This window comes from Artemia franciscana, chromosome 2 (assembly GCF_032884065.1).
Source record: "Artemia franciscana chromosome 2, ASM3288406v1, whole genome shotgun sequence".
NCBI classification, from domain to species: Eukaryota; Metazoa; Arthropoda; class Branchiopoda; order Anostraca; family Artemiidae; genus Artemia; species Artemia franciscana.
Genome location: NC_088864.1, coordinates 28,450,675 through 28,572,570, shown reverse-complemented (window position 1 = coordinate 28,572,570; position 121,896 = coordinate 28,450,675). Strand labels below are relative to the sequence as shown.

Sequence of the window (121,896 nt, the reverse complement as noted above, 5' to 3'; positions counted from 1 at the left end):
AAAATGGATTTTTAACTGAGAACCTTTATTGTAAGTGTTTTATTGATTTTTTTTTCTTTGCTGAACACGGCCCTTAGATATAGGGCCGAAATATTCAAATAGGTTTTGTTGGTTCACTGTCTTGGGAAAAAAGTCCTCATTATTCTCTCTTTTGTTGTTGTATAATTCAACTCCCAGAAACACGACAAAAGAAATAAAGTAAAAATAAAAATATATACTAAAAATAGGATATTTTACACCATATATACTGTATATTTGGAATATAGCTAGATTGTTCCAAAATTCCTTATTTTTTTCATTGTTTTTACATGTCGGGCTTCTCAATTTCAAATATGGGAGGAATTTTCCACGGGGGGGGGGGAAGGAATAAGCCGGACCCTAGTCAAAATTTGCTGTCAAATGTGTATTGTCATTGCAAAATTGCAATCGTGGTGGTGTGTTCGCACAAAAAATAAAGGCGTGCCCTTGTTTGACAGATTTGGAAAATCCATGCAATTAACAAAATAAATAGTGTAGAGGTACTCGATTCAATTCAAAAGCAAATACGAGCAGTTAAAATAAGTTCGAAATTTGTGATATATTTTTAAGATGTAAGACCGAGCTGACCTTCTGGTTGCGATGTTCGTCATAACATAAAAGTTCGTCCTTATTTAACGACACCGAAACATTTGTAAAACAAGCAAAACATTGTATAGAGATACTCAGTTTAATTAATCAAAAAGTAATAGGGGTAATAAAAAAAGTTGAGTAAAATAGCAAAAAGCGAAGGAGTAAAAGAGTTTTGTACATTGAAAAAAAATAGGTGTCACCTAATTATGCTTGAATTTTCTTTTAAATACACTACACTTGAGAAACAGGACTGTACCTTCTAAAAATCCGAAACACACAATTACAGGTCTTTTTAGCTCCTACATTCAAGTTCGAAACCGAGTAAGAATATTTTTTTCCGAAAACAGCCCAATAATACCACGGAAAAGATTAAACATATGTCTTCGGTCTTATAAAAAGAAATTGTTGTTAATCGTGAAAATCTACACTAAATAGAAATACCCATGTTTTACTATACCTTTTCATACCAACCTTATCTCCGGAGTGTCAATATATAAAATAGGTCTAGGAGTTTTACAAATGATTTTTAAGTAAAAGAACGTCTCTTAACGAGTCTTGTTTTTGTATAAAGGTTACGTTGCTTTTCGTAAAAAAGAAAAAGAAACAATCGAATTTTGGAGTCCAAAAATGAAGATCTCTAGTTCGTTTTTTTATTTTCTCTGCTCTTCTACTATAATATTGTTATGCTTTCGTAAACAGGGCGCAAAAGAATTTGAGGATGATAACGTCGATCATTATTTCTCAAGAGGATGGCTTTGTTATCTAACTACTGCCTGTTTACACAGAAGACAAGACAATCTTCTTGATATCATCTTTGGTATTAGCGAGATTGAGAGTTGTATTTGACAAGTAAAACATGGCGGAATTCGATAGAAAAAGTAAGGTGGATGAATCAACCCAGCCTGTGAACAGAAAATACAATAAATCCAGTCTTTTTGGAGGGATTGCAATGGGGATTTTATTTATTCTCACTATGATTGTTCTAGCCGTGTGTCTATCCGAGGTGTTTCCCTCTGATCCCGTGTTTCCTTGGTGGCAAGAAAAGCTGGTGTATCGAACCCTCATTGAATCATTTCAAGACAGTGATGGGGATGGTGTTGGAGATTTAGCAGGTAACCTTTAGAGTTTCTTTTCGAGATGCTGTCTACCCAATCTAGTAGTAGTTCTATTTTGGTAGTCCAAACTCTGGTATTTAATTTGTGTTTGAAACGTACCATAATATGTCACGAAACACATAATTTGAATGCAACATTCTGCTCTGCTAAAGAAAATGACGTAAGTGTGAAATTTCATTACTTTAGTTGTAAATCATTACAGGCATAGCTGGTACTGCAATGAATTTTTTGAAACAGAAGTAGTAAAGTTAATGAGCTACTTGAAAACACCACAGTTTCAGCCAAAAAATAGTGGCTCACATATAAGGCAGAAAACCACTCCCCCAAACCCCTTGGAAAATCAAAATGCTCAAAAAGAGCGAAACTTGATAGCGCTGAGAAAAAATGACACCTTTTATGGAAACGAACTTTCAAATCTTTGCCCCACCCTGGAAGAATTTCACAAGCTATACACCCTTCTAGAAGTAACCATGGACCAATTTTAGGAAAAATATAGATTGTGTTAATTCCTTTGCTGATCAATATCCATGCAATAAATACAATTTATAGAGCTTCAGTGCCTTATTTCTCGAACTGAGCGGTACCACCCAATTGTCTATCTGCATCAGTGCCCTCTTTAGACACCAATGTCCATTTTATCCTCTTATAGTAGTATTAATTTTTAGTAGTAGTATTAATTTATTATCCAAAAGAAATAAAATAGACAAAATCAATCGGTAGCACACCAAAAGCGTCGCTTGCGAGGGTGTGCTACTAACAAAAAAGAACGAAAAATAGAAGAGAGATAAAAAAAAAACTAAAAACAAAAAAACAACAAAAAGTTAATCTATAATAAGCAGAAGGGTGAAACCGTGTACCGAGAAAAAAAACTTACATAAATAATTCATACACAATAAAACAACATAATATCATGATCCCGAAGCAAAAAAAAAAAACAAAAAACAATAAACAATTATTATCAATATTAATTCCATCAATCTCAATCTGTTTCAAAGGTATACCTACCAAGCAACCCCACACGCAGCTTGGTTTTAAATTGATTAATGGGTAATTCTTTGGTATTTGGAACAAGCTTATTCCACAGCTTAGCCCCTCTATAAATAAGTGAAAAAGCAGTCCTACTTGAAACTAGGCGAGGAACCACAATATCTTCACTTGTTCGACTTCTGTGACCATGAACATTAGATCTTTCACGAAATTACATAAAAAAAAACTAGTTTTTTTAACTGAAAGTAAGGAGCGACATTAAAACTTAAAACGAACAGAAATTACTCCGTATATGAAATGGGTTGTCCCCTCCGCAGTCCCACGCTCTTTACGCTAAAGTTTTTAATTTTTTTAAAAAGTAGAATTGTGGCAAAGAGTCAAACTTTAGCGTAAAGAGCGTGGGACTGCGGAGGGGACAACCCATTTCATATACGGAGTAATTTCTGTTCGTTTTAAGTTTTAATGTCGCTCCTTACTTTCAGTTAAAAAAACTAGTTTTTTTTTATGTAATTTCTGAACGTTTTTGAATTAATGCATGTTTGATTTTGGCTCTCCACACATAAATTATTAAAATGAAATTTGCATATTAATTCCTTTTTTGGCTAAATTGCTTTCTCTTAGTTTTGATCAGACGATTTTGAGAAATAAGGGATGGGAAAGGAGGCCTAGTTGCCATGCAATTTTTCGGTTACATAAAAAGGCAACTATAAATTTTTATTTTTAACGAATTTTTCTATTAGTAAAAAATATACGTAACTTAAGAATTATCTTACGTAACAAACTTTTATATTCTTTAATTTTTATTATGTATATGAGAGGGTTTGTACCCTCGTTAATACCTCGTTCTTTACACTAAATCGCAAGTTTTGTCCCAATTCTTTAAGAATGACCCCTGAATCAGAAAGGCCGTAGAATGAATAGTTGAAATTACTAAAAATACTATAGCATAAAGAGCGAGGTATTTATCTCCTCCTAAATACCTCGCTCTTTATGCTAAAGTATTTTTAGAACCCCTCACATGCGTAATAATCTCTGTTCGTTTTAAGTTTCAATGCTACTCTTTACTTTCAATTGAAAAAAAAAATTTCCATGTTTATTTTTTCATTGTTTTTTTTATAGTAATTTTAGAAAATCCTGCGCCCTTTTCATTGAATTTCTGTTCCCCCATGACACATTTCTCCATGGAAAGATCCTCCCACATAGCCCCCTCCCCTCAACCCCACCCCCAAAACCAAAAAAAAATCCCCTGAAACCGACTGTACACCTCCCAATAACCATTATTATATATAAACACTGGTCGAAGTTTGTAAGTTGCAGCCCCACCCCCAGGGACTTTGGGGGAGTAAGTCATTCCCAAAGACATAGTTATTATGGTTTTTGACTATGCGGAACAAAATGGCTATCTCAAAATTTTGATCTGTTGACTTTGGAGAAAAAATGAGCGTGGGAGGGGGCCTAGGTGCCCTCCAATTTTTTTGGTCACTTAAAAATGGCACTAGAACTTTTCATTTCCGTTAGAATGAGCCCTCTTGCGACATTCTAGGACCACTTGGTCGATACGATGACCCCTGGAAAAAAAAAAAAAAAAAAAAAAAAAACAAACAAATAAACACGCACCCATTAAAATGCGATTCTTTTGATGTAGCTATTGATATCAAAATTCAATTTTTTAGAGTTTTGGTTACTATTGAGCCGGATCGCTCCTTACTACAGTTCGTTACCACGAACTGTTTGATATTCCTGTAAAACTTTCTGGAACGCATCCATAATAGTACTTATACATAAAAACCAGTGTATAAAAATCATGCAATCCGGCTGCAGGCATTATATTAACCATACTGTAGATTGACCTGACCGAATCCCGGTTCCCTTTTCCACAAAATGGTCTAATGGTATTATTTTGCAGTACACGGATTGGGCGAAGTATCAAGGGGAAAGTCATATAGACAATAGTCAAACATATAGACGAACATATAGACACACAATACAAAATATACGGATGTATCAGAGAAAAATGTAATAACCATGAAACATTTGAAGGAAAAAAGTGTTTTAACTTACGGATAATCCCAAAATTCCGCGTAATATTCTACTTATAGCTTTACATGGTACTTAAATGATAAAATATATATGTATATCTTATATATATATATATATATATATATATATATATATATATATATATATATATATATATATATATATATGATAGTATTCTATGACAATTTTTTCATGAGATAAAATTAAATGCCAAATAACATGAATGTGTGTAGAGTTCATTAACAAAATATGTTTTATCCTTCATATAATTTAAGGCTCCAGGATAAGAAGACAATATGCCAGAATACTTTGAAAAACCAATAGGTATTGTAGTATAAACTATGCTAGGTTAACATGTGTCAAGGCTAGACGAAAATAAAGCATATGTTGAGCGCAAATCTTTTTGCCACTTTTAAATTCGAACAATGCTTTATGTGTGCTTTTTAGTATTTGATGTAATTTATACTAAAAAAATTATATGGAGATGTGACAAAGCGATAATCAAGGTATTAAATGTCTTATTTTCTTTTGAGGCAATGGTATATTTTAATGCTTGAACCTTATAATCCGATCCTTCAGCGTGTATGCAGATCGTATATAATATCAAGAAAAAAGGAAAATACTTGATAACAAAAACGATTTCATACTCCAGTACTATGAGGCATGGTGATGATCGTCCTTGCCGCTCAGATAAAGCATATGAATTATTGCGTCTCGTCATTCTGACTTGCGTAACGCCTGTTGAATTAAGCTAAGCTTGATCACTCGCCATGGTAAATTAACATGAAATTCATTTTGAAGAAACAGGGAGGTTTCAGTTTATTCAGTTCAGTTCAATTTATTAACATCAAAATAAATGGACAACAATAACTCTCTACCCCTACAAGGCTCCATGGCCCGTTACATAGGGGTTAAAACAAAAATAAATACCAAATAAAGAGTCTCTTATTAAAAAAACTAGACCTACATTACCCGAGTAACGTGAAGTGTTGCGGCAACCTTTGTCCGGCTTCGCCAACTAAAGTGTTGCGAGAGCAACACTTTGGTTTTGTTTCTTCGCTATCGATCAGTAATCAAATGATCAAAGGCTATTCCTCAGCGTTGAAAAAACAACAACAAAATAATATCGAAAGAAGGGACTAAATTGACTTTGCAGCCAGTTGAACTTTATCCTTTTCAATCGTAGACATCGTGACGGATGAAAACTTCGAACAATATCTTATATAATCTAGTTGGTATTATAAAGCTCTCCGTAACTTTTCGGGATAAAAATACCATAGGTGACACTAAGTATTACAAAACTACCTCATTGTTTTACGTTATCGTTTGTACCCGTTGCGTAAATATTTTATTCTGTCAGATTTAAAGAGATTGAATACAATGTGCACCGATTTGCACAAATTTCTAGCCCAAAGTGAACCGATTCTTACTTATAAGTCCCTCTCCCGTGATAGGCATCAAGTTCACCGGAAACACATAAATGGGTACACCAACTAGCATAGTTGCAAACCCCTCATCGCAGAAGTTGACTGTAGCCTAACAGCAGGTTATTACTTACAATACACTGGAACCAAATTGATTTTACCATCAAATACACTGGAAACAAATAATAGATACACCAACTAGCAAATTTGCTAACCCCTCGTTTCCGAAGGTGATTATTACCTAACAGCCGACTGTTGCTTACAGGTCCTATATATGTCTCACAATTTGTATCGGCCTAGATTTCGTTTCAGTGTGTACCTTAATACTGAAGTTGTCAACCCCTTGAAACTTTCAAACTGGTATACCTCATAAAGGAATTTTAGTACCAAAAAATGGATGTCATATACTTTGATCAGCTCATCAGTAGCTATCGATTGCCGTCGAAAAAAAAAATTCTATCTGTCTTAGTTCAAAAGTTGTTTTTTTTTGCCATAGGCCAACTTTCTAAAGTCACCACTTAGAAAGGACCAAAGGATAAGCTCCTATTTCTTTAGCAATGAGAGAACTTTTAAAGTTTATTAGGTAAATCTGAGACCATTTCTCTACGGCAATCCCAAGTCCGAAAAACCGAATGATAAACTTAGCTGAAACTTAGCTGATAAACTTAGCTGTTATAGATTTTAGTCCATCTTCAATTTGAAAGTGGTGCCTGCCTGCTTGCCTGCTAGAACGGAGCTTTCCACCCGAAAGCAGAAACATGGTTTGATGAAACGAAAGCTTGGCTGCACAACTTCAGATACTCCTCTCTGACATAGGCTATATAACTCCACTAAACTTCGCAAACCATAGGCTCTGGCTCATGGACAAGCAAAAACCATCCTTTTTGGCCCCAGGCAAGAGTTCTGCGGAGCTTTCCAAAATGTAATGTCATATTCATCAATCTGGCCTGAGGTACACACTTTCCGTAAAAGCTGCACAGGTTATACCCTTACCAGTTTCCAGGAATAAGCTGAGATCAGCGGCATAGGAAAAAAAAAAAAACCGGGACAAAACCAAAGTGTTGCTCTCGCAACACAAAAACAAGAAATCCAATTAAATAGTTTTGTGTTATTTTTACTTACCACTTCGTCCTCGAAATTCAAATCCAAGTCCACACCATCTCCACCAGTGCTTTTGTAAGCACTCGGAGTCAACATGATTAACTTGCTAATTTCCTTTTGTATGAGGTAAAGGGTTTTTAGAACACGATTGAAGGCCGCTTTATTACAGGCGTCAGAAAGGTTTCACTTCCAGTATAACATTTGATATGGAACATCTTTCTGAAATTGTTGTGGAAAAGTAAAAAATAGTTGTTTTTAAAAACGAATCAGCATTTACTGAATTAGCAAAGCAGTCTGAATAAGGCTCAGGCTGCAATTTTAGAATGGATTTCATCTTACATTTCAGAATTAAACCAATGCAATTACTAATTTATCAGGTTTTCAAAATATAAATACAAATTTATTTGTGGTGGGCTATCACCCTTTCGTAAAAAAAGAAAAATCAGCATTTAAAAGTAAAAAAAATTTCCCACCCTCTAGAAAAACATAATGTTATTGTTTATTAATGAAAAATAAGTCTCTTATTTCCTTTCTATTTTTCATTTAAGGTATTACGTCAAGATTATACTATTTAAAAGAACTTGGAGTAGGAACAATATGGCTATCCAATATGTTCTTGATAAAGGATGAACCACAAGAACGAGGAACATTTTCATACAATAAAGACCAGATAGCTGCAGTGAATTTCACAGAAATAGACCCAATATTTGGTACAGCAGACAACTTAACGCACCTTTCAGAACAGGCAAGTTTAGAAGGCAAGTATCAGTGAAAATCAGCACAGATATATCAGTAGTTATGCCAAGCTTCAGGAGAAAATAAATAACTCTAAACGAGCAGAAATGATAATGAGCAAGCTACAAATTATGAGAAATTGCTAAGGCAAGAATCTTTGTTGTGACGTTAATAAGGACGGCCTGTTTTTCTCCTAGATTTTAGAAAATATCTCTTTTTTATTTCGCTGAAAAATTGAAAAAATGGCAGATACCCCCTCGTCCTGGCTGTGAAAATATATTTTCTCCCCCTCCAGTTTCTTGTGAATTGTCGTCACGGAATCTTTGACTCCTTAACATGCACTTAGTTGGAAACTACTAGTACCACTGACAGTTCAGTGCTACTCAGAAAAATCAGATTCAGAAAATAATGATATTGGTTTTAGTTTATTAACATTTGGGTAATTTTATGATAAACCCCCTACTGCTCAAGTTGCTCATTCATTGACGCATTGCAGAAACGGTTTTTTCGTTAGTTTCTTTCACTTAGCGTGAGGCAAGATAAAGAGAAGTGACAGAATAGATGGACATTATATAATTTTGGCTATATATTTGCACATTAAGGGGGGGGGGGTAAAGTATTTGGACAGTGTGAAGTTAGAAAACAATTCTTATTACATAATATGCAGGATAATTGTACCTAGCACATTAGGCATGCAGACCCGCTTTACTTTACCCCCCCCCTAATGTGCAAATATATAGCATTATATATTATTTATTTATAGCAAATATAAAGCATTGTATTTTTATTATACTTAGGTATATCTCATTAGGATTTAGTTTCAAAGAGACATATTAGAATAATATTAGGTAGGGGCTATATCATACAAGCACCAAAATTTGAATCTAAAATAACGGCCAAAGCGCATTTGTGTTAAACCTGGAATGGGAATGAAAGGTTGTTTTTGTTTTAGAGCGTTTAGTATAGATTATAAAATAATTCGAGCTGACTATAACTATAGTTTACTTGTAGTTTTATTTACAATTAAAAATTATAACAAGCTATTAAGTAGTTAGTAGCGAGATCATAGGCCAGCTGTAAAAAATGCACACACATTTTCCTACTTTGCCTTTTTGCCAAAATTGACTATTTTATGCTTCACCCAATCTAAAGCAAAAGTAAGAAAACACGAAAAAAAATTTGCAACTATTGACTCTACTTAAATTATTAAATAAAAAAACAAGTTTGTTTTAGCTGAAAGTAAGAAACGACATTAAAACATAAAACGAACAGAAATTACTCCGTGTATGAAAGGGACTGTTCCCCCCTCAACGCCCCGCTCTTTACGCTAAAGTTTGACTCTTTCTCTCAATTCTGATTTATAAAACAGTAAACAACTTTAGCGTAAAGAGCGGGGTTTTGAGGAGGGAACAGCCCCTTTCATACACAGAATAATTTCTGTTCGTTTTAAGTTTTAATGTCACTCCTTACTTTCAGTAAAAAAACTTGTTTTTCTATTTAATTTCTGAACGTTTTTGAATTAATGCATGTTTGATTTTGGCTCTCCGCACATGAATAATTAAAACGAAATTTGTGTATTAATTTTTTTTTGCTAAATGGCTTTTTATTAGTTTTGATCGGACGATTTTGAGAAAAAGGGGTAGGGGAGGAGGCCTAGTTGCCCTTCAATTTTTCGGTTACTTAAAAAGGCAACTAGAACTTTTAATTTTTAATGAACTTTTTTATTGGTAAAAAATATAGGTAACTTAATAATTAACTTACGTAACGAACTCCTATATTCGTGTATTTTTGTTATGTATATGAGGGGTTTTGCCCCCTAGTTAATACCTCGCTCTTTACACTAAAGCTTAAATTTTGTCCCAATTCTTTAAGAATGACCCCTTAATCACAAAGGCCATAGAATAAATAGTTGAAATTACTAAAAAACTTTAGCGTAATAAGCGAGATATTTAGGAGGAGATGAATCCCTCATATGTGTAATAATCTCTGTTCGTTTTAAGTTTTGATGCTGCTCCTTACTTTAAGTTGGAAAAACTTTTCAGAAATATTCTTTCACTGTTTTTTTTAAAGTTGCTAGAAAATTCTGCGCCTCCTTCATGGAATTTCTCTTCCCCCGTTGCAAATCTTCACTTGTGATCGGTCTTCTGGCAAAAAAAATACGAAGTTCCACATTTTTGTTGATAGGATCTTAAAACTTCTACAGTAGGGTTCTCTGATACGCTGAATAGGATGGTGTGATTTTTGCTAAGATTCTATGACTTCTAGGGGGTTTTTCTTCCTATTTTCCAAAATGGGGCAAATTTTCATAGGCTCGTAACTTTTGATGAGTAGAACTAAATTTGATAAAAATCTTATATATTTAAAATCAGCATAAAAATTCGATTCTTTTGATGTATCTACTGGTATCAAAATTTCACTTTTAGAGTTTCGTTAACTATTGAGCCGGGTCACTCCTTAGTACAGTTTGTTGCCACGAACTGCTTGATATGATTAACTTAGTGACGTTCCTAGTGTACATTAAATGGCGCTGTTTAAATGTTTGGCGCTGTTTAATGGCCCGATTATTTAACGTCATAAAGTCATCTTAAATAGCACTTGCTAGCAATATGGCCGATTCCAGTGTACGCTAGTTAGTAATGATAGGGTAAATGGTGCTTAAACTCACCTTAACTATGGAAACAAGGCTATACGATGTGAATTACAAGTGATTATTTTGTTGGTACCAGTAGAATTTGTATTTGTATCAGATTAACGACGCTTCCGGACTACTAAGATCCTTGCGTCGGCCGTGCGGTGTGTTGTTAGATTTGTTTGAACATACACATTAAACCTTTCAACAAGATTATTGTATTACTTCAGTGATGAAACTGCAGCAATCATCATGACTTTTGTTTTATAGATAGGATATTACATATAGGTTTTACTTCTTACTTTCCTTAAACTCATTTGCGAGGTACGGACAACTTTGCCACATAGATAGAGATCGATAGGTATATCATCGTCATTTTCGAGAAGTTATAGGTATAAATTCAAGCATCAGGAAAACAAAATTGAATAAATGCAATGTTTTCCTTGTTACAGCGAACAGATTTCGATCATGGAGATTACGATAGTACCCTTGTCATACCTCCCAGCCTTTTTGTTCCAGAAACGGCACCAAAAAGTACTGTCTTTGATATCTTATACTACCCTGTCAGAAAAAGGAGATTCATCATTGTTACCCATGCAATGCAAAATAACGATTTACTTTGTTTTTCAATGTTGGTGGCTTAGAGCTTTTTGTAAAGGGTTGTAGACCACGAAAAATCGATTGACTGTCTTAAAATGTGTATTCAACGGCATTTCGACCCTCTTTGGGCCAAAAATGAGTTTTTGTCGGAAAAAATAGCAGAAGATGACAGTTTACTGCGGTCTGTTTTGTTACTAAAAACAGGCGGTGGATACTGTGATTTCTATGAACCTTCTCTCGATATTCTTAGCACAGAATTGATACGGTATTTCCTAGGAAAAGAAACAAATAAATGAGACGGACGAGTCCTACCCATATAAAAAATGATTTTTAGGGTTTTCGATAATGGCGATTCTAATAGCACACTTCGTTTCGATTGAACCTTATTCTAAGGGTTTCAAGCTCTTTTTCAAAGTTCCTAAAAAAAGTTTTACTAATACGATAAGCCTATATAATAGCTATAATTCCTGTATAACCTTCAAATGAAAAATTCTCCTCACTAGATAGTTTTTTTGAAAACGCAAGATAGTTTTCTTTGAAAAGGCAAGTTTAGTAAGTAATACTATTTTCTGGAGAAAAGAAGTAGTCTTCAGTCTTTTTCTCAGATTTCTTAATTGTCTTGAAGCGTTGTTGCTTGATGTGTGCACTTTATCCTGGAACGAGGAATTTGAAGCAGAATCTGCATGTTTTGCTGTAGCTTCAGGAATAGCACGAAACGTAGCAAGGAAGTTGTCTTTACTTTTTCTACAATTAGCCATGGCTTGATGCCCACAACTACTTGACTTTAATTCAAAATTTAATTTTAATTCAAAAAACTACGATGTTCCAGCTGCATGACAAGTGATTGTCTCCATTGTGAAGGCAAGTCCTCCGGCTGCGTGATCATTTCAATTCTGAGTAGTCTCAACATTTACACCATAATTGCAGGTTCTCACTTATCCTGTCAATAAAGGAAAGTCTAGAAGTGTTATGGTGGAAACGGCCTCATTACGTGATATTTTGGTGGAAATGCTTCCTCTCTGAAGAAAAAGTGCATGCAAATATAGCGTTTTTTCCAGTGAGTTCTTCGAGAGGAGGAATTGAAAAATATCTACTATCAACACGCTTTCCAAATTCGGACCAAAAAAAGCCACGATCATCAATTTCAAATCCATAGGCACCTTCATGTAATATCAACTGTGCGATATTGCATCTAAAACCAGTTAAAAATCCATATACTAGTCACATTAAAGTTTTCTCAAATAGAACGACAAAAAAAAAAAAAAAAAAAAAAAAAAAAAAAAAAAAAAAAAAAAAAAAAAAAAAAAAAAAAAAAAAAAAGTTGAGAGAAATTCCTAAAACAGCCAGTAAATTCTCTTGCAAAATTTGTGAGATAGTGAAAATTTTGGACTCTTAACGTAATGTCATCCTGCTGTTATTACTATTGCCCAATAACGAAAAATCTGGGCTAGATATCTTACAGGTGATATGACTTTCCTATAAATTCTAACCGCCTTGGTTAGCCTTGCTCGCAGTTCTGCTCAGCAAATTAGCAAATTAAATCCTCGAGAAGTCTTTGTTTCTTGAAGTACTAGAGAGCCCTAGCTTTTCTCTCTCACTTTCCACATCACTTTTCAGTGTGGGATATACCCATTGTTTCATTTACTTTTGCTTCTTAGAATCAATGCCGTCACTAGATACCAATGAACCGAGTTTAACAACAACTAAAATCTCATTTAGTTGCATCGCTGTCACTAGTGTATCATATCACTATGTGTATCACTCTATGATACAGACAGTATATCACTTTATAGTATATCGCTATCATAGTATAGCACAATCTGTATCATATAAGTATGACTATTTGTCATGTTAAAGCTTTTAAAATCAATGGGTAAATGGTTGAAGCAGTGTTTCACAGAGTTTTGGCTTAAGATGTTCTAAAGGGACAGTATTTTGGTATCAAACCTTAGTTACCAGAACCATAAGTATAAGAATTCTTGCGTTCTAGTCTGAAAACTCTGATATGCCTTACGAAAAATGTTTTTTTTTGTTTTCTCTAACACTAACGAAAAACTATTTGAGTACCATATCTAAGTAATTAGCTGATAGAAAGTAAAAAGGCGTATTATATTTATTGACACAAGATTCGGATAGTGATTCCAAATTTGTGACTGAGTTCTACAAAAATTTATCAGACTGAAATTGACTATACGATTTCATACTGTTTGATCATACAGATTTTGAAAACATCAGCTGTAAAGTTAAAAATTTTATACGCCCAAATTATGGAAATAGCCAAATTTTGCGACATTGATTATATTGTTTATATCGGTTAGACCAAATGTTGTGCTGAAGGGTGGTTAATCGATAATTTATAATGCTCCCAAGAAGGTCCAGACTTAGAGCCCGGTTGCACTTCAGTTGAACACACCTTTCATTTCAAATATTGATTAAATAAAAAAAAAACTAATTTTTTTAGCTGAAAGTAAGGAGCGACATTAAAACTTAAAACGAACAGAAATTACTCCGTATATAAAATAGGTTGTCCTCTCCGCAATCCCTCGCTCTTTACGCTAAAGTGTTTAATTGTTTAAAAAGTAGAATTGTGGCAAAGAGTCAAACTTTAGCATAAAGAGCGAGGGATTGCGGAGGGGACAACCCATTTTATAAACGGAGTAATTTCTGTTCGTTTTAAGTTTTAATGTCGCTCCTTACTTTCAGCTAAAAAAATTAGTTTTTTTTTTATTTAATTTCGGAACGTTTTTGACTTAATGCATGTTTGGTTTTGGCTCTCCGCACATAAATTATTAAAATGAAATTTGTATATTAATTTTTTTTTTGGCTAAATGGCTTTCTCTTAGTTTTGATCAGACGATTTTGAGAAATAAAGGGTGGAGAAGGAGGCCTAGTTGCCCTCCAATTCTTCGTTTGCTTAAAAAGGCAACTAGAACTTTTAATTTTTAACGAACGTTTTTATTAGTAAAAAATATACGTAACTTATAAATTAGCAACTTACGTAACAAACTTTCATAATCTTATATTTTTATTATGTATACAAGGGGGTTTGTATCCTCGTTAATACCTCGCTCTTTACACTAAATCTTAAGTTTTGTCCCAATTCTTTAAGAATGACCCCTGAATCAGAAAGGCCGTAGAATAAATAGTTTAAATTACTAAAAATACTTTAGCATAAAGAGCGAGGTATTTATCTCCTCCTAAATACCTCGCTCTTTATGCTAAAGTATTTTTTGGAACCCCTCATATGCGTAATAATCTCTGTTCGTTTTAAGTTTCAATGCTACTCCTTCCTTTCATTTGAAAAAACGTTTTCATGTTTATTTTTCATTGTTTTCTTATAGTAATGCTAGAAAATCATGCGCCCTTTTCCTTGAAGTTTTCTTCCCCCATGACAGATTCCTCCAAGGAAAGATCCTCTAACATAGCCCCTTCCCCTCAGCCCCATCCCCAAACAAAATAAAATCCCCCTGAAAACGTCTGTACACTTCCCAATAACCATTACTATATGTAAACACTGGTCAAAGTTTGTAACTTGCAGCCCCTCCCCCAAAATTTTGATCCGTTGACTTTGGGAAAAAAATGAGCGTGGGAGGGGGCCTAGATGCCCTCCAATTTTTTAGTCACTTAAAAAGGGCACTAGAACTTTTCATTTTCGTTAGAATGAGCCCTCTTGCGACATTCTAGGACCACTTGGTCGATACGATGACCCCTGGGAAAAAGAAAAAAAAAAAAAAAAAACAAATAAACACGCACCTGTGATTTGTCTTCTGGCAAAAAGTACAAAATTCCACATTTTTGTAGATAGGAGCTTGAAACTTCTACAGTAGGATTCTCTGATACGCTGAATCTGATGTTGTGATTTTCGTTAAGATTCTATGAGGGTGGTTTCCCCCTATTTAGGGGGTGTTTCCCCCTATTTTCTTAAATAAGGCAAATTTTCTCAGGCTCGTAACTTTTGATGTGTAAAACTAAATTTGATGAAACTTATATATTTAAAATCAGCATTAAAATGCAATTCTTTTGGTGTAGCTATTGATATCAAAATTCAATTTTTTAGAGTTTTGGTTACTATTGAGCCGGGTCGCTCCTTACTACAGTTCGTTACCACGAACAGTTTGAAAATGATAGGTTTGATCATCGTTTGCCTTGCTTAATTGTAGTACGACTGTAATCTATTTTGGATATGTGCCATAAATTCTGAGGGGATTAGTTTGAAATGTATAGCTTATTTTATGACAGAATAAGTAATTAAATGGATTAAACGAAAAGTATAAGCTTTCTTGTCGCAGCTAATGAAAGATATTTCTATTGGTAGGAATGCTATTGGCAATGGACTTGAATCCATTATGGACGAGTACTTCCAACACTTGGTTCAATGCCAGCAGAAATAGTCAAGAAAACTTCATAGATTTCTACATCTGGTCACAAAATAACTCTCAAGGTTTGGTAAGAAATTAAAATTCTTTGGATTCTGAAGTTTCAAAATGTTCTTATTAATTTCGTAATAGAACCTTAGCGATCACGAAACTGCTCAGAGGTTTCCTTGAGATTTAATGCTTCGATTTTCAATCTTATTTTTTTTTTAACTGAATTTAAGGGTAATCGATAATTTTTAGTTTTAAACTTAAAATTGTTACCTCAAAAATGGCCGTTGACTTCACCGAATGGTCTTGACTTCATACGAAAAGACAAATGGGTTGGTAAAAAAAAGGTTACATTCAAAATATTACAACAGTAATTTGTTTTTTTAAGACTCTCAAGAGCTTTATCATGATACGTAATTTGTCACCGAGTTATCCAATCACCATGATACCTTAAATTTCCTTGCACAGTAAGTGGACTGGAGAGCTGAACAGGTTGGTCATTACTTGTAAGAAACAAAAATCGTAAAGGATATTTTGCTGAATTTTTTTTTTGAATCTTTGCGTGAGGATCGAGTCGATTTGAGCCGAGCAAAAGAACTGATTTTTATTAAAACTTTGCTAATTCTGTTTCATATTCGTCTTATCTTTGGGAGATCTCCAATGTGTCTTTAAAGCTGGTATAGTGAACTCTTAACTGATCTAGCCTGGACTTTCAGAAATCTAATTTTAACTAGAACACTCTAAGGCGTAGATGCCCTATTCCAGCCGCATATTGTAGATACTATTGTGCGTTGCTCAACAAATTTAGCTATGGTTTTGTTTTAATGTTACCAGCTGCTAATTTAAATATTGAAATTGAATGAATTTTTTTCAATATTTTCAATCGCAGCTTTTAAGAAGTTTCACTTCAACAGAAATTTAACATTTCCTATGATCAGCTTCGGCTACGCTAATATCAAATAATAGTACAAACCCACATAGCTAATTGAGTTGAAATTTTGATGTTTTTTTAATTCAGGCACCGATTCCTCTTTCAGTAAGCGTACTGTCGACTCTGAATCAAGTTACTTTTATTTTTACTAACCACATCTCTGAACACCTTTAAAACAAGTTAAATCTAACTTAAGCTTATCAAAACTACTTCTTCCGACTTAATACATTAAGTCAGAGATGGGAATATGAAAACAAGATTCGAAAAATTGACACATGACTGACGTGGGAGTTTGTCTCACTCTTTCCCTATAAAGGATTAAGAAGAGCAATTTATTTATTGAATTCAGGAATCATCAGTTTACTTTAAAACAGCCCGAGTTTGAAGCTATTCTGACATTTTCTAAAAACCAAGGGGAGGTCTGAAAGCTTCTACTGATTTGGGTTGGAATAATTTTCATTTATTTTTAATTATACAAGGGGAAATAAATCCTGTAACAATTAAAGATTAAAACGAATAGAAATTTCTATCAATGAATACAAACGAGCATTTACAAAGGTCATGTGAAAAACTAAAAATAGAGACATTGAAGGCTCGTGGCTATTTACTATAGGCAATGCAAGAGTGTTGCATCTGGAACAATCTTTATAAGTAATAATAGCAGTTATTTGGGCTAATTATTATTCTTAACAGTAGTAGTTAGTGTTAACTAGTAAAAGAAACGTGGTGGTTAGTAGTCAGGGTAGGAGTAGTAATAGTCATGGGAGCACTGATGATGGTAGCAGCAGTCTGGGTAGCAGCATGCTAGGAGTAGCCTTCAAAGTTGTTGGAATATGTCTTTGTCTTGTCCGACACTAGGCTGGAAGACACTAACGAATAAACCGGTGTGTTTTCGAGTTTTTCATATCGTAAACTTAAAACCGGGTTGTTGGAACATGTCTTGGTCTTGTCCGACGCTATGCTGGAAGACACTAACGAATAAACCGGTTTGTTCTCGAGTTTTTCATATCGTAAACTTAAAACCGGGTTGTTGGAACATGTCTTGGTCTTGTCCGACGCTATGCTGGAAGACACTAACGAATAAACCGGTTTGTTCTCGAGTTTTTCATATCGTAAACTTAAAACCGGGTTGTTGGAACATGTCTTGGTCTTGTCCGACGCTATGCTGGAAGACACTAACGAATAAACCGGTGTGTTTTCGAGTTTTTCATATCGTAAACTTAAAACCGGGTTGTTGGAACATGTCTTGGTCTTGTCCGACACTAAGCTGGAAGACACTAACGAATAAACCGGTTTGTTTTCGAGTTTTTCATATCGTAAACTTAAAACCGGGTTGTTGGAACATGTCTTGGTCTTGTCCGACGCTATGCTGGAAGACACTAACGAATAAACCGGTGTGTTTTCGAGTTTTTCATATCGTAAACTTAAAACCGAGTTGTTGGAACATGTCTTGGTCTTGTCCGACGCTATGCTGGAAGACACTAACGAATAAACCGGTTTGTTCTCGAGTTTTACATATCGTAAACTTGAGAGTGGCGTATAATACACAAGTACCTAAATTTGAAGTAATTCAGTAATTTACGGCCATTCCCTAATTCTCCCTAAATGACTACGAATCGAAATTGGTGCAACATGTTTATTTGTGTGTATAAATTCTTGTACTTAAAATTCTTGTATGATTTTGATTTCAACAAAACACGAAATATTCACTTTCCTACTAAAATAAAATTATGTAGTCAACGTATGGATATGGTTTATTTGCATAAACCGGTACCCTTGCCTATGAGATTACGTTCATAATCCGCTCCTGTGCGCATTCTTTGCCTTTTCGACTGCTATTATTATAACTACTGTAATTTTTATAGAGCGCATAAAGTTCTAAAGGGGCTTGAAAAGTGATTAGATGCCGTTTGCGCTGGTTTCATCACTAAAAATGGCTCCAGGGCTCATACTTGGTGAGCAAATAAATCTTCCTTGAACTTTTCACAGTCATCAATATCATTTTAACAGCCCCGGGAAAAATACATTATAAGATTATGACTCATCGGTCTTCATTAAGTTCTCAAGAGACACTTTCGACTCCGCGCTGAAAGAAAAGCTTTAAAAATAGAGTGGGCTGCTAGGTTGGGTAGAAAATCAAAGCCCTGGATCTTTACCCTATATGTATTTTTCCTTGTCCTACATCACAATGTTTTGACAAAATTTTTAACGTATGCTAGTCCGATCTTTATTTCTTTATTTAAGCTAGTACTTTATTCTACTGCATTTGGACTCGTAACCGCTAAGTTCTGAAATTGTATTGCGTTTTTGAAACTTTTTTTTAGTTTGTCATCCTTTGGATAGATTTTGTATGCGTTATGGTAATATTGTGGACTTCATGCTTAATCTTGTTGTCAAAGTAGTTACGTCATGTTATTTTCTTTTGAGTGTTCTTACAATGAGAGTGCTTATTTTTGCTTTCCTTTTTTGTTGTTGTTCTAGTTTTCTAATCTTTACATTTTTATATTAGCTTGTGACACTATACTTCGTAGCAGTGACTGTTGCTGCATTAGCAAAATCTTAGAGTCGCAACTCCATATATGTGAAGTAACTTCCAATGAAGAACTTGGATATTTTGTGGACTTCTAGGCTCACGGCTTGTTTTAATTTTGTACCAAAAAAGAAAAAAAGAGTCAAAGTTACTTTTAACCGTTGATTATCGAATTGATTCTAGATTGAAGATTATAACTGGGAGTTTGACGACATTCGGAATCAGTTTTACCTCACCAAGAGCTATCCTGATGTTGCTGTTTTAAATTTTTCATCAAAATCCGTCGTCAATAAGTTAAAGGCAAGTTTTTTTGTTTTTAATTTAGTTTAGCAGAGTCTGAAAATAACTGAAACTACTTTTAGGCTGGTATATCCCTCCTGTTGGGTCTGTAATTTGGCTCATTTTGCGTTTGATACCTGCTTTGTATGTTATGATTTTAAATTCCCGCAATTTACGATTTGGTACGTTATATTTTCAAAGACGGAATATCTGGCGCCCAGTTAGTGAAGGTTGGTTTGAAATTATTTAATACTTTTTTGCATACCCTAAACCCTGATAAAATTTCAAATATATACAAGCAGTAGCATCCTAAACTCTAAAATTCTATTATGTCTTATCTCCACTTCTTATTTTGTCTTACTCTTTGTAGTTTTACTTGATTTTCTTTTCTTCTTGTATTTTGTTTCTATAAGGTTCTTGGATGTGAGTTTAAAATAACATTCTTTTCAATGTTCTTCACCTTTGATTGTCTTAATCTTTATCGGTCAATTATCATTACCGTTTCAGGGTAAGAGTCAAGTTGAGTTTAGGCTCAGTTAGGAGTCAGTTCAAGTATATCTATATGTAGTATATGCATAAGTATATGTAGCTTGACTTAAACTTCTGGCAGTTGTAAAAACGGTCAAACAAAAATTGAATACAAAACGAAACAAAAAAAATTGATAGACTCCTTGCTCCCCCTACATACTACCAGGTTTAAGCTGCATTCTCCAAGCCGTCTACGATATATTGTAGATATCATGTTTTAACAGCCTGGATGAATTTAGTGTCTTTGGATTTACCTCTGCTACATTTCTTAAGTTGAAATTTGAGGTCCGTTTCATCCCTGTAAAGTTTCAACTTGATCTCCCAAGCCGTTCTTGAGATATTAAGATTTCTGTATTTAGCTATCTTTGATAAATATAGTGTATTTCGATTTACATTACTACTTCAACATGGGTAGATTCTTGACCCCAAGGGCTCATAGTTCCAATACTTTAGGTAATCTGGAAAATAAAGTAACTTGGCTCTCCTCTCCTGCCTCCTCCAAGATAAAATTTATGTCTACCCCCACCAAGTAAAATATAAATCTCTAAAAGTTTCAACTCTACTTGATGTCCCAGGTCGCTCCCAAGATAACTCAGTTACTTTGTGTTTGAAAAACTGGGAAAAGATTGTGTCTTTTGATTTACCTCACTGATTAACCCTGAATACATTTAAAGTCTTATTGGGGCTAATATTGTCAATGTTTTACGATCCATCATTTGTGCACAAAAATTCCTATAGCGCATATAATAAGAAGACATTTAGGTTGATCAAAGACACAATGTCTTTAGCCCCTTCCCCTAAAAAAATATATAACCCCCCTCCTTCTCTTTTCTCTCCTTCTCTTCTACTACCTTAAATTCCAACTTCACCCCCCCCCCCGAGCCCTTTCCGAGACATGGGATATTGCGTTTCGGTAATCTTGATGCACATATTTGTTTTTGTTTATTTATTCATAATACTCCGTACTTTGTGTTTTTTATACTTTACGGGTAATAAAGTTCATTCATTCATTCATATCTCTTTTGATTTACTTTTACTCTTTTTCCCTCAAGTGATAGTTCATTGCGTAGTTGCCTTCTCCCATTTACACTGCCTGAAAGTTCCAGCTTAATGCTTCAAGCTGTTACTGATATATTGCTGATACATCATATTGATAACATGACAAATCATTATGTCTTTTCATTTACCTCGCTACTCATTTGTGCGTAGATTATAAATCTCTCAGAGGCTCATAGTGCAAATTTTTTTTGGAAGATCAGAGATAAAACCCCATTGCCCCAACCTCTCCTTTCCTCTCCCCAACAGTCCCTGAAATTTTCAACTTTATCCCTTAAGCGTTGACACAATACCGCAGGTATGCTATTGTGATTCACCTGAACACACACAGTGTCGCTGGATCTACGTCTCTCATTTCAGAGTCAAAATATTATATCCACTAGACCTCCTCCCACCCCAACATTGTCTGAAAGTTTCAAATTGATTCCTCAAGCCATTGCCAAGATATTGCTGGTAATTCCAAAACTCAGGTGTGCCCAGTGTCTTCTGATTTACTCATGAGCGACTGCCGCCAGATTATACCCTTGAGAAAACTGTAAATCTTGGCCTAGCGAAGGGCCCATAAGAGCTTTGTTACTGAACCCTATGTGTTAGCAACTGTTATTTTACATAGCTTAGGGTCATTGCCGCATGGGCTGTGGGAGTGGTGTTGACCCCTGTGCCACACTTGTTGAAGCTTTTAAAGTTTTTAAACAAAATGACTGTCTCAAATTGCATCAAACCACATGGGACTTGCGGGGGACCAAGTATCAGAAAAGGGCAGTGACTGTTTATTTTTCAAATCGCTTAGTTTAGTTTCAAATCTTTCAATTTTAAATAAATGATCCCCTCCCGAGTTTCTAATATTAACTTTCCACAAGGAGTGACTGGGGAAACTTGTTTTACACTTTTCTGACCCTTTGTCAATCACGTTTGGGAAGGGGGATGTATTTTTCTTTTTTCTTTGATTTTGTAGCGCTCTCAGCCGAAGGACCTTAGCATATAAATTGTGAACCTACCAGAAAAAGATATTTTGGCCCTTTTCTGGTCCTCTGCCCAGGTTGTTTTGGGGGAACCAAATCTATTTTCTATTTTTCCTTCCTCAATGAGGTATCCTTAGCCCAAGGACTTAGGGATGTACGTTTCCATCTGATCCAGAAAAAAAAAATGTTTTTTGGCTCTTTTTTGACCCCATGGAGCCATGCTTCGGAATTAATTTTTGCACATTAAGTTTCTCTTTGCCAATAGGCTTACAGATTTAAGTTTCAAACGAATCACATACAAAAATCTTTTTGACCTAAATGCTAACTAGAGAACGATTCGTGAAAGCTACGAGTCAATCACACACCCAATGACTAACAAGCCCTTTTTTTTCATTTTAAATCATATGTGTAAACAATTGGCCCTTACACCAGGAGATGTGGGGGTCATGCCTTTCACGGAGGTATATTTATTGGAGCTTTGGAACATTTTGAGCAAAATGACTATCTCGAAATTGTGCTTTCTCTGGTTTTGGGGGTTTGCAGAGAGAAGGGTGGCAAAAAAGGCCATGAGAGGGGCACTGGTTTCCCACTCACCACCTTTGACTCTTAAAAAGGGAACTTGAACTTTCAATTTCCGATCGAATGAGTCCTCTCCAAAGTTTCTAAGGTTACCATTTCCCTACGAAATGGCCCTGTAACAGAAAAATAATTAAAAACAATGGATTGAAGGCTTGTGGCTGTTTATTACAGGTATCACTGCAGAGATGCCTCTGATATTGCGAATACACTTTTAAAATCCAAGTACCTACCACGTAGTTTCTATTGATTTACCTTACCACTTAGAGAAAATGAACTTTAGTTCCCATTGGGGCTTATAGGCAAATACTTAAGTGGATCGGTGGTAGAACATTTTTAGCCCTATCGAACACAAAGTTTGAAGTTCCCTTGCCTCCCACCAAACTACCTGAAACTTCAACTGCATCCCCCAATTTGTTCCTGAGATATAGCAGTTATGCTATTTTGATAGCCTGGATACGCATAGTTCCTTCATAACTATCTACCCCCCCTCCCTCAACACAAAAATTGAGATTCACTGGACCTCACAATCCCCTGTAAGATTTAGTTCCATCTCCCAAGCCGTTCTTGTAATATTTTATATGCCCTATTTTGTTATCCTTGTTATACATATTGGAAAATGTTGCGTTTTGTCTTTTAAACCCCTTCGGAAATTAATGGTAATTGTTATTTTTTGTGTGTGTGAATGTTCTTAGCTATCCCTCCTCTATATCATTCTGTGGCATTTGGATGAGGTTTCATTATTTTAAGTTTTTGTTAATAAATTGACATTAAATTAAAAAAAAAAGAAATAAAAATGTATTCAAGTACACAGTGGCAGAAAGTGGCAAAATTTTTAGGGAGATCTGACACAAAATATGTTCAATCCTTCTCTACTCTCTCTCAAAAGTTAAAATTCACTGATCACTTACCTCCCCTCTCCTCCAAAAATCTGAAATGTTTCAACTTGATCACCCAAGCTGTTCCCAGATATTGCAGATACGCTATTTTGACAACCTGTTAACAAACAGTGTCTTTTTATATACCTCACTAGTTAGACATGGACTTTTTTTTAGTTCTACCCTCTTTCCAGTTTATAACTCAACGTCCGAACATCCTTTTCCCCTCAGTACCCCTAGAGAGTTTTGACTTGATACCCTAAGTTCTTCCCCAGACATTGCAGATTTGCCATTTTGATGAGCTGGTAACAATTAATTTACTTCCATGAATATCTGTGTCTCGATTTTTTTTTCTTATTAAATATATTGAATAATGTTTTTGGACCTACGCGACATTATACCACAATTTGTCTGAGCTTGTATAGCATTTTTGTGTAGTTTTAAAAACCATACTGGATTTTGTCTAGAACTTGTACTAAACAGCAACAATTGCTGGTTATCTACTCTTATATCAGAGGAGAATATTAAACCTTGGTTCTTATATGCACTTTAGGCTTTTTGGATAACGTCTTTTTGGATTGACGTCTTTATTTTTATGTTTTTTAACGAATATATTGGCTAAATTTCCTAAATAAAAGCAACTTATTCACACCTTTACTCTTTTAGGAAGTTTTCCGTTACTGGATGACTCTTGGCGTCAAAGCATTCAATATTGGACCAATTCATGAATACTCAATGAACTTATTTACTGAAAAATCCTGCCTTATGGAAGAAATCAATGGTTGCTTTGGACGAGTTTTGGGAGGAAAAGAGCTCATATCATATTTGCACGAGAACGATGTGTATATTTCTTTTCTCTCTTTTCCTTTTTTTTTTGAATTCGATCCTATAAAAGGAGTATTTTTTTTTAGTAGAAGCTTTGGAATGTCAAAAAGCTCTAGAAAATAATTTTGGACTTCACTTTGATTAGGCTGTCTGATACAAACTATCCTTTGTAGGAAGCTAAAAATTAAGTACTAATATAACTGTCAATGTGTAGTTTCAATCTTCTCAGATTGAAAATTCACTGACTGGAGTCACTATTATTCTGTGTAATTAGAATGTTTCTTGCAGCGCTATAGATAAGGTAGAAGTTGCTCAGTTTTGATAAATTTATAAGAATGCGTCAAGAACTTTGATTTTTGTTCTGGTCTATTTCTTTATGCATCTTTGCGTCTTTATAATCTGTTGCTTTCTGGTCTATACCTTTTTTCAATGGACAAATTACTGAACAGTGGAAACATGGACAAAATTTTCTCAACTGGAAAGTACTTTTGTGTAGATTTTTTTTTTTAATAAATGGATGGTTATACAGAAACAGGCTAAGCAATTAAAATTTTCAAGAGAGATTCTTTAAGGTTGATATTATACAATTTATAACAATTTATAGATTTATAAAGTTCTTAGTAATTATCCAAAACTTTTTTTGTTTTTATACACGGGATTTGACCTACTGTAGGATGAAATTGCTGTTTTTCCGCATTTTTACCAATATCTTGCTGAATAGATTGCATCAGCGAGTCATCTGGTCTACCTGAAATTCTTGTCAATGAACGGAAGAATTAATGAGATATGAAGAATCTACACTTTCTCTGCCAAATTGATATTTTTCCTATTTTTTAGTATTGTGTTTGGACTATGGGAAGTAAATGATCGGGATGTCCCTATTCCCACTTTAACTTTGGATGGTGCATTGGACTTCAGTGTCAACACAATTGCCAGAGAATATTTCGGATATCATTATTTAGGAAATGCTGTTATTCAAGCCTTGGTGTCCTGGGTAGATATAGCACAGTCGTCAAAAATGCTTTGGATGGTAAATAAAAACGATAGTTTCCTATAACAATCTTAGTTTTTACTGTTCTATTTTTTTTCATAAAAGAAGGTGATTCATGTTGGTGGATTTAACTCTAGGCTTTAAAACTGGACATCGTCCCTGACTAAATCTTTTTTTTCTTTAATAAACACATTTTACTTGTGGTGGCTAAAGATCTAATTCGATATTCATTCATGAGCGTTTGTTCGGTCAAAAGGTAAAGTGTTGATTTATATAACAGTTTGTCTGTTTGGAAATTCCTGAGTAGAAAGTATTCAGAAAATGTTTCCCGAAGAGACCCCCTTATAAAACAAGGCCTTATGGCCTCGATGTTCATTTTTGACAATTCAAATCGCTTCATTCGAAGAAATATTTTAAAAAGTCCATCTAGACTGTATCATGAATTTTCTTTAAGGGGGGAGGGTACAAAAGGATTTTTTAGGGGTAGGGGGCGTTTACAAGAAAGTTTAAAAAACGCACAAGAAATTTGTTTATATCCATTTTCGTTACGTTTTTACGAGTCAGACAAACATTTTGAGGGGGGGGGGGTCAAACCCAATACTCCCTGGATATGGCTTTCAGTGCACCTCTTCAGGGAGCAACAATGAAAATAAAACTTCTTGAACGCAAAAGTTTGAATCTCAAGGGTATCTCCACCACACCCTTCCTGCTTAAAGGAGTACTGAATCAGACAGTTCGTGGTAGTGAAGCCTAAGCACAGAGCGACCCTTTTCGGTTGAAGCTGAACCTCTATAAATAGAATTTGATTGCAGCATATATATGATGAATTTGGTTTTTATTGATAGAATTTTAGAAAAGGAGCTAGACAACTCATTGAAAATTCGGTTGATATTAATAAAACACATACCCTGAAATTCAGTACGTCCAAGAATCCCACAACAAAAGTTCAAAGCTGCTGTGTAGAAAAATGCAAAGTTGATTATGTTTCCATTAAGTCCTCTTCCGACATTTATTGGAAAAGGACTCTTTGAACCGGAAAATTATGCTCATAATGTCCTTCTCAAGAAACACAAGACATCATGCCTCAGTAAAGCACCAATTTCAGATATTTTTACCGCAAAACAAATAGTTCTGTTCCAAAATGGGCCAAAATGCTGATGAGCATAAATTATGAGAAAGCCAATTGGCTTAGTATTTTCAAAATGCTGCTTAAATAGCCCCAGTGGAATAATATCATGGCTAACCTGATTTTGGAATAATTAAAAGAAGATTCTTAAACTCTTCTTCGGCTATGGATATTTAAGAATCAATTCTTCACTTAAGCGATATTTTGATCAGTGCTTTGAATTGTCACAAGGAAAAAGCCTGATGATGGCTTAGCAAAGGACTGATTAAAATATCGCTCAATTGAAGCATTGATGCCTGAATTTCCGTAGCTTTGGGTGAGCTTAAATACCTTCTTCTAATTAAATCCGGAGAAGGACGGACACTGCTTTTGTCTGGTGGAACCCAAAGAAGAGGGGGAGTCAGCCTTGTTCTCAACAGTTTCGCCCGGAAAGCTCGACTGTCATTCACACCTATCTCATCACGTCTACTGAAAGTGAGAATTGACAGCAAGCACGGGAAGATAACTAATCTTACCTGCTATGCACCAACAAAAAGGCCGAAGATGAAGATAAGGACGACTTCTATGTGGCGCTTTCCTCTGAGCTCTCCTGCTTGCCACCACACGACTACCTCATAGTCTAGGAGATTTTAACACTGGTGTCGCTAACAGCTCTGGCCTGTATGATGCGGCTGTTGGACCTGTGACGGTTGACACTCTGAATGATAATGATGAGCGGCTGCTCAATTGCTGCATCACCCACGCTCTATCAGTCACAAATACTTGGCTCGTGAGAAGAGACATTGCGAAGCACACATGGTACAGCAATGAAGGCAAGATAAAAAAGATGCTTGACTACATTATTGTGCGACGACACTGGCTTTTGTCTGTCCAGAACTGCATCTCATACAGAGGTGCCGAGCTCAGTAATATCGACCACCGTCTTGTTTCTGCAAGGATCAAACCTCCAGCTGAGGGCCAACAAGAGTAACTCCTCTTCCTCCAAGAAGATAGACGCCTCTCGACTGAAGCAAGATCCCTCGGTTCGTGAGCGGTATATGATTAAGGGCTCTAACCGCTTTGAGGCCCTCCAGCAGTGTTCAGAAAGCGATTCAGCATGGGATACTTCCAAGGTTAATGTTCTAACTGCAGCTACAGAAGTTGTGGGCTTAAAGCAACGAAAAATGAAAGAGTGGATTAGCATTCAGACGTTTGAAGTTATTCAGCCGAGACGGAAAGTGAGACTACGTGGAGATATGGTACCCTACAGACACCTCAACAAACAGCACAATTCTATGCTTCATAAGGACAAGAAAGACTTCATTGGAGACAAAGCCACTGAGCTCGAGCAAGCTGCCCAAAAGTAAGACATAGGCGCAACACTCAAGATCTAGTGTGAGCTAACTGGCCAACACACCATGGCGTTCACAAGCCTGAAAGGGGCGAATAGAGAAACGATATACGATCAGTCCCAATGTCTCGGTCTATGGAAGAAACACTTTAACATACTGCTCAACTCAGATCCACCCGATTGCATTGTCCCAGGGCTTGTTGCTGCTGCTACAGAAACTACTGCTGCCCTCGACGGCGACGAATTTTCTCCTGAGAAGATCAGATCGGCCGTAAAGAATCATAAGAACAATAAAGCAGCCGGCACTTGTGGTATTGCTTCTGAGCTACTCACAACAGGCTGCCCTGCAATGATACTCCGGCTGCAGATGGGGTTCAAGATAATCTGGTGCCTTGAAGTGATACCATCAGACTGGAAGAAAAGAATCCTTGTGCCGGTTTTTAAGTGCAACGGTAGCAAGACTGACTGCAGCAAATACCGTGGTATCACCCTACTGTCTGTTCCTGAAAAGCTGTTTGCGCTGCTGCTGCTGAAACGTGCAACAAGTTTCCTTCATGCTTTGCACCATCCCCAACAAGCCAGATTCTTGCCAGGAAGATCGACAACCGAACATATTCACACGGCTAGACAGATCGTCAAGAAGACAGTGGAATCTAACGAAAAAGTTACATAGCTTTAATTGAATTTCGTTCTCCCTTTGACGCTGTTGACAGACCGTCCCTTTGGCTAATCCTGAAAGTTGTGGGTCTACCCACAAAGATAGTCAGCCACCTCAAAGAACTCTACAGCAACACCGTAAGTGCCGTCCTGGTTAAGGGGAACCTTGTTTCTTCCTTCCCCATACAAAATGGAAAACGGCAAGGATTCGGTGCTGCACCTGAGCTGTTTAACTGCGTCATCAACCACATCCTGAACGAGACGCACCATGCCCATCCTTTAGGTATCAGTTATGTCGGGAGGAATCTGTCCGATGTTGACTTTGCGGCCGACGTAGCTGTCCTTAGTGACAATCTTGATCAACTTACGGCTTTACTCGAGACGCTCTCCTCCACAGACTCTTGAGTTGGGCTGCAAATCAACTGTAAGAAAACGAAGATCATGCCCATAGAAAAGACCGCATCAGCCCCACTTTCAACTGTTGAGATTAACGGCCAAGCTTTCGATGTTGTAAGGCAGTTTACATATCTTGGATCAATTTATATCCTCAAATTATATCTCCATTTATATCCTTGACGCCAAAATCTCAGACAGATCAGCCAAGGCAAGCTCTGTGTTAAGACGACTCCTGAGAGCAGTCTTCCATAGACAGCAAATAAGTCGCCATAACAAACCCCGAATTTGCAACGCCACAGTCTCAAGCATCATGCTGTACTCATCTTAGACACGGCCGATAGCCAAGGCACAGCTAAGAAAGGTCGATACAAATCACGGATGCGGGTTTATTTGTTTTTTTTTTTTTTTTCAGGGGTGATCGTATCGACTCAGTGGTCCTAGAATGTCGCAAGAGGGCTCATTCTAACTGAAATTAAAAGTTCTAGTTCTCTTTTTAAGTGACCGTAAAAATTGGAGGGTACCTAGGCCCCCTCTTACGCTAATTTTTTCCAAAGGTTACCGGATTAAAATTCTGAGATAGCCATTTTGTTCAGCATTGTCATAAAACCTAATAACAATGTTTTTGGGGACAACTTACTCCCCCACAGTCCCCGTGGAAGGGGCTGCAATTTACCAACTTTGACCAGTATTTACATATAGTAATGGTTATTGGGAAGTGTACAGATGGTTTCAGGGGGATTTTTTTGGTTGGGGGAGGGGTTGAGGGGAGGTGTTGAGGGGAGGAGGTTACGTGGGAAGATCTTCCCATGGAGGAATTTTTCATGGGAGAAGAGAATATCCATTGAGCATAATTTAAAAAATTAATAAAAAAATAAATATGACATTTTTTTTTCAACTGAAAGTAAGGAGCAGCATTAAATCTCAAAACAAATAGAAATTATTATGCATATGAGGGGTTGACCTCCTCCTAATACCTCGCTCTTTACGCTAAAGCATTTTTAGTAATTTCAACTATTTATTCTACGGTCTTTGTGATTCAGGGGTCATTCTTAAGGAATTGGGACAAAATTTAAGCTTTAGTGTAAGGAGCGAGGTATTGACGAGGGGGCAAACTCCTCATATACGTAATAAAAACAAGCAAATATTGAGGTTTGTTATGTAAGTTAATTCCCACGTTATGTGTATTTTTTGATAATAAAAATGTTCGAAAAAATTAAGTTTTAGTTTTTAAGTAACCAAAAAATTGAAGGGCAACTAGGCCTCCCCCGCTCCTTTTCTCAAAATCATCCGATCAAAACTATGAGAAATCCATTTAACCAAAAAAAATTAATACGCAATTTTTTTTTAATTATTAATGTGTGGAGAGCCAAAATCAAACATGCATTAATTCAAAAACGTTCAGAAATTAAATAAAAAAAACATTTTTTTTAAACTGAAAGTAAGGAGTGACATTAAGACTTAAAAGGAACAGAAATTACTCTGTATATGAAATGGATTGTTCCCTCCTCAAAGCCCCTCTCTTTACGCTAAAGTTTTTTTTACTGTTTTAAAAAGTAGAGTTGAGAGAAGAGTCAAACTTTACCGTAAAGAGCGGGGCGTTGAGGAGGGAACAGGCCCTTTCATATGCGGAGTAATTTCTGTTCGTTTTAAGTTTTAATGTCGCTCCTTACTTTCAGTTAAAAAAACTTGTTTTTTTCTATTTAATCTGTTTTTTCTACTAAACTTGCAGCATGGGTATTAAGTAGGGGGTGAGGTTTCGTTCTTATTGCTGAAATGGTAGTTTTTAACGTGGAAACTCTAGTCTTCAAATCTTCCACCCTACCCCCCAAATTCTCCGCAGGTTGTTTTTATAGATAGATAAAGTCAAAGTTACGGACGACTGCAGCACCATTAATGTATCTCACTTTGTAATTCAAGTGATTTAATTGTTATCAAGTACCGGACAACGGTCAGTCATAACATTTAAGGAGAAATTTTTCGAAATTTAAGGAAATAGAAGCTTGTGAAAGTAGTTTCCTGTTCTTATTCAAAAGAATCGGGAAGAAGATTAAAGAAAAGGATAATCGGGCACAATACTTGGGAACCAACTAGTGTTCATTTAGAATTTTCAAATGCATTTCATACCACTTCAATGTTCCATTTCTCTAGTACAAGTGTAACAGTAACATCAAAGAAAAACTAAGTAACTTCATGGACGGACAACTATTCATAGATCTGGGCTTTTTTATACATATCATGTGTCTTTGGTATTAATATGTCTTGTTTGACAGCCAGATTCTGTCAGAGAAAATTAAGTAACTTCATGGACGGACAACCATTCATAGATCTGGGCTTTTTTCATACATATCATGTGTCTTTGGTATTAATATGTCTTGTTTGACAGCCAGATTCTGTCAAAGAAAAACTAAGTAACTTCATGGACGGACAACCATTCATAGATCTGGGCTTTTTTCATACATATCATGTGTCTTTGGTATTAATAGGTCTTGTTTGACAGCCAGATTCTGTCAAAGAAAAACTAAGTAACTTCATGGACGGACAACTATTCACAGATCTGGGCTTTTTTCATACATATCATGTGTCTTTGGTATTAATATGTCTTGTTTGACAGCCAGATTCTGTCGAAGAAAAACTAAGTAACTTCATGGACGGACAACCATTCATAGATCTGGGCTTTTTTCATACATATCATGTGTCTTTGGTATCAATATGTCTTGTTTGACAGCCGGATTCTGTCAACGAAAAACTAAGTAACTTCATGGACAAACAACCATTCATAGATCTGGGCTTTTTTCATACATATCATGCGTCTTTAGTATTAATATGTCTTGTTTGACAGCCAGATTCTGTCAAAGAAAAACTAAGTAACTTCATGGACGGACAACCATTCATAGATCTGGGCTTTTTTCATACATATCATGTGTCTTTGGTATTAATATGTCTTGTTTGACAGCCAGATTCTGTCAAAGAAAAACTAAGCAATTTCATGGACGGACAACCATTCATAGATCTGGGCTTTTTTCATACATATCATGTGTCTTTGGTATTAATATGTCTTGTTTGACAGCCAGATTCTGTCAAAGAAAAACTAAGTAACTTCATGGATGGACAACCATTCATAGATCTGGGGTTTTTTCATACATATCATGTGTCTTTGGTATTAATATGTCTTGCTTGACAGCCAGATTCTGTCAAAGAAAAACTAAGTAACTTTATGGACGGACAACCATTCATAGATCTGGGCTTTTTTCATACATATCATGTGTCTTTGGTATTAATATGTCTTGTTTGACAGCCAGATTCTGTCAAAGAAAAACTAAGTAATTTCATGGACGGACAACCATTCATAGATCTGGGCTTTTTTCATACATATCATGTGTCTTTGGTATTAATAGGTCTTGTTTTTACAGCCAGATTCTGTCAAAGAAAAACTAAGTAACTTCATGGACGGACAACCATTTATAGATCTGGGCTTTTTTATACATATCATGCGTCTTTGGTATTAATATTTCTTATTGACAGCCAGATTCTTTTTACCAGATTAATAAAAAAAAGAAATTTTTTTCAACTGAAGGTAAGGAGCAACATTAAAACTTAAAACGACAGAAATCATTACGTATATGAGGGGGGTTGCTCCTTCTTAACACCTCACTCTTTACGCTAAAGTTTTCTAGTACTTTTGGATAGAATCAAACTTTAGCGTAAAAAGCGAGGCATTGAGGAGAAGCAACCCCCCTTATACACTTAATAATTTCTATTCGTTTTAAGTTTCAACGTTGCTACTTACTTTCAGTTAAAAAACTTGTTTTTTTTTGTTTAATTTCAGATGGTTTTTTCAGTAATCCCAGGAAATATGGCTACACCTCCACGGATAAATCCCTCCTCCCCACAGATTTATTTCCCACAGTTCAATCCTGGTGGAATTTACTCCGTGCAATTACCCTTAACATCTCCACGCGTAAAATTCAGTCGGCAATCAGAAAGAAATACATAAGGATAATTTCGTAGAGGCAATCTGGAAAACTCCCCTAGTGTAAAATTTCTCCTGAAAAATTTACCCCCAAAAACTACCCTTTCAATAGAAAGTTATCCCCATAGAAAATCCACCAGCAGAAATCCCCCCTCTGGGAAAATGTAGGCATACTTCCTGATGAAAAATACTGTACGTAAAGAACCGACAAATTTTGTAACTTAAAGACCTTTCCTCACGGGCTGTGGGGGGTTATGTTATCTCCTAAGAATAGTTCTTCTGTCTTTCAACTATGTGGAACAAAATGGCTATCTAAGATTTTGATCGGACGATTTTGAGAAAAAAGGAACGTGGTAGGGTGCCTAGTTACCCTCCAATTTTTCCGGTTACTTAAAATGGGCACTAGAACTTTTAATTTCCGTTCGAGTAAACCTTTTCACTATATCTTAGGACCACTTGGTCGATACGATCACCCCTGGGAAAAACAAACAAAAAACAAAACAAAAAACAAAAAACGAACAAATAGAGACACATCCGTGAGCTTTTTTCTGGCAAAAAATAATAAAATTCCACATTTTTCTTAGATAGGGGAGCTTGAGACATCTACAGTAGTGTTTGCTGATCCGCTGAATCTGATGGTGTGATTTTCATTAAGATTATATGACTTTTAGGGATCCCCCTTTTTGAAAATCAGGCAAATTTTCACAGGCTCGTAAACTTTGATGAGTAATACTAAACTTAATGAAACCTACATATTCAAAATCAGTAGAAGAATTCAATTCTTTTGATATATCTATTGGTATTAAAACTCCATTTTTTAGAATTTCGGTTACCATTGAGCCTGGTCGCTCCTTACTTACGGTTTGTTACCACGAACTGTTTGATACAGTTTGATATTAAGTCTTAAGTAATTAGTTACCAGAGTACAGTGGTGACGAGATCCTTCTTTTGGTAACGAGGGATCTGAGTCAAAATTACGCAGCGTCAACGATGGAATTTAGTGAAGGAAAGGTTTTACAAGTGCTTTTCTTACAAATATTTTCTTTTACATTATGAATATTTTATACAAAATCCCCATCTCTCATTGATACCAATATCATTAAAATCTGAAGCAAATAAAGGTATCTACGTGCGATCTACACTTAAAAACAAACTAATTTAAAATTTTTACTATTTCAATTAATCCTTAAGTTTAAGTTAAAAACTAAACTGATTTAATTTTGAGGTATTCTAAAACCAATTGCCATTAGCGAACATCTGCAAAGCCGTTTTTCCACGATGGAAACAAAATTACAAAAAATTCAACAAAAATATTTCTCGTTCACTACAAAATCCCTCTGTTTACCATAGGCTATCTTCCTCCAAAATGTTTCTCAGATATTCAAAATTCACCTAAATGAAAACCTTGTCTTTTCGTTACTTTACGCAAAATAAAAGCACAACAATTAAACAAGGGTTCTCACTGCATTTCTAAATGTTTAATTACTTTCACAAGGTCTTTTCTATACGCTAAAAAATAATCAAAATAATCAAGAACTCTACTGTTGAAACTAAAGTTTGATTATTCACCCCATTGCTTCAGAAAAAAAAAAATCCCCAACACAGGAGCAATGTGGTAAATTTTTTTTTCGTAATGATTTGAGAATAAATGAGCATATTTATTTAAATTTGGTTTAAATACAACAATTTCAAGTTCAAATATTTTGAAAAGAAGTCAGTATAGAAAGCGCTTGCAACTAACGACCGGCTTTATTTGTTGTACTTTAAAATGCTTTCAGTAAAGCACAGGTCAAATTCAAGCGTAAAGAGTTGGAGGTTGCAGGCCTCCTCGTCTACGCTATATTTTCTGCTTGTTGTTACATGGCGTAGTCTTTACTTTTATTAAACTGCTTTTAATATTTAATCACAATTGCGTCCCCATTAAAATCGGTCCCCATTAAAATCGGTTCTTTAGCACTTGGTCGGTCCTATCTAAAACCTAAAATGCGGGAAGCGACTTATCAACTTGGATACCGAATGCATTCAAATTTGTCCTAATTAAGGAGAAATAGCTTGCTAAATGCAAAATTGGGGCCAAAATTAGTGATCAGACGAAGGTGACAGTCTATTTTTCTTTCAAGATTTTATCATTTAATATCCCTTAGCATGGCTGGCACATTTTTATAATGATAATCACTTGAGACTGATTATAATTAGTATTTTTATTTGAATTTGGAATCATAAAACGAACAAATTTGAATTTGAAATTTGCCTCCAAAATTTATACGTTTAGCTATTTCGTCTACATTTTTAGATGGGAAACGAGAACCATGGTAGGATTGTTTCACATACTGGAAGACAAAGAGCTATCACTAATTATGTGCTTGACCTGGTCCTACCAGGAGGCCCTGCTATTTACTATGGAGAAGAACTTGGATTAAGAAACAACGAGGTAAGTTTTTCAAAGGCTCAATTCATATACTGGTTCTTATTTATTTAAGGCACTTAGAACTTTAGCTTTTTTTATTAAGGAAAATATAATTCTTTAACAAATACACTAACTCACTGCATTAAGTGGCAATGTTCTCAAGTAATTATATCCGACCAAAAAATTTCAGAACTAATATTTTTATTTAAATGTTCAAGTGGCCAATTCACGGAAATTAGGGGGGGGGGAGAATATACTCTTTAAAATATAGGGGCGAGGGGTAAATTTTTGGGGGAAAGCAATTAACCCCTGTCTCCTCTCAATTGACGCCATTGAATATTACAGCATCTTACAGCGTCTAATTCTATCCACAACCACATTAAATGGTTTACAAATCTAAAACTTAATTGTTGGTTAATCATGAATCATTCACAAATTAAGAACAACTTATTTATCCATTTCTAGTGTGTCCAGTAGTAGCGGTACTGATTGCTCTCTCTGGAGAAAAGGGATAAAACAAACAAATAACTGTTCAACGTTTAATGTATTAACTCTTGGCTCTGAATTAGAAATAATGAACGAAATAAAAATTTAGTCAAGATCCTGGATAGAGCTGAAGCGATAAACTGCACATGGGTCGCAAGTTTCAAGTAAGCTCATGTTTTATGTCTCTAATTTTTTTTAAGTTTCTGCTTGATTTAAATAGGCTGACTTTCAACTAAATCGAACTATGGGGAAACACAAATGCAAAATTTAGCTTGAAGTGATACTACTCTCAAGATAGACTTATTTTACGAAAAATTGCCAAAGTCCTGAAGCATTAACAGATCCCGATCACCATCTTTGTCTCTTGATTATGTGAAGTTCGAATGATAGAAAAGTTTCCACTCTTTAGATTAAACCATTGGATCCATCCCGTCATTTTATTGATTTCAAAGTCCTTCCTCATTCGAAACATGCTTGACTTTACCTGTTCTCGATTTCTTATTATTCACTTTAAGCCGCCTTACGTATGATTTGACAGTTGGATAATTTTCTGTCAAAATTTTAATATTTGCTTTGTTCTTGTTAAATTCGTTGAGAATAAACCTTGATTTGGTATGATTTGTAAACCTTGAATAGACTACGATTTGTCTCTATAGTCCAAGTGTTGTTTTTTTTTTTCTACAAAATTATAATTGAAGTGACCCTAATTATTCCACCAAATATGTGTACCACAGCTGTAGCAATAGTCAATTCGTAGAAAACTTGCGTTTTGAGTTGTCTTGTGTAATTTTAGACTGCAGTTTTGGGGACTGAGTTTGCTATTGTTGCCAAATACTGGGTCTATCAATTTATAACTCCGCTGTTTTAAAATAAGACTATTTTATGCTTTTATTCATGCATTTTAGAACACAGCATCGAAGATTGAGTATTCACGCACCCCAATGCTTTGGACAGCATATGCAAATGCAAATTTCTCAATTTCTGAGCCCTGGCTACCGGTACATGGTGACTACAACGAAACATGCATTGCTGTACAATTAGAAGACCCTGATAGCTATTTAAATACTTTCAAAAAGATTTTAGAACTCCGACAGGATTATTCAGGAGGAAACCAGTACTTCACTGCTGTTCTAGATGGCTTTATTGCTTTTTCTAGGTAGTATTTATGTTTTTGATCTCCAAAATAACGTAATCTGATGACACGTCAGCTTAATTTAATTGCTCTGAAAGTGACTAAATGGAGTTATGTCTATAGCCACTTATGCCAAGTATGCCCTCTATATGTATAACACAGGTATAGGTCAGTCTTGTTTGGTATGGATGTCATAGACCTATATTTTCTGTGCAAAAATTTTGCAGAAGAATTTCTGCAAACATTTTGCGATTTTTTATAATTTTGGATTTGCGAATCTTGAAGCTAAGCTTTACATTGAAATACTCTTAGAGTGGCAATCCAGCCCAGCCATTTAAACGGTGAGCAGTAATAGGTTTGTGTTTCCCTTGGGTATTCTTGGCTATACTTCAGCTGTTCTAGAAGAATTAACGCGTCCTCCCTCATCAAGAGGACTAGGTAAAAGCTGATCCTCTTCTATTTTCGAAGCTGGGGTTTTGAAAGGACTCCCATGAACAACGAGTACCTAGTAGGTGGAAGTTATTAAGTTATACACTGCGTCCAGTCCATGGACTCGAATTATGTAAATGCGTAATTACAAAGTTGACAAGCTCTAAAAATGTTAATATTTGGAGGGAGGACAATCCACTACAATGGGCACGCTCCTGCACCATTATCAGATATCAGCAAAGTCAAGAAAACGATAAGCTTCCTTTTTTTATTAAAAATCACTCAAAACTTAATAGCTGTGTTTTAACAGCCGTCTATCACCGTTGGAAGTTAGAAGTTCGAAATTTAGCAAAGAATATCAGTTGCAACTGGTATCGTTACAGCAGTGTCATATATTTTGGACGACTGATATATATTCAAAAGCGTCATACGTCACGGGTTTTGGGATGGGTCACTGATTTTCAAAAGAACAACACAAAAACAAGCAAAGATATTCAACAGATATAAGACTTTTAAGAGTAAATTATAGAAATATTGTGATTGCAGGGGCTTAGAAGTAATGAAGTCTGCGTATGTGTGTAGTTATAATATCTTGGGAATATTAAATGCTACAGTGGTTTAGATTTAGGGCACTTTTAAGCAGCATTTTTGTAAAATGATATCCCCCAAAAATTGTTAAGTTGCCAATAGTAAAGATTATGGAATCAAACAGTTCGTGGTAACGAACTGTAGTAAGGATCGAACCGACTCAATAGTAACCGAAACTGTAAAAAAACAAAATTTCGATACCGATATACTACTACTACTACTACTACTACTACTACTACTACTACTACTACTACTACTACTACTACTACTACTACTACTACTACTACTACTACTACTACTACAAATACTGCGTCTGTAGAGAGTACTACCAAGGTTGAAGATATTGAAGTGAAATCTTGGGGAAATGTGGAGGGGAAAGTTGAATTAAATCAGAAAATACGATATGCAAAGAGAGTGTCAAACTTCTTATACTGCTGCTACTGTAACCATTACTACTATGGTGCTAGTACTATTAAGACTAAGTATGAATGTCAAATATGAGAGAATATAGAAGAGAAATTAAAACTAATTCAAAACGCATAATAATTGTCAAAAGGACTCTTGTGTGGCACTACTAATACTGCTGGCACTATTGAGTAAACCAACCGAATAAGCCCCATCCAAAGTTCATGTGACAACCTTTTCCATAAGAAATCTTTTACCAACCCTGAAGGTATAGTTATTTCGCCTTTGGACTATTTCAACAAAGTAGTTCTGATTCTGATTGGATGTATTTTTGAATAAAAGGGCATGAGCGGGTCTGGTTGTCCTCTGGTCACTTTTGACTCTTAAAACAGGCACTAGAACTTCTAATTGTGTTGCGAGAACAACAATCTAGTTTTTGTGTTGCGAGAGCAATACTCTGGTTTTGTCCCGTTTTTTTTTTTTTTTTTTTTTTTTCCTATGCCGCCGATCTCAGCTTATTCCTGGAAAATGGTAAGGGTCTAATCTGTGCGGTTTTTACGGAAAGTGTGGACCTCAGGCCGGATTGATGAATATGACATTACATTTTGGAAAGCTCCGCAGAACTTTTGCCTGGGGCCAAAAAGGATCGTTTTTGCTTGTCCATGAGCCAGAGCCTATGGTGTGCGAAGTGAAGTGGAGTTATATAGCCTATGTCAGAGAGTAGTATCTGAAATTGTGCAGCCAAGCTTTCGTTTCGTCAAACCATGTTTCTGCTTTCGAGTGGAAAGTTCCGTTCTAGCAGGCAAGCAGGCAGGCGCCACTTTCATTTTTTTTTTTTATACATAGATATGAGAAAGGGAAACTAAGTCATGTCTTCGTGCCTGTAAGCGCTTTTGTAGAATTCAGTTGTTTAAGGAACCTAATATCTTTTCTAGAAATATAGTTTTAGTACACACATCGATATGCGTTCAGATTAAAGATTTTAAATTTAGCAACGTTCGATTACATTTGAACTAATTTTAATTCGTTTTTTACTCAAATTTAAGGTACAAGTTCTACGTAAAAGATGCCATATTGGTCTTGGTCAATTTCAGCTATAGAACTTTATACATAGACATGGAGACATACAGCTTAGAGTATGCAACAGTTGGTGTTGTCAAGCTTTCGTCACAGTCCTCACAATACCCAGAGGGGAAAGAAATTAGGTAAGGAGCGTCAATCATTAATCATATTAAATAAATAAAACTAGTTTTTTCAGCTGAAAATAAGGAGCGACATTAAAACTTCAAACGAACAGAAATTACTCAGTGTATGAAAGGGGTTAATCTCTTCTCAACGCCCCGCTCTTTACGTTTGACTCTTTCTCTAAATTCTACTTTATTAAACAGTAAAAAACTTCAGCGTAAAGAGTGGGGCGTTGAGAAGGGAACAGCCCCTTTCATACACAGAGTAATTTCTGTTCATTTTAAGTTTTAATGTCGCTCCTTACTTTTAATTTTTTTAAATTTAATTTCTGAACGTATTTGAATTAATGCATGCTTGATTTTGGCTCTCCGCATACAAAAATTATTATAATGAAATTTGCATATTAATTTGTTTTTTGGCTAAATAGCTTTCTCTTGGTTTTCACCAGACGATTTTGTTGACGAAAAAGGGGTGGGGGAGGAGGCCTAGTTGCCCTCAAATTTTTCAGTTACTTAAAAAGGCATCTAGAACTTTTAATTTTTAACGAACGTTTTTATTAGTAAAAAATATACGTAACTTAAGAATTAACTTACGTAACGAAAACCTATATTCGTATATTTTTATTATGTATATGAGGGGGTTTGTCCCCTCGTTAATACCTCGCTCTTTACGCTAAAGCTTGAATTTTGTCCCAATTCTCTAAGAATGACTACTGAATCTGAAAGGCCGTAGAATAAATAGTTGAAATTACTGAAAATACTTTAGCGTAAAGAGCGAGGTATTTAGGAGGAGAAGAACCCCTCATATGCATAATAAATTATGTTCGTTTTAAGTTTTAATGCTGCTCTTTACTTTCAGTTGAAAAAACTTTTTCATATTTATTTTTTGATTTTTTTTAATAACGCTAGAAAATCCTGCGCCCCTTTCATTGAATTTCTCTTCCCCCGTGACATATTTCTCCAAGGAAAGATCCTCCCACACAACCCCCTCCCCTCATCTCCCCTAAAGCAAAAAATTCCCCTGAAAACGTCTGTACACTTCCCAATAACCATTACTGTATGTCGATACGGTCATCGCCGATACGATGACCCCTGAAAAAAAAAAAAAAAAAAACGCACGCACCCGTGATCTGTCTTCTGGCAAAAAATACGAAGTTCCACATTTTTATGGCACTTGGTATTAACCAAGTGACATATAGCAGTCGCCAATTCTGTCGGTCTGTCGGTCTGTCGGTCTGTCCCGGTTTTGCTACTTTAGGCACTTCCAGGTAAGCTAGGACGATGAAATTTGGCAAGCGTATCAGGGACCGCACCAGATCAAATTAGAAATAGTCGTTTTCCCGATTTGACTATCTGGGGGGGGGGGGGAGTGGGGGCCCGGTTAATTCGCAAAAAATAGAAAAAATGAAGTATTTTTAACTTATCAGCGGGTATTTGGATCTTAATGAAATTTCATGTTTGGAATGATATTGTGTCTTAGAGCTCTTATTTTAAATCCCGACCGGATCTGATGACATTGGGGGGAGTCGGAGGGGGAAAACCTAAAGTCCCGGTTTTGCTACCTTAGGCACTTCCAGGTAAGCTAGGACGATGAAATTTGGCAAGCGTATCAGGGACCGGACCAGATTAAATTAGAAATAGTCGTTTTCCCGATTTGACTATCTGGGGGGGGGGAGTAGGGGCCGGTTAATTCGGAAAAATAGAAAAAATGAAGTATTTTTAACTTATGAGCGGGTGATTGGATCTTAATGAAATTTGATGTTTGGAATGATATTGTGTCTCAGAGCTCTTATTTTAAATCCCGACTGGGTCTGATGACATTGGGGGGAGTTGGAGGGGGGAAACCTAAAATCTTGGAAAACACTTAGAGTAGAGGGATCGGGATGAAACTTGATGGGAAAAATAAGCGCAAGTCCTAGATACATGATTGACATAATCGGAACTTATTTGTTCTCTTTGGGGTAGTTGGGGGGGGGGAGTAAGTCTTAAAAATTAGAAAAATGAGGTATTTTCAACTTGCGAACGGGTGATCGGATCTCAATGAAATTTGATGTTTAGAAGGATATCGTGTCTTAGAGCTCTTATTTTAAATCCCGACCAGATCTTGTGATGGGGGCGGGGAGTTGGGAGGGGGAACCTAAAACTTGGAAAACACTTAGAGTGGAGGGATCGGGATGAAACATGGTGGGAAAAATAAACACAAGTCCTAGATAGATGATTGACATAAAGGGAACGGATCCGCTCTCTTTGGGGTAGTTGGGGGGGGGGGTTAATTCAGAAAAATTAGAAAAAATGAGGTATTTTCAACTTACGAACGGGTGATTGGATCTCCATGAAATTTGATTTTTAGAAGGATATCGTGGCTCAAAGCTCTTATTGTAAATCCTGACCGGATCTGGTGACATTGGGGGAAGTTTGGGGTGGGGAGACCTAAAATGATGGGAAACGCTTAGATTGGAGGGATTGGGATGATACTTGGTTGGAAAAATAAGCAAAAGTCTTGCATACGTAATTTACATAATTGGAACGGATCCGCTCAATTGCGGGGGGGGGGGGGTAATTCTGAAAAATAAGAAAAATAACGTATTTTTAACTTACGAAGGAGTGATCGGATCTTCATGAAACTTCATATTTAGAAGGACCTCGTAACTCTGATATCTTATTTTAAATCTCAACCGGATCAAACGTAATTGGGGGGGGGCAGTTGGGGGGACCGGAAATCTTAGAAAATACTTAAAGCGGTGAGATCAGGATGAAACTGGATGGGAAGAATAGAAACCTGTCTAAGATACGTGACTGACATAACTGGACCGGATCTGCTCTCTTTGGTGGAATTGGGAGGGGGGAGGTAATTTTGAAAATTGAGGTATTTGTAACTTACGAAAGGGTGACCAGATCTTAATGAAATTTGATATTTAGAAGGATCTTGTGCTGTAAAGTTTAACTTTAGGTTCTGACCTTCTCACAAGTGCCAAATGAGCTCTTGGCTCTTGGCTCTTCCGACCTCGTACCATATGAGCTCTCGGCTCTTCCGACCTCGTCCAAATGAGCTCTTGGCTCTTCCGACCTCGTACCATATGAGCTCTCGGCTCTTCCGACCTCGTCACAAGTGCCATATGAGCTCTTAGCTCTTGTTATAGATAGGAGCTTGAAACTTTTACAATAGGGTTCACTGATACGCTGAATGCGATGGTGTAATTTTGTTAAGATTCTATGCCTTTTAAGGGGTGTTTCTCCCTATTTTCCAAAATAAGGCAAATTTTCTCAGGCTTGTAACTTTTGGCAAGTAAGACTAAATTTTATGAAACTTACATATTTAAAATCAGCATAATAAATCTTTTGATGTATGTTTTAGCATCGAAATTCCGTTTTTTAGAGTTTCGTATACTATTGCGCCGGGTCACTCCTTATTACAGTTCGTTACCACGAACCGATGAACGATTGAAACCTTTTTGCAAAGTAATAAATTTCATTTAATAGGTTTCGGACCTTCCTTAAATTTCAGCTTAATTTTCTGTTTTACAATATTGAATTAGTATTATTTTGGAAGAAGAGATGCAGGTTAGTTGAGGTCCCCTTTCGGGTCCAGACATTTATCGCTGCAGCTTATCATCTAACCGCATATTTTTGTTCTTGCTGTGGCAGGTCATTTAACCGCATATTTCTTTGTTCTTCATTTCCATTTTAATTCGTTTTATTCCTGGTCTAGGTTTTCATTTGTCTTCTAGGTCTTATGAAATTGCCGAGAACGCCTTTTGCAAAAAGACTCAATATCCTTGATATATTGTACTTAGCTATATTCTTGTGTGGTTTTGCCTGCATCATAGACAATAAAACCGACACAACCAGTACTAAGGCAAATATGAGGTATATAAGCTCTTGAAATGTGGTTATAAATTTTAGGTCACTCACGAGATTTTTGTTCCAAAATTAAGGCTTTTCACGATTTTTCTCCAACTGGTGACCTATATAGATCGTTTTTTTAGGCCAGAAAATCGACCAGAAAAATTAGGCCCAGGATGCCTGATTTCCGAAAAAAATATTAAGCCGTTTTTGAGAATACATCCGTTTATATATATATATATATATATATATATATATATATATATATATATACATATATATATATATATATCTATATATATAAAAATAAGTTGTCTGTCTGTGGATGGATGGATGGATGGATGGATGGATGTGTCAGGTGACGTCACCTGAAAAAACTGGATTAGGTGACGTCAAAACTGAAAAAACTAAAAAAAGGCAAAAACTACAAAAAAAACTAAAAACTAATAAAAAAAATAAAAAAGCTAAAAAACTAAAAAAACTATAAAGGTAAAAACCAATAAAAAACTAAAAAAAAAACTGAAAAAACTAAAAAAAGGCAAAAACTACAAAAAAAAACTAAAAACTAATAAAAAAAGTAAAAAAGCTAAAAAACTAAAAAAACTATAAAAACTAAAAAAAGGTAAAAAACTAAAAAAAAATAAAAAATAAAAAAAAACTAAAAAAAGGAAAAAACTGAAAAATAAGCTAAAATAAAGGTAAAAACCAATAAAAAACTAAAAAAAAAGGAAAAAACTAATAAATGACGACACTCAAAGAGAAAGCGACCAGGACAAAAGGAATGTTCGATTAGCAATCAACAAAGCACCGGGACACAGGGAGTATAAATGACGACCAGGACACAAGTAAAAAAAAAAAATTAACAAACTAAAAAGAAGGTAAAAACTACAAAAAACTAAAAAAGAAAAAAAAACTAAAAACTAATAAAAAAACTAAAAAATCTAAAAATCTAAATAAACTAAAAAAGAAAAAAAAGGAACAAAATAAAGGAGAAAAACCAAACTAAAAAACGAATGTATATACAGACCGGTACACCGGGATACAAATGACGACCGGGACACAGGGAATATAAATAACGACCGGGACACGAGGGACACAACTACAACGGGGACACCGGGGGAAACAGGGGGATATAAATGACGACCGGGACAAAAAAACTAAAAAGAAATAAAAACTAAAAACTAATAAAAAAAACTAAAAATCTAAAAATCTAATAAGCTAAAAAAGAAAAAAAAAGGAAAAAAATAAGGAGAAAAACAAAACTAAAAAAACGAAGTATATACAGACCGGGACACCGGGATACAAATGATGACCGGGACCCGGGACACAGGGAATATAAATGACGACCGGGACACAGGGACACAACTACAACGGGGACACCGGGGGAAACAGGGGGATGTAAATGACGACCGGGACACCGGGACAGGGAATGGTCGATTAGCAATCACCATCAACAAAGCTCAAGGGCAATCATTAGAATCATGAGGTATAGATCTGAATACAGATTGTTTTCCCATGGACCATTATATGTTGCATGTTCAAGAGTCGGTAAACTGACAATCTATTTATATGCAAAGACAATGGGACAGCAAAGAATGTTGTATATTCGCAAGTTTTACGTAGTTAAAACCATATATATATATATATCTATATTCACAGGTGGGACATAGGGACACAACTACAATGGCGCGTAACTATTATGGCGCGTAACGACTTACGCGCGCGGGGGGCTTGGGGGGGGCGCGAAGCGCCCCCACCAACTAGGTGTTGGGGTGGCGCGAAGCGCTTTTCTAATGATTGACCTTGAGCTTTGTTAAGGTGATTGCAAATGCTAATCGAATTGGGAATTGCAATCTTTTAAATTGAAAAGGCAGATCCGTTGGAATCATGGGAATGCGAGGAATAAGAACAGCCTCACTCTCAAAAGGCCCTGTCAAGATTGTGGCCTCTATTAGGTTTTCCATTGTTTTTTTTTACGGCAAGTCGCGTGCCATTGCAAAGCTTTGGTGGGTTGATATTTCTTAAAAGTATCATTGGTACGCCTATTTTTAGTTGTAGCACGTGTGGTGGAAACCCTGAAAGATCTATGGAATTTAAAAATTCAGATGGATAATTAACCGCTTCATTTGGTTCCAAACTGTGTCGACTGACTTGTAAAGGACTGCCTGGTCTCGAATCTTGGTCAAAACAATATTGTTGATTTCGTGGACGTCTATATTTTTGGGTGCGAGAATCGCTCTTTCACTTAGCCATTTATTATTTTTATAATTTTTTAGAATATTCGGAAATACTTTTTCAATCAATTCATTTTGGACGTCACTAAATTACAGAAATCAGCAGGTAGTTGTATACGTCCTGAAATTGAGTCTATCGTATCATAAATGTCTTTTTGTTCCGACGTTAACTTGGAAATGTTATTTTGTGCGTACGACAATAGATCACTCGTACTGTAACTTTGTTCACGATCCAATTCTACACATGTCGAAACAGCAGCGATACGGTTAGGTGAAGGCATTCCCAAATCCTGAAGAGGTTTGTTTGCCATACGTACGCACAAATCTTCTATAATAACTAAAGTGTAGTTATAAATTTCTGATGTAAAATCAAAAGTCATATCTGACGTCTCTAACTGTTTTCGATGGAGTATATCTTCGGACATTTTTGACTTATATTTTTCCCATAACTCTGTAGGAGCTGATGGAGAGCAAGTTGTTAAAATGATGCCAAACAATGCACGAATTTGACTTGGGGTTGACGTTTCGCACTAATGGGGAATATGGAAACACCCACTGGTTATCTACTTCGATGGTGGTACCGTTGCCATTGTAGGTTCTTCAGTCATTTTACAATTAGAAATTTCTCTTTCAACGGTCTTCTTACAATTAAAAATTTGTCTTTGAACGATATTCTTAAATACCTGTGTCCTGGTCGTCATTTATATTCCCTGTGTCCCAGTCGTCATTTGTGTCCCGGTATCCCAGTCTGTAATTTCTCTTTGAGTGTCCCGGTCGTTATTTATATTCCCTCTGTCCCGGTCGTCATTTGTGTCCTGGTCTGTAATTTCTCTTTGAGTGTTTTCTTTTTAGTATTTTTAGTTTTTTACATTTTTTCTTTTTTCAGTTTCTTTTCTTCGTTTATTTTTCAGCTTCACTATGAAATACATATCGCCGAACCTTTGTTTTTTAAACTAAAATCTGGTAGGCATTGATGACCTTATCCGAGTCAAAATCCCAAACCCCATCATCATCGCTATTATTTTCAGTTTTGATATGTTTTGACTCTCGCTGTCCAGGTGGATCTTCATCTAACTGCGCGGTTTTGCGTTCTTTAGCCTCAAGCCTGTTTCCTTGCTGTTCTTTTGATTCCTCGGCACGCTTTCTTTTCTGACTTTCTCTATCAGCAGCAAGTTTTTTGGCATAGACTCTTTGAGCATCTTCATCGGCTTTTGCCATTGTAAGTTCATCAGTCATTTAAACTTAAACATTAATAGATTTCTCCGTGAACATATATGTCTTAAATATCTTTAATGACGTCACCGTCATAGCAAAAATGACGAAAACTAACTTCATGACGTCAGCCGACACAGAAACATGACGTCACCTGATCCACAGACAGACACACAGACAGACACTTATTTTATATATATAGAAGAGATATATATATATATATATACATATTCCGATGTCTGATTTCCGAAAAAAAAATATTAAGCCGTTTTTGAGAAAAAACACATACATAAAAATACATCCGTTTATATATATATATATATAATATATATATATATATATATATATATATATATATATAAATATATATATATATATTATATATATATATATATATATAATATATATATATATATATAATATATATATATAATATATATATATATATATATATATAATATATATAATATATATATATCTAGCTGTTGGGGTGGCGCTTCGCGCCACCCCAACACCTAGTTGGTGGGGCGCTTCGCGCCCCCCCAAGCCCCCCCCTGCGCGTAAGTCGTTACGCGCCATAATAGTTACGCGCCATTGTAGTTTTGACCCTGTGCCCCACCTGTGAATAGAGATATATATAAATATATGTTTTAACTACGTAAAACATGCGAATATACAACATTCTTCGCTGTCCCCATTGTCTGTGCATATAAATAGATTGTCAGGTTTACTGACTCTTGAACGTGCAACATATAATTGTCCATGGGAAAACAATCTGTATCAGATCTATACCTCATATTCTAATGATGTGTCCCTGTGTCCCGGTCGTCGTTTATATTCCCTGTCCCGGTCGTGATTTGTGTCCGGGTGTCCCAGTCTGTAATTTCTCTTTGAGGTCCCGGTCGTCACTATATTCCCTCTGTCTCGGTCGTCATTTGTGTCCCGGTCTGTAATTTCTCTTGAGTGTTTTCTTTTAGTTTTTTTTTTAGTTTTTACCTTTTTTTCTTTTTCAGTTTTCTTTTTCTTCTTTATTTTTCAGTGTCACTATGAAGTACATATCCACGAACCTTTGTTTTTTTAACTTAAATCTGGTAGGCATTGATGACCTTATCCAAGTCAAATCCCAAACCCAATCATCATCGCTATCATTTTCAGTTTTGATATGTTTTGACTCTCGCTGTCCAGGTGGATTTTCATCTAACTGCGCGGTTTTGCGTTCTTTAGCCGCAAGCCTGTTTCTTGCTGTTCTTGTGATTCCTCGGAACGCTTTCTTTTCTTACTTTCTCTATCAGCAGCGAGTTTTTTGGCATAAACTCTTTGAGCAGCTTCCTCGGCTGTTGCCATTGTAGGTTCTTCAGTCATTTACAATTAAACATTTTTCCGTGAACAAATGTCTTAAATACCGTTAATAACGTCACCGTCAAAGCAAAAATTACGACAACTAATTTCATGACGTCAGTCAACACAGAAACATGACGTCACCTGATCCACAGACAGACAGACAACTTATTTTTATATGTATATATATATATATATATATATATATATATATATATATATATATATATATATAATATATATATATATAATATATATATATATAACGGGGGGGCTTCCCCCCCAAGCCCCCCGCGCGCTTAAGTCGTTACACGTCATATTAGTTACGCGCCATTGTATTTGTGTCCCTTTGTCCCACCTATGATAATATATATTTATTAACTACGTAAAACTTGCGAATATACAATATTCCTTCGCTGTCCCATGTCTGTGCATTATATAGATTGTCAGTTTACCGACTCTTGAACATGCAACGTATAATTGTCCATGGGAAAACAATCCGTATTCAGATCTATACCGCATTTTTCTAATGATTTCCCTTGGGCTTTGTGGATGGTAATTGCTAATCGAATATTCCCTGTGTCCCCGTCATCATTTATATAACCCCCATGTGCCCTTCCGGCTTCCCGTTGTAGTTGTGTCCCTGTGTCCCGGTCGTCATTTATATTCCCTGTGTCCCGGTCGTCATTTTTGTCCCGGTGTCTCGGTCTGGAATTTTTCTTTGAGTGTCCCGGCCGTCATTTATATTCCCTGTTTCCCGCTTGTCATTTGTGTCCCGGTGTCCCGGTCTGTAATTTCTCTTTGAGTGTCCCGGTAGTCATTTATATTCCTTGTGTCCCGGTGTCCCGGTCTGTAACATACGACAATAGATCCATTATATTGGAACTTTGTTCACGATCCCATTCTACACATGTAGAAATAGAAGCAGTACGATTAGGTGAAGGTATTCCCAAATGCTTGAGAAGTTTGTTTGCAATAGATAAGCACAAATCTTCAATCATAACTAAAGTGCAGTTATAAATTTCTGTTGAAAAGTCCAAGGTCATATCTGACCTTTCTAGCCGTATTCGGTGGAGTATATTCTCGGTCATTTGCGATTTGTATTTCTCCCATAACTCTGTAGGAGATGAAGGAGAGCAACTTTTGCCGGAAGACACGGGCCGTAATGTCATGTCTATGAACCGGCGATTGTTCAGAATGTAAAAGCTGTTGTATCTAATCCCAAGATGGATTTCTTTGAGACACAAGCCTGTTTTCACGCTGTTGTTGTGATTCCTCGGCACGCTTCCTTTTCTTACTTTCTCTGTTAGCCGCAAGCCTTTTAGCATTAGCTTTTTGAGCAGCTTCCTCGGCTGTTTCTTCTTAATGACATCATCTACAGTCGACCAACATGACGTCAGTTGACAGTCGACAAACATGACGTCAGTACACAAACAACTTATAATATTACTAGCTGTTGGGGTGGCGCTTCGCGCCCCCCCCCCCCCCCCCCCAACACCTAGTGGTGGGGCGCTTCGCGCCCCCCAAGCCCCCCCGCGCGCGTAAGTCGTTACGCGCCATATTAGTTACGCGCCATTGTAGTTGTGTCCCCTGTGTCCCACCTGTGAATAGATAGATTTATATATGTGTTTCAAACTACGTAAAAATGCGAATATACAACAGTTTGGCTTTCCCACTACTGGGAGCTTTCCGTTTCCAATTGCCAGCAATTGATCTGAAAATGTTAACCAGAGTCATCGTTTTGCAATCGGACACGCATATTTGTAGTTAATTTTATATTTTTTACGTGTGCCCATAAATTAGAATTTTCAGGCAAGCATTCATTCGTCTGCAGGAGTTAAACTACGTAAAAATTGCGAATATACAACATTCTTGGCTTTCCCATTGTCTGTGCATATACAAAGCCGTATGTACTAATAATGACGTCATATGCAAACGCTCTTTTACAACAAACAAACATGCATACACACAACTCGTTTTATATAGATAGATAGATAGATACAATACAAATTAACTGCGTAAAACTTGCGAATATACAACATTCTTCGCTGTCCAATTGTCGCTGCATATAATAGATTGTCAGGTTTACCGACCCTCGAACATGCCACGTACAATTGTCCATGGGAAAAACAATCAGTATTAAGATCTATACCACATTTTTCTAATGATTGACCTTGAGCTTTGTTAATGGTGATTGCAAATGCTAATCGAATTGGGAATTGCAATCTTTTAACTTGAAAAGAGAGATCCGTTGGAATCATGGGAATGCGAGGAATAAGAACAGCCTCACTCTCAAAAGGCCCTGTCAAGATTGTGGCCTCTATAGGTTTTCCATTGTTTTTTTACAGCAAGTCGCGTTCCATTGCAAAGCTTTGGTAGGTTGATATTTCATAAAAGTATTATTGGTACGCCTATTTTTAGTTGTAGCACGTGTGGTGGAAACCCTGAAAGATCTAGGAATTTAAAAATTCAGAGGATAATTAACCGCTTCATTTGGTTCCAAACTTTGTCGACTGACTTGTAAAGGACTGCTGGTCTCGAATCTTGGTCAAAACAATATTGTTGATTTCGTGGACGTCTATATTTTGGGTGCGAGAATCGCTCTTTCACTTAGCCATTTATTATTTTATAATTTCTTAGAATATTCGGAAATACTTTTTCAATCAATTCATTTTTGGACGTCACTAAATTACAGAAATCAGCAGGTAGTTGTATACGTCCTGAAATTGAGTCTATCGTATCATAAATGTCTTTTTGTTCCGACGTTAACTTGGAAATGTTATTTTGTACGTACGACAATAGATCACTCGTACTGTAACTTCGTTCACGATCCAATTCTACACATGTCGAAACAGCAGCGATACGGTTAGGTGAAGGCATTCCCAAATCCTGAAGAGGTTTGTTTGCCATACGTACGCACAAATCTTCTGTAATAACTAAAGTGTAGTTATAAATTTCTGATGTAAAATCAAAAGTCATATCTGACGTCTCTAACTGTTTTCGATGGAATATATCTTCGGACATTTTGACTTATATTTTTCCCATAACTCTGTAGGAGCTGATGGAGAGCAAGTTGTTAAAATGATGCCAAACAATGCACGAATTTGACTTGGGGTTGACGTTTCGCACTAATGGGGAATATGGAACACCCACTGGTTATGTACTTCGATGGTGGTACCGTTGCCATTGTAGGTTCTTCAGTCATTTTACAATTAGAAATTTCTCTTTCAACGGTCTTCTTACAATTAAAAATTTGTCTTTGAACGATATTCTTAAATACCTGTGTCCTGGTCGTCATTTATATTCCCTGTGTCCCGGTATCCCAGTCTGTAATTTCTCTTTGAGTGTCCCGGTCGTTATTTATATTCCCTCTGTCCCGGTCGTCATTTGTGTTCCGGTCTGTAATTTCTCTTTGAGTGTTTTTTCTTTTTAGTATTTTTTAGTTTTTTACATTTTTCAGTTTTCTTTTTCTTCTTTATTTTTCAGCTTCACTATGAAATACATATCGCCGAACCTTTGTTTTTTTAACTAAAATCTGGTAGGCATTGATGACCTTATCCAAGTCAAAATCCCAAACCCAATCATCATATATATATACTAGCTGTTGGGGGCGCTTCGCGCCCCCCAAGCCCCCCCGCGCGCGTAAGTCGTTACGCGCCATATTAGTTACGCGCCATTGTAGCTGTGTCCCTGTGTCCCACCTGTGAATAGAGATAGATATAAATATATATTTTTAACTACGTAAAACATGCGAATATACAACATTCTTCGCTGTCCCATTGTCTGTGCATATAAATAGCATTTATATTTATATGTCAGTGCATATACAAAGCCTTATGTACTATTAATGACGTCATATGCAAACGCGTTTTTTACAAACAATTAAACTTGCATACACACAACTCGCTTCGCGCCATCCCAACACCTAGTTGGTGGGGCGCTTCGCGCCCCCCCAAGCCCCCCCCCCCCCGCGCGCGTAAGTCGTTACGTGCCATATTAGTTACGCGCCATTGTAGCTTTGTCCCTGTGTCCCACCTGTGAATAGAGATAGATATAAATATATATTTTAACTACGTAAAACATGCGAATATACAACATTCTTCGCTGTCCCATTGTCTGTGCATATAAATAGCATTTATATTCCCTGTGTCCCGGTCGTCATTTGTGTCCTGGTGTCCCAGTTTGTATTTTCTCTTTGAGTGTCCCGGTTGTCATTTATATTCCCTGTGTCCCAGTGTCCCGGTCGTCATTTGTGTCCCGGTGTCCCGGTCTGTAATTTCTATTCAAACAATCCCTGTGTCTCAGTCGTCAATTATATATCCCGCCTCTGCCCCCGGCGTCCCCGTTGTAGTTGTGTCCCTGCGTCCCGGTCGTCATTTATATTCCCGGTCGTGATTTGTGTCCGGGTGTCCCAGTCCGTAATTTTTCTTTGAGGTTCCTGGTCGTCATTTATATTCCCTCTGTGTCGGTCGTCATTTGTGTCCCGGTCTGTAATTTATCTTTGAGTGTTTTTTCTTTTTATTTTTTTTTTAGTTTTTTACATTTTTTCAGTTTTTTTTCTTCTTTATTTTTCAGCGTCACTATGAAGTACATATCGCCGAACCTTTGTTTTTTAACTTAAATCTGGTAGGCATTGATGACCTTATCCAAGTCAAAATCCCAAACCCAATCATCATCGCTATCATTTTCAGTTTTGATATGTTTTGACTCTCGCTTTTCCAGGTGGATTTTCATCTAACTGCGCAGTTTTGCGTTCTTTAGCCGCAAGCCTGTTTTCTTGCTGTTCTTGTGATTCCTCGGCACGCTTTCTTTTCTTACTTTCTCTATCAGCTGCAAGCCTGTTTTCTTGCTGTTCTTGTGATTCCTCGGCACGCTTTCTTTTCTTACTTTCTCTATCAGCAGCAAGTTTTTTGGCATAGACTCTTTGAGCAGCTTCCTCGGCTGTTGCCATTGTAGGTTCTTCAGTCATTTTACAATTAAACATTTTTCCGTGAACGCATGTCTTAAATACCATTAATGACGTCACCATCATAGCAAAAATGACGACAACTAACTTCATGACGTCAGTCGACACAGAAACATGACGTCACCTGACAGACAGACACACAGACAGACAACTTATTTATATATATATATATATATATATATATATATATATATATATATATATATATATATATATATATATATATATATATATATATATATATATATGCTGTGACACTCTTCTGAGCTTGGTCTATTTTTTAATGTTTGTTTTCGGGCTGAAACACCTCTTCCTACATAATTTATCTACTATGAGTCGCCTCCCCGTAGAAGTATAATATTTGTAGGCATGGATATATAATGAGTCAGAGGTAATAGGCTTGGGACTGTGTGTGCAGGATTTCGACTTTTGTTGATAGAAGAGCATCGTCAAGCGCTAAAAACCATGTTGTAACCAAAATGGGCCCAGGATTGCAAAAAGCCTCCAACCAAACTTGGCGTTCCCAAGGACTTCTTGCTGTCCGGTTCTAAGCCGGCTTAAGCGTTTCGGTGTAAACTAGAGAGGATATGTTGATCCCCGTCCTACACTGGTATCCGGGATCATTGCTTTTCCTGAGGGCAAAATAATTTCAATGATTTAAAGAATATTAAGGTTGAAAAATGACTATCGTATCGACATTTTGACTGCCGAATTTGGACGGTTTGAACTGTACTTATTAGGAGTTTCAGAATTTCATATCCCAGGGGTAGGAAGCATGAAATTAGGTGACATAGACTTTGTTTACTCAGGTAGGAAGGATGGGGTTCATAGGCGAGGAGTAGGGCTCATGATGAATAAGGAAGTTGCTAAGTCTTGTTTAGGCTTTGAAAATATTAATAATAGAATACTAATTGCTCATTTTATGACGAAAAAGTTCAGGGTATCAGTTATAGTAGTATATGTCCCTGTTGAACCAACTGATGGAGATACTAGTGACTCAGATTCATTTTACTTACAGTTACGGGAGCAAATAGACTGGGAACCAGGTAGAAATATGGGTTTTACTAGGAGATTTTAACGCCAAGGCTGGTAGAAATAGGGATAGATGGTATCCTAGCCTAGGTAAATTTGGTGTAGGAAAAGAAAACAGTAATGGCTACAGACTTTTGCAATTTTGTAGGCATAAACACCTAGTTATAATCAATACGATGTTTGGTCATAAAATAACCCATAAGTTGACATGGTATTCACGTGATGGTAAGACAGCAAACTTTGTTGATTATGTTAATGTAAACGGAAGACTAGAAGGATCAATACAATATACTAGGGTATATAGGAGTGCTGTTATTGATTTTAAAAGTAAAGATCACCATCTAGTAGTGTCTAAGGTTAATTTAAGGTTAAGGTTAAAAGCTGAAATTTCGCAAGGGTAACTACCTCCCGGGAAGTTATGATGTCGGTAGACTCTACGATGAACATTTGAGAGAAACTTTCCAGGAACAGCAGAATACTAAGCTTGAGAGTTTAAAATTTGACAATGTGGAAGATGGATGGAATAATTTTAGCAAAACAATTTTTGAAGTTGCTGATCGTGTCTAAGGGAAGGAAGTTAATACTGAAGCTAGGAATATTAGTGAAAAAGCTTTATGTTTCATACAGAGTAGAATGGGTTTCTATAAGAGTTATCTGAGTGATAGATTGTATGGAAACAAAAAGAATGTAAAGAAAGTGGAGACAGTATTAAAATATGAACTCAGGAGGTGTAGAGTGGAGGTCATGGATAAAATTGCCGAGGATCTGAAAGATGCAGCTAGACGGCATAATAGTAAAATATTATACTGACATGTTAATAAATTGAGAGGGAGTAGTCAATTTGGACTAGGCCCAGTTAAAGATAGGAATGGGGACACAGTTAGTGATAAAGAAAGAGTTAAAGGAAGATGGGCGGAACATTTTGGGAATGTGTTAAACCGAGATACAGTTCCAGGAAAATATATAGATGAAAATGAAATAGTTTGTGATAGCTTGGATGTGAAGGAAGATTTTTTTTTTTTTTTAGGAAGAATTAGTGACAGCACTAAAAGGATTAAAAAATAATAAGGCTCCAGGTGCTGATAGTGTGATAAATGAGTTTCTTAAATGGTGGCTCTGAGGTTAGAAATAAGCTACTGAAGATTCCTATAGTAAAAAATATCCCATAGTAAAAAATAAAGTAGCACATAGCTTTTAAAACTAGATTCAGATAAAAAATGATGTATAATATTAGAACCGCCTTTTCCAATATAGAGGAAACTAATTGTCCCTTGGCTTGAACAACGAAGAAAATATATTGGCTTGAAAAATAAAAAAGTTGCTTGAATTTAAGTAAATAACGAACTTTAAATTATGGTAAACTAAATAATTAGTATAGCTCCTTATAAATGGGTATATATATTTCATATATTTATCATATATATTTGTAAATTTCACCGGTATCCGGGCTGCAGAGATAGCTAGAAACCTATTAAGAGACGATCACGTCCTATACTAGGAAATTCAGTAATCGATAACTCCTACAAGTAGTGTAGATCGAAACACATATTACATTATTAGAGCCGCCTTGTTGAAACTCCTATGTAGGAAACTTACAGTTTCTTGGTTTTAACAACAAAGAAAATATACTGACTTCAAAAACAAGAAAATTGGTTCGAATTGTAATGTTCTTCATCGACGGCATTTTTTCCGTTTTTTCTTTCTCTTCAGCTAGCTGGGAACTGGAAAATCATAGAGAGGGGTTTCATGGCTCATCTGGGTTGCAGCAGTAGCTAGCACCCATACTAAGAAATACAAAAGCCCATAACTGCTAAAACGAGAGTCAGATCATATAAAGAAGTAGACAATCAGACCCGCCTTCTCCAATACCTCTATATAGGGAACTAACTGTCCGTTGGCTTGAACAACGAAGAAAATTCATTGGCTTGAAAACCAAGAAAAGTGGCTTGAACTTTTCTTTCCCTCTTCAGTTAGCGGGGCACCGGAAAATCATATATAGAACTGTTTAATGGATCATTTTAAAGGTGACTGATTCATTTAAAAGCCTTTCATAATTAACAAAATAATTTTCAAAATAGAATCAGATTTTTAAGAATTAATTTACACAAGGGATCGGTAGCTTTCAGTATAAATGGGGATTATATAAGTTTCATTGTTATCATGGTTGTAGAGATAGCTGAAATAACATAAAGAATCAATATAGCTCATTCTAAACGGTCATATAAAAAATCAGGGTTTCAGTAGTAGCTTACAACCTAGTAAGTGACGATTATATAAAGAATTAGTATAGTGCTTTATAAATGTTTATGCTAAAGAACAAACTATAGCCCATAGTAGGTGATTATATACAGGTTGTAAATGGGGATTGTGTAAATTTCAAGGGTATTATGGCCGTTAAGTTAGCTGACACCTTGTAAAACTTAAGAAATAGTAACTAAAAGTTAAGATAATACAAACATCTATTGAAAAGCTGCTTTTCTAGGGCGTGGTGCCATATCTCACTTATTTAGCTGTTCGGGCTGTAGTGGATGCCTATTTGCAGCTTATTTAGCTGTCCGGGTCGCAGTAGTATCTAGCAACCCAGTAAGAGACAATTACGTCCCATACAAAGAAATACCATAACCCATAACTCCTAAAAATAATGCCAGATCGAAGCACAAAGTACGTTATTAGAACCCAGAACCGCCTTGTCCGAAAATCTTATACGGGAAACAGTCTTTTGGCTTGAAAATCAAAGAAAATGGCTTGAACTACGTTATTGTACATCGACGGTATCTTTTTTTTCATTTTTTTCCGTTTTTGCTTTCTCTTCAGCTAGCTGGGCACTGGAAAATCATAGAGAGCTATTTAATCTATCAGTTTAAAGGAAATTGCTATTTCTAGTGCCTCTTATAATATATTTTTTTAAAAATAAAATCAATTTGTTCATTAAACTTCATTTTCATGTACAAGCTTGATGAATGAAATCATAGTCGTAGGCTGTAACCATATATTACGTAATAAGTTAATGCAATATTTATACATGCTTATCTTTCGATAGGATAATATATGAAACCCATAATGAATCGGCATAATTCATTATTTATAGGGACTATGTAAGTTCCATTGAATATACCTGAATTCTAATTTAAGGTCATTTAGAACATTTAAGGGGCTAATTGATGAAAATGAAGAACAAATAAATTGAAAGAAAGCTATTAAATTTTCACTCCAATAAAAGAAAGATTTCATTGTGTGAATTGTTGACTTCTTGTTTTTTTTATTCTGAATTCTTCTATTTTTAATTTTAGCCTGAAAAATATCCAATTAGAGCCCAACGGCCTGCTTATTTTGCAATACTATCCAGCAACAAGTGGAGAGGGAGTATCAAATAACTAAAGAAGATATTGTGTATTTCTGTTTTTATATAGCCGATGGTATTTGTTGTTTTTAAAAGCTTTTTATTTGTATTGAACAAAAAGATATATTATTACAACCAGATTTGAAATTTCGTTTTAAAGATTGTTTTGTCAACACTTGAGAGGATGCATTTTATTAAGTATTTGATGTATCCAAATTGATATCCTCTTGATGTGGGCTGCTTAATTTCTCAGCGTGCAAAATTAAGTTCTTATCAATTTACAGTATTGATTGTTGCCAAAATTGAAGAAAGTTTGGTCCCTATATGTTTTACCTTGACTCGGGGGAACTCTGAGAACTTGGACATTTCTATTCTTGTGACACGCCTATTCTGCCGCGCTCTTGATCTTGCGTATAGTAGTTCACAAATAGCTTGAATAAATATATTTTCCGATATTTTCAAATCCGCTTGGTTGGTTACAAATGAACGTTTGCAGGTATTTATTGAAAAATAAGGGAATTCTTTCGTATCCAAATGTAAAATAAGATCAAAAATTAAGAAAAACTTTGTCTTGTCTTCAGAAAAAAATGTTTTAGAATGAATATGCAGGCTTTGGCAGCTCGTGGCATAAAGGTTGTCTTTGAATAGTTATATAAAGTTAAAGCTCCATAGCCGCTCTATGTTTTTATTTGTAGTATAGAAGAAATGCAAATTTTCTCGTGAACAAGAAATTTTTTTTTTTACTTTTAAGTACATTTAGAGTTAAATGTGTTTTTTCTTTATTTTTAAATACTTAAATTGTACTTTTTATCTCTGGTAATTTATGTAATCATTTTTCACCTTCATTCGTCCTAATGGTTTGTTTTCAGAATAATCCAGGGATTGCCTCGTCCAACAAATCTCTTCCAATGGCTTATTATTGCATGCTTCTAACCGATGAGCCTTCAGTGTTTTATTCTTTTTTTTTCTAGCAGAGCTTTCTGTTTTTATTTTTCAGCGAGCCTGTTTGGTGGGCCTTGGCTTTTCTAGTGTGATTAATTAAAAAGAAAACAATTTTATTCAAGTGGAAGCAAAGAGTGACATTAAAACTTAAAGAAATCATTCCGTATATTAGTTGCCACTCCCTCCTTAACCCCCTACTCTTTATTTTAGAGTTTGATTTTGTCTGCCCATTTGTTAAGAATGACTACTCAAACACACGGGCCGCTGAATGGCGTAAGCAGTATTTTTTTAAAAAAACTATAAAACTCTAACCTCGAGAGTGGTTTGGCTAAAGTGAGTGAGACTACCCACTCATGTACTTAATAATTTCATTTTGTTTTACGTTTCAACATCGCTATCTACTTTCCTTTAAAAAATAATTTAAATTTTGTTCGTTTTTGACACTATACTCAGAGTCACCCTAAATTTGAGAAGGACTACCACCCCCTCAAACACAACTCTATAACTCAAAAAGTAGCTTCTGTACAGCAATGCTTGGAGAAAGAGCACTCATTTAGTGTCTTTAATTTTCGAAACAAAGTGTAACTATCCAATACAAAATATTGTCTCACCAATAAGAGGACAGCTTTCCCTCTCCCATCAGCGAAGTTTTAATCACAATTTGATCCAAGCTGAGCGTCTTTTAAAACAAAACCGTAATTAGCATCCTATAACAAAGATTATTTCAGTAGTGTTGGGTCAGCAGGTACTGATTCTAAGCCTCAAATGATTATAGCCTAAACCTCATTGCTTATATCCTATCTTAAACCTCATTAATGTATTACAGACGAGACATATAGGCCATATTCAAAAAGCAACATAATTTCTATATTCAGGTCATACTACTTAGAGGAACGAGGGCAAAGAATTTTGAAATACTCGTTCTTCGGCATGATTTTTTTGTATAAGGCCCCTTGAGGATGTGAAACAACTATTAGTGTTCATCCAGCGATTAAATCATAATGAATAAGCGAACTCAAGATAAATCTATACATGTAAGTACATTCTAATTCATAATACATTAGGTTTATAACAGTAATGGCTTACCTTTTAATTTATCCTTTAAGAAACCCAATTATTTTTTATTGTGCAAAATATATAATTCTACCCTCCTTTTTTAGTATTTAACAATCAGTGGTATACTAATGCAGTGTTGCCACATTGTCAGCGTAAAAAAACGTCCTGGGATTTCCAAAATAAGCCCGAACAAGCCCCAAAAATTTTTATCAAAATAATCCACTTTTGAGACTTCACTTTATAGAGAGCCTCTCCGAAAGCTTGTTCCACGGAGAATGCTACATCTGGATGGATGCAACATTAATGCTGAATTTTCAGTCCGAAAGTTATTCTCATCGTTTTTTCTTTAAACTTCAGGAAGAGTCGTAATTTTGTTTATCTCCCCTCAACATTCGCAGGGAAGAAGGATAAACCTACCCAGCAGACGGGAATACCTGACTTTTTTTGCCGCTTCTAAGTTTGAAATATAAAAGAATTACCTTAAGCTGTATGGCAGCTTAATATTTTGAACTCAGGTTTTTTTTTCTGAAGCTAAGCCTTTGCATTGAAAAACTTATGGTGCGAAAGTGAAACTGTCTACTTGGAAACAAATTTGTCCATGGAATTCTCAAACTCGAGACTTTTGAAATCAAAGAACATGTGCCCAGACGTAGAATCAAAGTTGGACGATTTAATTGTAACTGCTGCTATTTTAGATGAAAGCAAAATAAAAAAGACAAAGGAGCCATTTCCCAGCCGAGCCCTCGAGGCAAATCTTAATATGTTAGTATTCCTTACAGTTTTAGTTTTCCCTCCAAATTTGCACCTTTCAATAGAGTTGCCGCCTCTCCCTACCCTTGCGAAAGCTATAGCCCTATACAAATAAAGCCACTTCCCCATGCCCTATCTCCCTAATAAGGGATAATTTTTTTTTAATTTGTCACTAAATATTATATTTTCTTTATGTTCATCTCTTTGGAAACCTATTTTGAAGCAAGATTATAATCTAAAAATTACCTTAAGCTACGTGGCAGCTAAGTATTTTGAACTTTTATCGCTATTTAAGACAAGACTTTTCACTGAAAACCTTCTTTTTTTCTTGTCACCTAGTTTTAATGAACGCGGCTTTCAGCTAATTCTTAGTGCATTGACATCGTAATACAACAAGAAAAAAAAAAATTCAAGAGTAACAGAAAACGCGATGAGATCTCTTCAATAAGCAAAATAATTTTAGTGAGCAAAACAGAATCATGACCAAAATATCACAACTAGAAATACACAGGCTTAATTACTTCTTTGGATAGAGTGGTAAAATGCAAAAAAAGAAAATAATTGAAGCTTGAAATTCTGTATCACAAAGGAAAAAACTTCAAGAGAATCAAGGTAATGATTGAAAAGCTCTCAATACTTTTGGTACATTTTCCTAATACCTCAAGCAAGAAAAATTAAAAATAATTTCTGAGAAATGAAATATAATGTACAGCTTTCGACAAAAAAAATGCTACAACAACTAAAATCTAATTGCAATTTAGAAATTCAGTGTCATCACCTTAGGAAAAATATGCATATCAAAAGCTGATTATTTTGTAATACAGCATTTTGGTTTTTAGATGCAGCTTATCAATCGGTTTCTTTTACCAATCAGGCTCCAGTCCGAAGACTCCTAGTTTTCACAGAATCTGAAGAATTCCGACATTTGTTAATCTTTTTAAAGAAACCGATGGTTTCTTATTCAATTCCTATTCGTACCTTGAGGTGCAAACTGAAAAAATTCCTATTAAAAAATAATTTCGTATCTTATTTTCAACATTGTTCGCTAGAATAATCAGGAAAACCTAGAATATTAAGCTTTTTCGTTGGATTTTCAACTTTTTTTGGAAAGTGCTTGGGGGTTATGAAGTCCATCTTTATCTGTTTCAAACACAATATCGTATTTGGCGTCTTACCTTTTGTAGATGATTAAATAAGAAAAACAAGAGCTAAGAGCTCATATGGCACTTGTGACGAGTCAAGAAGAGCTAAGAACCAAGAGCTCATATGGTGTGAGCTCTAACAAAATTCTAAGAATCATTAGATTGATCTAAAAGGAAAATCAGAGGCTTAATGCCGGTCAGGATTTAAAATAAGAGCTCTGAGTCACGATATCCTTCTAAATATCAAAATTCATTAAGATCCGATCACCCAATCGTAAGTTATAAATACCTATTTTTTTTCTAATTTTTCCTCTCCCTTTAGCCCCCCAGATGGTCGAATGTGGGAAAACAACTTTACCAAGTCAATTTGTGCAGCTCCCTGACACGCCTACCAATTTTCATCGTCCTAACACGTCCAGTAGCACCAAAATCGCCAAATCACTGAACCCCTCACTCCCAAAGAGAGCGAATTCAGTACGGTTACTTCAATCACGTATCAAGGACATTTGATTATTTTATCCACCAGGATTCATCCCGATTTCTCCACTCCAAGTGTTTTCCAAGATTTCCCCCTTCAACTCCCCCCAATGTCAAAAGATCTGTTCGGGATTTGAAATAAGAGCTCTGAGACATGAATTCCTTCTAAATATCAAATTTCATTAAGATCCGATCACCTATTCGTAAGATAAAAATATCCCAATTTTCACGTTTTCCAAGAATTCCGGTTTCCCCCTCCAACTTCCCCCAATGTCACATGATCTGGTCGAAATTTAAAATTAGAGCCTTAAAGCACAAGATCCTTCTAAATATCAAATTTCATTAAGATCTGGTCACCCTTTCGTATGTTACAAATGCCTCAATTTTCAAAATTATCCCCCCCCCAACCTCCACCAAAGAGAGCAGATCCGGTCCGGTTATGTCAGTCACATATCTTAGACAGGTTTTAATTCTTCCCATCCAGTTTCATCCTGATCTCTCCGCTTTAAGTATTTTCTAAGATTTCTGGTCCCCCCAACTGCCCCCCCCCCCAATGACGCAGGATCCGGTTGAGATTTAAAATAAGAGATCTGAGTTACGAGATCCTTCTAAATATGAAGTTTCATGAAGATCCCATCACGCCTTCGTAAGTTAAAAATACGTAATTTTTTCTAATTTTTCAGAATTAAACCCCCCCCCCCCCCCAACAGATCGGATCCGTTCCAATTATGTAAATCATGTATCTAAGACTTCTGCTTATTCTTTCCACCAAGTTTCTTCCCGATCCCTCCAATCTAATCGTTTTCCATGATTTTAGGTTCCCCCACCCCAAACTCCCCCCAATGTCACCAGATCCGGTCGGGATTTGAAATAAGAGCTTTGAGACAAGATATCCTTCTAAATATCAAATTTCATTGAGATCCGATCGCCCGTTCGTAAGTTAAAATACCTCTTTTTTTCTAATTTTTCAGAATTACCCCCCCCCCCCCCCAACTACCCCAAAGAGAGCGGATCCGTTTCGTCGGTGTTGAATTTCGTGCAATCAAATCTTAAAAAAGGAGTAAGTGCTAATGAAGTTATTGCTAACCATGCTGTTGGGTTTTTCGATGAGAAGTCTATTATGGCGGCTAAAATAGAACTTTGGTCTCATGTTTACGAGGGTGAACGTGTGCAAAGACGCCAAGGCGATCAAGCTAATTACCCTCACATTAAGGACATGATGGAAATCTTCCAGAAATGCGACAGCGAAAATTTGTCTTTGCCTACATACGTGATTATTTTACCTACCGAGGTTCCTGTTATTGTATCCTGCTGTGGCTTATTCTAGCTTCGCCTCAAAGCTTGTAAGCATTGATTCGGAACTTAAGCAAATCCGTGAGAAGATTTCGTCGTATGATCTTAAATTCCCCCCTCTTAGCAGCCCTGGCGCTCAGTCATTGAATCCCGATCTGACGACCGTTGTTATTGCTAAAGTCCCATCAGAATTAGATAATCCTGCCAAGCGTCGCGAAATAATAGACTCTATTCCAGGTCATGAATGTATTCATAGCATTAAGCCCTCTGGCGATAAGCTAGTGGTACGAATTGACAAGATTGCTGCAAGGAACTTTTGCAATGCCGTTCCAACTGTAATGAGAGATTGTGACGTCAAAGTAAAAGAAACGAAATATATTGGAATCATAATTGATTGCAACAATATTACTCATGCGAAACGAATAGGCAATTCTTTGGCTGTTAGAGTGTTTTTTGAAAACGCTGTTGTGCTCGCTAATGCACTTTGACTTGGTATAAAGATTGGGTATGAGATATATCGAGTTTACGAATACCAACGCCCACCCAAATGCTGTTATAATTGCCAATCACCAAATCACTTAAAATCAGATTGTGATAAAGAAAAATGCTGCTCGCGTGGTTCTCCGTGCCAGGCTACACCAAAATGTGCGAACTGTCAAGGCAACCATGTGTCATTCTCAATGAAATACCGAATTCTTCGTGAACTTCTGTCGAAACGATCGTCCTATACTAGAAATTGAGTGCTAAGACTAATTTCACTATATGTTCGTTCAATGTTAACGGTACTAAGGATAAAGACGTTTCTTTAGATCAGAAATTAGAAAATTTTGATGTTTTATTCCTCCAGGAGCATCTCCTTCTTTTAGTGAGCTTAAACTCCCTACAGAGAAGTAACAAACACTCAGTTTTTTTCTAAAAGTGCACGCAAAACCTCTGGCAGACCATCAGGTGGCCTAGCATGTTTAATAAAAAGGACGCTGTTTTAACCACCCCCTTTATGCTATCACGAGAGTGATATATTGCTATTCGTCTTGCCAACCTTGTCCTCATAAATGTTTATCTCCCCTGCGACCAGAAATCCCTCCGAACTTTAAAACTAAATTTACAAAATCTTGCGCATTAATAAAAAGTCTTTTGAATGGCATTGAGAGTAATGGACTGGATTGGCTATTAATCGGTGATCTGAACTGTAACATTAACTCTTCATCAGTGCGGACTGAGCTTCTGTTAGATTCCTTACCGAATAGTTACAAAATTTTGAAGAAAGATGCCTCCCATTCCTATATCCATAATAGTGGCTCACTTTCAGACATTGACCATTGTATCGTTTCTTCTGGTCTCATCTGTGGTGAAGTCTATGTTGATCAGGATGAGCGTGATTACGACCATCTCCCCCTATCCATCACTGTTTCCCTTAATGCTACTGCGGAGAAGAACCTTCGTCCCAATTCTAGAAAATGGATTTCTAAAAGAGAATGGAACAAAGCTGACTGGCCTCTTTATTTTTCTACGCTTGTTAGCCTTCTATCAACGATTAAAGTAGCTTTTAATCTGTTGTGTACAAGCGTTGGGTCCCCACAAGCCAGAATTCAGCTTAATATTTATTATAGCCACGTTGTATCGTGCTTAAAGAGGTCTGAAGAGTTAGCTGTTCCCCTATGTCGCTTTAGAGCACAAACAAGAAGTTCAATTCGGAAGAATGACCCAGAGCTCAAAACAATACAAAATCGGGCTAAATTGTGGCTAAAAATTTGGATAGCTTGCGGCCGCCCTTTAATGGGTAATGTTTTCAATATTAAACAAAGAACAAAGCTTGATTTTAAACGCTATCTTCGAAAAATTAGGTACAATGGTGCCGAATTTCCTAAGTCTCCTAGCCAGTGGAAAAAAGTGATTAATGTCGCGAAGTTTGATAGATCGCCTACGACCGACCGAATCCCTAATGTATCATGGATCAATCATTATAGTAACATTTTCGATACAGTGATATATGCGGTTCATTTTCGTTTTGCCAAGCTCTGTTCTAATCTGTTGCCTAAAAAAATCATTCAAGGTCATGTACCCCCCGTTAGTGTTGACCATGTCAAAAGAAGTGTAGAGAGACTTAAATCGAAATCTTATGATATAGACGGCATCAGTGCTTTTCACCTCAACACCGATTCGGAGGAATTAGTTTATCACTTGCAGTTACTTTTTCAGATGTGTTTATGCTCTTCTTTAGTCCCTGATTCTTTTTTAGTTGGTCACATTACGTCAATTTTGAAACGTGGTAAGGACCCAACTAGTTGCGCTTCGTGTAGACCTATTACGGTTGCTTGTACTTTAAGTAAAGTATTTGAATATGTTTTGCTCCCTGATCTCCTGTCTAATGTAGACTATATGTCTAATCAGTTTGGCTTCAAGCCGTATATAGGATGCCAACATGCTCATCGTGCTATAGTTTCACTATTACTTGAAGCGCATAAAAATGGTTTTGAGGTTCATTTTTGTCCACTCGATGTTTCAAAAGCTTTTGATTCAATTTGCCATAGCCAACTTTGGAATTCTTTAATCCAACTTGGTTCAAATGTGTCTATTATATCAACTCTTCGTTTTTGGTATGCTAATTCATATGTTCGACTCAAGTCAGGTGACACCTACGTTTGTAATATCCCCATCCGTTCTGGTCTTAGGCAAGGAGGAGTCTTATCCCCTTTTTTTTAATGCTTGTCTTTATTCTGTTCTGCCACGTATTAATCCATCATGTTTTTTAGGCCTAACTAATCTTTCGTACATTGCATATGCAGATGATTTACTTTTGATCAGCCGCACTAAATCTTGCCTAATTAAGTCGACCCAGCTTGTTTCTAAGTCTTTTGAGGAAATCGGCCTCAAACTTAATACTGAAAAATGTGAATATTTAGTTTTTAATGCTAAGCATCAAAGTAGTGATCTTGATTGTGGTTATTTTTCAGTTAAGCTCGTTTCTTCGATTCGGTGGCTTGGTATTAGTATTTGTTCATCTTTATCGGCTTTTCGATCTTGTGGGCTCAATGATATTAAAAGTAAACTTAAAATTGGGTACGCGAAAATTGTCCCGAACCGAGGCAGATTTTCACGAAAGGCTTTATCCAGACTTTATTCTACATATTGCGATCATTCTATATTGTTTATTTCCGGTTTGCGCCCGTTGTTTAATAATCAAGATTTGCAGGGTATAAGAGTTCTGTACTTTCGCTATTGTAAATATTTATTGTATCCAGAAGATTATCAGAAAGTTCTGTGCCACTGATATTCTTTTTGTTTATAAAAAACTCTATGCTAGATTAGGTGCTGAGGCCTGTCAACGCTTGGGCCTTACCACCCTTTGATTAGACTGTATTAATTGTATTGTTTGTGTTATTTTGTTTTTCTTTCTTTAATGTTTTTACTCCGCTTAATTTGTCAAAACAAGCGGGTAACAAATAAATTATTATTATTAATTATTATAATAGAACTAGCTGTTGGGGTGGCGCTTCGCGCCACCCTAACACCTAGTTGGTGGGGCGCTTCGCGCCCCCAAGCCCCCCGCACGCGTAAGTCGTTACGCGCCATTGCAGTTGTGTCCCTGTCTCCCACCTGTGAATAGAGATAGATATATATATATATATATCTATATATATATATATATGTTTTTAACTACGTAAAACATGCGAATATACAACATTCTTCGCTGTCCCATTGTCTGTGCATATAAATAGATTGTCAGGTTTACTGACTCTTGAACATGCAACATTTGTGTCCCGGTGTCCCAGTTTGTAATTTCTCTTTGAGTGTCCCGGTCGTCATTTATATTGCCTGTGTCCCGATGTCCCGGTCGTCATTTGTGTCCCGGTGTCCCGGTCTGTAATTTCTATTCAAACAATCCCTGTATCCCGGTCGTCGTTTATATATTCCGCCTGTGCCCCCGGCGTCCCCGTTGTAGTTGTGTCCCTGTGTCCCAGTCGTCATTTATATTCTCTGTGTCCCGGTCGTGATTTGTGTCTGGGTGTCCCAGTCTGTAATTTCTCTTTGAGGTTCCCGGTCGTCATTTATATTCCCTGTGTCCCGGTTGTCATTTGTGTCCCGGTGTCCCGGTATGTAATTTCATCAGTTGACAAACATGACGTCAGTCAACAAACAACTTCATGACGCATACAGCTCAATCCTTATAATGACGTCAGTCGACAAACATGACGTCAGTCGACACACAAACATGACGTCACTCGACACACACACACAGACAACTTATTTTTATGTATATAGATTGTGGCAAAGAGTCAAACTTTAGCGTATAGACCGAGGGACTGCGGAGGGGACAACTCATTTCATATACGGAGTAATTTCTGTTCGTTTTAAGTTTCAATGTCGCTCCTTACTTTCAGTTAAAAAAAAGTAGTTTTTTTTTATTTAATTTCTGAACGTTTTTGAATTAATACATGTTTGATTGTGGCTCTCCGCACATAAATTATCAAAATGAAATTTGCATATTAATTCTTTTTTTTGGCTAAATGGCTTTCTCTTAGTTTTGATCAGAACGATTTTGAGAAATAAGAGGTGGGGAAGGAGGCCTAGTTGTCCTCCAATTTTTCGGCTACTTAAAAAGGCAACTAGAACTTTTAATTTTTAACGAACGTTTTGTTAGTAAAAAATATACCTAACTTAAGAATTAGCTTAAGTAATAAACTTTTATATTCTTATATTTTTATTATGTATATGAGGGGGTTTGTCCCCTCGTCAATACCTCGCTCTTTAAACTAAATCTTAACTTTTGTACCAATTTTTTAAGAATGACCCCTGGATCAGAAAGGCCATAGTATAAATAGTTGAAATTACTAAAAATACTTTAGCATAAAGAGCGAGATATTTATCTCCTCCTAAATACCCCGCTCTTTATGCTAAAATATTTTAGAACCCCTCATATGCGTAATAATATCTGTTCGTTTTAAGTTTTAATGTTACTCCTTACTTTCAATTGAAAATTTTTTTCATGTTTATTTTTTCATTGTTTCTTTTTATAGTGATGCTAGAAAATCCTGCGCCTTTTTCATTGAATTACTCTTCCCCCATGACATATTTCTCCAAGGAAAGATCCTCCCACATAGCCCCCTTCCCTCAACCCCACCCCCCAAACAAAAAAAACCTGAAAATGTATGTACACTTCCCAATAACCATTACTGTACGTAAACAATGGTCAAAGTTTGTAACTTGTAGCCCCTCCCCCAGAAACTGTGGGGAAGTAAGTCATCTCCAAAGACATATTTTTATGGTTCTCGACTATGCGGAGCAAAATGGCAATCTCAAAATTTTGATCCGTTGACTTTGGGAAAAAAATGAGCGTGGGAGGGGGCCTAAGTGCCCTCCAAATTTTCTGGTCACTTAAAAAGGGCACTAGAACTTTTCATTTCCGTTAGAATGAGCCCTCTTGCGACATTCTAGGACCACATGGTCGATACGATGGCCCCTGGAAAAACAAACAAACAAATAAACACGCACCCATGATCTGTCTTCTGGCAAAAAATACAAAATTCCATATTTTTGTAGATAGGAGCTTGAAATTTTTGCTATAGGGTTCCCTAATACGCTGAATGATTGTGTGATTTTTGTTATGATTCTTTGACTTTTAGGGGGTGTTTCCCCTATTTTCCAAAATAAGGCAAATTTTCTCAGGCTCGTAACTTTTGATGACAAACATTAAATTTGATGAAAATTATATATTTAAAATCAGCATGAAAATTTGATTCTTTTGATGTATCTTTTAGCATCAAAATTCCGTTTTTTAGAGTTTCGTTTACTATTGAGCCGGGTCGCTCCTTACTACAGTTCGTTACCACGAACTGTTTGAAATGTACTCTATTCAATAGTTGTAACTAGTAATCTGCCGTAATAAATAGTTCTTTTTGACTCACTTTACTTAGTTTCTTCTTTTTTTTAGTGAATCGTAGGGTATAGTTCAACTTTTCCTTAAATCCGTTCGCTTTCTTTCCTCGAAAGTTTTGTAAAAGAATGAACTTGAAAAAAAAAATCTAAAAAAAAAACATGATTCTTTTGAGTAGAAAAAGCCCAAAACAAGCCAAATTAAAAAACGATAATCCCAGTTTCCCGCCCCAAGCCCGCAAAAAAAAACGCCTGCCCCAGCCCAGAGAAATAAGCCACCGGGGCTTGAAACAAGCCAATCTGGCAACACTGTACTAATGCCTCTTTTCACTTAGTCCTGAGCTGTAATATTTCATGGAGGTTTTCTTTCAGAGGGACCTAAATTTAGAATATTAATATGACAGCGAGTGTTAATCTGGGTTAAAATTATTCTTGACAACAGAACAATGTAAAATCAAATGCCATTATTGATATTTTTGGATAATTTTGGATCAAAAGGAAACCTTATTTTTAAGAGGGAGTTCAAGGTGCATCCGGTGCAATATATAAAGGAAATATTTTCTGTATTGTATATATTGATGGTTGAATTAAAACAACCAAACAAATAGGTTAACATTAAAAAAAGATTGGATGGGGCCTCATGGTGTCCCCCTGGGGGACATAGAACACGTAGGGCGTTTCTAGTTAATGAATTGTTAGACTGTACTAGCCCCGCACATTTTAACTGTTCAGAAGTACATAACTGATTCAATAGTGCTTAAAAGGTTTATCTTAAACTCTGAGAAGTAACTGTAGATATCTTTTTTAGCTCTAGGACACCGTTTGAGACATGAAGGCACATTTTTCTGGAAAACTGATACCTAAGCTTCTTAAAATGTTCTAATGAAATTGATAAAGTTGAATAGATTTTAAGTGATGTTACGTCGGTACTATGTGGGCAATTATGCAAACCAAAACGTTTTAACTGATTCAGAAGTGCATAACTGATTCAAATGTGCTTAACTGGTTTATTTTGAACTCTGAGAAGTAACTGTAAATATTTGTTTTAACTCTAGGATACCATTAGTGACATGAAGGTACAATTTTCTGAAAAGCTGATATGTAAGCTTCTTATAATTTTCTAATGAAATTAACATAGTCTAATAGATCTTAAGTGATGTTGCGTGGGTACTACGCCGGAAAAAATACAAACCCAGACGTTGCTAACTGTTCCTAGTTACTTAAGATATATATTTTTAACTATAGGAGGCTATTTGAGACATTAATGCACATATTTTATGTTCAAATAAAATTAATAAAGTCGCATATATTTTAAGCGAAGATACGACAATCATATGAGAGAAATGGTACAAGTCCAAATGTTTTTTAGCTGGGCCAAATGATCTTAACTAGATGAATTTTGAATTGTGACGTAACCAGTTTCCTGATTTAGCTTACTTGAGATAGAATTTTTTTAAACTATAAAATCTAATGCCAAGAAGTAGGATGAGGATTGTTTATACTCCTCCTTAGCTCTTATAGATACACGCATAAAACTCACATCTCAAATAAAGCGGTTCAACAAAATGTTAAGTTCACCAAATAGTGACAGTCAATATTGCTTTTGAAATTGAATGATTTGGTGCATAAAGACCATTATAATATGGTCCTTCCTTTGTTGGATGTGCTTACCTTCATGCCTATGTTGATACATGCGATCGCATTCATACCTATAGATAGATAGATAGATAGATAGATAGATAGGTGTATTTAAAAAAACCCGTGGGCCATATACACACAAAAATATAAATAAATAACAAACAAGCAAGGAAATTAACAACAGTACGAACACACACAAAAAAACAGAATTCAACGCAAAAAGTACCTAATCTAACTACAAAAGAAATTAATCATATTTAATTCATACCTATATTGATACAAATGGTCACTCCCACGCCAACGTTGGTAGATGGATGTCACAACATACCTAAGTCACCCCTCCAGAAGGCTTTAATACATCTAACCGTCCAGAAAAAAGAAACTTTGCATGTGTTTGCATGTGTTCATATATTTTTTTATTATTCATGTGTTTTAAATGATATGAAAATATAGATAGTTCTTTTTTTTCAGCTTTATAAAGCCGTACCAATTTCAAAAAGATAATGAATTCTGTTATTAATATTATTATTCTAGGTTAGTAAAGTTGAACTGTAACCACCAACTCAGGGGAGGTACAACCTCTTGGACTGTATGGAATTACCTATATTTTCAACGCCAGCACAGTTTCTAGATAATCACCTTATTGAATTGACATCCGATAGAAACGAACTAGAATGATATGAAAAACTACTAAAAAATTGCTTTTGAGAGGTGACTAATGATAATGTATTTCATAATAATCTGCATATTGACTTTCCCTCTGATAACAATGACCCAGGTTTGGCTGATACATTTTTAAAAAGATTGCTTTGGAGGGGCGGATGTGACTCCCCCAATATTTCAATGAACATTACCCAAGATCAGCCAAGTGCCTTTGAAAAAGCAAAGTGCACCAGGAGATGATTTATATTGGCTTAACCAGCTCTGTCCTAATACACATAAACTATTGGAATATGTCTTTGGAGAGGTGAATGTAACTCCCCCTAATATTTCAACGAAGGGTTTGGATGTTAATTTTGCTCAGCCAATTACCTTTAAAGAGGGTTTGGTTGTTAGTTTTGCTTATCAAGCTGCCTTTGAAAAGAAGGGTGTATCAGAGGATGATTTTAGTTGGATTGACCACCTCAGACCAAAGATATATGAATTTTTGGAGGATTACACTGAATATGTGATTTTAACTCCCCCTAATAATTCAATGGAGGGTTTAAATTCTAGTTCTGTTCAGCGAAACGCTTTTGAACAGCAAAGAGTATCAGAGAATGATTTTGCTTGGGCTGACCACCTGAGTTCTAATACGCTCGAAGATATGCAGAGTGAGCTGGGTGACTTTACTCCGCACTCCAACCCTCTTATAGACACTGATGTTGAAGAAGGACTGAGTTGTAGAGGTGTGGTAGAGGAAACTCCTGCAACGGTTACTGCATTGTCAGTCTTTTGTCTGTCAAACTCTGTGTAGCGAAATATATATTGTTATAAGGCTGCATTTGGGGATCCATTTAATATATTGATAGCGAGGTATATTATCATAGATTCAAAATACATAGTACACTCTTGTATAGGCAAGATTCGAGCCCTTCTTGAATGACAAATTTGGGAGTTGGGTTGGAGAGATAGCATAAAAGTATCCATTGTACAAAAATTGTTATCTTATTTGAAATTTCGGGTGATGCATATTCGCACTACGTGCGAACTGAAGTGCTAGCACGTTACCCGCGCTTGCAGAATTTGGAGGAAGTATTTTTGGACTAGGTAGACGGTATTGTGACAAAACTAGATAAATATAATGACTTGGGGAGTTGGGCAACGGTTTTATTTATTGAAAACTTAGATGTAAATGTATGTAAATTTAAAAAGATTTTATTTTAAAAGGTGGGAGGGGGAGAGGGCAATAGTTCCTAAATAAAACTTAAAAAAGTTAAGCGTTGCTAAGTAAAACTCACTCCTAAAGAGTGATAACTTAGACTGCGAAGATAAACTCACAGATATTTTATCCATCAAATTTTAATAATATCAAAGAACATGATGCCATTGCAGTCTCTTACGCCCTAGCCCAAAGTGACACAAGTAACACCCTGTAATTGTTAGAGGTATTTGAGAAATTGGTGGGGAATATTGAATGGACACAGCCGTGACAGTACTTATTAAATCAGCAAATAAGTCAATATCACGGTTGCGCAATATAAATTTTCCAATGACTCTATCCCCACAGGAAAGTTGGCCTTTAAAAATTGGAAAATGTGTCGGGTCTGGTAAGGTTTGGTAAGGGTAAATTTGTTGAGGGTTGTCATTTTGTGACCACGATCGTTTGAGCAATTCTATTTTATTGAGAGGTAGTAACTTTTGCGGACTGGCCCATAAATCATTAAAATTAAACATTAGACAACAGTACTTTTTACCTGTTGATATACACAATTACGATTATGATTTGAAAGCAATTCTACCAGTATTGGCACCTTTGCAGAAAGGTGAAGTTGTAGATGACGCATGGGAAGATAGTTCTTTCCCGGATCAGCTTAGAAACTGCCAGTCTTAGATCTCTTTTGGAAAATAATAGTTAATGATAATATGTACTTGAATACAATTTTTTTTCGATTCCTGTAGTTTTTCCCCAAATCCTTAAGTCAGTTGATTCAAGTACAGAAAAGCGACAATTTTAATAGCTTCCACCTCCTTAAACAGCGATTTCCAGGTCATGAAATATATGATTCATTAACGTGTAAGGGTATATACCTGTATGAATACTACAACTCCACCTCGAGGCTAAGTGAGGAGAAATTACCGTCCGACTATGAGTCTGCTAAGCAAGTTTTGGCATAGGACAGATATGAAAACGGGGAGGATTACTGTAAAATGTACCTAGTAAGTGATATATTGGCGTTATTGGATATTATGTGCAAGAACACAGATAAAATCTATCAGGGATTCGGATTGGATTTGGGTTGTTATTTTTCAAGTCCTCATCTGGTGATGGATTTAATTCTAAAAATTAGTAGAGAAGAAATAGGTCTGATCACCAACATGGATTAGCATCTTTTTTTAGATAGGTCACTGAGAGGAGGGTAAGTTTTCATGGGGAACGTTTCTTGGAAACTGACCTGACTAGAGAACGTACCAGTGAAAAGTCGAATACAGTTTTTCTCGATACGGATTCCCCTAATCCGTCGGCAATATCTCACCAATCTATACCGTATGGTAATTAAAATCAACTTAATAATCCCTGTGGTTCAAATTTCCATGATTTTGCCCCCATTGAGGAGAATGGGCCAAAAGGTGTTTTTTAAAATTGATGTTGAAATACCTTGGGAACTTCATGACTTATAAAGGAATTTTTTCCTTGCATAAACAAAGTGGTGAGTAATGTTCTTTGGGTATACATAATATATCTTTGGTAGAGGGCGGGGGTTTTTTACTGGTTACCTTCACAACAAAAACTTATTGCTAACCTTGATTCTAGACAGATAATTGTTATTCACCATTTTCTTTGCGATGGATGGTAGCCAACGGTTTCAGGGTCACAAAGATTCATAGACCCTCCAATTTGATCAAAAGCCATATGTGAACACTGAATGATTTTGTACATTGAAAAATACTGCTGCCTTTATTCAAGATTTAGTAAAATCATTTAAATTTATAATTGACGCTCCTATCGATCTCTGTCGAATGCTAGCCCCCAGGAGGCTCATCGAGGAGATCGTTATACACTTCACACTTTCCTTAAACACTATTCCAGTGGAACGGCTGTGAAGAAAAAAGATAAGAAGAATTCCGTTGGCGATACAGTTTGAATTAATAGAACTGCAAACATTTTTGAAAAGGGAAATTACTTATGGTCCACTGTACTTTTTAAAATGTAAAAAATCCTAGAAACTAAACTTGTAACATATTGTCTACGAGACACCAAATATGAAAGATTTTTGGCAGTTCTTATGGCTATGAACTTCAAAAAGTTAAAAATAATAGTGAAATATATCACATTGAAAAGATAATAAAGAGTCGTACACACAGGGACAAGAGACCGTTGTTTGTTCCTTGGCTAGGATATGACTCTGATATTGATTCTTGGGTAGCAGTTGAAGATATAAACAATGCCAAGTGATTTCTGTGTGACACTCATGTCCAATCTCTCTGTCCACTCAGCAAAGATTTGAATAAAAGAAGAGATTTTTGGACAAAACTCTCTCCCACCATCAAATTTGACGGCAAGTATGAAGTGGTTTTTGTCGATTGTATTCCCAAAAAGACATGAAATATCCTGAGAAAAGATCCTACTTATGACGTAAAAGTTAGACCACATGATTGGCCACTCGTTACAGAGGAATAGATAGAACCGAAAAACTGGGGTGAATATCCCTTCATCACATTACCATATAAGAAAGTTGGTAGCATGAACAATCAGTGTCGTGCAATCAATAGAAAATCTCCCCTCGTAAAAATGGTGCCTTTGAATTGAATTATTCAGTGGAAAAGGTTAAGATCGATACTAGCTCTCCCATTGGCGATTAGAAGGTTATTTTCAACGATAATTTGAGAGATTTTCTTGGTTAAACAAAATATAATCAATGGTAGAAGTTCTGAAAGCCCGCAGCATTGATCGTGTCATTTTCACCGACTATCCACCTGGTATCTCCTTGGACAGTTGCATATTTCTTTACTTTTCATTCGTTATACATTTAGAGTTGGCAGTAGCAACATTTCCATCCTACGTTTTCTTGAACGAAAAACTAGTCAAGATCATATTCATCATTACAAATTAGAGCGTCTTCAATATATTCTTGTAAACACTTCCTACTTAAAACTCTGCCAGTTAACATTAAGAACTGAATTAGGTGATCCTTTTGCAATAACAGAAGGTTTGGCCGTGATTACATGTCATTTTTGGCCCATTCAATAACAAAATGTCTAATTGAAAAATAGCATTCATTTGTCCTGGTATTGCTTGCTATATTGCTATTCTTAGTCCAAGACAACTGGGTCATAGAACAAACTATTACAAAGGTCGTTCATCAATTTCGGGCTTTGGATTTGGCAGTTGGTTTGCTAAGTTGTTTTGCTCTGCACTACTCTTGGCTAAAAAGTGTGTTGTAGTTATAGTATATATATATATATGTATATATATATATATATATATATATATATCAATATATATATATATATATATATATATATATATATATATATATATATATATATATATATATATATATATATATATATATATATTGCATATTAGATATTGTAAATATATTGTATATATTTTCCTTCCTCTACCCCACACGATTGGGGCTCTGGAAAGGATTTAAGAAAAATGGTTCAGAAAATCTCAAGTCCGGTGCACGATTCCTACGATCGGTACGAGCGATTAAAAACAAAGTGGAAAAGGTTTAAAAGGTCAAGAAACACTGCACCACTCATTGCTCTCTTTTTAAGTTAGTAATGAAAGGCATTATTATTTTCAAATAAGAAGAAACCAAGGAAACCAAGAAAGTAGATTGTTAGATCAAAAAGGATTTCTTTTCCGAGACTGAAGTGTCATATCTACCACACAAGGAATCCCTTCCATCAATCACTTCATCTTTCACTCTTTCCAATGCAGAAAATTTTGATGTGAGTGTAAAACATGGTTCCCGTGAACAATTCTACCCACAACAACCGCTCTCTGACAACATCCATTTTCGAATTTGTTCCAATGAAGATTGTTTCGTGGACTTGGACAAATCAGTCGTCCACATAAATAGAACATTGGTGAGCACTAGCAACAATCTCTCAAATTATGCGATCTATATACAGGTCATGTTTATGACATGAACGCCATTTAAGGAATTGAGGGGTTCAGCCAATGGATGTGAATTTAAGACAGACTCTGACACTACAAATACACTTAGAGGGAGGTCAGCCTACGTTCAGTCGGGAAAACAAATCATGAGATATTTAATATTTCTCAATGGCTACCCCCACAAATTAAGGCGAAGATAATATTAACGCTTGCCCCATCCAATTTCATTTTGCGCAAGGTATTTGCTATAGCACCTGATGTAACCGTCTCTCTCATCTCGACATTAATTCAAGTGCAAAAGTAACAGGTTATGAGTGCTGTTGCTTAAGCAGTGGAAAAATTCAGTGCTAGTGGAAATAATATCAAACTACTTGTTCCTCATACAATCACCAATCAGCAACATATTGCCAAGGACTTACACACCTTCAATCACTCTTAATTTATCAATGGTGAAGTTTCTTCAAAACCGGTATTGACATTTGTAAAAAGTACCAGTGGTATAGGATCATGGAAAAATTCCTCACACAAATTTGAAATTTTTGGACTCTCCTCTCTTGTGTGCAAAGTAAAGGAATCCGGATGTACAGTTTATCATTTGATAAATCACTGTATGATTTGACAATGCAGTCCCTAGATCGAGATTCACAATTATTTGAAATAGTATAACCGATACAATGTTTGTAAAAACTTATGGTATCATTGTGTTGGACTTGTCTGGCATTCAAGATATGGGTATTGTAAGAACGGGGAGTGTACGTCTAGAGTTTACCTCTGCCAAACCCTTAGCTGATAGTCAGTGGTGGATCCAGGGGGGCACCGGGGGGCTGTGTTCCCCCCCTTCGATATAGGGGTGGATTTGTGCTTTGGACCGCTTGCTCTGGTTTTGGGTTGGGACTAAAGTTATTTTATTTGGTTTTTAATAGTTGAGTTTTTAAAAAGTTTTTAAGTATTAAGACAGTTTCTTTTTGCAAATAAGTTTAAGACAAGGTTCCAGTTACTTTGTGCGGTCTCTGTTAGATTTTACTAATGACACATGCCACCAAAAAGTAATTAATAAAATTTAGGTTTATCCAGGGCATCTGTCTGTGTTACCACAAGAGCCAACTGGGAGGTGGAAATCTTCATTTCGTAATAACAAGGAGGGGAAATTTAAAATCATAACTTCTTTAGGCTTTCGAAATGATATTTTGGGATTGTGATGTCACAACTTGGCTGAAAAGCAAAATATTTGCTTCTTTTTACTGTCAAACATTTGTTTTCAAGTCGTTCTATGGCACTGGGGTAAAGAAATTGATGCCATTACTTTTTTCGCTGTCTGTTTTGGTTTTTGGGTCTGCTTTTTTTGCGAAGTGGGATGTTGTTTTAGGAGATTTGTATAATAGAAAGTAAATGTGTGAGAAATGCAAATCCTTAATTTAAGATTTGGATTTTGGTGAGCAAATGGTAGCCACTTTACTGCCTATTGTCATATTAAAGCTCTGCATTATATGACATGTCACCTCCTCTGTTCATCCTAAAACATTAAAATAAAGGCCAAAATCTTTAGAACTTTAATAAAGGTTCCTATAAGTATACACTTAAAACTAAGTATATGAGTAGAAATACTCGTGCAAAGGTCGGAGTAATCATTTAATATGAATAAATGTTCGAAAAGTTGTTTATAAAAGAAGGCAAATAGTTCTGTGTTGATTTTTTTTAAATCTAGCTGGTAAAGATGGGTCTTTGAATTCTCAGTTTAAATCAGTGGAATGGCATCTTTTCTCAATCATTTACTAATAAAATTTCGATAAAAAGTGAAAATCCACACAACTTGAGTTAACCCCGGAAATGGAATGCAACTACGATATTACCTCAGAATTTTTTACCTTCAAATACCAATCAGTCACAAAATATAGTTATATTTTTGTTATGGGTTTGCATATATTCGTCTATAAATTGTCTTTACTGCTCTATATACTGCTGAGGACTCTTATACTTGTTTGATACACGTCATCCAATCACATATCCCTGATTAGTTGTTTATAAATCAAAATTTTTACAGTGGGGGGGGGGGAGCAATACGGAAAAATTAGAAAAAATGAGGTATTTGTAACTTACGAACGGGTGATCAGATCTTAATGGAATTTGATATTTAGAAGGATCTTGTACTTTAGAACTCATATTTTACACCAAATTCTTGGAAAACGTGAAAATCGAGGTATTTTACGAATGGGTGATCGGATCTTAATGAAATTTGATATATAGAAGAATCTCATGTCTCAGATGCTCTATTTTCAATTCGAATCGGATCCAGGGACATTAGTTGTTTATAAATCAAAATTTTTACAGGATAATTATCTTACTTAATGCTAAATCCGAGTCAAATTTCAAATTCTTGTTTTTGTGCTCAACAGACATACTGAGATTTAAACGTTTGAATTGAATATTTGAAAATCTCAAGATAAAAAAATTAATTAGTGATCTACAACAGATAGAAACCCTGAGAATTTAAATTACTAGCCTATACCTATGAAATACAAAAATGACAAACACATATCTTAAGGAGTATTTCAACTCACATACTTACTTTGAAGCACATACTCACCACACACAAGCACATACATGCATCGTTATTAGAGTTAATATTTTTCTGACGATTACGGTCTTTATTCGAATGTTGAGGATGAATAGAAGAGGAAATAATAACGAAGAGCTCTAAACTGACAGGATTCTAGACTGACAGGACTATCCATTATAAACGTTCTTCGAAATTTTTAGGTAGACATTGACCTTGTAATAAATAGGTATGGCCGGAGTGGAAATAGAGAAAAAGACTTTTTCTTATGAAATTGTAAATTTTGTAATGTTAGCGAAATATATCAAACTTTAAAAAGTGTGAAGATACGCTACGTTGTTATAAAAAGTAAATTTTGATTAGTAAATCTTTGAGATTTTGTCGAAGTTGACACAGTTTACTAAAACATTATTTTTAAAAAGAAACAGTGATTAATTGATGCTTTATTGTCTGTATTTAAACCCTTGTTTTAAATGTCTTCTATGCGTTTCTATCTCTTCGTTCGGTTTTTCTTGATATATTCGTTAAAGAACTAGTATTTAATGTTTAATATATTTTTTACGAATATATAAGTTGTATCTTTATCCTCATTTCCTATTCTTCACTACTATCATAGTAACTAAGCGATTCCACAAAGCTAGGCGACATGCTAAATGGTATGTCCTATTCAAACTGTCACAAAGAGTACATGACCCCAAAAGATGCTTCAAGATCATTTTTTTTGACAATAAAAAGGCTTAACTCACTCGCTATAGTGGTCAGAAGTGCAAAGGCAAAAAATCATGCAGAAAATATTACATATTATTTGATTTATAGATAGTGAACGACTTTTTATTTTTTTTTATGGCGGGTTGGTTTTTATAATTTACTATGTTTTGTATCAATATTCTTATATCATATTAATTTCAACAGATTAATAGAACTTTAACCCTCACCAGATTTTAGATTAAATTTAAAACCATTTTCACTACCTACCTAAAACACATAATTGTCGAATTTCCCCTTAGACTACGGCAGTGTTTCCACTTTTTCATTTTTTAAATCCCTAATAAGGAGCTGAAAAATCCCTAGAAATCCCCATCTTCAGTTCCAAAATCCCTAAAAATCTCCCATTTTCTAATTACTCCCTGAACCACTTCTCCCTATTTCATTTTACCCGTACCATTGAAAGGTAACATATTTTGGCTTCTTAGATTGAAGTCTAGCTATCACTACCATAATAGAATGTCTTGTCATGCCATTTAAAGGGCTTTTTAATCATCAGCTAAATACAAATAGCTTCAAATATACTTCAAATAATATTAAGCAAATAGAAAAGAAAATGTAATACTGTAATGTAGATTAAAGTACAAGATGTTTAATACTGTTCAATCGTAACTTGTAAAACGTAATCAGACCTTATCTTCCCCTGATGTGTCTTCAACATTTTTTGTATGGTGGCTGAAGCTTTCATCGTTCTCATGTGGTGAAGTAACTGATCATCTTCACATTCCACACTTTCTTGAGCCCTTTTCATTCCATATTTTGTTTTTAGAATCCCCCGCAAAGTTTATGTTTTCAATTTATTCTGACGGTCAGTTTTTACTACTTTTACAGCCCTGGAAAACCTCTCGACATAGACATTTGAAAATAGAACAGTGGAAATAAATAATACTGTCGGTTTCAGGTTAGGATACAAATTCTGTTCCGGCAGAATTTTTTTTCACCAATACCAAACACCAGCAGGTCACGGCATCCATTGTTTTGACGTTTTCAATATCGATGAGGATCTGTTCCACTCCTGCTCGGTTTTGGTTCCGTCCCATGGGATCTGTCCATACTGAGGCAAGCTGAAGTGATTGGGCTGACACTGAGTCAACCATTTCAGCATATTTGTAAATGTCGTCTTCGAAATGGAACCTTTTCTGTATCTGGCCTACTGCTTTGACATGGAACGCCTGTGCAGCTTTGAGAACTACTTCGATTGAATCAGGGAGGCGGCGGTATCTGCTTTTGACGTACAGAGGGAAACTTGTCTGTTTGTACCCAAGTAAATGCTTTCAAGGGGAAGTTAAAACTTCCGATTGTTCACATCGATTTCTAAAAACTAGTTGATTCCACATAGTCCTTCTGTAGGAAGTTCAATGCTGAGACCAATGTTTTAAGCTTTGTTTATACCCCAAAACTAGAAATATTTTGGTTTCAAAAGCTCAAATTGTGCTTAAATTTGAATTTGCGACAGAAGTAATTGTTATATTTGTAAAGAACGTAAAAAAAGACATCGAGTGGTGCTTTTATTGTAAGTCAAAAAAAAAAAGAACAACAAAAAATTTACCAATTATAGTATAAAGGGTCATGATTTTCCCCTGGGTACGTAGGCTTGCCAAAAATACACAATCCATTTATTCCTATATGTGCCATTGTTTTTAAAAAAGGGCTGTCAGTTTGTTTGTTTGTTAAAAACTAGGGTAATGAAACGGTAAGAGAGGTGTTCGAATAGTTATAGCCTACCTCTATTATTCATATCAGTACTTATAAAGCTGGCTACAAGTTCGAGTTCAAGTTTTTTTGATTTTGCACAAAAATCGTAAACATCATACAAGTACTGTGGAGAAAAAGAATCGTACATGCAATGCTTGTCAAAAAGATTTACTACAGTAAGAACAACTACGTACCCTATAAAACTATCAAAATATATTATAACTTTATTTATCTGACCTGTAAAAAAATGACTGGCTATCTACCAAATAATCTTATGAAAAAACAACCCGAAAATGACAAACCATATGACTCCATTAATCGAGAACAGTCCAAACTGAAATTATTGTTTGAAGCCCACATCAGCATGGAACTGTTTCAAACAGTTCTTTGTTGCTAGTTTGTTACTTAGGACTCCTGTACATCTCAAAATCTGTGTGGTGTTAAAACTTTTTAAGCAACTGAAGAAGTTCTTCTCTGTGATTCCAAGTTCAATTCGCAAGGAAACAGATCCTAAATCGAATTATCCTGCTTTTCTGATCAAGAAGATGAAGATGATGAACAAATTAAAGGAAAACCCACAAAAATTTCCCGAAAAGTCCTATGGTAGAGGAAAAATCCCTAGAAAATCCCCAAATCCCTGAAAAAAACTCTCGCCCCTAAAAGACCTAAAAAATCGCCATTTCAGGGGGGAAATCCCCATAGTGGAAACACTGGACTACGGGTATTTCTTTATTCGCAAGTTTACCGAAGCAACCTATTATCTGCCCCCCTAAAGGAAATCCTGGATCCGCCCCTACTGAGAGCATTACATTAATCTCATTAAATCAATCTGAAACTTACTAGGAAATCACTCTCGAAGGTAGTGTTCTATAAGACCTAGCCCCATGAACAATAATCAAATAATCAGCATATTTAATATTGATCCGTACATGTCCAAATACAAATCCTCTTGTATACACTCTGATTTCCTTGAAAAAATTCAAAGTGTCAACAATACCATTATCATTGTGAATCGAACATAAAGACAGGTCATCTTTCAGACACCGAGGAATATAAAGTTTTTTGATCCGCTAGGCCTACCATACACATTTTAAACTCCAAGCATGAAGCACTTTATTGAAAGCAGTGGGAAAACTATCATTCGAAACCAGAAGTGAGTGCGGGATTTAACGACTAAAAGATGTGGTTTTCACGCACTATTATATTCCGTTTTCCGATGTCGTGACTATACTTACAATGAATTCCTCAATATTTATGTAGAAACCCTCGCCTGAATGACTTCCTAGTGGAAAATACATTTTCATGCCTGTATAACTTTGATTTCAGTTTCCTACGAATAAAATGTTCTAAAAATGTTTGTAAATTTGTTTATTAATAAAAATGTATATATACAAAAAAAAATTTTTTTATCCTCTTTAGATTTCTTCTTCTACGGTTAGGTAGTTGTCGAGAACAATTAACGGCGGCAGACCATCTGAATTCCCTGTGTAACGATATAACTTACACGGATTGGATAATCTACACTTTTCATCATATTCGTCAACATTTGTACAACTCTCAAAGGACGATCAGCTGTCCAGTGCATGCATGTATAGGGTACATTTATAGGATACTAGCTGTTGGGGTGGCGCTTCGCGCCACCCCAACACCTAGTTGGTAGGGGCACTTCACGCCCCCCAAGCCACCCCGCGCGCGTAAGTCGTTACGCGCCATATTATTTACGCGCATTTGTAGTTGTGTCCCTGTGTCCCACCTGTGAATATAGATAGGTATATATATATTTTTAACTACGTAAAACTTGCGAATATACAACATTCTTGGCTGTCCCATTGTCTGTGCATATAAATAGATTGTCAGGTTTACCGACTCTTGAACATGCAACATATAATTGTCCATGGGAAAAACAATCTGTATTCAGATCTATACCTCATTATTCTAATGATTGCCCTTGAGCTTTATTGATGGTGATTGCTAATCGAACATTCCCTGTGTCCCCGTCGTCATTTATATATACCCCTGTGCCCCCCAGCGTCCCCGTTGTAGTTGTTTCCCTGTGTCCCGGTCGTCATTCGTGTCCCAGTGTCCCAGTCTGTAATTTCTCTTTGAGTGTCGCGGTCGTCATTTATATTCCCTGTGTCCCGGTCGTCATTTGTGTTCCGGTGTCCTGGTCTGTAATTTCTCTTTGAGTGTTCTGGTCGTCATTTATATTCCGTGTCCCGGTCGTCATTTGTGTCCCGGTGCTTTGTTGATGGTGATTGCTAATCGAACATTCCTTGTGTCCCGGTCGCTTTCTCTTCGAGTGTCCCGGTCGTCATTTATATTCCCTATGTCCCGGTGTCCCGGTCGTAATTTGTGTCCCGATGTCCCGGTCTGTAATTTCGTCAGTCGACAAACATGACGTCAGTCTACACACAAACATGACATCACTCGAATGACACACAGACAACTTATTTTTACATATATAGATGTCCCGGTGTCCCGGTCGTCATTTGTGTCCCGATGTCCCGGTCTGTAATTTCGTCAGTCGACAAACATGACGTCAGTCGACACACAAACATGACGTCACTCGACCGACACACAGACAACTGATTTATATATATATAGATTTTTTATGGCACTTGGTAATCTACCAAGTGACATATAGCGATCTCAAATTCTGTCGGTCTGTCGGTTTGTCCCGGTTTTGCTACTTTAGGCACTTCCAGGTAAGTTAGGATGGTGAAATTTGGCAGGCGTATCAAAAGCTAGATCATATTAAATAAAAAATTGTCGTTTCCCGATTCGACCATCTGAGGGAGAGCGGAAGGACACTTGAATCGGAAAAATTAAAAAAATAAAGTATTTTTAACTTTCCAACGAGTGATCAGATCTTAATAAAATTTGATGTTTGGAAGGATGACGTGTCTCAGAGCTCTCATTTTAAATATCGACTGGATCTGGTAACATTGAGGGGAGTTGGGGGGAGGGGGAAACTAAAATCTTGGAAAATACTTAGAGTGGAGGGATCGGGATGAAACTTAGTAGGTAAAATAAGCAAAAGTCCTAGATACGTGATTAATATGACCGAAACAGATCCTCTCCCTTTGGGGGAGTTTGAGGGGGGGTTTATTCTGAAAAAAAAATGAAAAAATGGGTTATTTTTAAATTACGAAAGAGTGATGGGATCTTACTGAAATCTGATGTTTGAAAGGATATCTTGTCTCAGAGCTCTTATTTTAAATCCCAAACCGACTTGAAGACATTGGGGGGAGTTAGAGGGAGCCTGAAATCTTGAAAAACGCTTAGAGTGGAGGTATCGGGATGAAACTTGGTGGGAAAAATGAGCAAAAGTCCTAGATACGTTATTGACATAACCGGACTGGATACGCTCTCTTTGGGGAGTTGGGGGGGGAGGGTTAATTCTAAAAAATTAGAAAAAATAAGTTATTTTTAACTTACGAAGGAGTGATCGGATCCTAATGAAATTTGATGTTAGGAAAGGTATTGTGTCTAAGAAATCTTTTTTGAAATTCCATCTTAATCCGGTGACATTGGAGAGAGTTGAGGGGAGGGGACCTAAAATCTTGGTAAACGCTTAGAGTGGAGGGATTGGGATGAAACTTGGCGGGAAAAATAATCACAAGTCCTAGATGTGTGATTGACATAACCGAACGGGTCCGCTCTCTTTGGGGGAGTTGGGGGAGGGTTAATTCTGAAAAATTAGAAAAATGAGGTATTTTTAAATTACGAAGGAGTGATCGGATCTTAATTGAATTTCATATTTAGAAGGACCTCGTAACTCATATCTCTTTTTTAAATCCAGACTGGATCCAGTGTCATTAGGGGGGAGGGGACTGGAAACCTTTGAAACGCTTAAAGTGGAGATATCAGGATGAAACTTGGTGGGAGGAATGAGCACAATTCCAAGATACGTGACTGACATAACCGGACGGATCAACTCTCTTCGGTGGAGCTGGGGGGGGGGGGGGAGCAATACGGAAAAATTAGAAAAAATGAGGTATTTGTAACTTACGAAAGGGTGATCAGATCTTAATGGAATTTGATATTTAGAAGGATCTTGTACTTTAGAACTCTCATTTTACACCGAACTCTTGTAAAACGTAAAAATCGAGGTATCTTACGAATGGATGATCGGATCTTAATGAAACTTGATATATAGAAGAATCTCATGTCTCCGATGCTCTATTTTCAATTCGATCCTATTTTCATCCGATCCAGGGACATACGGGGTTGGAGGGGGAACCAGAAATCTTGGAAAACGCTTTAGTCCAGGACTTTTAGCTCAGAAAAGGGTCGAACCCGGACAAAATTGCAATATAAACGAAAATGGTACCAAAATGATCAGAAAAAAATTCTGTACAACATACTAAAAGTCCCCATAAATCCGAGTGGGGCGAGTACCCGAACAACAGGGGAAAAGGGGAAATGCGGGGGAAAATGGGAAAAATGCCGAACATGCCCAGAAAATAGTTTAAAGTGAGTTTTCTGGGGTTTTCACATACGCTGATTACGAAATTGACATCTAAAATTCAGTATAGAAAAAGAGTACTACGGAAAACGGGGGAACAGGGGAAAGAGGGGAGAAAAGAGAAGAATACAGGGTAGGGGTAGAAAGCGGTTTGGAAGATATTTTCTGGGGTATTCCTATCTGGTGATTATGAAATTGAGATATAAAATGATATACAAAAATCGATTAACATAAAACGGGGAAATGGGGGGGGGAGGGAGGGGAAAAAGGAAAATATACAGGGTAGGGGTAGAAAGCATGTGGAAATGTGTTTTCTAGGGTTTTTCTATCTGCTGATTATAAAATTGACATCTAAAACAAAGTTCGAGAACAAATACAGGAGATCTATAGAGGTTCGGCTACCCCATAGGTTCGGAAAAGGCAAAAAAAAAATTCGAGAAAGAAATACGGAAAAATACTGAAATTACATTATTCCGTATTCCTCGCCGTTATCGACAAGCGCGTGGGTTCGTCAACATAATCCTGTTCTAATTCGACATCCAGTAAGAGAAGCAAGGTAGACTAGTCACCGCGGAGTTCCAGTGCCGACGACAAAACCTATCCTGACGGAATGACATCTAGCGGATCCAATAGTCCCCAGTCAGCAATATGGAAAGAAGCGAACACGGACTCGATTCACCACCTGCCAGTGTCAGATCGTGTCACTGTAGTTGACGGAGGTTGGCTGCTTCAGCAAGTACCTTGGAAGATTGGTGATACTTATGATTCAATCTGTGACAGCTATGTTAGTTTCGTTACTCGACGCTGTACCTCTCCTACTGTTGTCTTCGATGGATACAGCGCTGGTCCAACCACGAAAGATGCTACGCACAACCGACGGTGTAAGGGAAAGCCAGCATCAAGTGATCGATTTCAGTTTAGGGATGAAGCTCCAGAAAAAGAAGGAAGAGTTTTTGAGCAACTCTCAGAACAAACAGCGAATTATAAGCTACATCGGGGAAAAACTCAGAGCCAAAGGATTTGAAGTCGTCCATGCGAAGGACGATGCTGACTATCTAATCGTGAAGACTGCCGTAATGAAAGCAGAAAACTCTGAAACAATAGTTCTTGGCAACGACACTGACCTTCTGATTCTACTCTTGTATCACCTCCCGCCTAATGCAAAAACACTTTACTTCGAATCGTCAACGAACGCAAAAGAAGCGATAACACGGTTTTGGTGCCTCAACGAAGTGCAAAAAAAAAATGGGAGAAGTATCCAGGCTGCTTCTGGTAGGGCACGCACTCTTGGAATGTGACACGACCTCACGAGTTTTCGGACTTGGAAAGCAAGCTGTGCTACCTCTTTTGAAGAAGAGCGAAGTGTTCAGAAAAAAATGCAAAGTGTTTCTGGATGAATCATCGTCCAAAGATGAAATTGTGAAAGCGGGTGAATATCTTCTCCTCAGCTTGTATAAAGCACGACCAAACGAAGATCTCACTAAGCTGCGACATCGAATTTTCTTGGAAAAAGTTTCTTCGTCTAATACTACGGCGTTTGTTAAGCCTGAAAGGCTTCCGCCAACCGAAGCTGCAGCTTCATTCCACTCCCAGCGAGTGCGCCTCCAGGTATCCCGTTGGAAAGAGGAACCAGCTGACCTCGACCCGGCTGACTGGGGTTGGGTCCTCAGAGACCATAAATACTCATCTGTGATGACCCATTTGTTGCCCGCACCTCAGACTCTTTTGAGTGTCGTGAGATGCAACTGTAAGACAGGCTGCGAGAACTCGCGATGCAGCTGCAAGAAAAATGGATTAGCGTGTAAGTTCGCGTGCGGAAAATGTCAGGGTATCAACTGTTTGAACAGGGACAACGAGATTGTCGAAGACGAGGAGCTCGACTAGTGGTATCAATGCTGTGTTTTTCAAGTCAACTATACTGCCTTCGAAAGTGCAAATTTTACATATAATAGCCATTTTATATATAACTGCCAAGCGGTTGTTTTCTTTATGTTTAGTAATTCAAATGGTTGTAAGAAATGTCTGTGATTCAAGAAAGTACAAGTTTGATACTTAAGCGAGTTATTTTGTCCATAGGCCTACTTATTAGCCATTAGCAGCTGGCTCAGGAGTCAGGCCTCCCTTCCCCTTTTCCGTTGTTTCCTCCAGTTTTGTTCGGTTTTCATGGTTCTCGTTTTCTTCCCTTCATTTTAGGGGTCAGTTTCGTGATCAGCAGATAGAAAAACCCCAAAAAACACATTTCCACATGCTTTCTACCCCTACCCTGTATATTTCCCTTTCCCCCCCCCCATTTCCCCGTTTTATGTTAATCGATTTTGTTATATCATTTTATTTCTCAATTTCGTAATCACCAGATAGGAATACCCCAGAAAATATCTTTCAAGCCGCTTTCTACCCCTACCCTGTATTCTTCTCTTTTCTCCCCTCTTTCCCCTGTTCCCCCGTTTTCCGTAGTACTCTTTTTCTATACTGAATTTTAGATGTCAATTTCGTAATCAGCGTATGTGAAAACCCCAGAAAACTCACTTTAAACTATTTTCTGGGCATGTTCGGCATTTTTCCCATTTTCCCCCGCATTTCCCCCTTTTCCCCTGTTTTTCGGGTACTCGCCCCACTCGGATTTATGGGGACTTTTAGTATGTTGTACAGAATTTTTTTCTGATCATTTTGGTATCTTTCGTTTTTCAATGTTGTGGTTATACTTACAATGATTTCTTCATTATCTACGTAAACATCCTCCCTGGATGACTTCCTAGTGGAAAATACATTTTCATAACTGTATAATATTGGTTTCAGTTCCCTACGAATAAAATATTCTTAAAATGTTTGTTTATTAATAAAGATGGCTTTATGTAAGCTACATAAAAATGGCTTTTTTCTCCTCTTTAAATTTCTTCTTTTACGTAGCTGTTAAGAACAACTAATGGCAGCAGATCATCTGAATTCACTGTGCATTGATTGTGCAAAGTCAGGGTCACATTTTCTACAGTACAATGTAACTTCACTCTTATTGTATCTCTTTGTCGAGTCAATGATAATTTTCGTTCATATTGTAAAATTCCCATGTTTTAATTCGCTTATGTGAGGCAATATCACATACAGTGTTTTCAAATGCAGAATCACTTTCTGTAACAGCCAAATAAGAATCAGCAGGCTTATAATTATAGTAACCATTGTCTTCACAGTGATGACGTAGAAAACAGATTCTATTGTTACAAAACAGTTGTTATAAATAAAAAAGTTGTTTGTCCAACAGCTGAAGCGTAGATCTGATTCTTCTTCCCAAAGCAATTTGAAACCGCGACGATACCAGTCTCTTAGAAATTAACTAAAATTTCATTTAGGGTTCTTTTCAATCATACCGGAACACGTATTCTCCCACTGATCACATTTATCGTAGTGTCAATTGGAGCATCGAAATCCTCTAGTGTAAGAGTCATAAATCTCTTCAAGACAGGAATTACAGTCTTTAATTTGTACTGCATATCGTTTATGTAATTTACATCGATTGCATAATCTACACTTTTCATCATACTCGTCAACAATTGTTGACGAATTGAATTGAACAATTGAACTCACCTTGAAAATCTTGGATGTCATGACCCTATAATTAATGTTTTATTGTCCAGACCCCCTCCCTCCTACTAGTCATTTTGAGTTTTTTTTACTTCGGGGATAATTGAAGCATTGCTGTATCAATATCAAACTTTAATCTTAAAAAACAAGGGTTGAAAGAGGAGGGAGTAGTAGCTGTTTTTCCATTTAGAAGTGACTTGGATCGAACAGCTCATAGCAGCAAACTGTTAGTAAAGAGTGACCCTTGTCAAGAGAAACCGAAAATAAAAAAAAAGAATTGGTCACGTTATATGCAACAATATAATATACATAAAAAAATACTAGTGCCTAAAAAATTGGTGTAATTTCAGAAACAGGAATTGAACTCCTAAAAAGTTGTGCAACCCTGATTGAAATTATGAAATGAAATTCAGCATGTGCAATATTCCAGATGTTCCTACAGAATGTTATATATATATATATATCTATATATATAAAAATAAGTTGTCTGTCTGTCTGTGGATGTGTGGATGGATGTGTCAGGTGACGTCACCTGAAAAAACTGGATTAGGTGACGTCAAAACTGAAAAAACTAAAAAAAGGCAAAAACTACAAAAAAACTAAAAACTAATAAAAAAAATAAAAAAGCTAAAAAACTAAAAAAACTATAAAGGTAAAAACCAATAAAAAACTAAAAAAAAAAACTGAAAAAACTAAAAAAAGGCAAAAACTACAAAAAAAAACTAAAAACTAATAAAAAAAGTAAAAAAGCTAAAAAACTAAAAAAACTAAAAAAACTAAAAAAAGGTAAAAAACTAAAAAAAATAAAAAATAAAAAAAAACTAAAAAAAAGGAAAAAACTGAAAAATAAGCTAAAATAAAGGTAAAAACCAATAAAAAACTAAAAAAAAAGGAAAAAACTAATAAATGACGACACTCAAAGAGAAAGCGACCAGGACAAAAGGAATGTTCGATTAGCAATCAACAAAGCACCGGGACACAGGGAGTATAAATGACGACCAGGACATAAGTAAAAAAAAAAAAACTATCTATATATATAAAAATAAGTTGTCTGTGGATCTGTGGATCGTGGATCAGGTGACGTCACCTGAAAAAACTGGATCAGGTGACGTCAAAACTGATAAAACTAAAAAAAGGCAAAAACTACAAAAAAAACTAAAAACTAAAAAATCTAAAAATCTAAATAAACTAAAAAAGAAAAAAAAGGAAAAAAATAAAGGAGAAAAACAAAACTAAAAAACGAATGTATATACAGACCGGTACACCGGGATACAAATGACGACCGGGACACAGGGAATATAAATGACGACCGGGACACAGGGACACAACTACAACGGGGACACCGGGGGAAACAGGGGGATGTAAATGACGACCGGGACACCGGGACAGGGAATGGTCGATTAGCAATCACCATCAACAAAGCTCAAGGGCAATCATTAGAATCATGAGGTATAGATCTGAATACAGATTGTTTTCCCATGGACCATTATATGTTGCATGTTCAAGAGTCGGTAAACCTGACAATCTATTTATATGCAAAGACAATGGGACAGCAAAGAATGTTGTATATTCGCAAGTTTTACGTAGTTAAAACCATATATATATATCTATCTATATTCACAGGTGGGACATAGGGACACAACTACAATGGCGCGTAACTATTATGCAATCATTAGAATCATGAGGTATAGATCTGAATACAGATTGTTTTCCCATGGACCATTATATGTTGCATGTTCAAGAGTCGGTAAACCTGACAATCTATTTATATGCAAAGACAATGGGACAGCAAAGAATGTTGTATATTCGCAAGTTTTACGTAGTTAAAACCATATATATATATCTATCTATATTCACAGGTGGGACATAGGGACACAACTACAATGGCGCGTAACTATTATGGCGCGTAACGACTTACGCGCGCGGGGGGGCTTGGGGGGGGGGGGCGCGAAGCGCCCCCACCAACTAGGTGTTGGGGTGGCGCGAAGCGCCACCCCAACAGCTAGTATATATATATATATATATATATATATATATATATATATATTAAAGAAAGGGTTTTAGTTAGCATGGGAAGATTACTGGTAGAAATTTAGGTGCATGGATTTGCTTTATATAATTTCGTCTGATGTATTTAAGCTCTGAAGGAATGAAGAGTACTCATTAACTTTATACTTCGACACTACAATAAGTAGCTTCACAGTCCCACACGCGATGAGCCCCTTTGTATTTCAGAGTCCCGCAACGCACCGCCTACGAAGAAATATATAGGCCTATGCTATCAGGTACCTGGCGGTATGTTCTATCTACCAAGACAGTACAAGGCTTTTTGTAAAGATAACATGACACAATTATCAGCCAAATTGTTAACCATTACATACATTTAGTGATGTCTAGAAAAAAAGGTCCAGAATACTCCAAATATATCTTACTTGGTCATTCGCGATACTTTTTTTTTCGTGAGACAGCTGAGAAGAAATCCTTATACGGCTTAAAATTGGAACCTTTTTGCACCGAGTCTGGACTAAGGTCTTTTATCTACTGGTTCAGGGCTTAGCTCGTTTTTGAAGTAATATTGAGCTTCCTTGTAGTATTCTGGTTTAAACAAACTGCAGTGCTACTTCCTTTTTTCTATAATCGTGATAGTAGAGGTAGGGGCACAGAAAGATCATTGGCCAAACTTATACCTTCAACAATACAAATTGAACTTTTTTGTGTCATTTTGGTTCTAACAAGATGCAAGCTGCCAATAATATCTACTAAAATATGTTGGCGAAGAAAGGGCTCTTAATTTTAAGCCCTTGCCGTTCAGTGGGGAGTCTTGCCCCCCTCTGGTGACACATTTCTAGAATTTTTGACGACTCCTTTAGAATTATTCTCTCGAAATTTCATTGTCCAGTATGGTGGGAGAGGGCCTGGAAAGGGGTGGAAGTGGGCTGTTTACCTCCAATTGCTTTTGCCCATTGAAAAATGACGAAAGAATATCTAGTCGCCGGATAAAAAAATCAAACAAAGTTTCTGTGACCATCTCTTTCATACTAAGTAGTCGGAAAAAGAGAAATACAGCATATAAAATTTGAACAAATGGAAATTTAAGAAAAACTGTATAACATTTTAAACAAGACAATGGAAAAAAAAATGTTTTTTACCCACTTTCTTATTTTCAAAATATACCCATTTTTCTGTATTTTCATTTTTTTAATTTGTAAATGGAAAAGTAGTGTGGTCAAAGAAATTATTTAAGAAGTAATGCATGGGCGAATATCGCTCTTTACTTAGTTACCACTACCATGTTGACTCTCAAAACAGTTTTTAATACCCTCTGTCTATTTCAGCGTACCTTTATAAGATGGTATTAGCAGTAATATAATGGTGTTAGTAAGAGCAGAGAGAAATATTTTATCTTTCCGTTTTGTTTAATATGAAAAAAAGAAAGAAAACATAAGAAAACAAATAAATCTTATAACGTTAATTCAAGATAAAGCTATTCGTATCGTTTTATAGCCCCCGTTTTTCCAAGGACTTTTTTTTTTATTCAACATACTTCTTCGAGTGCCGAGTATTGATTATGCACTTGGGTATCATCTGAACGAACTTGATAAAAAAGAAAGAAAATATTCTTAAGCTGACGTTAGTCGTGTTATTTTATAGTCCACATTTCCCCGAGAACTGCTTTATTAGATTAAAATATATCTTTAGGTACCAGTATAACAAGTATAAAAACACTAAAAGCACAATTTATGAGACACTTAACTTGAAGTAGGGAACACACATGAATTTTGCAGTCTGACGAGTATATAAAACGAACAAAATTATAAAAAGTCATTCTGAATTTTAGAACTTTCTAAGTCTGTTTCAAAAACTTCTGGCTCGGCATCAAATCGAACCCCACCTTTCTTCTCTTTTCCTTCGTCGTCATCAAGCATTGAGTTCTTAAAAAGAGAGAAGAATCATACAAAATAAGGACTCAACCAGGAAAAAAGCACAAGTACTAAAATCAAACATGAACATCCACAACATTTACTTTATATTCTAAAATGTCTGCATATGAACATATCAGCATATCTGCATATCGTTGATATCAAAATATTAAATATTTTTTTTTTATTATTGCTACGTAAGTGTTTCATAAGCAAACGGTATTGATTTATGCCACTTCTTTATATGCACCAAAACTTTACAACTGAGTAGCAAAGAAGAACAAGAAAAAAAACTGACCAATTTTTCTGCTGAGCTCTATCCAAAATAATCATTTTTATATCTCCTCATTTTCGGTATCTGTTTTTTATTCATAAAAATCTGCTTGGCCGATCCATAGGTGTCTTCTTAGATTGACATGTAACCAATTCTTATTAGGAATTATCCAATGTGATCGTCATCGTCAATCATTATGAACTAAACTCAACCCTGATAAAATTTGACTCACAGACTCCTCTCCTTCCCAGTTCCTAATCAAATAACTCAAACTCAACCTCCCACAGCTCAGCTTTATATAAACACCTTATATAAAGAGAAATATGACATAGAAAGTCATTTGCACATTATTTTTTACATTTATTCAGTGGTTAAGCGTTAGTGTCCTTTCGTAAAGTTTTGTATAAATATAACTACTAAAGTTTTCAATTTTTTTTACTTCTCTTCGGTCTCTGTTTCTATTTGAATTGTAAAATCAATTTCAATGCACAGCCAACAGATTTGGGATACTAATAGCAACTTCTGGGAAAAATCCTACTGAAGTATTTAAAAAATTAGATTTCTTTCTAAGTAAAAGATACATGCCAATTTCTTTAGGTCGGATTTTGAAACATGGTCTTTTGAAAATAATTTCCCCAATTCAAGCTATGCCAGATGGTCTTTGAACAGCAGACTGTTCTAAACTTTGTCTCCACGGAAACTACTTAAGAAATTATCAGGATAATTAATGGAACAAAAGCCCGCTTGTTGAATCTTAATAGAAACTATTAAAATAAAAATTGCTTCTATTTTTGAATGTTGGAGCTTCATTTTACAGTTCTAGCTTAAGTTTTTATTGGGATTTGAACTAACTTGTTGAAATATTCTTTACGACCGTCTTATTCCTCCAGTATTGTGGTATTCTACTATAGAAGACATTTAAAAAAAAAAATAAAGACAAACAACATTAAAAAATATGTTGGTTCTTTTTTTGGGTTAGGCGATTGTGTGTCAGAAGATAGTGTAAAGACTTTGGTATTTAAAATATACACGGAATCTGTTGAATCTTGGTCACATTCTTAATCTTCAAAGCTTAAAGAAGCTTACCTTAATCGCACTTTTTACTGGACGTGGAGTTTGGGGAGCACTGTTGTCTAGATCTGTAACCTCGATAGCTGGGGTGTCAGGGGAAGTTTCGGTTGATTTTTGAATGTCGTCGTCCTCGAAGCTTGGGTTCGTGAATTCAATGCTGGAAATATAATACATTATCTTGCTGAACAAGAAATTAAGATATAAAACAACACATTTATCGCTTGAATCTAAGTCTTGTTTTGACGTGCAGATGGCATTATGTAGCATTATTTGAAGAAAATATGAAAAATGAAATAGATGAATCTAACGTTTGTAGGCCTTATTTGCATAAAAGTTGGGGTCAGCAAAGATGCATCAGAATTTGGTATGATATTCAGTTTTTAAGTGTTAGTTTGTTTTCATAAAGTTCTGCCTAAATGTAGCTATTCAAGTCTTCAGTTTTTTCGTTGATTACTTTTCCTTGGTCTCTCTTTCTATTTAAATTGTAAATCAATTTCAAAACAGAGTCAACAGATCAAAATTCTTTATTATTTGGAAACCTTTAATTCGTGTGCTGAAATAAAAAGGGGCCATTTTCTTTTTCTTTGTCAAACAAGATTATGCTGTTAATTTTCAATGTTTCTTCTGCAATATTACAAAGAATAATAGCTAATTTATCGGGTTGGATAGAAGCATGATAGAAAATTATACTAGGGATTGAATTATTTTGCAAAATTTTGTACTCTCATTTTCAAAGTTTTGAACATCTCAAGCTTAAATTTTATTTTTAACTGTGGCAGCAAGCAAACCTTAGGATTCAGCAAGGATGAATAAAAAAAATAAGCATAAAATAGTTAAGGCTTAAGAAAGTCAAATAGTCAGACAATATAGACTGAAAAAGTACTTGAAAGGATAAATACTTACAAATCCGGTGTAAAGTTCGGGATCTTCTTTGGCTCTGACTGAAAGATCTGCGAATCTCCGAATTTCTTCTCATCAACTCTAGGCATTCTACAAAAGAGACATAAAATTGATTGAACAATTTAATTTTCAAAAACCACCGTAAGTATATTAAAAGAGTTTCTTGTAGTATTTGAGTAAATATTACAGCATTCAATTTGAGTCAACTGAACTCTTTTTTAAGTGCAACTTTTCTGCTTGCAACCTTACCCCTGATAAATATGTATGTTTTCCCCTGATAAATGTTTTCCCCTGATAAAGGCTTTCAGCTACCCTCCAAAGTATAAGAAAAAGCTTAGAAGTGTATCTCACAGGATGAGATACTTAAGTGCCTCAATATTAGACCCAGAAAAAAAAAACTACAGCATAACAAGAATGGTTACCAAAATAACAGGAATATCAGACTCATTTTAAACTGCCACTATTCTGTCAGATGCAGCCTTTTCACTACAAGAGAGAACAATTAAGAAAGAAAAATGAAAGAAAATACGAAAGCGCAAAACACTTAAAGAAAAATTCAACCTCAACGAAAAATGAAAACTGCAAGAAAATATAGTTTATATTGTTTAGGAACTATAGTGCTTATTAAGAGCTATATGCTGCTTCCTATAGTTTTCGTGTTTCAATTCTTGTAATTTTTGTCCTATCTTTTCCTCCATCCTTTTTCCTGTTTTGGCTGTTTTACTTGACCTAAAGTGGAGCTTTTTTCAAATATTTGTGCTTTTCTTACATTTTTCAGCGGCTTTGAATTTTACCGTTTGTCCTTATTTTGTTGTTTTACAGCTATTAAGCAGTAATTTAAATTTGATGTGAGCCTAAAAGTAATTTGGTCAATCTTTTTAGCTAAACCATAAAGGTTTCTTAAGCCAAGATTTCCAAGATTTACTGATAGAATAAAGATCTGGCTAAGAGTTTCTAGCTCAAAAGAGACACAACTATTGCATCTCATTTCACTTAAAAAAATTTGAATAAAAAGAAAATTCAGAGTTCCATTACCCTTTTGACATAAAATTAAACTGATATTCTGATACATCTTGTCAAAAAACCTTGTCAAAGAAAAACTGTAGAAACAAAGGACTTGACATATAGGATTTGATCATACAGAGAAAATTTGATGGTCCAGTTTCAGTTGCCATATATATAACTCTACTTCAGAATATTTCTTAAAAGTTGCAAACCTATCAGAGACTGATAAAAAGAAAAAAGAAATTGGACCCAATTTCGGCATTATGAACTGATGCAGATTGGAGATTGCTAATTGGAGAAAGGATTAAAGCAGATTGGAAACACTTATATTTGTATATCTTCCGTTCTCCTCATTTAAAATACAGAATAAGAAGTCTCCTTGTAACATAACCTAACGCTGCCAAAGTTTCAGCTCATCCCCATCTTTCATTCAAGGAATGTTGCAGACAAACCGTTTTAATAGCCTGGATACATAGCTCCTTTCGTTACACTCTGGATACATAGGATACATAGCTCCAATTACACTCGACCCTCAAATACCCCTGTAACTCAAAACTTGATTCCAAAAGTTGTCCCCTAGATAATGCAGATACGCTGTTTGATAAAATGGGCGAGCATGTTTTTCTTTGGTCTATACAACTACGTAATCAGGAATAGATATCGTTTAACAGGGGCTCCTTGTGCAATAAATTTCAAACAGATTGGAGACCAACAGGAGCTCCCTGTGCAATATATTCCAAACAGATTGGGGACCAAATGCTTAGGCTCTTTCTCTCTTCCTGTACCCCGGCCAAACATTAAGGTCCACTTGTCCCCCAAATACTCCCTAAAAATATTCAAATCAGCCCCTTAAGTCGTTCCCAGAATACTTTATTTTGATCACCTGACAACACGTAAGGTCATTTAACTTACCATTCTATTTAGACTTGAATAGATTGTAAGTCTCATCGAACCCTATAGAAAAAAGATTATGGGGATTAAAGAAGAGAAAGTAATTTTACCCTCCCTGCTGAATCCCCAAATTAAAACTTTAGGTTCACTTACTCCTCTATGACTCTAAAAGTTTCAACATAGTAAACCATGGCATTCCAGAATATCGAAATATGCTATTTTGACAACTTTGTTAAACATAGGACTTTTGATTTGCCGCGCTATTGCGACTTCATTAAATCCAAATTCTTATAGGCAAAAACCCCCAAATTCTCAAAAACCTCCAGGTGGATCTGAAACGTGACATTTTTAGCCACTGTCCCACTTCCAATACAAGATTTGAGCTTCCCCTATCCCTTCCCACGTTATTCTCGTACGCCAATTAGATGTTTCAACCCCACACCCTGACTTTTGTTTCTCGAGAACTCTGAAATTAAAAAAAGCTTAAATTCTATAAACTGGAAGCTTTTAGTCAAAAAGCTTTTAAAATTATGAAAAAACTTGAATTTCTTGAAATGTGAAAGGTTTAGCTATCAATTTCTGAAAATCTGAAGTCCTAAAAACCTACAATAGGAAAAAAGTTAAATTTCTTGAATGTGGATGGTTCATCTGTCGAAATCTGATAATTAAAAGTATATAAAAAAATCGAAAAGTTAAAAAGAATGTGGATTTCATGAAATGGTGATAACTTAGTTGCCGACCTCTTTAAATTAAGAGTCTCAGAGCTCTGTCAATGTGAAAAAACGGAATTTCTTGAAATGTGAAAAGTTTATTGATAAACTCTCACAAATCTGAAACTGAGAAAGACATGAATTTCTAGAAATGTGAAAGGTTTATTTCTCAAAACCTGAAAAATAAAGGTTTTAGAGTCTTGAAATGTGAAGCCTTCTTGATATCAAATAGTAAAAACAAGTTAAAAACTGTAGAATTTTGATTCCACTGCTTTGTACACAATTTCCACGCAAGCAAGCTCGGAGGGAGGGTGGGGGGATGGAAAATCAGAAGCTTAACTTATGCAGTATTTGGCGGATTGAAAGGTCGTTTCCTATTAAGTCAGGTCCTGGGAGACCAAAAATGATATCAAGATTAAAAAATTCCAATCCAGCGAGGTTAGAAGGGGTAAAAATATCATTTGTGGTATTATAATAATATAATACACTAGCTGTTGGGATGGCGCTCCGCGCCACCCCAAAACCTACTTGGTGGTGGCGCTTTGCGCCCCCCAAGCCCCCCTCCGCGCGTGTAAGTCGTTGCGTGCCATATTAGTTACGCGTCATTGTAGTTGTGTCCCTGTGTCCCACCTGTGAATACGGATAGATATATATATGTTTTTAACTACGTAAAACTTGCGTATATACAACATCCTTCGCTGTCCCATCGTCTGTGCATATAAATAGATTGTCAGGTTTACCGACTATTGAACATGCAACATATAATTGTCTATGGGAAAAACAATCCGTATTCAGATCTATACCTCATTATTCTAATGATTGCCCTTGAGCTTTGTTGATGATGATTGCTAATCGAACATTCCCTGTGTCCCGGTCGTCATTTATATATCCCCCCTGTGCCCCCGGCGTCCCCGTTGTAGTTGTGTCCCTGTCTTCATTTATATTCCCTGTGTCCCGGCCATTATTTGTGTCCCGGTGTCCCAGTCTGTAATTTCTCTTTGAGTGTTCTGGTCGTCATTTACATTCCCTGTGTCCCGGTATCCCGGTCTGTAATTTCGTCAGTCGTCAAACATGACGTCAGTCGACAAACAACTTCATGACGGCACAATGCTCAATCCTTATAATGACGTCTGTCGACAAACATGACTTCAGTCGACACACAAACATGACGTCAGTCAACACACAAACAAACAACTTAATTTTATATATATAGATAGATTAGATTTTTGAATTTAAAAAAAGGGAATAGTTGTGGGAAAAGTCAAAGTCATGGCCAATTGTAGAAAAAAGCCAAGACAGATTGTTCAATTAAGTGGGCAGCCCAGTCAAGGTTAATTTTATCCCTTTGATTGCCGTTGTTACTGTCTCCCATTTATGCTACAATATAGGTTTAATATGGGCATTCCGGAAATATTGACACCCCCTTTCTATGCACTCCAGGTGACTCTGGATTAAAGTTCCTTTCAACTAAAATAGGTAGCGTTAATGGTAGAGACAGGTGGTAAATGACTTCTCGTCCATGGATTACAGATCTGTTTCTGAGAGCATAAATTTGGAATTTTCAAAGGTGAGGTAATTTTTTTTGTTTTCAATAGATTAAAATTATCGGAAAGTAGTATCCAGTTTCACATTGTGTTCAAGCGAAGTTCATGAAAGTACTACTTAGGTCAGGAATTGGATACTTACAATTTTAAGTGACACTCCATTGAGAGGACATGTTTTAATTCTACTGATTAATGGGCAATATGGAGACAAAGGACCAGGGTAATATAGACAGGGTGTCTATGAAGCTTCACTTATGGGAAAATCTGCTCCAAGTGCAAGAGCTTATATAAGAAAGTCAACCAGCGGCTTAAATATTAAGGTCTTTTTAAGACAACAGTCTAACTAATTACCTTAAAAAAACCAGTAAGCAACACTATGGACTCTGCCCAAAGCGACGCTGTATTCTGGCCTATCAGTTTGTAAAAACGATCAGGAAAAAGATTCCGGACTGCTGGAAAATTAATAGAATTTCCGGTGCAAATAGGTTAACTTCCTTCCTGGAAAGAAATCCGGATGTATCTATTCTTTCTTCTCAGGTTACAAGCGTTGCTTGGGAATACCATTCAATCAAACAACAGAGAACGAATTTCTTGACAATTACTCAGCTGTGTTAGTAAAGGAGAAATTTGAAGCTCATGTTATATGGAATGTTGTGTTTACAACTGTGCAGAATTCCAAGTAGGTGTTAGCTTCAAAACGTGCTAAGCAAGTTGGTCAAATGACATCAGCTGAGAGGGGTGAACTTGTAACAGTATGTTGTGCAGTTAGTGCTACTGGTGTAGCCCTTTATGGTCTTTCCGAGTGCTCACTTCAAAGAACGCATAGTCTTTGGTGCCCCTACTAGCACGAAAGATGCTACTTATGTAAGCGGATGAATGGCTGCTGAAACCTTTCCTGAATTTCCAGTTAAATTTCAAAAGCACACACTATAAAGTTCTGCCTCAAAAGTCTTATTGGTCAAATAGACAATGTCAGCCACATCAGTCCGGTATCGGTAGAACATACTAAGTCGAATGAAATTGGAATCGTTACTATCTCACCACACACAAATCATAAGCTTCAAGATCTGGATCGATCTGTCTTTGGACCGCTAAAAGTTCACTACGATAGAGCTGCCGAAGCGTGGATGCTTAATCATCCTGGTCAGCTCATCATGATTGATAATATTGCAGAACTGATTGGCACTGATTTTCCACGGGTTTTCACGCCACTAAATATTAGGTCTGGCTTTAGAGTTTTTGGATTTATTCCTTCAACAGTGATTGTTTTAATTCTCCTGAAAGCAAGTATCTGTCTAAACCAAGCACATTTTATAGTGCATCTTTAGAATTACTAGCAAAAACGCCTGTATGTCCAAATATCCCTCTTGAACAAATTTCTACTCACCCTAAAGCAAGTTCCAGAAAAATATTACCAACCGCAAAAGAGTCAACAGCATTGTAGCCACAAAAACACATGTTAAAAAATCAACTGATGCAAGACTTCCTCGAACAAACGCCAAAGGCTAAGTGAGAAGTAACAAGGGAAAAATTAGTAAGAAGAAGTGGGAGAAAAACCCTGAGTTTTGACACCATAGAGAGTAGTCAGAATAAAATGAAGAAGAATTCCATTAAGTGACTCAGATGATGAAACCATATGCACAAATATTATGGGAGACATTGACTGTAAAGATGTGAAAACTCGTGACTATGTAGTTGTCTTAGAGGAAAAAACAGGGAAAATCCCAACTTGCTCAATTGGCAAGATCATTTCACAAGAAGAAGACAAATATGAGACAATCTATTTGAAAAGACTTGCGCCTTTCATGAAGTTTACGAGGACAAAGCAGATTTTTACATTCGATAAAGCAAGCATCAAAATGAACATAAGGTCTCAATCATTTGCTGGAGAAACTATGCGATAAGCAGAACACCTCATTTTCAAGTATGTTGTTCCAATTTGACATCGAGTAGTTGCGATTGCTTAAAGTACCATGTCAGACCTACAGCTAAATATTGTTTAAGTTGCTACGGCTTACCTAGTTGTTATATACATTTGGAACATTTTTATATAAAACAAACTCTTTTCTTTTCCTCTCTTTTTTTTCTGATTTATACTCATCTATTTTTGACTTGAGCAGCCCAGGGATATAATGGATATCAGTGTCCAAATTACCCATACCATGTGTTCATCACATCCCAATAATCCAGATACGTGGACACATTTGCTGTTTTTGATTTGATCACTTTCCATGGAAATCTGGTTGAAAGTACAAGTTCGTCATAGATAGATCAAATAAAGACAATGCAATGAAGTTCATCCTGGTAGAATCAGATTTGCATAGATGAGTCTTACTAAAAAGTTATTTGCAATCCGGTGAAAATGTGTCCACAATTCTCTGGTCTCCGCTAATTAAAAAAACAGGGAAATGGGATACTGAGTGATAGAATTTTCAATTCTGATGTCTATTTTGGTCTTTCCCGATTTGAATCAGTTGGAAACATCCTTTCAATTATATATTTTTTCTATTGTGTATCATATTATTATAATAGCACAAAGAGTAGTTTTACCCTTTCTGACCCCCCCCCCCTAGGATGGAAACAGGGCACTGAGTAATGATATGTTGCAATTTTAATGTAATTTCTGGCCTGAATTTTGATTCTGATTTTTCTTCCCCTCTAACCCTATTTGGCTGGGAATAGGGCACTAAGTGAGGAAGTTTTAAAGTCCTGATGTCATTTTCGGTCTCTCCAGCTCAAATTAACTGGAAATGACTCTTCAATCCAGAAAATTTTTGCAGAAATTTAAATTCTCGATTCTAGTTTGAATCTCGAAGAGTATCTTTTTCATAATTTTACTGGACAATACGTTTGTAAATTTATTATCAAGCGGAGGTTACTATAATGAGGAAAAGAAACCTAAAACTAAGGTAAATCGAAAGCAACAATAAAACCAAAATCGAAACAAACATAAACAATATAAATAAGAAAATATGTCATTTCCAGTCTTTCAGAAAGGTTATCGTTCATTCATTCATTTAGAACGATCTAAATGATCGTTCATTTAGAGAAAACAAAAACTATTATTTATACAATTTTTCTTTATAAAAGTGTAAGGGTAATGCTCTTCAAACTTCCAGGAATTCTCCTGTCGATATGCATACACCTGAAGCAATTTATTGATTATAAGAATCTTATTTGTTATTTAATTTTATTAATGATTTCTTCCTTTTCAACACATTTCTTTATTTATGTTCGTTATACGTTTGTCTTGACGTTCATTGTGATTTCTATCCTCTTTAGTTTTATCTGTGATTTCTGTTTGGTCAGACATAAATCATATCATGACCTTTCTTTGTATCTTGTATTAAGTTTTGCTCATTTTAAGTTGTGAATTTACTCGTTACTTGTCCTGGAATAAAATTATTTTTTGTATATAATTGTTACAATGCGTGATAGATTTGCATAGTCAATATGCAATTTACATTTTTGCCTACTTTCATAAGGGATGTTCTTCTGCAAACGAATTAAAAATTTAATATTGTACGATACAGTAAAGTTACAAGTAAGAACTTAATCTTGTAAGTTCGTAAGCTGAGTTATTAAAGAAAACTCTTTCATTTGTTTTTCAGATTTAACTTACATAGCTATTGTAGTTTCTCCTGAATGTGTGCTACTCTCACCTTCTGATTGGAGACGGAGATGATCTGTACTTGAGCTTCGTCGGAGTTCATTTTTGCTGGAAAAATAAGCACTACTTGAAGAGAAAAATCTCACAAAACAAAACACAAAAAAATGAGGAATGAAGGGAGATCAGAGGCAAACTTCCTAACCCTTACAAACACAAAGGTACACCGATACTACTTCTTAATCGATAATGCACAACTATACATCACCATACATGACTTTATCCTACCTCAAATCAGTATAGCTAAATGAAACTTCAAAAAATGTGTTATACCAACTGTTTATTTTTTAAAGACTACGTGCATCTCTAGGAGAGAATGCCTTACCCCAAATGTCGTCGTTACATCTGAAACTGGGAAGCTAAAAAATATCTATAATTGGTTGACTAAATAAGAATTTATAATCAAACCTTTTTTCCCCCTCTTTAGGGCAAAATTATTTTTTGTGCCACAAAATGACAGAAAACTTCTATTTGCTGTGGAAAAAGCTTCTCAGCTTTTACATAAGTGTGTTAGAACAGAGCTTGAATGAGCCTTCTATCGTTTCTTTAGGACTATTGGTTTGATATGATTACCTGCAGAAAAAAACAAAAAACAAATAAACACACTTCTGTGATCATTCTTCCCAGAAAAAGCGCAAGATTTTGCATTTTTGTGAATAGAGGTTTGAAAACTTTACAGTAGGGTTCTCTAATGTTTCGAATTGGACGTTATAATTTCTATCAAGACTACTTGCGCTTTGGGATGTTTTGATCCATTTCTCAAAACTAGGTAAATTTTGTCAGGATCGTAACTTCTGGTGGTTAATCCTAGATTTAATGAATTTCCAAATTTAAAATGATGTATTAAGTTAAAAAATAAATTTTTTAAACTGAAAGTAAGGTGCAATATTAAAACTTAAACTGAAAAGAAATTATTCCGCATATGAAAGGGGTTGTGCTCAGTGTCCCGCTCTTTACGCTAGAATTTGACTCTTTCTCACAGCTCTACTTTTAAAACAATAAAAAACATTAGCGTAAAGAGCGGGCTGTTGAGGAGGGGATAGATCCTTTGATACATGGAATAACTTCTGTTCGTTTTAAGTTTTAATGTCACTCCCTTGTGTGTTTGACTCTGTGTGTGTTTGTATATCTTTTTGTCCCTCTCTCTCTCTTTCTCTCTCCCTCTCTCTCTCTCTCTCTCTCTCTCTTCTCTCTCTCTCTCTCTCTCTCTCTCTCTCTCTCTCTCTCTCTCTCTCTCTCTCTCTCTCTCTCTCTCTCTCTCTCTCTCCCTCTGTACCTGCATGTCATGAGCGGCTGTTTACATGGCTCTTTCTCTCTGTGCCTATGTGTCTGGGCGGGTGTTTACTTGTCTCCGAGTCTGTCTTTGTCAGTTGGTATGTATGAATCTGTGTGTTTTGTCTGACTCTCTCTGTGCCTATGTGTCTGATCCTGTGTTTTCAGGTTTCTTTTTGTGTGTTTATGTGTCTGACTTTATGTGTTTGTAAGTATTTTTTTTCTCTCTCTACCTATGTGTCTAAGTGGGTGTTGGCTTGTCCTCGTGTCTATCTTTGCAAGTTTGTCTGTCGGACTTCGGGTGTTTGTAGATGTTAGTGTCTCTCTCTCTTTGTGTTTAAGCGTCTGACTGGGTGTTGCTTGTCTCCATGTATGCCTTTGGCTGTTTGGTTTTGTGTATGAATCTGTGTGTGTATGTGTGTTTTTGTCTCTTATCTCTCTCTACGCCTATGTGTCTGAGCGGCTGTTTGCTTGTCTCTCCGTCTGTCTTTGTGTGTTTATTTGTCTGAATCTTTGTGTTTTCAGGTGTTTCTCTCTCTCTCTCTCTCTCTCTCTCTCTCTCTCTCTCTCTCTCTCTCTCTCTCTCTCCGTGCCTGTGCGTCTGACTGCCTGTTTACATATCTCTCTTACTGTATAGCATATCTAAGCTATATAAGACGCTATATCTAAAGGATTAAAAGGATATTTGGAGAAGCTGCATTTTGATGAATGCAGGCCCCAAGTGATAATTGGTTTTAGTACATAAAGGGGCCCTTGCGCGTAAGTTTCACTATATGACTTTTTAACGTGATTAAAAAGGCAGAGCGATATTAATTGGTATCAATATGTCAGTGACGAAAGAACACTTCGACCACCGTATGGATGAGCTGCAACAACTAATTTCTAAACTTCAGACTGAGAATAAAGTGTTAAGAGGAGAAAAATAACTGCTAAAGACTGAGCTGATTCATGTCAAGGCCACTGCTCTACGGTCAGAAATGTAAGCTAGAAGAAATAACATTCTGATACACGGTGTTGAGGCTCCACAAGGAACTGAAAACCTGCAAAATACCGTAGTGACATTCCTCCAGTCTAAGCTAGGAATTACAGATGCCGACCAACTACGTATGGGTACCATGTATCGCATTTCTAAAAAACGACTCCCTCTCGATCTTCAGCCGTTCCGAATCTGCGACGTAATACACAAAAACAAAAAGTTGTTGGTCCGATTTTTGTTAGCCTTGATGACAATGACCGCTCAGCCATTATGAAGGAGTTTGGAAAGCTGAAAAAGACGGGTTTCAGTGTGTCAACAGACTTAACAGATTAGCTAGGTAAAAGAAGAAAAGAATTACTAGCACTCGAGTACAAGCTGAAAACTTCGAAATCAGCAGCTGAAAAGGTTGCAGAAACGCGGGTGGTCCAACGAGGAATAAGACTGTGGTTGGATGTAAAAAAGTCGCGAAGTTCTGATTGGTTTTCAGACGAGTGCATTGATCCGTTTACACTGAGGATAACGGCACAACCTGACGATCTTGATTCGGATTCTAAAAGAGTTCAGTTTTTTGTGGTTATAATAACAGAAGCGGGCAAGAATGTCATTGATCCATAAGTTGTTTCCGCTTGCCTAAGTGATTGATGCGTTTTCCAAAAATGTCTCATTTTCCTTTTTTTTGTGTTTTGTAGTTATTCATGTTTGTGTGCGTTAGTTTACTATTGCAGTTTGGAAGAAATTCGTTCGGGTGTGCGCTTTTCTCACGGCTCTTCACTTCGCTTCAAGATACGACCGCACTCCTCCGGTAAGTTTTGAGTTTCCACTCTTTGTCCCCGGGATGCAATGCCTTGCCTATAGCCCAGAATATGTAAGAACAATTTGAAAAATCGTTTTTGAATTTGGAAATTTTTTCCAAAATACTCAAATAATAAATATGGCCCAAGTATGCTCCAAATCTCAGCTCGGTGTAATCCAACTGAACTGTCAAGGATTATGTTCGTCGCTGACAGATGTAATGACTATGTGTCGGCAAGTAAAGCCTGATGTTCTTGGACTTTGCAAAACATTCTTGACGAGACAGAATGATAGCCTGTTAGATATCCCTGGGTACACATCGAATTTTATACATAGAAAAGATACGAGACGAGAAGGATTGGCAATCTACACAAAGAGTGAATACCCAGTTTATAAAAATAACCAAATGAATCGGAACGTGGAGGGTGTATTTGAATCACTTTTCCTTGAAATGTAGCTTGCTTCACGAAGAAAAGTAATCATTGGAGAAATTTACCGATCCCCATCAGGCTCTGTTTCTTCTTTTATGGATATATTATCGGAAACACTCCAGATGCTGGAGAAACAGAATCATGATGTGGTATTTATGGGCGATTTCAATATCAACCTGGCCCATCCCCTTACAAGTAGCGCCAAAGACCTCCTCACGCTCACGTCTGGATCTACCCTCTATCCGTCAATTACTATCCCGACAAGAGTTATGGAGAATACTCATTCTGTAATAGACAATATTTTCTCGACTTTATCTCCACTCTCAGCTTCAGTCTTCGTCAGTGATATGTCTGATCATTTTCCCCTATTCACCGTCTTCGAGACATCAAAAGTAGCAAGATCATTTTCGACAATAAGAGAAGACGTACCGATTATTGACCTACGTGAAGAAAATTTAAGGTCATTAAATGATGAACTCGAGAAAATTACATGAGATAGTGTTCTGGAAAAAGAAGATTTGAACGAAGGTTTCGAAGTATTCCATAATAAGTTTATAACTTTATACAAAGCACATTGTTTTAAAGAAAAAGCAGCTAAACATGGGAGAAAAAATACACTAATTTATCCGTGGGTTACTGGGAGTTTACTCAAATCTATTAATAAGAAGAACAAGCTTTGGGCTGAATACCGTAACCGACCAAGCATAGCTAGCCTAAAAATCTATGAATCTTATAAGAAATGCCTCCAATCAATTCTCAGAAAGGCCAAAAGAAAATATTTTAATACAAAACTAGCTGAAAGTGGTAAGGATGGAAGGAAAGATTGGAAGACAATTAATTCACTGTTACGACCCAACGACCATAAACCTGAATTAGCCTCCAAAATTACTGTTGATGGGAAAACCTTTACTGAGCAAACCAAAGTTGCGAAAGCACTTTGCACTTTCTTAACCAGCTTTGGAGAGAAAACGGCGAACACAGTAACACCCAAAGCAAAATCCTACAAGGATTTTCTATGTCCAGTGTGTGTTAAGTCAATGGCAGTCATTCCCGTAACTTCCCTCGACGTCTCAATGATTGTCAAAAACTTGAGAGGTACATCTGTGTCAGAATTCAACCGCGTTTACACAAACGTTTTGAAAGCAGTGCTACCGTCTGTATTACAACCGTCAACACATTTGATAAGCCTCTCATTACGGAAGGGGGTATTTCCATCACTCCTCAATAAAGCAGGAATAGTACCTCTCCATAAAGGTGGCCCTCAAGATGACCCATCTAACTTTCGATCCATCTCAATTCTCTCGGTATTTTCCAAAGTCTTCGAAAAACCTATGAAGAATCAACTTTACTCTTTTCTCGAAGCGAAGGGATTCCTCAACCAACGACAATTTGGATTCAGACCAGGACATTCAACTGAAGATGCGCGGACGTCACTGAGCTTATTTATCAAAAGAGCGCTTGACCAGGGATTTTTGCCAGCTGCTATTTTACTTGATATAAAAAAAATCATTCGACAGTATGGATCATGGAATTCTACTAGATAAACTAGAACAAATCAGTGTTAGAGGAGAGGAGAGACACTGAAATGGTTCCAATCCTACCTTAGCAATCGGCCCATGTACATAGGAGAAGATCCGTTGAAAGATATCGTGGTAAATTTCGGTGTGCCACAGGGATCGATCCTAGGTCGAATGTTATTTCTGATTCATGTGAATGATGATTCATGTGAATGATGTGAACTCGCGTTCTGAACCCAAATTTCAGGACCTCAAGGTGCTGCAAACTGTGCTGCGGTGAAGACACTTCAAATAATGACAACGACTCTAGTGAGCTGCTGGCATTTGCCGACGATACTACGATCGCCTCCAGTGACTCTGGCATGACGTCACTCCAGAGAAAACTAGAGATTATCATAGAAGAAACTTACGTCTGGATGGAAGCAAATTGACTTGTAATAAATGTCGACAAATCGTGTGTGCTATTCTTTTCAAGGATTGGAACTATTCATCCAGAAATAACTGGAATTATTACTTCTATAGGAACGATCAGGAGGCCAGAAACGGGTCTTGTGAGGTATCTAAGTGTACTCCTGGACGAAAACCCCTCCTTTCTAAACCACATCCAGGCTTTTGAGCTGAAACTCTCTCGCAATCTTGGCATCGTCAGGAAACTGAAGCACGGATTTCCTAAAAAAAACCCTTCGTCTACTTTACAACGGACTTCTGAAACCTCACCTGCAGTATTGTGCCATAATACTGTGCCAGTACGTTCAGATTTTTCCCCGGATGTAGCCTGTGCAAAAGTGTGGAACATGCTTCCAAAAGAGCTGAGATTCAGGAGCTCTCTCGGGTCTTTCAAAAATAATTTAAATAAATATTTAGTTAAAGGTGAATAAGTGAAACATAAAAAAGAAAGATAAATTAAATTAGATGAAGTTTAGAATTTGCTCATTTAGGTGAGGTGGTTGTACGTCCGGGGAGGGAGGGAGGAACCCTATGGTTAAGATTTAAAAAAAATATATAATGAGGAGGCGCGTGGTTGTGTCGAAGAGTGAAGTGGGAACCGTAGAGCGTGTTAGTGAAGAATCTTTTATGTTTATGGGTCTCGACGTGAGTTTTGTCACAGAGCAGTGTATTTTAAGTTTACTTATTTCCTTTTTTAATTAAAACCGATTGAACCTTAACCTTGTCCCTGTCTGTTAGAGCGAGTGTTTGCATCATTCTCTTTGTGGGCTTGTGTGTCTGACTCTGTTTGTTTGTATGTATTTTTATCTCTGTCTATCGCACAAACTCTCTCTCTCTCACTCTCTCTCTTTATCTCTCTCTCTCTTTCTTTCTTTCTCTCTCTCTCTCTCTCCTCTTTCTCTCTCTCTCTCTCTGTGCCTGTGTGTCTGAGCGGGTGTTGGCTTGTCTCGTGTCTGTCTTTGTGTGTCTGAATTTGTGTTTTTGTATGTGTTTTCTCTCTCTCACTCTCTGCGCCTGTGTGTCTCAGTGACTGTTTGCTTGTTTTTTCTGTGTATTTGTGTGTCTGACTCTTTGTGTTTATATGTGTTTTTGTCTTTCGCTCTCCCTCTCTGTGCCTGTCTGTCTGAGCGGATGTTTTCTTGTTCCCACGTCTGTCTTCGTGTGTTTGTGTGTCTGACTGAGTGTGCTTGTAAGTGTTTTTGTCTCTTTCTCTCTCTATGCCTATACGACTGAGCGGCTATTTGCTTGTCTTTCTCTCTGTGCCAATGCGTTTGAGTGGGTATTTGCTTGTCCCCGTGTCTGTCTTTGTTTGTTTGTGTGTCTAAATCTATTTGTTTGTATGTGTTTTTGTCTCTCTCACTCTCTGTGCCTTTGTGTCTGAGTGTGTGTTTCCCGTCTTCTCTTTATGTATTTGTATGGTTAACCCTGTGTGTTTGTATGTGTTTCTCTCTCTCTTTCTTTGTGCCTGTCTATCTGATCGGAAGTTTGCCTACCCCCGTGTCTGTCTTTGTTTGTTTCTGTGTCAGACTCTGTATTTTTTTGTAAGTGTTCGTCTATCTCTCTCTCCATGTCTGTGTGTCAGAGAGACTGTTTGCTTGGCTCTCCCACTCTGTACCTGCGTTTCTGAGCAGCTGTTTGCTTGTTTCTCTCTCTGTGCCTGTGTGTCTGAGCGGGTGTTTGCTTGTCCCCGTGTCTGTATTTGTGTGTTTGTATCTGTGTGTTTGTATATGTTTTTTGTCTCTCTCACTCTCTGTGCCTGTTTGTCTGAGCAGGTGTTTGCTTGTTTCTCTTTGCCCTCAGTCTCTGAGTGACTGTTTAATTGTTTATTTCTCTTTATTTCTACCTCTATGTTTGAGTGGCTGTTTGCTTCTCTCTTCTCTCTCTCTATCTCTGTCTCTCTGTGTCAATACTTCTAAGCAGGTGTTCGCTTGTCTCCGTGTGTGTGTTTGTGTCTTTGTATGTCTGAATATGTGTGTTTGTAGATATTTTGACTCTTTCTCTCTATGCCTGTGTGTCTGAGCAGCTGTTTGCTTGTCTCTGTGTCTGTCTCTGCGAGTTCGAGCATTGGATTCTGTGTGTTTTTATGTCTTTGCCTCTCTCTTTTTCTGTGCCAGTGTGTTTGACTGGCTATGTGCTTATCTCTCTAACTGTGCCTCTGTGTCTGAGTGGGTGTTTTTTAGTTTATGTCTTTGTCTTTGTGTGTTTGTATGTCTGACTCCCTGTGTTTTTGGTTGTATTTTGTCTTTCTCCCTCTCTCTGTGCATGTGTGTCTGAGTGGCTGTTTGCTTCTCTCTCTCTCTCTCTTTTTCTCTCTCAACTTTGATTCAAAGAAACGTATCTTCATCGAGCTTTCTGCGAAGCAGAGTAAAATATTTCGAACCACTTATTTGATCCAAAGAAACGTATCTTCATTGAGCATTGGTAAAAACAGAGTACAAAACCATACATTAGATTCAAAGAAGCGGATTTTCATTGATTTTTGGGCAAAACAGAGCAAAAGAACATTTTGAACGACACATTTGATTCAAAAAAACGTATCTTCATCGAGTTTTGTGTAAAAGAGAGTACAAAACATTTTGAGCCATACATTTGATTAAAAGAAACGTATGTTTACCGAGCTTTTTACAAAACAGAGTACAAAATATTTTGTAACACACATTTGATTCAAAGAAGCGTATCTTCATCAAACTTTAGCCAAACAAAGAACAAAACCATACATTGGATTCAAAGAAGTGTGTTTTCATCAAGCTTCAGGCAAAACAGAGTAAAAAACATTTTGAACCACACATTTGATTCAAAGAAGCGTATTTTCATTGAGTTTTGGTCAAAACAAAGTGCAAAACCATACATTTTATTCAAAGAAGCATATCTTCATCGAGCTTTGGGCAAAACAGAACACAAAACATTTTGAAAGTGCCCATTCAAATATAATATCACAATATGATTTTTTCAAGCCAATAGCAAAAGAAATTCCCTTGTGATATTTTGAAATATAAAAATGAAAATGGTATGCACATGTCACTCATGATTTTTTTTAGAAAAACAATATTTGTAATGAATTTTCTTTGACAGTGTTTTGTTTTTTCATTTTTTATTTAATTTTTATTATTTTAATGTTATTGAAATGCTATTCTCGGTGTTGCATAATATAATACATTTAAAATCTCGCTTTATATGTACTAAACGTAGGAATACTAAAAACCGGTTTCATTCAACCCAAACAAAAATTATATTCATATAACTGTCATTAAATTTCACTTGTTAATCATGCCAAGACAGGAATATGTAAATGAGGTGCTGAACAAAATGGCTATCTCAAAATTTCGATCGGGTGACTTTGGGAAAAAAGAGCGTGGGAGGCGGCCTAGTTGCCCTCCAATTTTTGGTCAATTAAAAATTGCCCTAAAACCTTTAATTTACATTCAAATGCGCACTATTACGATATTCTAGGACCACTGGGTCGATAATATCATCCCTGGGAAGAAAAAAACGAATAAACACGCATCCGTGATTTTTCTTCTGGCAAAAAATACAAAATTCCACATTTTTATAGGTAGGAGCATGAAACCTCTACACTAGGGTTCTATCGTTTGCTGAATCTGACTGTGTGATTTTCTTTAAGATTCTATCACTTTTAGGAGGTGATTCCTCATTTCTTTGTAAATAAGGCAAATCTTCTCAGCCTTGTAACTAACAGGCTTGATGTGTAAGACTAAACTTGATAAATTTTATATATCAGAAATCAGCATAAATATCCGATTCTTTTGATGTCTATATTGGTATAAAATTCTGTTTTTTAGAGTTTCGGTTACTATTGATGCGGGTCACTTCTTACTTACAGGTTGTTACCATAAACTTTTTGATATAGGGTTATCAGAACTCGTGTTTCTAAAGTTCCGGTTACATTTAGCACAACTCACTCCTTAGTTAAAGTTCGTCGCCAAGAACTGTTTGGTTACACTCTGGTTGGGGGCAGCAACTTCCTAAAATGCTGCTATATTTATTTTTCAATTGGCTTGAAACTTATATATGAATTTCTTTGGATAAAGAAAAAGAAGAAAAAATATGGACCTAGCTGAGAATGGGAAACTAAAAATAACCAAAATGTTTATTTTTTGGTGCACCTCAAACCTTACAACCTCAAGTCCTTGGGCGAAGAGGGCCCCAATGAGCCAGACAGATTTAGAAAAATATTGCTTCCCCCTTCAAAAAAAAGAAAGCTGAAGAAAAAGGCTCGGAGTTGTTTTTTGAAGTCTTGAAACTTTTATCTGTATACAAACTGGGCATTGCACTACTAGAAGTCACTTCTTACTTACAGCTGGGTACCACTGTTTGATTACCAATATTAAAAAAACCTTAACATACAGAATTATTTGCAATGCTATCTAAGAATATTTGACTTTTATTTATTTCCAAATTTTTGATTGAATTGCAGGATTTTGTTTTCGGGGTGGGAAGGGTAGCTTCTAAGGGGAGCTAAATTTTGAAGTAAACGCAAAATAGGCGAAATATACATAGATGTCAGAAAATTTTGGATTAGTTTAAGAAAAGAAGAAAGTAACCTCAAACAGAGCTAAGAGCTCATATGGCACTTGTGTTGAGGTCTATGGTATGAGCTCTACAAAATTCTAAGAATCAATAGATTTCTTTCCAAGGAAAATCAGAGGCTTAATGCTGGTCGGGATTTAAAATAAGAGCTCTGAGTCACGATGTCCTTCTAAATATCAAAATTCATTAAGATCCGATCACTCACTCGCAAGTTAAAAATACCTCAATTTTTCTAATTTTTCCTCTCCCTTCAGCCCCCAGATGGTCAAATCGGGGAAAACGACTTTATCAAGTCAATTTGCTCAGCTCCCTGACATGCCTACCGATTTTCATCGTTTTAGTACGTCCAGAAGCACCAAACTCGCCAAAGCACTGAACCTCACCACCTAACTCCACCAAAGAGAGTGGATCAAATCCGGTTACGTCAATCACGTATCTACTACATTTATAAGCGTTTCCCAGGATTTGAGGTTTCCCCTCCAACTCCCCCCGATGTCAAAAGATCTGGATGGGATTTGAAATAAGAGCTTTGAGACATGAGTTCTTTCTAAATATCAAATTTCATTAAGATCCGGTCATCCGTTCTTAATTTAAAAATACCTCAACTTTTCTGATTTCCAAAATTAACAACCCCCAGCTCCCTCAAAGAGAACGGATCCGTACCAATTGTGTCAATCTCGTATCTATAACTAGTGCTTATTCTTCCCATCAAGTTTCATCCCGATCTCTCCACTCTAAGGGTTTTCCAAGATTTCCTGTATCCAAGATTTCTGTTTTCTCCCTCCGAGGATCCGATTCGAATTGAAAATGGTGCATCTGAGACATAAGATACTTCTATATATCAAATTTCATTAAGATCGAATCACTCCTTCGTAAGTTAAAAATACCTCATTTTTCTAATTTTCAGAGTTACCCCCCCCCCTCCAACTACCCTAAAGAGAGCGGAGCCGTTCCGGTTACGTCAATCACATATCTAGGAGTTTTGCTTATTTTTCCCACGAAGTTTCATCCCGATCCCTCAAATCTAAGCGTTTTCCGAGATTTTAGGTTCCACCTTCAATTTCCCCCAATGTCACCGGATCCAGTAGGGATTTAAAATAAGAGCTCTGAGACACGATATTCTTCCAGACTTCAAATTTCATTAACATCCGATCACCCGTTCGTAAGTTAAAAATACCCCTTTTTTTAATTTTCAGAATTACCCCCCCCCCAACTCCCCAAAACAGAGCAGATCCGTTCCGGTTATGTGAATGACGTATCTAGAATTTCTGCTTATTTTTCCCACCAAATTTCATCCTAATCCCTCCATTCTAAGCGTTTTTCAAGATTTTAGGCCCCCAACTCCCCACAAAGTCGCCGGATCTGGTTGGATTTAAAATAAGGGCTTAGAGATACGATATCCTTCCAACAATAAAATTTCAGTTAGATCCCATCACCCTTTCGTAAGTTAAAAATACTTATTTTTTTCTATTTTTTCCGAATTAACCGACCCCCGACAGACCGACAGACAGACCGACAGACAGATCGACAGAATTTGCGATCGCTACATGTCACTTGGTTAATACCAAGTGCCATAAAAGTGTGAGATCATGGTAAGAATTATACCCTTAGATCAACGTCTTCAAGAATATTCAAGCAGAGGTTTCAAGCCTCTTTGTACAAAAATACGAAATTTATATTTTTTTCAAGAAGGATGGTTGCGGTTATTCTTTGTTATTTTTTTTTCTCTTCTCCCCAAATGTATTTGTATCAAATCATTGACCGTAGAATATCGACGAAGAGCTAATTCAAACAGAAATTTCAAGTCCCTTATTAATTTTCAAATGGACTGAACCACAGCAAAGAGTCTATATCTGCCACATTTTACTCAAAACAACAATTTTGTGTTGAAAATTGCTTTAAAGTCGCTCGTGATATTTCCCTATTTCTGCAGAATTCTTAAAAACTAGCGAATTACTGAAAACTAAGAATGCTTTAGTTTTTTCTAGAGAATTCAAATCGTGTAGTATACTTATTGATTTCATGCCTGTTAATAGAAATTTGATAGCTTTTTAAATTATAATTGATTATCTACTGACCAATTTAGGATTTTTTTCTAATTTTAATCCCGTTTTGTCTCGCTGGTTTTGTTTTTTCAGTAAACTGCTAATTTTTCAGAATTCTACACCTGTAGGGGCATCAGGATTTAATTTATTTTAAACAATTTTTCAAAAATTTATCGTATAAACTACGAAGTAATAATTTTGTTCTTTTTAAGTTTTAACTTTGCTCTTTACTTTCATCAAAAAACTTCGTTTAAAAAAAAATTTGTGTGTCTTTAGGTTTTAAAGACACAGACAATAAGCTTTATAAAAGATCTTTTTCTAAGTTAGGCAAAGAAACTATAAAAGTCTACATTAGAGTTTTGAAGTCAGGGCTTTCTCCTGTTTTGAAGGGCTAAGTTATAGAATCCGTTAAATGAGAATATTAAAAGCAGTGTTTTAAGTGAATTTAAAAGGTTGTTGAAGAATGAATTATTTTCTAAATATAATTTTAATGATTAATTTAATAAGATGCATAGTTGACAGAATAAATTGGCATTAAATCATTAAATTTAGTATTTTATTTTGATTGCGGTTTGTTAAGTAGGAAGGAGTTGAATGTTAAGTGTTAAGTTAGTGGTAACAGGGTACATGATGTCGATGCTATGTTTTGCTTTTTAAACCCCTTCTGAGGTTAATATTAGTTATTAATATTTTTTGGATTTGTTTGGTTATCCCTCCTCCATATCATTTTGTCGTATTTGGAGGGGATTAGTTTATGTTTAGTTTTTTGTTAACAATTGATATTAAAATAAACAGTTACGTACCTAAGAAATTCTTTTTACTAAAATAGAACATTGTCATCAGGGAATTTCCCATGAAGGGGGAGGAAAGAGTTTCGACTTTGCTTTATTGATATTTGAAACAATTGGTTTTATACATTAAAGAGTTGTATGTTAACACACAACAAAAAAATGAGGGACTTCTGCACTTACACTTACAGTGTGCAACTTTAAAGAAAGTTTCGACATGAAAATAGGGACAAAAGTAAATGGCTTTTCTTTATAGTTCCAAACATAAGAAATTAGTTACGTTTAAAGCTATCCAACAAAAGTTATGAGCTTGAGGGAATTTTCTCCATTTCTGATAAAGGAAGAAACACCTCCGCAGCTATGTTCTTTCTTTCTTTCGTGAATTGAACCCAGTTTCAACTTCATCCCAGCAAATTTTCTGCCAATCATTTTGTTTCAAATGCATTCGATTTCTTCATTCACGTATTACCACATAAAAGATTTGAAGTGCCAGAGAAATTGTGTTAATCCTCAGTCAAGTTTTTGTGCTACTAATCTAGGAAGCTATCAATCAATTTACATGTCTTTTAGATACAATATAACACTAAATAGCGAAGGCTATGGGTTGGCATCTCCATCATGTCTTGGAAAGACCAGGACACAATTTAAAAACCGGCTAGAAATTAAATATAAAAAGGTTTGTTTTTCAAATGAAACTAAGGAGCAAAATCAGCCCAAAACTTAAAACAAACAAAAAGTATTCCGTATATCGGAGCTGCCTCTCGTCTATCGCTCACTCTTTACGCTAAAGTTTGTCTTTCTGTCCAAATTCCTTAAGAACGACTGCTCAAATACAAAGGCCGTTTATCTGGAATAAGAAGTATTCTTAAAGCCTTTTACAGCTTTCGCATAAAGAGTGGAAAGCGAAGAGGGGTCAGCTCTTATACATGGAATGTTTCTGTTGGTTTGAAGCTTTAATGCTGCTCCCTATTTCCATTTGAAAACAAAAATAGTCTCTTTTTATTTAATACTTCTTTATTTTATAAGCATTTTTATATAGAAGTTAAATGAGGGTCTTTGTAAAACTGTTCTGCGACCGAAATAGTTTTTTATTCCTCTGTCCAATGTTAAAGAGAATATTGATCTCTTTCGGCAGAATCTTTTTGGTCACCCAACTGGAGTAAAACTGACTAGGAACTTACCTGCGCATATATAAGAATCCTGCTACTCCACCAGCAATAACAAGCCCAAGAACAATACTGAGAGCTATAGTCGCTGCTAGTAAATCATCACTGCCAGCTTGGCCCTGGTTCCCATGGTCGGGCTGCCGAATTACTCCTTTTCTTTCGAATAAGGTAATTGATGGCTCAATTGCATTATAATCTCTAAAATTGATACATATATGAGAAAAATACTTCATTATAGTTTAGATAACAGGAATATTTGCATTAAAAAATATTTACAAGGAATATATTTGAAGATTATATATATATATATATATATATATATATATATATATATATATATATATATATATATATATATATATATATATATATATATATATATATATACATACATATATATATATATATATTCGATTATATGTTATTATTCACGTTATGTTGAATGTATTGAAAATTAATGACATCAGACCTATTTGTATAAAAACAAAAATGTGAAAAAAAAAAAAAAAAAAATCAGTAGCAGTAACAGCCAAATAAAAAGATCTACTTGAAAACTTTGTTTTAGTTTATCGATTAGTGAATGACCAATTAGTTTAGCTTTACACAAAATTAGTGACAGCTGAGAAAACACATGTTTTGCTCATATTGTAAAACAGAATACAACTATGTCAATTGATTATTTAATTACTTTTTTATACTTGGGGGGGGGTTACTTAGGTGAGTATTCTTTATCAGAAATGATGAGGTAGGATATATTGTAAAATGAATAACCTGATTTCAAGTTACATTTGCCTTAACACAAGCGTCAAAAATCAGAAATATGTGTTGTTGGATGAAATATAGCACTTAAGTACCATATTGACAATATGTCACTTATCCTAAAGAATTTTGAAAATAAAGAGAACGACAAACAATACTTGACAAATTATTAGACTGGCAATTAAAAACTTGAAGAAATCAATTTAAAAAACTTTATAAAAAATTTCAAACAAGAGTAAAAAGCTATCTTAAACCCCAAAACGAGCAGGGTTAATGTCTTGTAATAATTCAAACTTAAAAACTACCTGAAATCGCGACAGGTACTTTTTCAAAAATGAGGTTTTTCTAGTTGTTCATGGCAGGGACTTTAGACCTATGCCCAAAGGTTTTAGATGATAGTGAATCGAAGGATGCATTTTTCTTAGATCTGATATTATGTTTGAGGGATCTTCAACCTTTTTCAAAAGTTTCATTTTTTTTTTGCAATTGTAAGTTATTGTTCAATCGAATCTGAATAAAAGTTACTGCTTCTAAATTGATGTCGATTAGTTTACTGACATCCCTATGCTATTTTGTTGAAAATATGCTTTAGGTGTTTGAGTCTGTTTTTAAATTTACTGCTGCAAACATGATCAAATTCTTGATCAAAGCTGATCAAAGCTTGCTACTTGTCCCCGTAAAAAACACCCAGCAACTGAAACGTCGATTCGACGCCCTATGCGCCAGCAATGGCTCTGGAGGATCTTTATCCTTTTTTTTTTATAAACATGATCAAAAGTTTTTTAATCCCTAAATTTGAGGTATATCAAACATCCAATATGAACCAAGCATCTAGTAATTATATGAATTCGATTATATGCAATTATTCTCTGTACATCGAAATACATTTAAAATATATGATGTCAGGCTCAATAGAATAAGAAAAAAGAAATTAGAACCTAGAGTATATACACAAATTACTTTGTAATTACAAATCACATAGTAGCAATGGCAGGCAAATTAAAAGATTTTTTTGGAAAAAAATCTTTATTAGTTTACCGATTAGTGAATTAGTGATTTGTTTAGCTTTGCCCAGAATGAACAGTAGCTGACAAAACGCTGAGAAACGCAGCTATGTCAAGTGATTATTTCGTATAATTTACGTGAGTTTGTAAAATTTAAATTCAACAAAAGTATTGTTTTGGTTGTATCAACTTAGAGAATGGATTACAAAAAGCATTATTACCTTATAAAATCTTCTCTGCGAACAGGGTCCTCTTCTTTCATTGCAAACAAACTAACCGATAATTCTTCTGAGGAAAAGGTTTTTTCTGCAAAGGATTTTGCAGATATTTCTGGCTGGGCAGAAATGAGCAGTACTTCATAACCTATCTTTGAACTCAGCTCCGAAGTTACATTGGACGGAGAAAGTGGGGTTCCATTCTTGCCAACAACAGTTATCACAAAGATATACTCGTCAGATAGAATTTTAATCTAAAAAATAAACTAAGAGACTTAGATTACTGAATATTAAACGTGTCGATATATTTAAAAATTCAGAAATACTGTTGGTACTTGCGTATTATACTCAAGTTTACTCAAGTTTACTCAAGGCCACTCAAGTTTACTCAAGTTTACTCAAGGCCACTCAAGTTTACGCTGTGTAAAACTCGAAAACAATCCAGTTTCTTTGTTAGTTTCTTACAGCTTAGCGTGAGGGAAGGCAAACACAAGTGACAAAATAGCGGAGAGATAAATAATTTGGGCTATATGTTTGCACGTTAGGAGAGGTAAGGTATTTGGACAGTTTGAAGTTAGAAAACAATTCTTATTTCATAAGGTGTAGAATAGTTCCACCTAAAACATTTTAAATCCAGTCCCACAATACTTTACGCCACCCTCTAATGTGCAAATATATAGCTCAAATTTGTCTTTAAACTATTATATTTTCATTATATCTTGTTACATTTGGTTAGGATTGATCGTCGAATGAACAGATTCTAATTAAATGAAGCACATGAATGGCGTATGATATACATGTACCTTACTGTTTATTAACTGTTTATTAACATGGAATTGGAATAAAAGCTTATGCTCTACGCAGTTCATGGTAACGAACTGCAAGTAAGGAGCCTCCCGGGTATATCAACCAAAACTAAAAAAAACGGAATTTTTAAACCAATAAGTAAATCAAACCAATTGGATTTTTGTGCTGATTTCAAATATACAAATTATAACAAGTTTAGTCTTACCCAACAAAAGTTACGAGCATGAGAATATTTGCCTTATTTTCGAAACATTGGGGAAACACCGCCCTAAAAGCCTTAGAATCTCAATGATAATCAAACCGTCAGATTCAGCACGTCTAAGGACTCTAATGCATGGTTTTAAGCTCCTATCTGTAAAAATGTGGGATTTTGAATTTTTTCAGCCAGAAGAATGATCACGGATGCGAATTCATTAGTTTTTTTTGTTTTTCTTTTTCTTCCCAGGGGTGATAGTATTAACCCAGTTGTCCTAGAATATTATTAGAGGGTTCATTCGAACAAAATTCAAAGTTCTAGTGCACTTTTTAAGTGTCCAAAAGAAATTGGAAGGCAGCTAGGCCACCTCCCACGCTCATTTTTTTCCGAAATTCACCTCATCAAAATTTTAAAATAGCCACTTGTTCAGCATAGTCGAAAAATCTCATAGCTTTGTCCTCAGGTGTAAAATAACCCTCCACAGTCCCCAGGGAAGGGATGCAAGTTGTGAGCATTGCCTGTTGTTTAAATACAGTAATGGTTATTGGGAAGTATACAGCTATTGTTTTGGGGGAGGGGTGAATTGGGTGAATTCCTATGGGGAGAATCTTCCCAGGGGAGGGAAATTTCTAGGGAGTGAATATTTGTGGGGAAATGTTACACTCGGAAGGGGGGGTGTCTTGACAAAAATTACTATACGAAATTCTTTTTAATTGTTTTACATTCTTTCTGCCAAATTTTTTATGCTGAGAAGTTGCAGGGGAATTATCCAGGGGCTTTTTTTCGCATGTTTTATTTTCTGGGAAATAATTTCCATGGAAAAGGGTATTTCCGGAGTAATAGAGAAACCGATTAGAGACAAAAGTCTTCTTCAAATGAAAGAATGATAAGGAGAATTTTTAAGGGTGAATCGTCCACAAGTAATTCTACAGGGAGGAGGATTCTCAGAGAGGGTGGAACTGTCTGGAGGGAATTTGACGGGGGGGGGTGTATTTTAAGTTTGATGAAACTTCCACAGAGAAGTTTTCCGTGAGTTTTTTTTATGGTGTGCTTACAGGTCTGAATTTGGGCTGTGCTAAAACACACAGTGAGGATATCAAACAAGTCTGCAAGTGGTTGCCAACACACTATGTTAAAAATATTTTTGATATGAGAATTTATAGAATTTGTGTGAAAAGCAGTTTAGTTCTAAGAGCGAAACTCATGGCCATTCGTTCTTTAAAATTTAAACGCTACGCAGTTACAGTAGAAAAAACGCAGTGTCAGCCATATCGGACAAAGACTATGTACGTGAGGGTGGTGTGATGGTACCACCCCATAGGCACTACCGTATATCGGATAAACTTGAGAGTGTACTGTATAGACAATATCTCGGTCTGGAGAAACTCACTTAAATAGTAATACTAAGTGGGAGGTGGGAGGAATTTTCTTATGAATATGTTCTGTGCGTATGCAAGGCAGAGTTGTTTTATTTTAATTGCATTTTTATATAGCTTTAAAATAAATAAAAAATTGCATTTTGTACATATTTTGCTCCCCCGCGACCACAACCGGCTTAGGAGGGCTGGGATCCGGCCTTTGACCGACCAATGCACCCTTCCAGGGGTTGCGGGTGAGTGCGTCTTGGGCCCTTTTCTGAGAGTAAATATTTTATATAGCTGAATTAAAATCATCTAAAAATATTTATGTTGCTTTTAGGAGTTTGATATTTGG

General features: G+C 36.1%; 2 protein-coding genes and 1 long non-coding RNA gene across 21 annotated transcripts in view; 2 read left to right on the top strand and 1 right to left on the bottom strand.

Annotated features, from left to right (window-relative positions):
* The first annotated feature begins 1,387 nt into the window (after nt 1–1,387).
* On the top strand, nt 1,388–57,382 carry LOC136039765 (oligo-1,6-glucosidase-like). The gene is made up of 10 exons (XM_065723632.1): nt 1,388–1,721; nt 7,825–8,034; nt 15,556–15,686; nt 19,249–19,365; nt 24,011–24,186; nt 25,007–25,199; nt 34,933–35,070; nt 36,438–36,688; nt 39,133–39,291; nt 57,186–57,382. The coding sequence occupies exons 1-10, from the start codon at nt 1,466–1,468 to the stop codon at nt 57,271–57,273; spliced, it is 1,719 nt and encodes a 572-aa protein (XP_065579704.1). The 5' UTR covers nt 1,388–1,465; the 3' UTR covers nt 57,274–57,382.
* A 32,549-nt stretch (nt 57,383–89,931) lies between these two features.
* Nucleotides 89,932–121,896, top strand: part of LOC136039761 (uncharacterized) — a 97,205-nt gene continuing 65,240 nt past the window's right edge. Inside the window, exon 1 of the long non-coding RNA XR_010620549.1 lies at nt 89,932–90,024. This is a non-coding gene — a long non-coding RNA (uncharacterized LOC136039761). The remainder of the gene's footprint in view (nt 90,025–121,896) is intronic.
* LOC136039633 (protocadherin Fat 2-like) overlaps nt 92,896–121,896 on the bottom strand; it is a 264,014-nt gene continuing 235,013 nt past the window's right edge. For all 19 annotated transcript variants that reach the window (XM_065723534.1, XM_065723540.1, XM_065723553.1 and 16 more), the window contains 6 exons: nt 119,187–119,434; nt 117,218–117,400; nt 103,176–103,271; nt 95,407–95,493; nt 94,519–94,660; nt 92,896–93,170 (listed from right to left, as the gene is read on the bottom strand). In XM_065723534.1, coding sequence (XP_065579606.1) covers nt 93,051–93,170; nt 94,519–94,660; nt 95,407–95,493; nt 103,176–103,271; nt 117,218–117,400; nt 119,187–119,434 — 876 coding nt within the window. In that variant the 3' untranslated portion in view covers nt 92,896–93,050. The remainder of the gene's footprint in view (nt 93,171–94,518; nt 94,661–95,406; nt 95,494–103,175; nt 103,272–117,217; nt 117,401–119,186; nt 119,435–121,896) is intronic.

Excerpts from the sequence above, each read along its gene's own strand:
- LOC136039765 (XM_065723632.1), top strand. The coding sequence starts at position 1,466 with ATGGCGGAATTCGATAGAAAAAGTAAGGTGGATGAATCAACCCAGCCT. Across the intron at positions 15,687-19,248 it reads AAAATAACTCTCAAGGTTTG|ATTGAAGATTATAACTGGGA; the intron begins GTAAGAAATTAA and ends AATTGATTCTAG. Across the intron at positions 36,689-39,132 it reads GGCTTTATTGCTTTTTCTAG|GTACAAGTTCTACGTAAAAG; the intron begins GTAGTATTTATG and ends CTCAAATTTAAG.